The 134810-nt window shown below is 45.0% G+C and overlaps 1 protein-coding gene across 3 annotated transcripts; it reads right to left on the bottom strand.

The window, feature by feature from the left end:
- Positions 1-13625: 13625 nt before the first annotated feature.
- On the bottom strand, positions 13626-91385 carry mus301 (mutagen-sensitive 301). Of its 3 annotated transcripts, XM_069305446.1 has the most exons (22): positions 91315-91362; positions 90615-90748; positions 88719-90056; positions 86301-86483; positions 72664-72836; positions 68651-68748; positions 66556-66734; positions 65367-65488; positions 62017-62100; positions 52810-52971; positions 43203-43317; positions 39321-39433; positions 38930-39070; positions 37154-37351; positions 33265-33364; positions 32680-32835; positions 25408-25565; positions 24057-24152; positions 21604-21777; positions 19287-19400; positions 17680-17814; positions 13626-14735 (listed from the first exon to the last, which is right to left on the bottom strand). In XM_069305446.1, the coding sequence occupies exons 3-22, from the start codon at positions 90019-90021 to the stop codon at positions 14529-14531; spliced, it is 4011 nt and encodes a 1336-aa protein (XP_069161547.1). In that variant the 5' UTR covers positions 90022-90056; positions 90615-90748; positions 91315-91362; the 3' UTR covers positions 13626-14528. The 3 variants fall into 3 exon arrangements, with proteins under 3 accessions (XP_069161547.1, XP_069161548.1, XP_069161549.1); XM_069305447.1 differs by lacking the exon at positions 90615-90748 and having other exon boundaries at positions 91315-91385; XM_069305448.1 differs by lacking the exon at positions 91315-91362 and having other exon boundaries at positions 90695-90732.
- Between the last annotated feature and the right edge of the window lie 43425 nt (positions 91386-134810).

Below are 134810 nucleotides of genomic sequence, written 5' to 3'. Positions count from 1 at the left end.
GTACGCAAAATAATCAGAGGGCGCTAAATATCACCAAGGATGCCAATACGAGAACAAAAACGCATAAGGCGAACGATATCAAAAGTATCCGAGTCACCAAGAATTCTATCGAGGGACAGGTGACAGCGAGGGGCGGTCGGAAAGCAAGACACACGCTCGTCCTGGAAGTCAGGACATTCAAGAAGGACATGCACGACCGTAAGAGGGACAATGCAACTAGGACAATAAGGAGCAGGGCGGCGCTCCATCAAGTGACCATGGGTTAAGCGAGTATGGCCACTCGCCAGAGCTGTTTCCCACCGCCGGTTACGGTGGAAGGAGGACGGCCACGAGGAAACACAACATTTAAGAGTACGGAGCTTGTTACCAGTAACAGACAACCAAGAAGCCTGCCAACGGGAAAGGACTGAGGAATGGATAACCGGGTAAAAGTCGGAATACGGAATGCCCTTGCGAGAGATGGGACAAGAGCGGACAGCTTCCTTGGCAGCAGCATCCGCACGCTCATTTAAAGACACGCCAATATGGCTGGGAACCCAACAAAACTCAACCGACTTAAATTTACTGTGAACGAGAAACAGCCAATGCTGGATCTCGACAACTACTGGATGAACCGGATTAAAGGACCCGAGAGCCATGAGGGCACTACGAGAGTCAACAACAACCACAAAGGAAGACTGACAACGAGAAAGCAGGAGACGAAGAGCATAGAGAATAGCATAAAGTTCCGCTGTAAAGATGCTAGTCTCCGGAGGCAAGCGACACATATAAGTGCGATCAGGAAAAACAACAGAGTAGCCAACACCGTCCGCTGACTTAGACCCATCGGTGAAGACAGAAACGGAGCGGGAGTGAGAAGAAAAGTGCTCGAGGAAAAGGCGTTTGAGAACCGTAGGAGGGGTAAAAGCTTTAGTGATACGGGTCAAGGATGTACAAAACCGCGGAAGAGGGACCCTCCACGGGGGCAAAGAAGGAACAACACGAGGAGAAACATCAGAAATACGAACGGAAAGAGAATCCTGTAGGCGAGATAACCGGACAGAAAGAGGGTGGTGAAGAGGAACAGGAACCGCAGGAGGGGTAAAAGTTAAAGCACGACAGAGGCGAGAGGAAGGATGTTGCAAGGACCGCGCAAGATAGCGAAGACAGTAGCGATCACGGCGGTCCTGGAGAGACAGGAAGCCAGTGTCAACATACAAGCTAAGGATGGGAGTCGAACGAAAGGCACCAGAACTGAGACGCAACCCAGTATGGTGCAAAGCATCAAGACGGCGAAGAGTAGAAGGAGAAGCAGACGAGTAAGCAGGGCAACCATAATCGAGCTTAGACAGGACGAGAGAGGAATGTAAAGCAAGGAGAGTGCGCCTATCTGCCCCCCAAGAAGTATGGGACAAGACCCGAAGGAGGGTAAGGGCCTTAGAGCACTCAACACGGAGGTAAGAGATATGGGGAGACCAAGACAAACGAGTGTCAAGGAATAACCCCAAAAGCTTCGCGGAATCTTTGTATTCAAGGGGATGACCATAAAGTGACAAAGAGGGACGAAGAACAACCCGTTTCCGCGTAAAAGTCATGGCACAAGTCTTAGAAGTAGAGAACTTGAAGCCATGACCTGTGGCCCAAGACGACACGGCATCAATAGCAAGTTGAAGCCGGCGTTGAAGGAAAGGCGAATCATCACCCTGACAACAAAGGGTAAGATCATCGACATAGAGAGCGGAGAATACACCAGAAGGAAGAGAGGAAAGAAGACCATTGAGGGCAACCAGAAAAAGAGTAGTGCTCAGAACACTACCCTGGGGCACACCTTCGTATTGCTGAAAAGAGGGAGAGAGAGCGGTACCAAGGCGCACCCGAAAGGAACGACGAGAGAGGAAGCTGCGGAGAAAGAGAGGGAGATGACCACGAAGGCCAAAAGAATGAAGTTGAGATAGGATATGATAACGCCAAGTGGTGTCGTAAGCCTTTTCTAGGTCAAAAAGGACGGCAACAACGGAGGTCTTCGCAGCAAAAGCAGTACGAATATAGACCTCCAAGTTCACCAGGACATCTGTCGTGCTGCGGCACTTGCGGAAACCAAATTGAGAAGGGGAGAGGAGGTGATGGTGTTCCAGGAACCACATCAGACGAACGTTAACCATACGTTCAAAGAGTTTGCAGACACAACTTGTGAGAGCAATAGGGCGAAAGTCCTTAGGGGAAGTACCCAGAGACCCCGGTTTGCGAACAGGGAGGACAACGGCATCGAGCCAGTCCTCAGGGACTGACGACGACTCCCAGATCCGATTATACAGACTCAGTAAATACTGAGACGTGCTCGGAGGGAGATGGCGAAGCATCTCATAATGAATACCATCGGAGCCCGCCGCCGTAGAACCGCAGAGGGCCAGGGCAGAACGAAGTTCAGAGAGAGAGAAGGGATCATTATAGGGAAGCTGAAGATGAGTGCAGAAATCTAAAGGACGAGACTCAAGGACAGGTTTACGAAGAAGGAAAGATTGGGGAAGATGAAGACCAGAGCTAACAGAAGAAAAGTGGGAACCCAGTTCGGAAGCGACCTGCAACGGGTCCGCCACAAGAGTATCATGGAGGTGAAGGACCGGTGAAACATCGGGAACGAACTTACCCGCTATCTTGCGGATACGCTTCCAGATCTGGGCCAGAGGGGTTTCGGACGTAATTGTTGAGACGTAAGATGCCCAACATTCACGTTTAGCCGTACGGATGGCCCTACGGGCCACCGCACTCGCTTTCCGAAAGAAAAGAAAAGAATCGGTCGTCTGCCTACGGCGGTGCTTCTTCCAGGCTGCACGCTTACAGTGGACAGCCCGAGCACAGTCCGCATTCCACCAGGGAACGCACTTCCGTGGACCCCGAGAGGAAGAGCGAGGGATAGAGCGGAGGGCAGCGTCGAAGACAGTGTCATGAAAAAGGAGGAGAGCGCGAGAGAGGGGCAGAAGGGAGAGGTCAGAGAGAGTAGCACTGAGGGAAAATAGGGTCCAGTCCGCCTTAGCAAACTGCCACCTAGGGAAAGAGAGGGAAGGGCGAAAAGAGAAAAAGGAAACAAGGATGGGGAAATGATCACTTCCATGGAGGTCATCAAGAACCTGCCACGTGAAATCTAAGTAAAGAGAAGAAGAGCAGAGAGAAAGATCAAGACAAGAAAGGGTGCGAGTTCGAGAGTCCAAATGAGTGGGCTCACCAGAATTCAGAAGAGACAGGGAAGAAGAGAGGAGAAACGGCTCAAGGAGGCGACCCCGGGTATTCGTCAGAACGTCACCCCAAAGAGAATGACGACAATTGAAGTCACCCAGCAGGAGCACAGGCTCCGGCAAGGAGTCTAGGAGGTGTTTCAAATCAGGAAGAGAGAGCGGGACACTCGGGGGGAGATAAATGGAACAAACTGTGTACCATTTCCCCACAAAGATACGAGCAGCAGAACAATGGAGAGGCGAAGGAAAAAGTAAAGGAACAAAGGGAACATCAGCCCGAATCAAGAGAGCAGAAGAATTAGAAGCCCCAGCAATGGCTGGGGGGGGGGGGAGAGAAAGGAATAGCCACGAAAACGACCAGGACGAGCACCAAGCATTGGCTCCTGGAGACAGACACAAAGGGGCGAAAACCGCGAAACCAGAAGTTGGAGTTCGAGGAAATTGGCGTAATAACCTCGAACGTTCCACTGAAGAATGGACAACGACGAGAAGAGAAAGGACAAAAACAGAGAACAAGGAAGAAACAAAGGCGAAAGACCAACAGAGCACGTTAAAGAATATCAGGGTCGGGATCAGGGTCAGCAAAGTCAGGGTTAGGGGGCATGGGTAAACTGAGCAAAGACGGAGGGAAGGAAACGGGAGAACAGATCAGAGGTGGGCGGGCAGGGTCCGGAGGAGGAGGAGGAGGAGGAGGAGGAGGAGGAGGAGACAACGGAGAGGAGCAGTCAAGGACAGCAGCAGGAAGAGGGGGAGTAGAAAGAGGGGAGCGCACCCCAGCAAGAGCAGCAACCGAAAGGGAAGCAGGGCCAAAGAAACCTCCATAGCAGAAACAGGGGGCGCAAGCACTGAAACGGGAGGGGAAGGAGCAACAGAGCCAGAAGGAGGAGCTGAGGAAGAAAGCGAAGCCTTCTTACCCGCCGGGGAAGAGGAAGGAGAGGAGCCAGGCTTACGCTTCTGACTTAAAGAGACCGGTGTCCCAGCAACTACGTACCGGGCAACGGATTCCAGTGTCTCAACAGGAGAAGCCGAACGAGAGCACACACGACGGCCGTTAGGAGAGCGATGGACATCCGCCCGCACCGACAGGCGGTGGGGAGAGCCTGGGGGGGATGGAGGAAGAGGATGGGAAGGAGGATCGGAGGGGGACGAGGAAGAAGACACAGAAGACACGACAGACCGGGTAGAAGGAAGGGGAACCCCAGACAGAGGACCAGGAGGAGGATCCTTCGGGAGAGAACCCAAAGGAACAGAGGAGGGGGCAGTGGGCACATCAGGGTCCAAGGCCCGGAAACGGTTGAGAGTCTGAGGAAGGCGGGAAGGACGAGGAGAGGAAGAGCGCAACACGCGAGCATAAGAGATATTAGCATAAGGCGGGAGCCGGCGAACCTGGCGCCTCGCCTCAGGAAAAGATAAACGCTCCTGGTGCTTCAGGTTGAGGACGGCTGCCTCAAGCTTGTAATGGACACACGCACGGGAGAAGGTAGGATGGGCCTCACCGCAGTTGAGGCAACGAGCCTGGGGAGAAGCGCACTCCGACTTAGAGTGACCTTCGCCACCACACAAAGGACAGAGAGAGACAGTCCCGGAGCAGCGGAGGGCACCATGCCCAAACCTCCAGCACTTGTTGCAGAGCCGAGGAGAAGGAATGTACTCCTGGACAGAGCACCTGGCACCAGCAAGAATGACAGAGGGTGGAAGGGTCCTACCATCAAAGGTAATCTTCACAACCCGGAGGGGTTGACGGCGACTACCACGAGGGGGACGAGTAAACGTGTCCACCTGGAGAATAGAATGACCCTGGGCAGCGAGGATATGTCGAATATCGTCGTGGCAGTCGCGCAGGTCCCGAACACCGGTCGCAACATGGGGCGGGAGCAAAATAGTGCCAACACTGGCATTCAACTGAGCGTTCTTCGAGACCCGAACGGGGGTCTCGCCAAGGCAGGATAAGGCAGCCAAGCGGGAAGCAGCATCCTGAGAAGGAGCAGCAACGACACGTGTACCGAGACGAGTGGGGTTGAAAGTAACACACGCATCCACGGAATCTACAAGATGCCGATGGAGGGAGAAATCGTCAGGAGGCGCAGAATCAAGAGGGAGGAGATCAAAATATTTGGCCCATGAAGCAGGACCAAACAAGGCCTGATACGCATCACCACGGGAAGGAATCGAGCGAGTGCGGTTGGGGCGCGAACGGCGTTGAGAACCCCTAGAGAGAGAGGGGTCAAAAGGCGCAGTAGTTACAACTAGAGAAGGAGCCGCGCCAGGGGACGAGGTAGTCACCACTGGGGGCTTGGGGCTCGACCCAACCACAGAGGAGGGAGGGGAGCCAGAGGAAGGAGTCAGAGAGGCCAAAGGAGGAGCAAGGTCGGGGCCCAATGCAGCGGAGGCTACAGAGCCCGGTCTTCCAATACGGACCGACTCGGGGGCTTGGTCGCCCACCCCACGAGCCTGAGAAGGTAAACCAGAAGAAGCCGAAGCAGGGGTAATCATCTTGACGAAAGAAGAATTCACTCACGAATGTGCCCCCACACCCACCATGGAGCCACAATTAGAGGCAGGACACCCAACAAGAAGCTATCGCCGATCTTGTCGGGGCCTCCTAGGGTGCGTCGCGAGTAAACGCCCCACAAACGCCACCTGAAGAAACCGACAGTCCGTCGAGATCGGGTTCAGTGACGAAGTGGGGATTGACAATAAAAGGTTCCCCTCGCTCTCGACGTCGGGTACTGCAGTTCTACGGGTGCATGAGTATGCCTCCTCAAGCACCCGGGCGTCAAAATAGAAGAAGTCCAAGGGAAGAACCAGAACGAGCAAAAGGTCGGCAGGAAACGGCAAGCAGATAGGAGAAGAGGGGGGAGAAAAACGAAACAGAAGGAAAAGGAAAAGATGCCCAGCAGAATTGGAGACGACGGCAGCAGGAGCACAAGGCTAGAAAAGGACAGAGGACTGTCCCAAGGAGCATCACACTCCGGCAGCCGCCCACTAAGCCCCCACACGGCGACAACGAGCTGAGCGAGGAGGGGGTATGATACTTATAAGAACATATGTATTGTTCTTATAAGGGCATAAGTATGGTACCTTTTTGGGCATATGTATGTTACTTATAAGAGCTTTTGTATGGTACCTCAATGGGCATATGTATTGTTCTTATATGGGCATATGTATGACACTTATATGGGATTGAGTATGGTGGTACCTTTATGGGTATGTGTTTGGTACTTATGTACTTACGTACCTCTATGGTACTTACGTACCTTTTATCTTACACAGACAGTCATCCGTATTTTATAGATATAGAAGATAGACAATGATTAAATCAAGTAATAAAAACTTGACCAGCGGACGAAGACAAAGATGGGGTACATACAGCCCGCCGCCTGCAAATAATCCGAGCCCTGGCGAAATCGTCATTTTTCACAAAACTCAAAATCAAAACCAGCCATAGAATCGTTTTGAAAATGGTACCATTGTGTTTACCACAGCAATTTACCTTTCTTTCTGTAAAGTCTTTCTTTGCTAATTTTAAATATTAACGCCTATACAGCCATATTTACTGAGATACAGCCACCTCAAATATTAAACCCTATCATCGTGTTTTCTCAACAAATTACTAAGGAAAATCAATTGTAAAAAATGTAATAATGATCAAATTGAGCTAAATAATAAATGGATAATCAAAATAACATTATATCTATATTCCTCATGTATTTAGAGACTAGTATGCATGGTGCGTATATGGGCATATGTATGCTACTTATAAAGGCATTTGTATGGTACCTATATTGGCATATGAATGGGTACTTATATGGGCATTTATGGTACCTATAAGGGCATATGTATGGTAGTTATAAGGGTATATGTATGATACTTATAAGAACATATGTATTGTTCTTATAAGGGCATAAGTATGGTACCTTTTTCGGCATATGTATGTTACTTATAAGAGCTTTTGTATGGTACCTCAATGGGCATATGTATTGTTCTTATATGGGCATATGTATGACACTTATATGGGATTGAGTATGGTGGTACCTTGATGGGTATGTGTTTGGTACTTATGTACTTACGTACCTCTATGGTACTTACGTACCTTTTATCTTACACAGACAGTCATCCGTATTTTATAGATATAGAAGATAGACAATGATTAAATCAAGTAATAAAAACTTGACCAGCGGACGAAGACAAAGATGGGGTACATACAGCCCGCCGCCTGCAAATAATCCGAGCCCTGGCGAAATCGTCATTTTTCACAAAACTCAAAATCAAAACCAGCCATAGAATCGTTTTGAAAATGGGACCATTGTGTTTACCACAGCAATTTACCTTTCTTTCTATATAGTCTTTCTTTGCTAATTTTAAATATTAACGCCTATACAGCCATATTTACTGAGATACAGCCACCTCAAATATAAAAAATATCATCATGTTTTCTAAACAAATTACTAAGGAAAATCAATTGTAAAAAATGTAATAATGATCAAATTGAGCTAAATAATAAATGGATAATCAAAATAACATTATATCTATATTCCTCATGTATTTAGAGACTACTATGCATGGTGCGTATATGGGCATATGTATGCTACTTATAAAGGCATTTGTATGGTACCTATATTGGCATATGAATGGTACTTATATGGGCAAGTATGGTACTTATAAGGGCATATGTATGGTAGTTAAAAGGATATATGTATGATAGATATAAAAACATATATTGTTCTTATAAGGGCATAAGTATGATACGTATTTTGGCATATGATACGAGGACAAGGAGCTGGGGTATGAGAACAAGGAGCTGGGATATGAGAACAAGGAGCTGGGATATGAGAACAAGGAGCTGGGGTATGAGAACAAGGAGCTGGGATATGAGGACAAGGAGCTGGGGTATGAGGACAAGGAGCTGGGATATGAGGACAAGGAGCTGGGGTATGAGAACAAGGAGCTGGGATATGAGAACAAGGAGCTGGGGTATGAGAACAAGGAGCTGGGATATGAGGACAAGGAGCTGGGGTATGAGGACAAGGAGCTGGGATATGAGGACAAGGAGCTGGGGTATGAGAACAAGGAGCTGGGATATGAGGACAAGGAGCTGGGGTATGAGGACAAGGAGCTGGGATATGAGGACAAGGAGCTGGGATATGAGGACAAGGAGCTGGGATATGAGGACAAGGAGCTGGGATATGAGGACAAGGAGCTGGGATATGAGTACAAGGAGCTGGGATATGAGGACATGGCTATGTTGACTGTCCTCATGGCTATGCTGACTGTCCTCATGGCTATGCTGACTGTCCTCATGGCTATGCTGACTGTCCTCATGGCTATGCTGACTGTCCTCATGGCTATGCTGACTGTCCTCATGGCTATGTTGACTGTCCTCATGGCTATGTTGACTGTCCTCATGGCTATGTTGACTGTCCTCATGGCTATGTTGACTGTCCTCATGGCTATGTTGACTGTCCTCATGGCTATGTTGACTGTCCTCATGGCTATGTTGACTGTCCTCATGGCTATGTTGACTATCCTCATGGCTATGTTGACTGTCCTCATGGCTATGTTGACTGTCCTCATGGCTATGTTGACTGTCCTCATGGCTATGTTGACTGTCCTCATGGCTATGTTGACTGTCCTCATGACTATGTTGACTGTCCTCATGGCTTTGTTGACTGTCCTCATGGCTATGTTGACTGTCCTCATGGCTATGTTGACTGTCCTCATGGCTATGTAGACCATCCTCATGGCTATGCTGACTGTCCTCATGGCTATGTTGACTGTCCTCATGGCTATGTTGACTGTCCTCATGGCTATGTTGACTGTCATCGAGGCTATGTAGACCATCCTCATGGCTATGTTGACTGTCCTCATGGCTACGTAGACCATCCTCATGGCTATGTTGACTGTCCTCATGGCTATGTTGACTGTCCTCAAGGCTATGTTGACTGTCCTCATGGCTATGTTGACTGTCCTCATATGCATTGTGAAGAAATATACCATTAATATAACCGATATAACTGAAGATATACAACTTATACACTATAATCTATAAATACACTAGATGTATTTTTGCTTCCATCTATACTTAGGACACGTGGGGAGCGCTCAAGATGTTGCGCTTGAGTGGCGTCTGGAAGTCCGCCTTGAGACGCGCACCTGTGGCGTCTTTAGTGAACCTGAGTACAGGTGTGTACGGCACACCTGTATGGTGTGTTGGGGGGGAGAGGGGAGGTGGTGGGCAGCTGCGTGTGGGGATTGAACTCGGACCTGCAGGAAGGCTGACCGTCGCTCTGTCCTCCAGTAGGGTATAGTGGAGCATATATTTCTCTCTCCGTCTCTCTCTCTCTCTCTCTCAATATATATATATATATATATATATATATATATATATATATATATATATATATATATATATATATATATATATATATATATATATATATGCAACAATGATCACAAAAACACTGATCCAAGTATGCAGAATAACCACATATGAAAAATAGAAAATGCTTAACGCGTTTTCGGCTAATTCGCCTTCATCAGAGCAAAGTAGAATGAATATATATATATAATGTCGTACCTAGTAGCCAGAACGCACTTCTCGGCCTACTATGCAAGGCCCGATTTGCCTAATAAGCCAAGTTTTCCTGAATTAATATATTTTCATTAATTTTTTTCTTATGAAATGATAATGCTACCCATTTCATTATGTATGAGGTCAAATTTTTTTTATGGTAGTTAAAATGAACGTAGATATATGACCGAACCTAACCTAACCTATCTTTATAGGTTAGGTTGGGGTAGGTAGCCGAAAAAGTTAGGTTAGGTTAGGTTAGGTAGTCGAAAAACAATTAATTCATGAAAACTTGGCTTATTAGGCAAATCGGGCCTTGCATAGTAGGCTGAGAAGTGCGTTCTGGCTACTAGGTACGACATATATATATATATGTCGTATATATTCATATATATATATATATATTGTATATATTCATTCTACTTTGCTCTGATGAAGGCGAATTAGCCGAAAACGCGTTAAGCATTTTCTATTTTTCATATGTGGTTATTCTGCATACTTGGATCAGTGTTTTTGTGATCATTGTTGCATATATATATATATATATATATATATATATATATATATATATATATATATATATATATATATATATATATATATATATATATATATATATCCCTGTATATATATATATATATATATATATATATATATCTTGTGAAACATTTATTTTAAAAAATATAAAACAGAAATGTAAGGTTGTATTTCCTGTCATTTTCTCATTTTAGTAATATATTTCACCCTGATAACCCTCTCCACCCACCCCCTCCCCCCCTCTCAGTTAGTTTCAGCTCATTACACATGAAAGTGAAGGGAAAAAATATAATAAAGTGTAGAGCTCGACACGCCCTCTCTCTTCTTTGGTACTTATATGGGCATGTGTATGGGTACCCACTCCACACACCCCCTCCCTCTGTACCCACTCCACACACCCCCTCCCTCTGTACCCACTCCACACACCCCCTCCCTCTGTACCCACTCCACACACCCCCTCCCTCTGTACCCACTCCACACACCCCCTCCCTCTGTACCCACTCCACACACCCCCTCCCTTTGTACCCACTCCACACACCCCCTCCCTCTGTACCCACTCCACACACCCCCTCCCTCTGTACCCACTCCACACACCCCCTCCCTCTGTACCCACTCCACACACCCCCTCCCTTTGTACCCACTCCATACACCCCCTCCCTCTGTACCCACTCCACACACCCCCTCCCTCTGTACCCACTCCACACACCCCCTCCCTCTGTACCCACTCCACACACCCCCTCCCTCTGTACCCACTCCACACACCCCCTCCCTTTGTACCCACTCCATACACCCCCTCCTTTTGTACCCACTCCACACACCCCCTCCCTCTGTACCCACTCCACACCCCCTCCCTCTGTACCCACTCCACACACCCCCTCCCTCTGTACCCACTCCACACACCCCCTCCCTCTGTACCCACTCCACACACCCCCTCCCTTTGTACCCACTCCATACACCCCCTCCCTCTGTACCCACTCCACACACCCCCTCCCTCTGTACCCACTCCACACACCCCCTCCCTCTGTACCCACTCCACACACCCCCTCCCTCTGTACCCACTCCACACACCCCCTCCTTTTGTACCCACTCCATACACCCCCTCCCTCTGTACCCACTCCACACACCCCCTCCCTCTGTACCCACTCCACACACCCCCTCCCTTTGTACCCACTCCATACACCCCCTCCCTCTGTACCCACTCCACACACCCCCTCCCTCTGTACCCACTCCACACACCCCCTCCCTTTGTACCCACTCCATACACCCCCTCCCTCTGTACCCACTCCATACACCCCCTCCCTCTGTACCCACTCCACACACCCCCTCCCTCTGTACCCACTCCACACACCCCCTCCCTCTGTACCCGCTCCACACACCCCCTCCCTCTGTACCCACTCCATACACCCCCTCCCTCTGTACCCACTCCACACACCCCCTCCCTCTGTACCCACTCCACACACCCCCTCCCTCTGTACCCACTCCACACACCCCCTCCCTCTGTACCCACTCCACACACCCCCTCCCTCTGTACCCACTCCACACACCCCCTCCCTCTGTACCCACTCCACACACCCCCTCCCTCTGTACCCACTCCATACACCCCCTCCCTCTGTACCCACTCCATACACCCCCTCCCTCTGTACCCACTCCACACACCCCCTCCCTCTGTACCCACTCCATACACCCCCTCCCTCTGTACCCACTCCACACACCCCCTCCCTCTGTACCCACTCCACACACCCCCTCCCTCTGTACCCACTCCACACACCCCCTCCCTCTGTACCCACTCCACACACCCCCTCCCTTTGTACCCACTCCATACACCCCCTCCCTTTGTACCCACTCCACACACCCCCTCCCTTTGTACCCACTCCCTCTGTACCCACTCCACACACCCCCTCCCTTTGTACCCACTCCCTCTGTACCCACTCCATACACCCCCTCCCTTTGTACCCACTCCATACACCCCCTCCCTCTGTACCCACTCCACACACCCCCTCCCTTTGTACCCACTCCCTCTGTACCCACTCCACACACCCCCTCCCTCTGTACCCACTCCACACACCCCCTCCCTCTGTACCCACTCCACACACCCCCTCCCTCTGTACCCACTCCACACACCCCCTCCCTCTGTACCCACTCCACACACCCCCTCCCTCTGTACCCACTCCACACACCCCCTCCCTCTGTACCCACTCCACACACCCCCTCCCTCTGTACCCACTCCACACACCCCCTCCCTCTGTACCCACTCCACACACCCCCTCCCTCTGTACCCACTCCACACACCCCCTCCCTCTGTACCCACTCCACACACCCCCTCCCTTTGTACCCACTCCATACACCCCCTCCCTTTGTACCCATTCCACACACCCCCTCCCTCTGTACCCACTCCACACACCCCCTCCCTCTGTACCCACTCCATACACCCCCTCCCTCTGTACCCACTCCACACACCCCCTCCCTCTGTACCCACTCCACACACCCCCTCCCTCTGTACCCACTCCACACACCCCCTCCCTCTGTACCCACTCCACACACCCCCTCCCTTTGTACCCACTCCATACACCCCCTCCCTTTGTACCCACTCCACACACCCCCTCCCTCTGTACCCACTTCATACACCCCCTCCCTTTGTACCCACTCCATACACCCCCTCCCTTTGTACCCACTCCACACACCCCCTCCCTTTGTACCCGCTCCACACACCCCTCCCTCTGTACCCACTCCATACACCCCCTCCCTCTGTACCCGCTCCATACACACCCCCTCCCTTTGTACCCGCTCCACACACCCCCACCCTTTGTACCCGCTCCACACCCCCCCCTCCCTTTGTACCCGCTCCACACACCCCCTCCCTTTGTACCCGCTCCACACACCCCCTCCCTTTGTACCCGCTCCACACACCCCCTCCCTTTGTACCCGCTCCACACCCCCCCTCCCTTTGTACCCGCTCCACACACCCCCTCCCTTTGTACCCGCTCCACACACCCCATACCTTTGTACCCACTCCCCCAACCTGTCTTACAGGATCTTGGGTTGACTCACCATCTGGAGACAGACCTACGAGAGGTAAGGTATCTAGATAGTACCACCGAGAGCTACTTTTGGTCCATTGTCACGATGGGATTTTTTTGCCAATAACTTGACACCATAATCGGTCTTATTTACAGCTTCCTGTAATGATTGCTGTATTACTATGTATAGTTAAATGCATGCCTGTGCTGGGATACTCCCAGTAGTGGACGAGTCAGACGCTGGGATATCCCAGCAGCGGGTCATCCAGAGGAAATTCAATATGATAATCTTCTAAAGTATTATATACTTTTATTTAGAGATCTGTACATAAATATATCCTTATAAAAGTATGAATATAATTACATTTTTATATGGAAATAAATTAAGACACCAAGATCACGTTCAAACACAAGACTGAGTTGAACTAATTACTAATCAAATATGCAGCTTTTATTAAAGAAAAAAAATCCAATCTGCATATTTAACGACATCGGTTTAAATACCTTACTTGGCACACCTTGTTTTATGAAGCTACTGCGCATCACTACTCTTGCCAATACTCTACTTTGAATATTGTTATTTATATTATGAACGAGCAATATTATCATGGTAGTTATTAGAATATTTAGAAACCTTCCTTACCTTATCATATCCACCATTCTCCCACCACAGGCTGCTACTATAAATGACTTTCACATTATTTATTCAAACTTTATATTTTTTATGCCGTTCCTTCTGGAAGTCCAAATGTGCATGGAATCTTCTCCTGTTTTATTTAACTATGTCACTGGTATCTGATGCAGTACTTGTAACATCGTAAAATATATCTTGTCTGTGGTAGAACTGAGTGAGTAAAGCTGGCAAACTTCTTCAGTTAGAAACCGATTAAAAAAATATGTCCAGCATTCACTGAAAGTGAAATAAGCAAGTGAAGAGTATACAGTATACTGTACAGGGAGGCAACGATTAGCTATCGGCCAAAAGGAAGCAATGGGGGAGGGGTATACTCGCTCTACTTGTAATCCTTTTAATAAACAAATATAAACAGTGAAAATCACACACATCACAATGGGTTACACCCAACCCTTCACTGCACCGCCACCTGATACACACGTCCGTATACTTAGGGTCTTGTCAACGTGCCGGAAAGCAATTCATTCGTATTAATAGTCGGAAACTTTATTACGTTTTCACGTGACGGCTCCTGTTGCAGATTTTGTTGATGTTGGTGCATTCCGGGTAGTTGATGGAGATGCCTTGGAGTCAGGATTGGCATCGGGTGAAGATGATGGTGCTAATTTGGTACTCATCTGAGACTGTGGGAGGTGATGACGTAGCCCCAAAAGCACCTCTTCGGCTTCTCCTTGAAGTGTTTCCGCTCGTTCAATTAGCAACATCTGCAAGCCAAATTGTTAAGTCATTTCATAGCCTATAAAATGCACCAATATCTTTTTATACAGTATAATGTACATTTCCATAATAAAGTGAAAACAAGGGATCCTAATGAAAATTTGATAAATAAAATGCAGTAAGGCATTTTATTTATCAACTTACTGCAAACAGTTGCTGCACAGGACATGAACTGTGGCGCTAGTGCATGTAGTTGAACTAGAACACACACATCAACAACTTCCTAAGAGGTTATCAGTAAACAATCTAGTTAGAAATTATATGAACTAACAATGATTTAGCAATTCCTAATTTGGGATCTTCAAATCCAAGCTGTCAGAGTGCTCGACAAGGCAGATGACAAGGAGAAAAGGAGTTAAGGGACTGACCACCAATCCTGTAAAGTGTACATAGCAAAGTCGGTATGACTTTATAGGACATAAAAGGGATACGAGGAAGAAGTGAAGGCACGGTGCCACATCGTCCACAGCTGTTCAACACCCTCCCAGCAAGTATTAGAAATATTGCTGGAACAGAGGTGGATGTATTCAAGAGGTACTTAAGACAAGTTCTTGCAAGAAGTGCCAGACCAACCAGGCTGTAGTGGAATGCATGGGGTCTGTGGGCTGCTCCAAGCAACAGCCTGTTGGACCAAGTTATCACAGTCGAGCTTGGCCCCAGGCCTAGCTTGGGGAGTAGAAGAGCTCCCAAAACCCTATCCAGGTATGCCAGCCCACTTGGACTTTCAGGGAAAGAACACCAATCCTGTAAAGCGAGACTGACGCTGTGTCTAAATAGTTGAAGGACTTCCTTGAAAGAAGAACTGTTTTTCCTTGTGAACACAGGAATGAAATAATTAGAATTAAGAGGTTACTAGCCCTCTGTGCACGTTATCTTGAGGTTATCTTGAGTTGATTTCGGGGCTTTAGTGTCCCCGCGGCCCGGTCCTTGACCAGGCCTCCACCCCCAGGAAGCAGCCCGTGACAGCTGACTGACACCCAGGTACCTATTTACTGCTAGGTAACAGGGGCGTTCAGGGTGAAAGAAACTTTGCCCATTTGTTTCTGCCTCGTGTGGGAATCGAACCCGCGCCACAGAATTACGAGTCCTGCGCGCTATCCACCAGGCTACGAGGCCCCCTAAGTTAGCCCAGATGCAGTTCTCACATTTGTTACCTAATGAATGTTGAAATATTTTACAGTCTATAAATGTTACCAATATCTTGACATATTCTCAAATAATAATACAGTACAATACTGTATATGAAGTAATAGGCCGGCAGGCTGCACTGCTGTCCATTCTGGAAAATGTGCAAACAGCTGATATACATAACAAATTAAAAACTTTAGGGAAACCCAATGTTATATGTAATGAAATGCCTCTTTCTGCATGAGCCCGTCGGGAGCCGGTCGGCCGAGCGGACAGCACACTGGACTTGTGATCCTGTGGTCCCGGGTTCGATCCCAGGTGGCGGCGAGAAACAAAGGGCAGAGTTTCTTTCACCCTATGCCCCTGTTACCTAGCAGTAAAATAGGTACTGGGTGTTAGTCAGCTGTCATGGGCTGCTTCTTGGGGGTGGAGGCCTGGTCGAGGACCGGGCCGCAGGGACACTAAAGCCCCGAAATCATCTCAAGATAACCAAGAAGCCCCAGTGGCGCCATGAAGCGATAGGTCACATCAGCTGTGGAGGTGTGTTTGGCCTGCCGGGGGACCAGAGCTAGAGCTTAACCCCTCCCTCACAAAGTGGCTGGCACTCAGTCACTCCACTGGAAAAGCATCTTAAAAAGTTAACAAACCAACACAAACCTTTGCCGGGTTAAAAGACCAAAGCCTTACGACGGCCAAATGAACTCCCCCGACGTACGGTAAACAAATGATCAAATCTCTTGGAACCATCGCAAACTCAATAGCACTAACCCCTCCCAGTCAGTTGTGGGGTGGATCAGGGCAGAGCTACAGGCCGTCCAAACCAATTTTGGAGCAGATGGGAAGAAAGACCAACTAACAAACCTGGCAAGGAGGGAGGGAAGGAATCGTGGGGACATTTCATTACATTCAACGCTGGTTTTCTGGGGAAGCCCCTTGTGGTTCTCTGAACAAAGCTGCCTACAAGGAAGATGCATCAGGGATGAGGAGGAGACTTCAGGTACTGTAATAAAGATGAGCGAGACCGCTCGTTGAGACACTACGAGCCAAGGCCACACAAGTGTGACGAGGCTGGCCGAGAGACGACCCAAGGCAACAAGTATGACGAGCCTTGGGGGACAATAAATACTGGGGCCCCAAAGTTCCTGTTACACTGCCAAAATCCCATGCCTGAATATCAGCCCAGGACATGTTAGCGAAGAATGCTTCAAGAGGCGAGTACTACACCGTAGGTACCATTACAATGCACAATGTTACTGTACGACAACACAAGATGGCTCTGGTAACATTACCGCACAAGTTACATAACAATTTTTTAGTGCAATTGGCAAATGAATTATACACTGTCATATTGGCTCTGAACCTCTGCACTTTGTGGCACATCAATTAATTCATCATTTCTTAGATTTGGTCATGCCCTTACAGTTGAAACGTCATCTATTAAAGTCTACTCTTCTTGCCGCTCGTCACTCTACCCGTCACTCAAGCTTATCACCCGTCACTCAAAACGTCATCTATTTAACTCAAGCTTGTCAACCCGTCACTCAAGCTTGTCGTCATCTATTAAAGTCTACTCTTCTTCCCGCTCATCACTCAACCCGTCTTCTTGCTCAGTCAAATGCAACGTACTGGCAAAAATTAACGCAAACAATATTTTGGGAGTATTGGTCACGAAAGGCTTAGTGGGTTGATTGCCTTTGTACAGTTCAGTTGGGTAGAAATACAGCTTTTGCCCAAGTGGTAAATTGAACCAACTGCTTCCTACCAAAAGATTTGGTACTAGTGTTAAAAATTAAATTGTCTTACCTTAGCAGAATTGATAATCTGCACAGCTATGCGATGTGGCAAATGCTCGACACTGTTGACAAGATCGCGAGGCTCGGAGTTTGCAACATCTTGCAGCGTGTGATAACCTGCGTTGTACAACATTCGAGCACGACCCTGAAAAATAAGGAAGCAGCATATAAAAATGATTGGAACTAATCAACAAATTAACACACAACCTCTGATTGGTAGACAGCACTCCCACACTACAAGACCAAAGGTGATTATAAGTATCCTCCCTGTTTTAGTGTTATGTAGGTCATATACAACAAATGTTTGATTTAGAGTCGGGAACGAACTCCGGCCTAAGGGCCGGAGTTCGATCCCCAATGGAGGCGGAAACAAATCCCTGATGCCCCTGTTCACCTAATAGTAAATAGGTACCTGGGAGTTAGACAGCTGCTGCTTCCTGGGGATGTGTGACAAAAAAGAAGGCCTGGTCAAGGATCGGGCCGTGGGGACCCTAAGCCCCGAAATCATCTCAAGATAACCTCAAGATAATGATGATAGTGTTGCACTTACAGGTGGGAATATCCCCATCTTACGCCTTGACCTTCTCTTACCTGCTCCTCACCCCTTTCTTTATTTATTGCCTGTGCCTTCTTTTCTCCCATCCTTACTGGCTATTCATGCCTGTACCACCTCTTGGGTGGCTTAATCTTCATCAATCAATCAATCACTCATCACATTCAACTTGATAATGGTTCAAGACGGACCAAAACCGTCGCTTCTTCACCTTCATTGGTCATCAGGATGGAAAATTAGAAGTGGTCAGTGGACCGCAGAAATGGAATAAAGAATTTGGAGTGTTCCGCGGGAGGAGGAAGTGGCAAGATCAATCGACAAAACGTAGTGGATTCTTTACACGTGTTTTACCATGTCGTGGCCTAGTCGACTAAGCAGCGTCTGGGATCATCCCGAACGTAAGTTCGAACCCTCATCACAGCCCTTGTGGATTTGTTCATTAGTGGATTCTTGGGATGCAAATGAATAGAAAAACCCATCACAATGTCACGAAATGCCTCATTCCGGTAGAACCCAGGGAGCTTCCCGACACTATCTCGCCGAGATTACTACATTCTAATGGATCACATTACTCGCAGGAGTTGTGTTTGACATACTGGGGGGACCAGATGCAGAATCTGGCTCCCCTTACAGAGGTCCAGGGAGCAACGGACAATACGCAACACCATCAACCAGCTACCCACTTGCCATACAAATGGCAACACACCCACGATAAAAATCTCCAGACATGTAGAGCAGAGGAGAAATTCAAACTGGTGAATTACCCGCCAAACACACACTGAAACTACGACGTTGGTACAACGTTCGAACAAGTTTTAACACCACCTAAGCAGTTATAACAACCAATATAGCAAGTTGTAACAACGTGCTAATACGTCATAAACACGTTAAGCCAAGATGTAACAACTTTATTACAAGTTGTAACAAGCAGAAAACAGAGACAGTTTTTTGGTTTGTGTTTCTAGGGTATACCCCATGCATGTACAATAAGATAATGTGTACAGTAAAAAATAATGTGCAATAAGGCAAAAAACAATGTACCAGCATATGGCTTAAATTCTTACCTGTTTCACAGCTGGCAGGTCCAACAACGGCAGTAGTTCAGCCGAGCAGCAGCCAGAGATCTGACGAGCAAAGTTAGCCAAGAGGTCTCGAAAAGCCCACAGTTCTTCAAGTTCCTGAAAGCACAACATTCAACAAGTTCAAAATATAACAATATAAACAGTAATACCCCCAAAAAATTCATAATTACTCAAATATTTTCTTCGAATTCATTCAATTTTATACAGTAAAAAAAAAATTAATAATATGGTACACAAATATAGACAGATTATAATAAATGGGCAGAGCTGAAGAACGGGTGATGGCAATGCTTCCTCATATCACAGTTGCGGGAGACAAAACTGACAAACGTAACAAAAACTGATTCCAACCAGTGGGTTATTGACCACCATGGGGAGCATACCCAAGGCCACATTCACGAAGCAGTTACGCAAGCACTTACGAACCTGTACATCTTTTCTCAATCTTTGGTGGCTTTGTTTACAATTATTAAACAGCTGATGAGCTTCGAAGCACCAGGAGGCTGTTTATAACAATAACAACAATTAATTGGCAAGTTTTCATGCTTGTAAACTGTTAATTAAATGTAACCAAAGCCATCAAAGACTGAGGAAAGATGTACACATTTGTAAGTACTTGCGAAACGGCTTCGTGAATCTGGCCCCTGGAGAGGGTACGGGGAGCTCTTCTACTCCCCTAGCCTGACTCTTGATAACTTGGTCCAACAGGCTGTTGCTTGGAGAGACCTGCGGGCCCACCGAGGTGGGAGGGACATTCCCAAAAAGGTTGGAAACCACCATAATAGAGGATGTGATATTCCTGAGAGAACGGTGGAGAGGAAGGAGTATCTATATTGATGCAATATACAGATTTCAGAGATACTTTGTATCAAGTCCTGCTGGTTGGGTATCTCCACTTTAGCATTAATTAATCTGCTTCAGTCAACCCAACACTATCATCATCCACCTCCACCTTTTCTATCTTAATAACTTGAAGATTATAGTTGATGGAGCATTGATAACAAGCAGATCAGAACATATTGGCACGTACAAACAAAACACTGTTGGATTTCTGCAACAAAATTGTCAATTATTTCCCCCTTCCTAACTTTTCAGGATAATTAACTACTTATCCAAACACAACATGTTATCCCTTCAGTCTCAGTCCCAAGGGGTTCGGATAGCACGTAGCTGACTATTTGCTATTTGGGTTCAAAGTTGAACCGCAAAACTGCATTGGCAATTTGCAGGTTACCGGGCCATATAACAGGAGTGAGATGGTCTTATTGTTTCAAGTGTAGGTTAAACATACTGTGTGAAAGAATTTGGGTGGATTTAAACCGGAGCCGCCTCGCGTGGTCCTGCCGGCAGTCGCCTTGCGCTGTGAGGCCTACGGCTGCCTCGCGCGGTCCAGCCGGCAGCCGCCTTGCGCTGTGAGGCCTACGGCTGCCTCGCGCGGTCCAGCCGGCAGCCGCCTTGCGCTGTGAGGCCTACGGCTGCCTCGCGCGGTCCAGCCGGCAGCCGCCTTGCGCTGTGAGGCCTACGGCTGCCTCGCGCGGTCCAGCCGGCAGCCGCCTTGCACGGCCCAAGAGGTTTTCTGCAGTTTCCCTTATTATTTAGCTCTTGCCAGTTGTAATAGCAGGCAATAGATAGCCCAGAATACTGCTGTCATATCTTTCTTAAATGCTGGATTAGCTGTCATGTTGAATGCAATAATCCACTGCCCTATTCCTGAATGGAGGCCGAAATATATATAAATGGTCCCGTGACAAGTTACATCCACGAGTGAAAATTATCTCCAAGTATAATGAGAAAATAATGTGTCTATTACACACAGAAATCACAATTGTGTGATGCATCAAATGAACAAGTCCACAAGGGCCGTGTTGAGGATTCGAACCTGCGTCCGAGAGCATCGGTTAAGGCAGCGTCTGGGATGCTCTCGGACGCAGGTTCGAATCCTCATCACGGCCCTTGTGGATTTGTTCATTTAATGAGTGTATTCTTTAACAAGTCTCTAGTGGCGTTTCTACTTAATCAGAAATTATATTATACAGTACATTATAGTATACCTTACCTTGCGGTTATCTTGCAATGATTTCGGGTATTGCCAGCGTTTCCGCGGCCCGGTTCTCGACTAGGCCTACTCGTTGCTGGACTGGTCAACCGGGCCGGTGGACGTACCTGCTCGCAGCCTAAACATATAAATCACAGCCTGGTTGATCAGGCACCCGTCATTCATTCTCTCTTACCAGCTTCAGGATATTTCTCTAGCTATTTTTGAGTGTAAATGTAAAAGTTGAACAAAATACATGCATACCTGACAAAAATGGAAAACGCAGGAAGCAAATGCTGCAGACGACGACAATGCATTCTGCGTAAATCCTCTATGAACACGAAACAGGTCACTAGCTTGCCATATTCCCATCCCCGACCAAATGCGGTGCAGCAGCAATGCCACATAAAATCGGTGCAACACATTCTGGTCAACTTTCTGAAAAATCAATACAGTACACATTCAGTTTCATGCAAATCACATAAATAAGTTGGCATACCGTACCTTACTTAGCGATGAGTTTGTGGGCTTAGCGTCCGCGTGGCCCGGTCCTCAACCAGGCCTCCTGGTCGAGGCATAAGTACAGTACTGGAATTATGTGATGAAATTGTGGCCTATGACTGGAATCTTTATATTAGTAACTACTGTAGTACTGAAATATTCTCTCACGATGCATTCTGGTGATGTTATTGTGCATGCAAGGTTTTTTAAACTCCACTAAATGTAGATAACAATATACACAAAGCATTAAATTATGGTGACCAGATCACACACTAGAAATTGAAGGGACGACGACGTTTCGGTCCGTCCTGGACCATTCTCAAGTCGATTGTGATGAGGAGGTAGGGACAGGCAATAAATAGGCAAGAGAGAGCTGAGGAGGAAAGTCAGGTGTAGGGGATAGTAGGTCAACATACTTCAGCCACGTTATTGTGACTCATCGCCTGCATTAAATTATGGGCTGCTACACATTATCACTTTTCAGGAATTTAATTGTTGAAAAGAGATTCTTAACCTTTAAACTGAAATTCCCTTAAAAGACCGAGTACATGTCATAATATCTTGTGTGTTTCCTGATTTACCCGAGGGCCACTACCACTAGTGGCCTCAATGAGGACAGGAAGCCGGTGGCTTGACGAAGGTCCCTCCTTTGCCTATGATCTTTCCTAGGTAGCTTATAAAACCGAACACAGTTTTGGCCCTTACGGCTTCGGCGGGTAGGCGGCTCCATGGGTTTCTAAGCTTCATTAGGTGTGGGTTTATCACACGCCAAGGCCAGCATTTGGAAAGCCATCAATGTGTTTGCAAGTTAGACTTAGTGCTATAGTATTATTGTTGAAATCCATTCCCTGATCATGGGGGATAAAAAATAACCTACCTCGGCCATGGTGAAGCATGGAACTCTCCTTATGATGTCACAATTCACAAGCGTTCATGAAACAATAGCCCCGTGCAACCCGTCTAGACTAAGTCCATTCCATCCAGCGGTTGACCCCAAAGATGCATTCATCAATGTTAACATGCTGTTCATTCAAAACATAATCTTCACAAATATAAATCAATATTATATTTTATCATATTGTGCATATTTCGGCAGTGGGTATGTTAGGTGTTTATGTTCTGTTGGTGACTTTGTATTTGCAGTACGTGGGTGATGCAGTTACAGCATTGTGGTTCGAACACAGGTCGTCAGCGAAGCACTTGTTCCGGAAGTGTTCGGACGTCATCAGTTATGAGTCGTGTGTATGACATGGTCTCTGGGTCTTTGTTTATGAGGACCGGCTGCCCTGTGGTGTTTACTCCGGCCTCAGTGGGGGGAAGGGGTCGTTACCATGAAGATATTTTTTGGTGTTTCGATAGCTCAGATTTTTTTAATTTATTTAATAAAATGTATGTAACATCAGAATGGTCAAATATATTCCTGTCATTAATATGCACCTAATATTATGTTCGTAGAACAATAAAACATTCTATTTTTTGCTCTTATTACATGTACATGTTATATATAACTACTGTATCTACATTTTCATGCACCATTATGAACCAAGAAGCCGTTCTGGCGAGGTTATCTTGAGGTGATTTCAGGGCTTAGCGTCCCTGCGGCCCGATCCTCGACCAGGCCTCCTTTTTGTTACACATCCCCAGGAAGCAGCAGCCTGTAGCAGCTGTCTAACTCCCAGGTATACCTATTCCCTGTTAGGTGAACAGGGGGCCATCAGGCTGAAAGAAACTGTCCCATTTGTTTCCGCCGGGGATCGAACACGGAACCTCAGGACAACGAATCCCAAGCGCTGTCCACTCAGCCGTCAGGACCCCTAGTAGTAGTGCTGGACCAACCAGGATGGGGTGGATATGTGGGCCTGCGAGCTGCTCCAAGCTCTCAAGTCACGAGTACCTGGACTGTACCTGGATAGGGTTCTGGGAGTGCACCAGATAATGCTCATTTTATTTTATGTCCATTTCAAGGGTTAAAGCCAAGATTCACAAAACCACATGGAAACTATCCACCATTGGTCAGAAAATGGTGGTCACTTTCTGACCAATGAAAACAGCTCATGTCTTCACGTAAGAAAAATATACGTATAAACCTGTCTGACATTAGTTTCACGGCAACTGGAACTCTACTGGATGCGAAGGTGTGTTTTCATCTGTATACATTACAAACCACAACTCCTAAAATAATCTAAAAATGGCGAAGAGCGATGACCAAGCCTTACCTTACTCTTGTGGCCCATGGAAAGTTTGACGATTACGCCGTCGGTGATGCCCAGCAGTTTGGCTACTTTCATTTCCTCCTCTCCAAGTGACATGTACTGTCCAGGGGAGGAAAACGATAAAAATATTTTAACGTTCTTATATAATTACGCAACAATTTTTTGATCGATTTCATCGATGGTGCTCAGGTTGAAAACTTGGTCCTCAGCAGGGAAGCAACGTGTTGACATCCCTTTAGGGCGTGCAAGCTTCATCATTGCGATGATATGGTAGGTTAATGGGAATTCAACATGCAATAAGAACCAACAGAAAATGCATATGGAAAATAGCTTTGAAAAGATACACGAACCTCACGAGAATAGAATAAATGTAATTTAGTGATGTTCTACACGAACAAAAACAAATCTATTGATTCTTTTTGCTTTGCCGAATGATTAATGTGATGATAAATGTCGGGGCATTATAACTCCTGTGGTACTTATCCACACAAGTTTTGCAATGCCCCATTTTGCTCTAGGTACCCGCTTAGACTCTCTGATGAACTGAAGTCAGAGCGCTCTGTAAGATACCACCAACAGTGTCACATTCAGCATTCTGGCAAGTGCATTTCTCCATTAACAGTAAGTGTAATTACCTAAGTGTAGTCACAGGATGAGAGCTACGCTCGTGGTGTCCCATCTTCCCAGCACTCTTTGTCATATAATGCTTTAGTTATATGTTATATAGTTATATAAAGTGGTTAAAGGGAGGTGTGTGCATCCTCCCTACAATTGAAATCAAAGACTGATTTAACAAATTCAAGTTTTGCCAGGATAGAAAGCTTGAACGAAGTCAAAATGCCGTTCAAACACTTTTTTTTTTAGGGAATGAAGAACGTACGGAAAGGTGATGGTTAAGCTTTCCAGTATGATCTGGATCCAGATTCACGAAGCAGTTACGCAAGCACTTACGAACCTGTACAACTTTTCTCAATCTTTGGAGGCTTTGTTTCCAATTATTAAACAGTTAATGAGCTCCGAAGCACCAGGAGGCTGTTTATAACAATAACAACAGTTAAATGGCAAGTTTTCATGCTTGTAAACTGTTTAATAAATGTAACCAAAGACGTCAAAGATTGACGAAAGATGTACACGTTCGCAAGTGCTTGCGTAACTACTTCGTGAATCTGGCCCCAGGATCTAATACTAATAATCTCTCATAATAAATTACATCCAAGCTCACACATTAAGTTTAATCATAAATGTATTGTACGTTGACCGATTTATCATTTATAAGTAGTGTTCACAACATACACAGTGGGTGAAAAATAACTACGTCTAAGCACAATGTTAGGAACAGAGGATACACTCTTACAGCATTGTAGAAGACGTCAGGTAGGATACTGACGGAGCTGACGACCTCGTATGGTATGACGAGGTACAGGAGATGCAGGTGGCTGTTGAGTGCCAGATTCTCCCGGGCCAGGCAAAGGTCCTTGTACAGCCGACTTGCCAAGCTTAGGTCGATGCTGCCTGAACAAAATTACACACATTAAGCAAATTAGGGAACAGTTACAGTTGCAGACGACGAGTTGCAATAATGTGGCTCAAGATGTGACGACTTTGCAGGCGATGAGTCACAATAACGTGGCTAAAGTATGTTGACCAGATCACACACTAGAAGGTGAAGGGACGACGACGTTTCGGTCCGTCCTGGACCAGTCTCAAGTCGATTGTGAGAATGACTGAGAATGACACAATCGACTTGAGAATGGTCCAGGACGGACCGAAACAACGTCGTCCCTTCACCTTCTAGAGTGTGGTCTGGTCAACATATGACGACTAAACCCCACACACTGGAAGACGAGACGTTAATAGTCCAGGACGAAGATAAAGTCGATTGGGGTCGACTTTAATGGTCGATACCATTCAAGTTCATCTTAAGTTTAGATTTAGACAAGAGCTTGGAAAATACTGGTTTGCAAACAGGGCTGTTAATTTATGGGACAACTTACCGGGTAACACAATAGGCACAGGATCTCTCCAGTCTTTCAAGCAAAGATTAGACATATAATGTACCGTACATAAGTGTGTGGATATAAATAGGAGCTGCCATGTAAGGAGCCTGCAGTTTGCCTAATCCTTCTCGTGTTCTTATTTGCATTCGTGCATTTCAGTAAATGCAACATGAGAAGGGAAAGTATGAATATTTAATTATTAAAAGTTAATGCTAGACCAGGGCTACGTAGATTGATAGGGAAGCAACACAACCCGTCCTCTTAAAAATAACGTCACTTTTCGCTTGTATGCGCACTATGGCCAAATTTGGACGTAATCTGAAATGAAATCGACTCACAAAAGTGACGTACTGTTCCGTTTTCTGTTTGAGTCGTCCGGTTTACTCGGCAAGCTTAGAAGAGGAAACTTTCCATTAATGTTTTTCATACTGTTTCGAAACTTTATGAGAATTTCCTGCCCACCTAACCTATCAGAGGACCCTTAACTTACTGTTGTTGAAAAAAAAAATCCCAAATTTATATTCATTTTTTTCATTTTCAAATTACGTCCATATTCGGCCATACAGGCAAACGGCCAAAAGCAACGTTCTTTTTAAGAGGACAGGTTGGGCAACGACTGTGCTCAAAGAAAAAAACAGCTTTACTGTAATGAAATACCAATTTCTGGGCGAGCCCCAGCAGCTCCTGGACGCTATCTTCCTCTACTAACTAATGAACAGATCCACAAGGGCCGCGACGAGGATTCGAACCTATGTCCGAGATCATCCCAGACGCTGCCTTTATCGACCGAGCTGCGACATGGTCAGGAGTACATCCTCTACTAACTAGTTACTAGTTAGGCCTCTAACTACTAGATCATGTTGGTCGTGGAGTTCATTTTAGCCTACCGGGGACCAGAGCCAGAATCTGGCCCTCTCACAGAGGCAGAGGGAGCAGGAGACATGCCGCCTCACTGGGAAAGGCACCCAGAAGGTCAGTGAACCAATACAGACCACTGCTGGAGTCAAAGACCAAGGCCTCATAACCGGCCAAATGAACTCGCCCAACAATGTAAAACTATAAAAAATCTCTTGAAATAATCATGCACTCGTTATCTTGAGATGATTTCTGGGTTTAGTGTCCCCGCGGCCCAGTCCTCGTCCAGGCCTCCTTTTTTGGTTACACATCCCCAGGAAGCAGCCTGCAGCAGCTGTCTAACTCCCAGGTACCTATTTACTGCTAGGTGAACAGGGCCATCAGGCTGAAAGAAACTGTCCATTTGTTTCCGCGTCCGCCGGGGATCGATCCCCGGTCCACCAGGCTACGAATCTGAAGCGCTGGCCACTACCCACTCGCTCTGTTTGCTCTACTACCCCTCCCACTCATCTCTTGAGGAAGGGGTTGGGGCCAGCCCTCAGTTCCGGAGCATATGCACACATTACACCTCTTGCCAACAACCTGGAACGAAGCGGGAAATCGGAAGCCACCAGAGATTATCCGGAAATTGGAGTTTCATTACATTCAATGCTGGTTTTCTGGGAGAGACCCTTGTGGCTCCCGGAAGCTAACTGTCCATTGAGAAGAAAACTACAGGGACTCGCCAGGGAAGGACTCGGGCAGTCTTCACAAAGGCAAGACACCAGGCCGAGACACACGGGCCCAATGAACACAAGGGGCAGCGTGGCACGGGAACATTAACCATGTATCAGGCCGCCAGAACCCCCCCCCCACACGGGAGTATGAACTTGGCACATATTGGCAAAAACAGCCACAAGAGGGAAGTACTTACAAACATCATGGACATGAGGGTAGTCGCAGGGTGGCTAAACTTGATGACACCATGGACAACCTGAGAAACAGGAGCCTTACAACAGGAAACCCAGGAAATGGAATCGGCCCACAAAGCATCCACCGAGACAGAATCGGTGGTACAGAGGTAGCTGCTACTGGACCCGGCATGCTCCACCAGCCTAACCAACGGACCACTCCGGAAGTCAGCCGACTCATTCTTCGCCAGAAAAGGAACTGGATTTTTTGTATTTGTTTAGAATAATTTGTTTACAGCATTGGAAGAGTTCATTCAACAGGTCATGATGCTTCGGTCTTTTGTATTGGTTCACCAGCTTTCTGGATACCTTTCCTGGGTCACCTGCTTCCAGCACCTCTGTGAGGTGGGACCAGGCTCTAGCTCTGGTCCCCGGTGGGTTGACCTGACCTCCACGGCTAATGTGATCCAGTAGTTAGGGGTCATTTCAATGAGAAAGCTTCAGGGATCCACAGGAAAGACCTTAGGGACAACTTTTGTAATGAGTTAGCCATCTTTAGAGAGCAAATGAATGTGATAATTTCTGAAAATGCATTGATAAATATATGACACCTGTCTAGAGGTAATTAACCCTTCTCTAACATATGTAGATCTAATACAGGCATACCTCAGAATGCGAGTTTAATCCGTTCCTGGAGACGCCTCGCCTTCCGAAAACTCGCATTCCGAAGTTAATTTCCCCATAAGAAATAAAAGGAAATGAATTAATCCGTTCCTGACTACCCCAAAAACCCCACATCAAACTAAATTTTTATACCTAATTTACCTAATTCATCTAAATAAACCTACAAAACTATGTTCCAGTTATTACTTACCTTACTGTCGAGTGCTGTAGGCGTATGGAAGATGGTGAGGAGGGGGGAGGAGGAGAGGAGTTACTGTTTGGAAGGGGGAGTCCCCTTCCATAATCACATCAGGCAGTGAGGACCTTTCTGGTGTGCTCTCCCTGGGACGTTTAACCTGAGTGCCACTAGGCACTCTGCCACTAGGCACTTGAGGCTCACTGCTCGATTTCCTCACCAAATATTTGTCCATGGAAGCTTGCTTTTCCCTTCTTCGCAAGCTCTCTCTGTAGTAAGGCATCACATTGTCATTGAAAAGATTAAGACAACGGCCTACTACAGCTTTGTCTGGGTGAGTATGTTCAATAGTTGTTTGAATCTCTTCCCACATCTGACACACCTTCTTAATTACTGCAGAAGGGACATTCGCTGGTGCTGTTGGTGCTGCTGCCACCTCCTCCTCCACTGCAGAATCATTCGCTGCTGTGTTGGCTTGCTGTTCCTGTTGAAGGGCTAGGAGTTCTTCGGTGGTCAGTTCTTCGTTGTGTACTTCCACCAACTCCTCCACATCATCACCATCCAATTCCAAGCCCATTTGCTGGCCTAGACTAACAATTTCCTCAACAATAGGCGCATCATTTATAGGCTCAAACCCCTCAAAGTCTAGGTCTCTCACACCTTCAGGCCACAATTTTCTCCAGCCAGAGATCAGGGTTCTTTGAGTCACTTCTTGCCAGGCTTTGTCAACGAGTTTTAAAGCACTAAAAATGTTAAAATGCTCTCTCCAAAACTCTTTGAGGGTGAGGTTTGTGGCTTCAGTCACTTCAAAACATTTCCGGAAAAGTGCCCTTTCATACAGTTTCTTAAAATTCGCTATGATTTTCTGGTCCATAGGCTGAATTAGAGGAGTGGTGTTAGGAGGAAGGAATTTAACTGTGAGGAATTTATTGTATTGAGGCATCAAATCATCTTCCAAGCCTGGAGGATGAGCAGAAGCATTGTCAAGGAGAAGCACGGCTTTGAGTGGCAATTGTTTCTCCTGCAGATATTTTTCTATGGCAGGGCACAGCACTTCATTCACCCACTCCGAAAAAATAAGCCTAGTGACCCATGCTTTTTTATTAGACTTCCACATCACAGACAAACGGGTTTTCTGCACATTATACTGTTTGAAAACCCTTGGATTTTCAGAATGATACACTAGCAAGGGTTTAATTTTCAAATCGCCACTCGCATTTGAACACAGCACAAGCGTAAACCTATCTTTCATAGGCTTGTGTCCAGGCAAGGATTTTTCTTCCTTGGTAATGTATGTCCTCTTAGGCATTCTTTTCCAAAACAGTCCTGTTTCGTCACAATTAAACACTTGTTGCGGTAGGTATCCCTCAGCCTGTGCAAACTCTTTAAATTCGTCAATAAATCGTCCAGCGGCTGGTTTGTCTGAGCTGGCTGCCTCCCCATGCTTTGTAACACTATGGATACCACTTCTCTTTCAAAATTTTTCAAACCAGCCCCTGCTTGCCTTAAACTTTCGTATCTGCATCACTCGTTGCAGGGGTCTTCTTTAGAAGGTCTTCGTGCAACACCCTGGCTTTCTCACAAATAATGGCCTCCGAAACACTATCACCCCTCAACTCCTTGTCGTGTATCCAAATTAATAACAACTTTTCCACTTCTTCAAGTATTTGTGGTCTTTGTGCCGTTAATGTTCTTACTCCTTTTGCCACATTAGCACTCATAATCTTATTTTTCTTCTTAAGTATAGTGCATATTGTTGATGTGGCTTTGTTGTACTGCCTACAAAGTTCAACAACACATGTACCGTTCTCATGCTTCCGAATGATCTCTTGTTTCTCCTCTATTGTCATCCTCACATGAACTTTCTGGCCTTTATCCTTACCACTGGCTTTCTTGGGACTCATGGTGAGATATATAATAACAAATTGTATAGACAAATCACCAAAAATCCAACAAAACACTGAAAATCCACGACAAGAATTGATGTGGGGGTAGTCACTGAGCGCGAGACAATGGTGAACTGAGGGGCAGCGGGGCAGAGGGGCGACGATCGCCGAACGACCACGCGCTAGGTCGGCTGTACGCGTATCAACAAACTCGCGTTCAAACTCGCCTCCCGAAGTAACCATCGCCTTCCGAGACAAATTTTTGGAGTAAATACACCTTGCCTTCCGAAAACCTCGCATACAGGGACAATCGCATTCCGAGGTACCACTGTAACCCTATTTGATACAGGAATATTCTGTCAATATATGCATAGAACCTACAGTAATTAAGTTGCACTATTTATAATCAAGTTCTATAATATGAACTTTTAAGAACTTTTACAGTAAATTATGCAAATTTGTATAACTGCTGCATCAACATCAACCCAAGAAGCAGCATTTACGCTCTCAATTTAAAACGTTGACGTATCCATATGCAGACGACGAGTCACAATAACGTGGCTGAAATATCCTCCTCCTCCTTCGCCTCCTTCCCTCATCACAATCGACTTGAGAATGGTCCAGGACGGACCGAAACGTCATTGTCCCTTCACTTTCTAGTGTGTGGTTTGGTCAACAAAATAAAATGTTAACGTTTCAGATTAAAGCTGTGATCACAGAGTGAACTCGACCATCAGGCTATATAGCCAGGGAGCTCAAACCCTCACATTCGCCTTAGACTCATCCTCAACGCTCTTGGCGATACAGTACTCTAGTATGTACTGTATTGCCAAGTATACGGTAATATCGTATATTACCAAAAATGTTAACATTTGGAACTACTAAAGTGGGCTGGATAATCCTGCCAATTTTCTATATTTGCCACTCGATAACAAACGGGAGTTTGTTATCGAGTGGCAAACTTACAAACCTAAGTAAACCTGCTTAACGTATTGAAGCCAATGCATAAAAGACTTCAATAGTACAGTATTTTAATTCTTACTAATGTGTTGCAATTGTATTTAGATTGGTCGACCTCGTACGAAATGCAAAGTATCGAGCGAGAAGATGGTTGGACAATTGAGGTAGCACTGAATCATGAAACAAAGTCACTGCTCAAGAATCATTAATGTAATTTCCATGCACATACCATAATACAGAATGACCTCGCTTATCTGGATTCCGCTAAACTTAATACTTTGGTATCCGCGCAAAATTGCATCTGGATAATTTTCTGGCAAAACTTCGCAATATCCGGACAGAAATCTGGATAACCAGAGATTAGGGTACGTAAATTTTCAAGAATTACACATTTCGAGATCTACATTATCAAACAAGAAAACAAACTACACCAAGCTAAGCTCTAGGTTCGCTTGTAAATTATATTTTTGAGTTATAGTGTGTGTTGAAGTACAAATTATGTTAGTTGGGGTACCAAAAAATTTTGAATATGATACTTTTTGGACTTCCGGATAAGCGGAATTCTTATAGAATATGTCTGGCTTGTCCAGATGGAGGTCCTTGCAAATATAATCTGGATAATTGAGCTCATACAGTACCGACTTTCCCCCCATTTTAGTACTGTACTGAATCGGAAAATTTTGACTATCATGATGAACATTTGTGTATTTATATATTCAGTACAACTCAATTCAAGGATCTACGATCAATCCGTCCTCTCATTAATGTCAATTTTTTGTGGTATTACCTGGAGAGGGTATTGTCCAATCTGCTAAAAATGCAATACAGCATATCAGCGAAAATTGAAGCACCAATATTGACATTTTTAAGCATCCCCCTCAATGCTTGCTTGGGTTTGTACTCGCATTGGAAAATAGTAATTTTGAGGGAAAATTGAAGAAAATGGGAAGTTTTGATACCAAAGTAGATACAAAGTTACGAAACAAAATTTAAAAATAAGAACAGGGCCAATATGATATCAACAAGGCTTTTCTGACTCTGAATTATTGTGCATCAATAACCTGACCAAGTCATCCATTTACAAACAAATCCTTTTGTTCATAGATTTACAACTGTAAAAATATGTGCAGTATTTAGATCTTTTCAAAGTCTACGAACAACCAACCAGTCACAGATTACCTTTGATAGCTGCACGACCAAATCTACTGACAACAAGCGTGTCGTCGTCAGTGACTGGCCGAGCGAGTTGTGCCGAGTTCTCCAGGGACTTCGACAGTTGTGGCGTGGATTCGTTCTTACTTGACGTCCCAGAAGACTTGTACTGCATTCTACTCTCTATAATACACAAAATATATCATTTTGGTCCTCTGATCACTCAGATTAAAAGCAAAGTGAAGAGGATAGCAAGTTTACATTTTAAGTCTTTTTCCCACACAGAATTATTTTTTTTCCTTTCAAAATACAAAATAATGTACGGGAGAATCATATTGATCTTAAAAGTGAATGTTTTTACTATATTTTCCACTGGATTAGACACAGTGTCATAACATTAAGGGTAAACTTGTGGGTAAGCTTAAAGGAAAGAACATGCTAATAGGGAAGAAGTGCCCTAAACTCACTTTCAATAATATGATGAAATATATTAAAATAGTTTTTTTCCCCACTAAATATCGTTGTAAATTAGGAGTGTGATAAGCGGTAGGACATCTTAAATGTTTTATACGCCAGCGAATACGGTAATTGAAACTTTAGCCATGACCATACCATTCTTGTTTGCAGAGGACGATGCCGAGCTGAGAAAATCTCCCTCGGGCTTGATGCATACCAAGCCTTGCTTTCGAAGATGTTCCACAATCTCCATTATCTAAAACGTGGAAATAAAACATGATAACTACGTATAATGTCAAAAAGACGACCATATTTAACTTTTACTATGGACTTTAAATATGCCCAAACGCCTCACGCCCTGCCAAGAACTGAATTCAGGACTATTTGGTTGGGAGTCAATGCAAGGATAGGATACAGCACAGGTAGATGCATGTACTTGACAGGGCGAACAGCACGAAACATTGGTTAGTTGTGCACTTAAGTTCAGAGGGAGAGTGTTGAAAAGTCTGGGACCCTTAATGTTGATGGAATTATGTCTCGGCATTTCTATTGCACCCCTGACAGGGGGCCGGACAGCCGAGTGGACAGTGCTCGGAATTCGTACTTCTGAGGTTCTGGGTTCAATCCCCGGTGGAGGCGGAAACAAATGGGCAGAGGTTCTTTCACCCTGATGCCCCCTGTTCACCTATCAGTAAATAGGTACCTGGGAGTTAGACAGCTGCTACGGGCTGCTTCCTGGGGGATGTGTAACAAAAAGAAGGCCTGGTTGAGGACCGGGCCGCGTGGACACTGAGCCCCGAAATCATCTTGAGGTGACCTGCTTTTCAATGGGGGATATTGTGCACCTTCTGCCGTGCCTCCTAGTCATGAGTTATTTCCATGTGCAGATTTGGAACCAGTGCCTCTAATATTTTCCAAGAGTAAATTATCATGTATCTCTCCCGCCTGCACTAAAGAATACAGATTTAAACATTTTAAGCAGTCTCAATAATTTAGATGTTTTATATAGTGGATTCAAGCATTAAAATATCTTTGCATGTTCTACAAGTCAGCAATTTTTCCAGTTTTGAATTGGGCTGTTAGTGTGCAACAATATTCCACCCTAGAGAGCACTAGTGTCTTGAAAAGTACCACCATTGGTATAGCATCTTGTTTAAAAGGTTCTTGTTATCTAACCTGTCATTTTCTTGTAGTTTTGACAACTTCTTTATTGTATTCATTAAAAGCAAGATCTTCCGACATGATTACTCCTCAATCTCTTATATTCCAATTTTGTTCTATACTGTAATTTGACTGCATTTTATGTTTTTTTTTTATTTTGATATTTTTGTAAAGGATGACATGGTAATATAGTTGCGTTGTTGGTTATGTGCGATATTAGGATAAGAAAGAGTACTGGAGTAGGCACAGCACTTTCCGGAACCAAGCTTTTCACGGTGGATGATCCAGATCTTGCTCTGTTGACTATTACACTCTGGGCTCTGTTCATTAGGAAGTTAAAGATCCATCTTCTTACTTTGCCAGTACTTTAAGTCCTTTTTTGTGTGCAACACCACCATACCTTGATGTTACCTTGAGGTGCTTCCGGGGCTTAGCGTCCCCGCGGCCCGGTTGTCAACCAGGCTGTTGGACGCGGCTGCTCGCAGCCTGACGTATGGTCACACTTTTCAAAAGCTTTTGCAAAATCTGTAATTACCCAAGTGTAGCTACAGGATGAGAACTACGCTCGTGGTGTTCCGTCTTCCCGGTACTCACCCAAGTGTAGCTACAGGATGAGAACAACACTCGTGGTGTCCCGTCTTCCCGGTACTCACCCAAGTGTAGCTACAGGATGAGAACTACGCTCGTGGTGTTCCGTCTTCCCGGTACTCACCCAAGTGTAGCTACAGGATGAGAACTACGCTCGTGGTGTCCCGTCTTCCCGGTACTCACCCAAGTGTAGCTACAGGATGAGAACTACGCTCGTGGTGTCCCGTCTTCCCGATACTCACCCAAGTGTAGCTACAGGATGAGAACTATGCTCTTGGTGTTCCGTCTTCCCGGTACTCACCCAAGTGTAGCTACAGGATGAGAACTACGCTCGTGGTGTCCCGTCTTCCCGGTACTCACCCAAGTGTAGCTACAGGATGAGAACTACGCTCGTGGTGTCCCGTCTTCCCGGTACTCACCCAAGTGTAGCTACTGGATGAGAACTACGCTCGTGGTGTCCCGTCTTCCCGGTACTCACCCAAGTGTAGCTACAGGATGAGAACTACACTCGTGGTGTCCCGTCTTCCCGGTACTCACCCAAGTGTAGCTACAGGATGAGAACTACGCTCATGGTGTTCCATCTTCCCGATACTCACCCAAGTGTAGCTACAGGATGAGAACTACGCTCGTGGTGTTCCATCTTCCCGGTACTCACCCAAGTGTAGCTACAGGATGAGAACTACGCTCGTGGTGTCCCGTCTTCCCGGTACTCACCCAAGTGTAGCTACAGGATGAGAACTACGCTCGTGGTGTCCCGTCTTCCCGGTACTCACCCAAGTGTAGCTACAGGATGAGAACTACGCTCGTGGTGTCCCGTCTTCCTGGTACTCACCCAAGTGTAGCTACAGGATGAGAAGTAGCTCGTGGTGTCCCGTCTTCCCGGTACTCACCCAAGTGTAGCTACAGGATGAGAACTACGCTCGTGGTGTCCCGTCTTCCCGGTACTCACCCAAGTGTATCTACAGGATGAGAACTATGCTCGTGGTGTCCCGTCTTCCCGGTACTCACCCAAGTGTAGCTACAGGATGAGAACTACGCTCGTGGTGTCCCGTCTTCCCGGTACTCACCCAAGTGTAGCTACAGGATGAGAACTGCGCTCGTGGTGTCCCGTCTTCCCGGTACTCACCCAAGTGTAGCTACAGGATGAGAACTGCGCTCGTGGTGTCCCGTCTTCCCGGTACTCACCCAAGTGTAGCTACAGGATGAGAACTACGCTCGTGGTGTCCCGTCTTCCCGGTACTCACCCAAGTGTAGCTACAGGATGAGAACTGCGCTCGTGGTGTCCCGTCTTCCCGGTACTCTGTCATATAACGCTTTCAAATTACTGATGGTTTTGGCCTCCACCACCTTCTCACCTAACTTGTTCCAACCGTCTACCACTATGTTTACAAAAGTGAATTTTCTTATATTTCTTTGGCAGCTTTGTTTAGTTAAGTTTAAATCTCTGACCTCTTGTTCTGGAAGTTCCAGGTCTCAGGAATTCTGCCATATCAATTTTATAGATTCCTGTTAATATTTTGTATGTAGTGATCATATTGCCTCTCTCTCTTCTATCTTCTAGTTTTGGTATATTTAATACTTCTAAATGACACCAGCATTTTGCTTCTCCTCTATGGCATTAACGGCTAAATCATAGTAGTCTAACAATTGTGGGAGGTTGGAGTGCCCTGTTCTCAACCCCTTTTGTCCAGAGTTATGTAAAAACGCTCTGATTCCATGTGTTTCGCATATTTATTTGCACTTTTTTCAAATATTTTTTTATTATGTGTGACGTTAGTACTATCTTGAGGTTATCTCGAGATGATTTCGGGGCTTAGCATTCCCGCGGCCCAATCCTTGACCGGGACTCCTTTTTGTTACACATCCCCAGGAAGCAGCCTGTAGCAGCTGTCTAACTCCCAGGTATACCTATTTACTGTTAGGTAAACAGGGGCATCAGAGTGAAAGAAAATCTGCCCATTTGTTTCTGCCTCCGCCGGGGATCAAACCCGGAACCTTAGAACTATGAATATCGAGCGCTGTCCACTCAGCTGTCAGGCCCCTTTTATTAGGTTCCCACACGAGTAACGTGTATTAATCGTTATGCTCCAAACGAGTTCACCATTGTTTATAAAAACTAGGTCTAGGGTATTTTCTTGCTGACCTCAACTTAAGACTCCTGTAATGGAAAAACAAACTTCTAACTAGGCCAATTAGTACAGTTGTGACAGGAATAATTTTATACTTACCTTACTATGCTTACTTTGGTCACGATTCATTCTCGGCATTATCAAATCTCCATTTACAGTTTTCTCACCTTTGTGTGTACGTCTATGTTGCGTGCCGATGCCTGTAGCGCCAGAAGTGAACAGCCAACCAAGCGCTTCAACTCCGGAAGAGAGATGGAAACACCGAGTCCCATGGACGAGAATAAGAGCGACGTTAATCCCCGGTCTTCGTTATCGGCCAAGGTAGACTGACACACTTCCAGTGGTGACAGGAATAAGGATTTGGCCTGAAAAAAACATATTATGATACTCATAATAAATTTATGCCATGAAACCACAGCAAAATGCAGAGTTATTGTCTATATTTTCTCACCAAATATGAGTATATAGTGTAAGGGCAGTACGCATGGCACAGCCGATATGTATTACCTACCTAATAATCAGTCGAGATTATGTGGGTCCCTATCTAATTTTAGCCTGGCCCCCCCTATAGCAACAGAATTTGTAACCTCTCTACCACTCGTTACGGAGTAGCTAGACCTCAGGAAACATTAATCATACTGCTAAAACCTCGGGCTTTGCTATGACTCTCTCCACATACTCCCTAACACTCATTATGTATCTAGTTCCCCTAACATGCTAGAACCACTGTCCCCTTCATTCCATGCCAACGGGTTTCACAAATACGTAGTTTTCAATGACACTAATTTCACTCCACAATATAAAGTGAAGCGCAAATCGATAAACGTTAAACCCTGTTAAATGTAGTATGAAAAGTCGTTCAATAAATAGTAGTTTATTACCAGGTTAGTTGTCCAAGGGGGCACCTATGAATAACAGACCTGGGGCTACATTCACGGAGCAATTACGCAGGTAAAAGAACTCCCAGAACCCCATCAACCAGGTATCAACCAGGTACTTACGAACGTGTAACTCTCTCCTCGATACTTAACGGCTTTGGTTACATTTGTTAAACAGTTTATAAGCATGAAAACTTGCCAATCTCCTGTTGTTATTATTATAAACAACTTCCCGAGGCTCCAGAGCTCAGTATGCCTTCACGAGTCAATCTCAAGGAAAAATCCGGAGTTGGAGCCCCTAAGGCAGTTCGTTGTTGACGTCGACCTCGTTCTGGCAGCTCCTGCGACGTTGCTGGAACCATGTGTATTGGCATTTGCCTCTCTATTGGATAATTTCAGCAACGTGGAGAGACCTGCTGCATGGGTAACAGCTTCTCCTCCATATCTACCTACCCAGGCTTTGCGCCCTGTCAAGGGCGCAACTCCATAATCTTTAGACTGAAGGATGCCTACTATTAGATGCTCCAGAGCTCATTAACTGTTTAACAATTGTAAACAAAGCCGCCAAAGATTGAGAAAAGATGTACAGGTTCGCAAGTGCTTGTGTAACTGCTTCGTGAATCTGGGCCTAGGATCAGGATCATCTCAAGATAACCTCTCAAGATAAGGATTCATGAAGCTCCATGTGCCCACTTATGGCACACCTTCACACCTTCACACCTTTCTTCAACCACGGCGGCTTAGTTACCATTTATTACGCAGTTTATGAGCTCCCAAGTGCTATGAAGACGTTTGGCACAATAACAACCTCGGGTCAAGAGATTGATCAGTATTTTGCCCCTCGACCTGTTTAGTCGAGGAAACATGTACAGATCTCGTATATGAACACACACGATGAACGTATATGAACACACGATGAATCGTGGCCCTGTAGTGTTTGGCGGGGATTATTAACACAAAGCAAGAGAGGCAAAACATACCTAAAAAGTTGTTTTTGAACATTTTTTGTATTGTTAGTAATGAAAACTAGAAACTAAACAGAAAATTCAGGAGCAGGCTTCCTACCTTCAGCAGGTCAAGGGGCTGCAGTATTAAAAAGCTTTCCCCCGATGTGTCGAGTCCTGCACGTCCAGCCCGCCCTACCATCTGCTTGTATCTGGAGCGTGTCAAAAATTCTTTTCCTGTATATGGTGAACGAATTATTACCTGTCAGGGATGAAAACAGTGCGCTCTGTCAAAGTGCTCTCAAGTACCTCGTAGAATCTTGAGAGAGTTATGAACATGACAGAAAAGGCATTTATCACAAATCAAATTGCAGATATCGACAGTATATGTATCAGTTACTGGCTCTGTGAGTGTGTATGCGCACGAGAGAGCGAGAGAGAGAGAGAGAGCAGAAAATGTGTTATTGAACACCCAGCAGCGGATGTTACTGTACACGCACACATTTACTCACTCTTCGAGCCGGCAGGTTGACGCCAGCAGCAAGGGTGGAGGTGCAGCACAAGCAGCACAATGTCCCCGTTATGTAACCTTCTTCAATAAGCCGTCTCTCGCCGTCTGTCAGTCCTGTCATCAATTTACAAAAATGTCTCCAAATTAGAAATAATTTGTACGTAAAAAACCAGCGTTGAATGTAATGAAACGCCATTTTCTGGGTGAGTCCCGGAGGCTCCCCGGAGCTATCCCAGGCTGATATGCTAATGTCAGACTTTGGCATCAGTCATGTGTATGGAGTTCTTAGGCCTACCGGGGACCACGGCCAGAACCGGGCCCCCTCAGAGAGGCAAGGGGAGCAATGGCCTATAGAAGCCCCCGTGTAGTTGGAAGCATTCTATGTCTGCCATCGACCGGAACAGGCACCCAGAAAGGTAAGCGCCCCAAAACAAACCCCTATTCTGGTTAAAATTGCTACCTAAAACCGAACTAGTGGATAAACCTCCCCAACCGAAAACAAGCAAACTAGTGTGACGTCACACACTGCCGTGCCGCTGTCTGCGCAGCTCCCCCCTCCCCGGGAGGGGGAAGGGGGAGCCCCAGACCCCCTGCGCCGGCTACCCACACCTCAGTTCTTGAGGCTGGATGTCAAAAACGCGAAAAACCGCCGACCGGAGGGAGGGAGGGATGCCGGGGAGCCTCCGGGACTCACCCAGAAAATGGCGTTTCATTACATTCAACGCTGGTTTTCTGGGGGGAGCCCCGTCGGCTCCCCGGAGCTAACTACCCACAGACAGAAAAAGAGGGACTTACCCGGGAGGCGGTCGTCGCTCACCCCTCAACTCGAAGCCGAGACAACTGGCTGCAACCGCCGACCCAAAGCAACACAGGCCCGACGAGGCCCAGGGACATTCACAAGGTAACGAGCAGCCAGGACCCTGTTCGACCGCCAAAATCCCCGCGCCCGAATATCAGACCAAGACATATTCCCAAAGACGGCAGCAAGAGCCGCGAACTTACGAACGTCATGGGCACGGGGATAGACCGCAGGCTGGCTGGACCTAATAACCCTGCGGACGACCTGAGAGACCCGAACCCGCGAACAGGGAAGAAGGGAAACCGGATCAACCCACAGCGCGTCCCCGGACACAGAAGCTGTGGCGCGCAAATAACGGCGAAGCGCCGCAACCGGACACAAAACATGATGCACCCCCGGCCTGACCAACCAAGCATCAACCACCCATGGACCCCTCCGGAACGCAGCAGTCTCATTCTTCGCCAGAAAAGAAGGAGACGGCTGCAAACGAACAAAACAATCACCACGACCAAAAGAGCAGAAACCCCTGCGCCGGAGGAGAGCATGAAGCTCCCCTACCCGACCCCCAGAGGCCAAAGCCAACAAGAAAAGTGCCTTGGAAAAACAATCCTGGACCGAAGGGGCCACAACGAAACGAGGAGATGAAAGGAAAGCGAGCACTCTGTCCAAAGACCAGGACGGCTCAGGCGACGCATGAGCAGGCCGGAGGTGAAACAATGCACGAGACAGCTTGCGAAACGGCGCAGACGTAACATTGATACCGAAAGCAAGCTGAAGCGGCTCCGCCAGCGCCGCACGATACGAAGCGACAGTGTTAGGCATAAGATGACGGTCCTGAAACAACCACGAGAGGAAGGACAAGACCACCCGAACAGACAAGGAGCTAAGACGACGAAGACGCAAAAAGAAACGGAAGGACCGCCAGGAAACTTCATACTGCCGCCTAGAAGAAGCCCTCAGGTGGGACACCAACAAGGAGGCCACCTGATCACCATAGAGATGATGATAGACTCGAGTCAAAAAAACCATACGCGAAGACTCGAGGAGAACAGTGGAAGGGCAAAAACAAACTGAATAAAATGACAGAACCCCCCACCAGGCAAAAACAAAAAGAAAAACAAAACCCCGCAAGAGGACAGCGAACCCCAAGGAACAGAGCCGGCCGCGATGTCGGGAATTACAAGCTGAGCAGCACCCTGCGCCCCTACCAGTGCAAACTGCCTCTTACCTGCCGGTAACAAGGGAGAACAGAACACCCAAGAGCCCAACAGGCGGCCGAAAAACCGAAAGATAAAACGGACCAGCAGAGGCAGACCCCGAGGAGCCTGTGGAAGGTGGCCCCAAGCCCCAAGGGCAGTACTTACAGGGCACCTAGGGAAGGCAGCCCTAGGCGCATGCAGCCCGAGTACTGAAGATAACTCCTGGCTCTCGCACCCACAAAACTAACACCACACTCAAAGCACAGTGCAGTAGCGACACCGGAGCCAGAGCACACGACCATCGCCTATAGCATCAGCCTCAAGAACTGAGGTGTGGGTAGCCGGCGCGGGGGGTCTGGGGCTCCCCCTTCCCCCTCCCGGGGAGGGGGGAGCTGCGCAGACAGCGGCGCGGCAGTGTGTGACATCACACTAGTTTGCTTGTTTTCGGTTGGGGAGTTCTATCCACTAGTTCGGTTTTAGGTAGCAATTTTAACCAGAATAGGGGTTTGTTTTGGGGCACTTACCTTTCTGGGTGCCTGTTCCGGTCGATGGCAGACATAGAATGCTTCCAACTACACGGGGGCTTCTATAGGCCATTGCTCCCCTTGCCTCTCTGAGGGGGCCCGGTTCTGGCCGTGGTCCCCGGTAGGCCTAAGAACTCCATACACATGACTGATGCCAAAGTCTGACATTAGCATATCAGCCTGGGATAGCTCCGGGGAGCCGACGGGGCTCCCCCCAGAAAAGCCACAGAAAATAATTGGCGGGAAAGAAGCCATACTTGTACAGAACTCTATTGTACATACAATACAGTACTACTGTATATATATATTCATCTATACAGTACAGTATACAGTACTGTAAATTTAGACGAAATAACATTCCTAACTACAGGTCTACGCATCTCGGTCATAATTCTCTAAGCTCATAAGAAGCTCATATCCACACATTTTGCAATATTAATAATAAGGATAACAACAATAACAATAATTATAATAACAACATACACAGAAATCACAGTGCTATATCAAGTGAACAAATCCACAAGGACCTTGTTGAGGGGTTCGAACCTATACGCTACATGTTTCCAGATGCACTCTAGTCAACTTGTGAACTAGTTCAAGATGGACGATGAACACGGAAGAGGTTAACCCATGTTGAGGTACAGTCGACTAGAGCGCGTCTAGAAACATCCAGCGCGCATGGGTTCGAACCCTCATTACGGCCCTTGTGGGTTTGTTCAATAATAAATAATAATAAGACACAGAGAAATCACAGTAACGTGACGTATCAAGAAAAATCAGCAGGAGCCACAAAGAGAGTTCGAACATATGCTCTGGGTACTCCTAAGATCACGCCTTAGAAGTGTGCTCTCTTGTCCTGAAATTCTACCTCTGATGCTTCTATGATTACAGAACAGGATAAACAAAGTTAAGTTGCAATTGGAATACATTTTTGAGGGATAGAGAAAGCACTTTTCTGTTAACAATCTGTTAACACAACTCCAGTAACAATCTGTTACTTGTTACTGGAGAATACAGTACTAGTATTCTCCTAGTCGACTAGAGATCTTGTTGTACGGAGCAACAAAGCGGTATAACTCGGGAAATCTTTTGAAACGTATAATATATTCCTTACATACTGTACTAGTATTCTCCAGCAGCTTCCTAGTGCCATCATGGCTCGACAGGAACAATTTGGTAATTTCTTCCTACGTCAGTACAGCATGTTGACCTGCCCCGATTATGGCAGATGCTATTCAAAGTCGACTAGAATCTTGTTGCAGTGAGCAACCAAGTGGAATAACTTGGGGGAATCTTTTGAAAAGTATAATATATATTCCTTTCATGACTACATAAACATGAACCAAAGTAATTTAACTAACCTGAGTGATGGTAAGCAATTCCATAAGGCAATGTTTTACGGAGAACCGAGCACACAGAACCGCCACCTTCCTCCACCAATGCTCGATACAACGAGACCTTGTTTACATGCTTTATCTAAGAATAAAAGAAACTAAATTAAGGTTAAGGTGATGCAGGATCTTGTAATGGACACTGTAAACACACAGGATTAAAATAAGGAGAGTCGCGTACCAGAATAAATAGTGCTTTGCATTTACATCAAAACATCTTTTTGGAGCTACATCATTTGGCCACTTTGTTACAACTAAGGTCCCACTATTTGTGGATATCAGGTCAAACAGGCAGGCAGGGGAAAACAAATATCAGTGCTTACGGGAATTTTGAAGCTTTCCTGCAGATCACATTGTAACGAGAGTGTCACTGAACAAAAATTAATAATCCAGCCAGAAATGATCCCGATATCAGTTCGTATAAAAAATATCCTAAGTTCTTGCAAGTCCTTGTCCGCTAACAAATGCCAAGTGAGGGTCCTCGCTAACCACCTTCTAGTCTCCTTTGTTATCCTACAGAATACCACCAGAACGCAGCATCATGCACATCTCTTAGGGGGTTCACTCACCTCGGTCCTAAACATGCTACCTGACACTAAGAAGGAACTCTGTACATAGATGACAAGGGAGGACACGCAACTAAATGTACCCAAGGAGTACAAGCAGCCGTGAGCCTGGAACATCACCAGCGAGATTCTGATAAAGCCAAGCACTGCTGTGCCGCCAGGGTGGCCTGGTCGCAGACCAGGGGCCAGATTCACGAAGCAGTTACGCAAGCACAGGGCCTCGTAGCCAGGTGGATAGCTCGCAGGACTCGTAATTCTGTGGCGCGGGTTCGGTACCCGCACGAGGCAGAAACAAATGGGCAAAGTTTCTTTCACCCTGAATGCCCCTGTTACCTAGCAGTAAATAGGTACCTGGGAGTTAGTCAGCTTTCACGAGCTGCTTCCTGGGGGTGGAGGCCTGGTCTAGGACCGGGCCGCGGGGACACTAAAGCCCCGAAATCAACTCAAGATAACCGACTCAAGATAACTTACGAACGTGTACATCTTTCCTCAACCTTTGACAGCTTTGGTTACATTTATTAAACAATTTACAATCATGAAAATTTGCCAATCAACTGTTGTTATTGTTATAAACAGCCTCCTGGTGCTTTGGAGCTCATGAACTGTTTAATAATTGTAAACAAAGCAGCCAAGGTTTTTGGTCAATCCTGTCCAAAAACCCAGCGTTGAATGTAATGAAGCTCTAATTTCTGGGCAAGCCTCAGCGGCTCCCTGAAGCTACAGTGCTAACATTGTGGCAAACCATTAGGTGCCATCAGTCATGAAAACCTTTTAGGCCTTCTGGGGACTATGAGCCAGAACTTGGCCCCCCTCAAGAGAGGCGCAGGCATCAGTGGCACATACTGTACAGTAAAACTTCTATAAAATTTATTCACATGAATAAATTAAAATTAATTTTTTACCAATAGTTTTTTTTTTTTTTAGCGCAAGAGCCAAGGCTTCCTGCGCCGCTCTAGAGGGGAAGCCCAGGTTCTGGTCCGTGGTTCCACGACGGGTTAAAAGAAATGCAAAACTGATGGCATCTAGTAGTAGTATGTCACTACGTTGACATATTAGCTTCAGGAAGCCACAAGGAGCTGCCCTCAGAAAAATGTCTCCTCGGAAAAATGTGACTTATTAGGCGAGACGACAAGTTGGCTGTGCACACCAACACCGACCTGCAAGTGTTTTCCCAGGTCACAAACACATTGTAATCACACACACACACACACACACACACACACACACACACACACACACACACACACACACACACACACACACACACACGCACATACAGGATTAAAACAGAAGAGGACTGTTTGAGGCTTCAAGAAGACCTAGACAAGCTGAAGGAATGGTCGAACAAATGGTTGTTAGAGTTTAACCCAACCAAATGTAATGTAATGAAGATAGGTGTAGGGAGCAGGAGGCCAGATACAAGGTATCATCTGGGAGAGGAAATTCTTCAGGAGTCAGAGAAGGAAAAAGACTTGGGGGGTTGATATCACGCCAGACCTGTCTCCTGCAGCACATATCAAGCGGATAACATCAGCGGCATATGCCAGGCTGGCCAACATACGAACGGCATTCAGAAACTTGTGTAAAGAATCATTCAGAACTTTGTATACCACATATGTCAGGCCAATCCTGGAGTATGCAGCCCCAGCATGGAGTCCATATCTAGTCAAGGATAAGACTAAACTGGAAAAGGTTCAAAGGTTTGCCACCAGACTAGTACCCGAGCTGAGAGGTATGAGCTACGAGGAGAGACTACGGGAATTAAACCTCACTTCGCTGGAAGACAGAAGAGTTAGGGGGGACATGATCACCACATTCAAGATTCTGAAGGGGATTGATAGGGTAGATAAAGACAGTCTATTTAACACAAGGGGAACACGCACAAGGGGACACGGGTGGAAACTGAGTGCCCAAATGAGCCACAGAGATATTAGAAAGAACTTTTTTAGTGTCAGAGTGGTTGACAAATGGAATGCATTAGGAAGTGATGTGGTGGAGGCTGACTCCATACACAGTTTCAAGTGTAGATATGACAGAGCCCGATAGGCTCAGGAATCTGTACACCTGTTGATTGACGGTTGAGAGGCGGGACCAAAGAGCCAGAGCTCAACCCCCGCAAACACAACTAGGTGAGTACAACTAGGTGAGTACAACTAGGTGAGTACAACTAGGTGAGTACACACACACACACACACACACACACACACACATGTAAAGCTATTACCTTTATTACCATAGAATTATTACCATATATTCTAGTCCCTAATACTGGAGAGCATACCACCCACCATCAACAAGAAACGGCCTTGAAATGGAAATGCAAAATAAAACAATTAAAAAAACTGGTTCCAGCCTACTGACCACAGACACTGGATAAGTAAGGCAATATTTGAGCTGACTTGGGTCAGTGCAACTTTAAGGTGGGGGTGGGGGGGGGGGGCATGATGCCGTCACCTGGCAATGGCGACTGGTTAATTAGGGCCCTTATCTGATGGTCCAAAAACGTTGCAGCAAAGCTCGAAGATACCCGGAAGCACCATGAGTTACTGTACTCTTGCCCGATTGCACAATCTGATATTCAACACCAATAGTGGGATTTTACTTGAAAAAGAATGGGGGCAAGATCTCAAAAAAACCAGCGTTGAATGTAATGAAACGCCATTTTCTGGGTGAGCCCCGGAGGCTCCCTGGAGCTTATCGGGCTAATGTGTGTTATGTTAGACCGGGACATTAGCTAAGGAGTTCAGACCTACCAGGGACCAGCGCCAGAACCTGGCCCCTTCAGAGAGGTTTCAGGGAGCAATGGCCCTGGAAAACCCCATATGGTTGGGGGTTTTCCTTATCTGCCATCGACCGGGGTTAGGCACCCAGAAAGGTAGGCGTAACAAAACAAACCCCACATGGTAAGAAACTACAACAAAAACCGAACAGAGAGGTAGAAAACTCCCTACAATCCCAAGGAAACAAGCAAACAAGCAAACATCACACTTTACTGCCGCGCCGATCGTCCGCGCAGCCCTCCCCACCCCGGGAGGGGGAGGGGGGAGCCCCGGACCTACCGCGCCGGCTGCCAAGCTCCAGTTCGGAAGCTAAGCCTCAACCAACGCGAAAAAACCGCCGACCGGAGGGAGGGAGGGTTGCCAGGGAGCCTCCGGGGCTCACCCAGAAAATGGCGTTTCATTACATTCAACGCTGGTTTTCTGTGGGGAGCCCCTACGGCTCCCTGGAGCTTCATACCCAAAGAGAAGGAAAAGAAAGGGCTAACCCGGGAGGCGGCCGCCACAAACTCTGCAACGCAAAGCCAAGACAACCGGTCGCAAACCTGCGACCCAAGGCAACAAGAACGCCCAAGAACAGACATACACATGGATGGGCGGCCAAAAACCTGTGCGACCCACAATTCCCTGCGCCCGAAATGAGCCCGAGACGTCACCAACACAGCAGCAATTGCTGCAAACGTCTGAACAGCACGGGCGCAAAGACAGACCGCAGTAAGAAGGAAAACACTGCGGACGACCCGGGAGAACACAGGACGCACCCCCCGGCCAAACCAAACAAGTACTAATACCCCAAGAACCCCTCCGGAAAGCAGCCGTCTCGACCGTCGCCAGGACAGAGAAAGGCTGCACACCAATAAAGCTACCACCAGTACCAAAGAGGAGGAAACTAAAACCGAAGGGGCTACCACAAACTGAGGGGAAGAGAAGAAGGCACCCTGAACAAGGACCAGGATGGCTCGGGCGACTCATGAGCAGGCCGGGGGGGAAACAAAACGCGAGAAGACGTAAGAAACGTCATACAGTCTCCAAGACGAAGCTCGCAGGTGGGACACCGTCAACAAAACCACCTGAACACCATAGAGATGGCGATACCTGCGTCAAAATACCAGACGCGAAGAGCCAAAGAGAAGGCCGAACCAGTCACGGACAGGACCGATTCGGCCTGCTGAAAGAGGCGAAGCCTCAGGAAAAACGCCCCGGGTACGGACACCTATCAAGCAGCGTCTGAAAAGAAGGCCGGGCCGGCCACAGTGGAACCATAAGGACTGTTCTCGTGGGAATGGGCTGCAACTGAGCCAGAACCCGAAGCAACAGCTGGACCGGGAGAAGAGGTACCGGTACCCCCCACCTCGACCAGGCCTGCCGAAAACCTCCACCGTGAAGTCCTCGCAGGTGGGAAGGGCGCCACAAAACGGGCGACGCCTAGACCACGCCGACCCGAAGACGTCCATGGCCAGGAGTCCATAAGCCCAACAGAGCCAACAAAACGAATCGGCGACGACTGGCCAACCCACGAAGAGGAATGAACCGAGACAGCTGTCCACCAGGACGCAGGACACACCCCGGACACGAACCACACGGTTAACCAAACCCCCTGTGGTTCCGGCAAGAACCACCAGAGAACAGTCCAAACAGAGCCGAATGGGAGAGTACCTAGTGACCCAAACCCTCCGAAGCGCAAACCAGACAGCCATGAACACCTGAACCGGGCTGTGAGCCCGATGGACAGACAGACTCCATCAACCTCGGCCGACCTGGTGAGCACTGGTCACAAAGCCCCAGCCGAGAGACGACCCGTCCGTGAACACATCGAGCGAAGGCTCGGGGAGCCGCCAAGGCACGGAACCCCGAAAACCCCAAAGAGGAAGCTGGTGACGCAGCACCAACACCAGATCCCCAGAGGAACCCAAGGAATGCAAGAGGCGGAAGTGGAGTCTCCGTAGGAACCAACCGACGCCGGAGCCAAACCCGACTCCGCGGGCAGATAAGCACGCCGAAGTGCAAACTCCCGCACAACCGCCCAAGCAACCGCTGAGCAACCCGGGACCCCCTCCTGAACAGCCAAAGGCGGGACCACAGCCACAGCAACACTTCTGGAGGGAAGACAATGAGGGGCCCAAGAGCCAGAAACAAGGCCCAGGTCCGAACCCGGGACGGAAACAGAAGGTAAAACCTCCAGATCACCAGGAAACCAAACCCAGCGATCTGGAAAGAACCATCCCCTGGCGAGCAGACAAGCGGACTGACTGGGAGCCCACTCCAGCCAGTCGTCGAGGTAGGCCAGACACCGAATCTCAGACGCAGACAGGGCACTAAGATCCGGTAAAGATGCAAAGAGTATACAAAGTGCCCTTCACAAAATAGGGAATGCAATAAAAACAGCAAACCTGAAGCCCCACCATCAAAGCATTGTATGACAACCATATGAAGACATTATGACATATGACAATCATTATATGACAATATGACAAGTATAATCAAGGCATTATATGACAAAGAGTGCCGGGAAGAGGGGACACCACGAGAGTAGGCCACATCCTGTAACTACACAGAGGTAAGTACACATAGGGAATTACCAACCGTGCTAGCCCCAGAAAAACTGGAGAGGAACGTGCCAAGAAGTGACCTGGAGGTCCAGGTCCACCATCCATGCACCCGGCCCTAACAGAATCCGAACAGGAGACAACAGTCCTCCGAGCAGGGCAGAGGATCCAGGGCGCAGACGGAAGTAGTCCAGAAGAACTGCAGACTGGAAAAACTCATGACTGCAAAGAGCAGACGGGAAAAGCTCATGACTGCAAAGAGCAGACGGGAAGCCCAGAAGGATGGGGCGGATCGACCACGCCCCACGCACCCACGAAGAGGAAATGACGAAGCGCAGGGAAGAAGCCACCCCGCCAGCTCTGAACCCCCCCCAAGGGGGAGAAGCCGTCCTCCGACGCCAGCAGAGGCCGGAAGACAACCCAAAGCGCCCACCAACAGCGGGACCAAGCGAGAGGCAACAGAGCAAGCTGCTCCCCCAGCGCCCAGTCAACAGAGAAGGGAACAGAACCCCTTCAGAAAGAAAAAGTACACTACCGAAGTCATGAGGAGAGACTACGGGAATGAAACCACACTTCGCTGGAAGAGGAAGTGAGGTGAGACCTGATCACCACATACAAGATACCCAAGGAAATCGACAGGGTTGAGAAGGACAGGCTATGTAACACAAGGGGCACACGCACTAGGGGACACAGGTGGAAACTGAGTACCCAAAAGAGCCACAGATAGAATTAGTTATTTTTTTTTTTTTTTTTTTTTTTTTTTTTTTTTTTTTTTTTTTTTGGTGAGTGTCAGAATGGGAACGGGAAAGCACTAAGAAGTAATGTGGCGACTCCTCACACAAGGAACGAGGCTGACCCCCATACAATGTCACATGTAGACATGACAGAGCCCAAGAGGCACAGGAACCGATACACCTGTTGACGGACGGTTGAGAGGCAGGACCAAGGAGCCAGAGCTCAACCCCCACAAGCACAACTAGGTGAGGACATACATTGTAAAAGCACAAGCCGCCGACTAGTGGCAAAGAGCACTACGCCGGCCAGGCAAAGAAGGCACAAAACTGCATCAAAAGGCCCACCTCGACAGCAAAACCACAAAGTCCCAGCACAACCACAACATGTGCCAAGACCCAAAAAGCTCAGTCTGCAAGCCAGGAAGACCCCGGAACCCCAAAAGGCAGAACCGGGTCACACGAGGAAACAAAGTCCCCTGAACCCACAAAAGGGGGCCCAAGAGGAAGAAACCTCCAGAACGAAACCAAGGAACCCAAAGGAACCCAGCATCGAACCAGGGGGAGCCCAAACCACCACATTTGCCGGCGGAGAACACCACTAAAAGGCAAAGCACAGACCCCAGCAGAACGCCCTGGGAAAACGGTCCCAACAGACCGAAAACCGAGGGGCAAGGTGTGGGAGCAAGCATACCAGCCAGGGGCACTGAGCCTAAACCCAGAGGCTCAGACCCAAAATCAACACCCAAACGTTCCCAGAGGAACAGGCAACGGCAAGAAAACACCAGAAAAACAAAGAAACGACAACAGGAGAACAAAAACCCTGCAAATTTTTTGAAAACTCACCAGAGACGCTCGCTCGCACACCCAGACGCATGTAAACAAACGGCAACGCCGCCCTGGTGGCAACGCCGCCCTGGTGGCCACGCCGGGAAACCGGCAGACGAAAATGGCCGCCAGCAGGGGCTGTGACTGACGCTTAATACACAAAAACACGCCAGCAAATGTGGGAAGCTAGCAGACTGGAAGGGCGAAAAACGACGCCCAACAGCAGAAAAACCCCTGAAGGGGCAAAACCGCCCCAGAACTGCTAGTAGGCATCCCCCACAGCCCCGGGAACCAACAACAGAGGCCCCGGGGCAGAGCCGTCCTCCAAGCCCTCCGCCCTGAAAGAAAAGCAAGAGCCCATGGGGAAGGCAACAAGAAAGGGCCGCTGGTAAGACCCAGAAGCCTTGGCAGGAGGCACAGGCTCAAACCTCCGTCCCCAACCCGAACGGGGCATCCCCCGAAAACCGCCCGAGTCTCTGCCGCAACTGAACCCCGCCCCGACCCAGAAACACGCAGACGGTCCGGAGCCGGGAACATGGAGAGAAAGGGGCGAGCAGCACCTAACCAAACGGGGCGGCCACGGGGCATTCGAGTGGGAAACCAACCTAGCATGTTGCAGCAACCTAACCTAGCTTGCAACACGGATGCCGCCTGTACTCTGAACAGTAATAACATCAGGAGAGTACTGGAGAACAAGCAGAGAAACACTCGCAAGACTCCGGGTCAAGGTGTCAGTGACCCAACAGGCAGCATGACGGAGGTAAAAATGGCGACTGTCACCCGGAGACAAGGGAACAGCAACCAACGATCCCGTACAAGACGGGTTGGAACCCGGAAGACACATTCAATGGTCCCCCGAGCCCAGACAGGGGTTTCCAGGGCCCGTAGGGTAACAACTACGGGAAGCCCGGGCAAGGTGTTGCTAACCGGTTAAGAAACCCAAACATAACAAGAGGGTAGATTATAGCACTGAAAACCCCCGAGACGTGTACAAGCACGGGGGCCTAGCAGAGGGCCGCCAAACACTACCAGTGGAACTATAACCACCTTAGGCAGACCCCCACCAGGCAAGAAAAAGAAAAACAAAAGAAAAACCCCGCAAAAGTACACCGTCTCCAGAGGCAACAGAAACCGGCCGCCGCTTAGGTGGCAGGCTGCGCAACACCTTGACGCCCTAACCAGCACAATACCAATCCCTACCCAGGGCCAAACAAGGGCCCCAAGCCCCAGCTGGCCCCAAGGGCGAGGCAAATGCCGAGCAGCAAGAACCTCTACGGGAATGGTTCCCGAACGCCCCAGGGAAGATAACCCTGTAACGCAAGGGCAGTACTCACAGGGCGCTTAGGGAAGTCAGCCACTAAGCACATGCAGCCCCGGCACTGATGAAGTACTCCTGGCCACCGCACACCACAACACACGGCAGTGAACGCCACACAAGGCAAACACCGCCTAGGAAACTGAGGCCAGAGAAGCGTCAATCCCGGTTGACATTAGCGAACGAACTAGAGCTTGGCAGCCGGCGCGGTAGGTCCGGGGCTCCCCCCTCCCCCTCCCGGGGTGGGGAGGGCTGCGCGGACGATCGGCGCGGCAGTAAAGTGTGATGTTTGCTTGTTTGCTTGTTTCCTTGGGATTGTAGGGAGTTTTCTACCTCTCTGTTCGGTTTTTGTTGTAGTTTCTTACCATGTGGGGTTTGTTTTGTTACGCCTACCTTTCTGGGTGCCTAACCCCGGTCGATGGCAGATAAGGAAAACCCCCAACCATATGGGGTTTTCCAGGGCCATTGCTCCCTGAAACCTCTCTGAAGGGGCCAGGTTCTGGCGCTGGTCCCTGGTAGGTCTGAACTCCTTAGCTAATGTCCCGGTCTAACATAACACACATTAGCCCGATAAGCTCCAGGGAGCCGTAGGGGCTCCCCACAGAAAAGGAGTTTATAAATACAAAGCGTTTTATGGACACATGTACGTAACATCAATATGTACACGTGACTATCATCGTAGATACATCTGGCATGCATCTTATAGCATTAAACACCACAAATAAAGTATATGATGTCAGGATGTTAAGGAGATATTTCACTCCATATTAAATGTAATCAAAACAATCGACATAAAACTGAATTACAATCTTACCTGAATCAAACCTCGCGGCAGAATCCGGCAAATTAATTCTGCCAAGGTCTCACAGTTGCGTCGTGTCGGGCAAAAGACCAGGCAGGAGTGATTAGGCACCACTTCTCCGACTAAACCGCCAATCATATCGGCATCCAACCGCTTCTGCTCACTACTGCTGTACTGGGTCATATCACAAAAGTCTTCACTTGCAGTATATTAGCAAACTAGTACCCCAATAAACAAATCCACAAGGGCCGTGACGAGGATTCGAACCTGCGTCCGGGAGCATCCCAGACACTGCCTTAATCGACTGAGCTACGACAGGGTTAAAAAGAATGGATCGCCCTTGTGGATTTGTTCATTTGATGCATCACGTTAGTATGATCTCTGCATGTGATGTTGTACCCCAATAATTCTACCATATGAAATATCTGTCATTCTCACACAAATGCAATATTAATTTTATATTATATTTATATATTTATTTATACTTTGGCAGCAGGCATGGTTTTAAACATGGTGTATTTGGAAAAATGACCACATTGCTGGCATTGTCTATGTTAATGTGTAAACGTTTTATGCTTTTTACCATTTGCTTAGTATCGGTATCAAGAAGGGCAATAAAGTTACCAAAATCCATGGTAAGGAAACTAGTAATTATTGAAGAATTTATTTTCTATAACGAGTGATCCTTTTCAAAACCATGTTCAGGGCAAGAATGAATAACCGATGTACACTTTTTGGTTGAATACACCTTAGGCGAGAGCCACCAACAGGAAGCAGCTCCTGAACACAATAAAGAAGACAACTCTGGCAATGCAAGACCAGCACTAGGAAGCATATAGGGAAGGTAACCTTGAACACGTGGCAGAATCTAAGATATCCAAGATCAAAGAATCGAAGATCTCTCCAAGCATTCTCAAAGCCAAAACCATTCTCAACACACCACACCACTTAGCTGCACAGAGGAGCCCATACCGACAAGAGGCGACTCGGAAACCACTACTACATCAGCGACAGATCATCACGTCGCCGATGGCTCAGACCCCGACAGACAGCGGGTTATTTCCTCCTCTCCCAAACAAGTGAGGGAGGTAGTGCGAAGGAGCTTGCGCTACTTTTGCAACAACTTGAAAGTTTGTTTATATAGCAGAGGGAGTTCATTAAGCAAGTTTCAAAGCTTCAGTCTCTTGAATGCAACAGAGGTTTGACTCAATAACTCTCTGGTTGTTTTCTCCGGTGACGTGGCAAAATGTCACCGCTGCCAATGCCTCTGGAGCATTGACAATGCTCCAAAACAATGGAGCCGGTCGGCCGAGCGGACAGCACGCTGGACTTGTGATCCTGTGGTCCTGGGTTCGATCCCAGGCGCCGGCAAGAAACAATGGGCAGAGTTTCTTTCACCCTATGCCCCTGTTACCTAGCAGTAAAATAGGTACCTGGGTGTTAGTCAGCTGTCACAGGCTGCTTCCTGGGGGTGGAGGCCTGGTCGAGGACCGGGCCGCGGGGACACTAAAAAAAAAAAAAGCCCCGAAATCATCTCGATTAAGATAACCTCTGCGAAGGGGTGAACCAGGTTCTGGCGCTGGTTCCCGGAAGGCTTTTAGAACTCCCGCAGAAGCAGCCCGTGACAGCTGACTAACACCCAGGTACCTATTTACTGCTAGGTAACAGGGGCATTCAGGGTGAAAGAAACTTTGCCCATTTGTTTCTGCCTCGTGCGGGAATCGAACCCGCGCCACAGAACTACGAGTCCTGCGCGCTATCCACCAGGCTACGAGGCTCCCTACGGATCCATGATCACACTGGCAGTTCAAATGTCATGCGAGTGTGATGACATACGACGTCTGGTTATACTAGAAGATGGCAGTTTATACATCTCGCCGGTATTCTCTTGGGTGGATCTCGTCGCCATTTTGGATGGTGCAAGAGTACAAGGCAGCGAAGGGTGGCTCTCGACTGGGCTGGCGTGACATGCCCTGACCTTCGCCAATGGTTTTGATAGCCCGTCCACCCAGTGACATCAGAGAAGGCCATAGTTTAACCAATCAGATGTGTGTGTGTGTTGATTGTAACTGCATTCTGATTAGCATTCTATGTGGAAGCTTCTAACCTAAGTGAAGCAAAGTGAGCTCGGCTAGCTCACATTTAGCTCTCGTCTCCTCATTGTCAGTGTGGTGACCCAAAGAGGGAGACCCTGGCACATTGGAAACCAGCCAATATACCAGGGGGGACCAATCAATATACCAGGGGACCAACCAATATACCAGGGGACCAACCAATATACCAGGGGACCAACCAATATACCAGGGGGGGACCAACCAATATACCAGGGGGGACCAACCAATATACCAGGGGGGACCAACCAATATACCAGGGGGGACCAACCAATATACCAGGGGGGACCAACCAATATACCAGGGGGGACCAACCAATATACCAGGGGGGACCAACCAATATACCAGGGGGGACCAACCAATATACCAGGGGGGACCAACCAATATACCAGGGGGGACCAACCAATATACCAGGGGGGACCAACCAATATACCAGGGGGGACCAACCAATATACCAGGGGGGACCAACCAATATACCAGGGGGGACCAACCAATATACCAGGGGACCAACCAATATACCAGGGGGGACCAACCAATATACCAGGGGGGACCAACCAATATACCAGGGGGGACCAACCAATATACCAGGGGACCAACCAATATACCAGGGGACCAACCAATATACCAGGGGGGACCAACCAATATACCAGGGGGGACCAACCAATATACCAGGGGACCAACCAATATACCAGGGGGGACCAACCAATATACCAGGGGGGACCAACCAATATACTAGGGGACCAACCAATATACCAGGGGGGACCAACCAATATACCAGAGGGGACCAACCAATATACCAGGGGGGACCAACCAATATACCAGGGGACCAACCAATATACCAGGGGGGACCAACCAATATACCAGGGGGGACCAACCAATATACCAGGGGGGACCAACCAATATACCAGGGGAGACCAACCAATATACCAGGGGGAACCAACCAATATACCAGGGGACCAACCAATATACCAGGGGGGACCAACCAATATACCAGGGGACCAACCAATATACCAGGGGGGACCAACCAATATACCAGGGGGGACCAACCAATATACCAGGGGACCAACCAATATACCAGGGGACCAACCAATATACCAGGGGACCAACCAATATGCCAGGGGGGACCAACCAATATACTAGGGGGGACCAACCAATATACCAGGGGGGACCAACCAATATACCAGGGGACCAACCAATATACCAAGGGGGACCAACCAATATACCAGGGGACCAACCAATATACCAGGGGACCAACCAATATACCAGGGGGGACCAACCAATATACCAGGGGGGACCAACCAATATACCAGGGGGGACCAACCAACATACCAGGGGGGACCAACCAACATACCAGGGGGGACCAACCAACATACCAGGGGGGACCAACCAATATACCAGGGGGGACCAACCAATATACCAGGGGGGACCAACCAATATACCAGGGGGGACCAACCAATATACCAGGGGACCAACCAATATACCAGGGGGGACCAACCAATATACCAGGGGACCAACCAATATACCAGGGGGGACCAACCAATATACTAGGGGACCAACCAATATACCAGGGGACCAACCAATATACCAGGGGGGACCAACCAATATACCAGGGGGGACCAGCCAATATACCAGGGGGGACCAGCCAATATACCAGGGGGGACCAACCAATATACCAGGGGACCAACCAATATACCAGGGGACCAACCAATATACCAGGGGACCAACCAATATACCAGGAGGGACCAACCAATATACCAGGGGACCAACCAATATACCAGGGGACCAACCAATATACCAGGGGGGACCAACCAATATACCAGGGGGGACCAACTAATATACCAGGGGACCAACCAATATACCAGGGGACCAACCAATATACCAGGGGACCAACCAATATACCAGGGGACCAACCAATATACCAGGGGACCAACCAATATACCAGGGGGGACCAACCAATATACCAGGGGACCAACCAATATACCAGGGGGGACCAACCAATATACCAGGGGACCAACCAATATACCAGGGGACCAACCAATATACCAGGGGACCAACCAATATACCAGGGGACCAACCAATATACCAGGGGGGACCAACCAATATACCAGGGGGGGACCAACCAATATACCAGGGGACCAACCAATATACCAGGGGACCAATCAATATACCAGGGGACCAACCAATATACCAGGGGGGACCAACCAATATACCAGGGGACCAACCAATATACCAGGGGACCAACCAATAAACCAGGGGGGACCAACCAATATACCAGGGGACCAACCAATATACCAGGGGACCAACCAATATACCAGGGGACCAACCAATATACCAGGGGACCAGCCAATATACCAGGGGGGACCAGCCAATATACCAGGGGGGACCAACCAATATACCAGGGGACCAATCAATATACCAGGGGACCAACCAATATACCAGGGGGGACCAACCAATATACCAGGGGACCAACCAATATACCAGGGGACCAACCAATAAACCAGGGGGGACCAACCAATATACCAGGGGACCAACCAATATACCAGGGGACCAACCAATATACCAGGGGACCAACCAATATACCAGGGGGGACCAGCCAATATACCAGGGGGGACCAACCAATAAACCAGGGGGGACCAACCAATATACTAGGGGACCAACCAATATACCAGGGGACCAACCAATATACCAGGGGGGGACCAACCAATATACCAGGGGACCAGCCAATATACCAGGGGGGACCAACCAATATACCAGGGGGGACCAACCAATATACCAGGGGACCAACCAATATACCAGGGGACCAACCAATATACCAGGGGGGACCAACCAATATACCAGGGGACCAGCCAATATACCAGGGGGGACCAACCAATATACCAGGGGGGACCAACCAATATACCAGGGGACCAACCAATATACCAGGGGACCAACCAATATACCAGGGGACCAACCAATATACCAGGGGGGACCAACCAATATACCAGGGGACCAACCAATATACCAGGGGACCAACCAATATACCAGGGGGGACCAACTAATATACCAGGGGACCAACCAATATACCAGGGGACCAACCAATATACCAGGGGACCAACCAATATACCAGGGGACCAACCAATATACCAGGGGACCAACCAATATACCAGGGGGGACCAACCAATATACCAGGGGGGACCAACCAATATACCAGGGGGGACCAACCAATATACCAGGGGGGACCAACCAATATACCAGGGGGGACCAACCAATATACCAGGGGACCAACCAATATACCAGGGGGGACCAACCAATATACCAGGGGACCAACCAATATACCAGGGGGGACCAACCAATATACCAGGGGGGACCAACCAATATACCAGGGGACCAACCAATATACCAGGGGACCAACCAATATACCAGGGGACCAACCAATATACCAGGGGGGACCAACCAATATACCAGGGGGGACCAACCAATATACCAGGGGACCAACCAATATACCAGGGGACCAATCAATATACCAGGGGACCAACCAATATACCAGGGGGGACCAACCAATATACCAGGGGGGACCAACCAATATACCAGGGGACCAACCAATATACCAGGGGACCAACCAATAAACCAGGGGGGACCAACCAATATACCAGGGGACCAACCAATATACCAGGGGACCAACCAATAAACCAGGGGACCAACCAATAAACCAGGGGGGACCAATCAATATACCAGGGGACCAACCAATATACCAGGGGACCAACCAATATACCAGGGGGGACCAACCAATAAACCAGGGGACCAACCAATATACCAGGGGACCAACCAATATACCAGGGGGGGACCAACCAATATACCAGGGGACCAACCAATATACCAGGGGACCAACCAATATACCAGGGGACCAACCAATATACCAGGGGACCAACCAATATACCAGGGGACCAACCAATATACCAGGGGACTAACCAATATACCAGGGGACCAACCAATATACCAGGGGACCAACCAATATACCAGGGGACCAACCAATATACCAGGGGACCAACCAATATACCAGGGGGGACCAACCAATATACCAGGGGACCAACCAAAATACCAGGGGACCAACCAATATACCAGGGAGGGACCAACCAATATACCAGGGGACCAACCAATAAACCAGGGGACCAACCAATATACCAGGGGACCAACCAATATACCAGGGGACCAACCAATATACCAGGGGACCAACCAATAAACCAGGGGACCAACCAATAAACCAGGGGACCAACCAAAATACCAGGAATTACCTTCCAAAAAATTCTTCCAGTGAAGAATATAGTGACAGAAGATAAAGAGAAGGGTGTAAGATATGGCTGTGTGTTCCCTGATTGGAACACAAGTAAGGAAATAAGAAAGGAAGTCAAGAGGAAGAGAAACAAAAAGAGGGACAGGAAATGGAGTTGGGGAGATAACAAGAAGCAAGGCCACGGCAAGAGGAGGATAACAGGGCACAGCAAGATATTGAGCCTAATCTCAACGGTTAGGAAAGAGCCCCGTGAATGAGTATGACACTAGACTAGCACTCACAAATACCATACTTTGGAATGGGGTTCCCTCAAAGGAAGAATCTACCTGCCAGGAGGAAACGACTCACCCACACACAAGCGAGTAGTATCAAATTTAGAATGCAAATGCAGACAGCATTACAAATAATGGAGTAGAATTGCAAGAACAGGTGACAGAACTGCATCCTCACATCATCAGGTTGAGACAAAACTAACAAATAGAGACAAATGGAATGCAATATTCCAAGTACTGTATCCCATCTCCAAGAACACTGGAGCTTGGAGGAGATAGAAATCCAGAAGGTAATCGACCAGAAGGACTTTATAGTAGGTTGACCAGACCACACACTAGAGTGTGAAGGGACGACGACGTTTCGGTCCGTCCTGGACCATTCTCAAGTCGACTTTATAGTAGTCGACATTCATCAGTCTCGGGAGACTATGGAGTTGCGCTCCGGTTGTCGGTCGCCAGGGTAGGTTGATATGGGGGAGAAACTGCTCACCCATGCAGCAGGTCTAGCCAAGGAAGGCTGGACCCTCCTGGGCTGGGCTCTCCATGGCGCCGAGTTTCTCCAATGGCAAGGCACATGCCAATACGATTGGTCCCAGCGCCGTCGCAGGAATGGTCAGAATGAGGTTGAAGGCAACAATGAACTGCCCCAGGGGCTCCAGCTCCAGAGTTTACCTCAAAATTGGTAAAAGAAGGCACAGGGCCCCCAAACCCGGAGACCGCCGTGGTCGGAGAAGAACCACCCCATCAAAGACAAGAACGACCCCAGCCTCCTGAAGCAGAGCTTCATACTAGCTATGATAACAGTTAGGACCATAAAGATGTTACCGTATTTACAACCCTCCATTAACAACAAGGTCAAGAGAGGAGTATCATAAATATATACAGGCATACCTCAGAATGCGAGTTTAATCCGTTCCTGGAGACGCCTCGCCTTCCGAAAACTCGCATTCCGAAGTTAATTTCCCCATAAGAAATAAAGGGAAATGAATTAATCCGTTCCTGACTACCCCAAAAACCCCACATCAAACTAAATTTTTATACCTAATTTACCTAATTCATCTAAATAAACCTACAAAACTGTGTTCCAGTTATTACTTACCTTGCTGTCGAGTGCTGTAGGCGTATGGAAGATGGTGAGGAGGGGGGAGGAGGAGAGGAGTTACTGTTTGGAAGGGGAGTCCCCTTCCATAATCACATCACATAACCCCATGCCTTGTAACACTATGGATACCACTTCTCTTTCTAAATTTTTCAAACCAGCCCCTGCTTGCCTTAAACTCTTTCTTATCTGCATCACTCGTTGCAGGGGTATTCTTTAGAAGGTCTTCGTGCAACACCCTGGCTTTCTCACAAATAATGGCCTCCGAAACACTATCACCCCTCAACTCCTTGTCGTGTATCCAAATTAATAACAACTTTTCCACTTCTTCAAGTATTTGTGGTCTTTATGCCGTTAATGTTCTTACTCCTTTTGCCACTTTAGCACCCATAATCTTATTTTTCTTCTTAAGTATAGTTCATATTGTTGATGTGGCTTTGTTGTACTGCCTACAAAGTTCAACAACACGTGTACCGTTCTCATGCTTCCGAATGATCTCTTGTTTCTCCTCTATTGTCATCCTCACATGAGCTTTCTGGCCTTTATCCTTACCACTGGCTTTCTTGGGACCCATGGTGAGATATATAATAACAAATTGTATAGACAAATCACCAAAAATCCAACAAAACACTGAAAATCCGCGAGAAGAATTGATGTGGGGGTAGTCACTGAGCACGAGACAATGGTAAACTGAGGGGCGGCGGGGCGGAGGGGCGACGATCGCCGAACCACCACGCGCTAGGTCGGCCTGTACGCGTATCAACAAACTCGCGTCCCGAAGTAACCCTCGCCTTCTGAGACAAATTTTTGGAGTAAATACTGCTCGCCTTCCGAAAACCTCGCATACAGGGACAATCGCATTCCGAGGTACCACTGTATACATATATGATATTCAACAACATATATATTGTATTCAATGACCACACAAACTATATAGCATATACCATCTATTATTTACCTATACTCTTAAGACCATTTATTTCCAAACCCTTTGCCACAAAAATCATAATTATATCACAATAAATGATTATGAAACCTCTTAACCCCTGCACTGCGCAAAGCGCCTTTAGGCGCTCTGAGAGTTGTGCTATTTGTTTTTAATTAGGCTATATTTTAATGTTTTTTAATGTTTTCATTACTCTGTTTTTAAATGAAAATAGTTGAGTTTGGAAACATTTTGACATTAAATTTACCAGAATATTTATGTAAACAACAAGAATATGTCCTTGACAATTGCCCCAAGACATTTTTGCCAAAACCAGGTGTGCAGTGCAAGGGTTAAAGAATAATGTCATTTTATACACCACTGAACGAGACCCCAAGAGAGCTCAACCTTTTACCAGTTGATATGCGGCAAGTGGTCAGACTGCAATCCATTGCATTTATCAGTGCAACAATATCCATTTGTCACTTGTACTGAATTATGTTATGTAAAGATAGAATACAACTCCCCAAAATTTTACTTACCGGAAAACAGCAAAGGCGCTGATTCTTTAGTAAATCTTCATCTACTCGGGCAGCCGAGTTTACTTCCCACACCTGCTCGCCAATCTGCAAGAAGCATCACTTTTATTCAGAATACACGTGTGTGCACACAAATATTTCCTTCTATACCAAAACAAAATTTCCGTATGTAAAACACTCTTAACATTATCTGCAACAAGGAATGTTTTCCACAGTGAAAGTACAAGAACAACCTGTGAGCAAATACTGAAGCCATATGATGGCACCAAACCTGCATCTCTGCCATCCGCAGGTACATGCCTAAGAGCAGTTCAGAGACGAGGGATCGATCCCCTCGTACGGCTTCAATATTTTGTCATTTGGCATTATAATTTCTATGTACTTCTAGTTATGTTATTTCCTATATGTGAAGGCACACACACTGGCTTGCTTTCCTTCAGGGAGGAAAAATAATATTTACATCATGTGATTTGAATCATACCCCCTTAACAGTAGATATGCAATCAGTTTCCAATAGCACTACTTTCCTTTACTCTATAAATACTCACTTTAATCAGTGAAACGTCTGAGGAAAACACACGATGTGTCGGCAAAGTCGGGCACCGTGTGTAATTACCTAAGTGTAGTTACAGGATGAGAGCTACGCTCGTGGTGTCCCGTCTTCCCAGCACTCTTTGTCATATAACGCTTTGAAACTACCGACGGTCTTGGCCTCCACCACCACCTCACCTAACTTGTTCCAACCGTCTACCACTCTGTTTGCGAAAGTGAATTTTCTTATAATGCTTCGGCATTTGTGTTTAGCTAGTTTAAATCTATTACCTCTTGTTCTTGAAGTTCCAGGTCTCAGGAAATCTTCCTTATCGATTTTATCAATTCCTGTTACTATTTTGTATGTAGTGATCATATCACCTCTTTTTCTTCTGTCTTCTAGTTTTGGCATATTTAATGCCTCTAACCTCTTCTCGTAGCTCTTGCCCTTCAGTTCTGGGAGCCACTTAGTAGCATGTCTTTGCACCTTTTCCAGTTTGTTGATGTGCTTCTTAAGATATGGGCACCACACAACCACTGCATATTCTAGCTTTGGCCTAACAAAAGTCGTGAACAATTTCTTTAGTATATCGCCATCCATGTATTTAAAAGCAATTCTGAAGTTAGAAAGCGTGGCATAGGCTCCTCGCACAATATTCTTTATGTGGTCCTCAGGTGATAGTTTTCTATCTAGAACCACCCCTAGATCTCTTTCTTTATCAGAATTCTTTAAAGATTTCTCACATAATATATAGGTTGTGTGAGGTCTATGTTCTCCTATTCCACATTCCATAACATGGCATTTATTAACATTAAATTCCATTTGCCAAGTGGTGCTCCATATATTTATTTTGTCCAGGTCATCTTGAAGGGCATGACAATCATCTACGTTTCTTATCCTTCCTATTATCTTAGCATCATCAGCAAACATGTTCATATAATTCTGTATACCAACTTGTAGATCATTTATGTAGACAATAAACATCATTGGTGCAAGAACTGAACCCTGTGGTACTCCACTTGTAACGTATGTGTTGACAGGTGCCAGACACACTCGCCACGCAACCCTTCAGAGCACCTCCACCCAGTCAAACAGTGTATATATATATATATCCCCTTATTTGTGTTCTTACATTTTGCATAATATTAATTAATAATTCTATAATGAAAAATTATATTTTGCACATAGGCATGAATGACAAATTTGTTACTGCTGCTGTCCAAGAGGTTATTATGTAAATTTCTTTGTAACATAGATGGGTACAGATCTAATCTCTAACAAAAACCACCGTTGAATGTAATGAAATGCCCGTTTCTGGTAGAGCCCTGACGGCTCCCTGAAGCTATTATGCCGACTGCTGCTAGCTACCCGGTCACATCACTTGTGGGAGTTGTGTTTGGCCTACTAGGGACCAGGGGCCAGATTTACGAAGCACCTATGCAAGTACTTACGAACGTGTACACCTTTCCTCAATCTTTGACAGCTTTGGTTACATTTATTAAACAGTTTACAAGCATGAAACTTGCCAATCAACTGTTGTTATTGTTATAAACAGCCTCCTGGTGCTTCAGAGCTCATTAACCCCTTAATAATTGTAAACAAAGCCGCCAAAGATTGAGTAAAGATGTACAGGTTTGCAAGTGCTTGTGTAACTGCTTCGTGAATCTGGCCCCAGAGCCAGAGCTTGGCCCCCCTCTCACAGTGGTGTAGAGAGGAAGTGACATCCCACCGCCCCACTAGGAAAGCACCCAGAAAGTTAGCAAAGCTATACAGGCTGGGTTTACAGGACTTGAAGCCTTGAAACTGCTCGGTCAGTAACCAGGCCTCCTTATCTGGTAGGAGAAAGCTCTGCCTACTTTCTGACTGCTTTCCTGGTGGGGTGACAATGTCACTTGCTCTCTACACCTCTGAGGGGGCCAGGTTGTGGCCCCGATCCCCGGCAGGCCAAACACAGCTCCTGCAACTGACGTGACCTAGTAACTAGGAGTAATATCTACGACAACTTCAGGGAGCTACTGGGAGGCAACCCCAGAAAATCTGAACGTATTAGTCAAAGTATTGGTATACCTATACTACCAATTAGCCAGCTACTAAGCTTAGTTTACTGCTGGATACTCAAACTGCTTTACCTTACTGATCTTAAGTGTTAATTACAACTGAAACCTATATAAAAAAAAGCTGTAGTTGAACAATTGCCAATCACCAAGCATGTGTACCTCCCTTCCTCTCTCTCTCTCTCTCAGGATTGAATTAATGAACCTAACAGTAGACTTGGGGAACTTATTCCTGTACGTTAACTGGTCTGTGCTCCTCTTTCTCTTCATTGAAACTAACTATATACCCCAGGAACCTATATTTACCTACGAGTTAACCAGCCTACGACACCCTCTTCACTGTAACATTTAAACATGAGGATTTTTTTCTAATTAAGTTTAATGAATGCCAATGAGTTTTTATGGTAAATGCATATTACTGTAGTGGCTTTAGGGATAGTATATACTAGCTCTACCTTGGAACCCAACATTCTGCTTGTAACTCAATACCTGTACTGTATGTACTTTTACCTAAATAAACTATATTTGCCTGCGGAATATCCACAGAGAAACGGAAAAGAAAGATGAACGTTTCGGTCGATGAAAGCCATTGTCAACACCAACACGCCATTGGGTGTTGACAACGGCCTTCATTGGCCGAAACGTCCATCTTTCTTTTACGTTTCTCTGTGGATTTTCCGCATACAAATGATCAGTGTTTCGTGATCGTCAATTACCCGAAACTATATATTAATTTATTGGATCAATTGGGTTAACATCTTACATACCTTAACGTATTCAGTTAGCTGTACAGGTCTGAAGCTTCCAGTATACAACTTGGCATCCAAATAATGGGCCAATTCCTTCAGATTACCAACTGTCGCACTCATAGCCACAAGCCGAACTTTCGCTGCAAAGAAATTGCAATAGATTGTTTTTTACCAGATTACAGAATGTGTCTATTTTCCCCATCCATCTATTATCTAATTGGGTTGCAGACAAATGGAATAAATTAACAGCTATTATTGAGGCTACACATTAATTAAAATAGAAAAAATAATTCATTGATACAGTACCCAAATGTAAATGTTCAGATCTAAGTAGAGCCCGTTGTGTGACAGTACCCGGATCGGGTTCCGAGAGTTCTACTCCAAGCCTGGGTTTTCTGTCCCTAATAGTGAGATACTAAATAGCATGCTGCATTCATGCATATGAAACATGTTTGTATGCACTTCTATATTTCCATGGAACGGGGCACATTTACAAGAATAACCGAGTGAGAATATGCTCATAACATTTATGGGAATAGCAACTTTTCCATGCAGTGTAGCGCATTTGTGAGAACAGCAAGACTTACGTGCTGCATATAGCAACTTTTCCATGCAATGTAGCGCATTTGTGAGAACAGCAAGACTTACGTGCTGCATATAGCAACTTTTCCATGCAGTGTAGCGCATTTGTGAGAACAGCAAGACTTGCGTGCTGCATATAGCAACTTTTCCATGCAGTGTAGCGCATTTGTGAGGACAGCAAGACTTACGTGCTGCATATAGCAACTTTTCCATGCAATGTAGCGCATTTGTGAGAACAGCAAGAATTACGTGCTGCATATAGCAACTTTTCCATGCAGTGTAGCGCATTTGTGAGAACAGCAAGAATTACGTGCTGCATATAGCAACTTTTCCATGCAGTGTAGCACATTTGTGAGAACAGCAAGACTTACGTGCTGCATATACAGTAGCAACTTTTCCATGTAGTGTAGCGCATGTGTGAGAACAGCAAGACTTACGTGCTGCATATACAGTAGCAACTTTTCCATGCAGTGTAGCACATTTGTGAGAACAGCAAGACTTACGTGCTGCATATAGCAACTTTTCCATGCAGTGTAGTGCATTTGTGAGAACAGCAAGACTTACGTGCTGCATATAGCAACTTTTCCATGCAGTGTAGCACATTTGTGAGAACAGCAAGACTTACGTGCTGCATAGCGCATCTTGGTGAGAACCCCTTCCAGCGTTGCCCCTCGCCCTCCATTCTCGCCCAACATGTGTACTTCATCGACCACCACGAGGCCCAACTCTTCAATACGTCTCGTTTCCAGAAGGGCATTTACAAGTCCTGATGCCTTCTCTATGGTTGCTACGTAAATAACTCGTCTGAAGAAAAATAGAAGTGAAACTAAACATTTGTTTTATTATAGACAGTATTCCTAGTTCATATGCTAGGTATGTACTATACACAATGGTTAAGGTCGGGTGCTGGGGGGAGTTGTGTATAATCCTGGTTTGTGTCTCGGAGAGGCTACGGGATCCAGTAAGTTCAGTAGAACTTCGGTATCAACTCTTTTTGATCTGTCGCAGCTCAGTCCATTAAGGCAGTGTCTGGGATGCTTCCGGACGCAGGTTCGAATCCTTGCCACGGCCCTTGTGGATTTGTTCATTTGATGCATCACGTTAGTGTGATCTCTGCGTGTAATGGTTAATGGTGGAGGGGGTGTGTGTTTATGGTTAGGTGTGGGAGGATATTCAGATAGGTTAGAATACCCTGAGGTGTTTTTGGGGGCTTAGCGTCCCTGCGGCCCAGTCGTCAACCAGGCCTATTCAGAATGGATAGGGTCGACATATGGCTGATGTGGGTTGGAAGGGGTGATGTGTGTATACTTAGTAGGATGGTGAGTATGTATTTGATTGTGTAGGGGTGACTGGTGGTGGATTGAAATGTGTGTATGGGCACAGTTTGTGTGGGGTGGACGACTGGTGGTGGATTGAGACGTGGGTATGGGCACAGTTTGTGTGGGGTGGACGACTGGTGGTGGATTGAGACGTGGGTATGGGTATGGTTTGTGTGGGGTGGACGACTGGTGGTGGATTGAGATGTGGGTATGGGCACAGTTTGTGTGGGGTGGACGACTGGTGGTGGATTGAGACGTGGGTATGGGCACAGTTTGTGTGGGGTGGACGACTGGTGGTGGATTGAGACGTGGGTATGGGCACAGTTTGTGTGGGGTGGACGACTGGTGGTGGATTGAGACGTGGGTATGGGCACAGTTTGTGTGGGGTGGACGACTGGTGATGGATTGAGACGTGGGTATGGGTATGGTTTGTGTGGGGTGGACGACTGGTGGTGGATTGAGACGTGGGTATGGGCACAGTTTGTGTGGGGTGGACGACTGGTGGTGGATTGAGACGTGGGTATGGGCACAGTTTGTGTGGGGTGGACGACTGGTGGTGGATTGAGACGTGGGTATGGGCACAGTTTGTGTGGGGTGGACGACTGGTGGTGGATTGAGACGTGGGTATGGGTATGGTTTGTGGGGGGTGGACGACTGGTGGTGGATTGAGACGTGGGTATGGGCACAGTTTGTGTGGGGTGGACGACTGGTGGTGGATTGAGACGTGGGTATGGGCACAGTTTGTGTGGGGTGGACGACTGGTGGTGGATTGAGACGTGGGTATGGGCACAGTTTGTGTGGGGTGGACGACTGGTGGTGGATTGAGACGTGGGTATGGGTATGGTTTGTGTGGGGTGGACGACTGGTGGTGGATTGAGACGTGGGTATGGGTATGGTTTGTGTGTGTTGTGGGTATGCAGAACATAGGTGGTGGTGGTGGTGGTTGCTTGTGTGGCTAAACAAGTGGTCGACAGTGGTAGTAGCATAGGTGTTCTATATATAAATGCAGAGGGGCACTTAAGGCAAAGATTTTAAGGCAATTATTAACAGAAAGCCCTACGAAGACAAATAGCTGGGATATGAGGATGGAATCAAGGAATCGACCCTGCAGGAAGCAACGTTCTCGCTTTATTGGTCAGTCCAAGTTAATTGTTCTATATATAAATGCAGAGGGGCACTTAAGGCAAAGATTTTAAGGCAATTATTAACAGAAAGCCCTACAAAGACAAATAACTGGGATATGAGGATGGAATCAAGGAATCGACCCTGCAGGAAGCAAGGTTCTCGCTTTATTGGTCAGTCCAAGTTAATGGGCTTTCCTCATAAATTTAATCAATTTTAAATGAAGTGATTAGAGGCTACCTCAAACAAAAACCACACATTACAAAATAGTTTACTTACTTTTTTCGTCTGGGCTTTGGGGGAAATGTTCCTTTGCTGGCAGCATATTCCTCTACGAGAAACCCCAGTTCCACTCCAAAAGGAGACAAACCTCGTACCTAATATGAAAATAGCAAGAACTGAACATTTTCAGAAATTAGTAAACAAGAGCAACATTTTCTTTACAAGCTATGACTAAACTATAAAATTTTCCTGTTAACCCTGAATGATTTTATATACTTTATTTTTGTGTGGCTAACAGGTCTCCCTGTTAACTTCCTGAAGCCTATATCACAGATAACTTTCCAATACTTTGCCACGTTGGTCCTAGGTGGGGTGTAGTCATGCTGGAGACCAGGGGCCAGATTCTCGAAGCAGTTACGCAAGCACTTACAAACCTGTACATCTTTTCTCAATCTTTGGCGGCATTGTTTACAATTATTAAACAGTTAATGAGCTCTAAAGCACCAGGAGGCTGTATATAACAATAGCAACAGTTGATTGGCAAGTTTTCATGCTTGTAAACTGTTTAATATATGTAATCAAAGCCGTCAAAGATTGAGGAAAGATGTACATGTTCGTAAGTAGTAGCGTAACTGCTTCGTGAATCTGGGTCCCAGGTACTGTAAATAAATTTTTTTCTTCCCCTCAGATCATGGTTGACCCTTCAGTATCTGATATTTTTTCTTAAGGCATTGTTTTGGTTGGCTTTTCTCCAGTTATTGGGTTGAGGAGTTTCATTATCTCAGGAAGCAAAGGTTCTGCCTCCATCTCTATCTTTCCTGACAAAGAATGAAACTGCTGGCTTCCAGAGGGGTCCCTTGGCAATTGATGCTTGGTTTGTCCATCTGGAGGGTGAATCATCCGCTTTGTCCGGAAGCAGAAGTTTGTCGCTAACCGTGTGCCACCAGTTCTGCTTAGGTGGACGTGCGGTTTGTTGATCAGATTTCCTTAGTTCCCTGTTCCAAGGCACGTTTGTTCCAGGTCATTCACCGTGCCTTTAAAGCCAACTAGCCTGAAATCTAACCTCGGGGTCCACGATGCTCGTAAGATCGTGGCGTTGATCAAATTTTTCACTAATATGTTTTGGGCCGATATTCTGGCTTGGGGGTTTTGGAGATCTAACGGGGTCTTGGCAGCCAAGTATTTGGTTAATATTCCTGGTCCCATTACGACTTGTCTTGCCCTGGGCCAGATTTCCCGGCCTGGTGATTTTTTTCGGTTATAGCTGCCGCCTCTCCTCCCTAACAAGTGACGTTTTTTCTTTTTCTCTGTCAGCTTCAGGGAGTCATCAAGGGGCTTCCCCCCAGAAAATTAGTGCCGACTGTAATGAAACGTTCTGGTTTAGCCCCAGGGGCACTAACTCCCTGCCTCCTCCCAACCAGGGGCACTAACTCCCTGCCTCCTCCCAACCAGGGACTAACTCCCTGCCTCCTCCCAACCAGGGGCACTAACTCCCTGCCTCCTCCCAACCAGGGACTAACTCCCTGCCTCCTCCCAACCAGGGACTAACTCCCTGCCTCCTCCCAACCAGGGGCACTAACTCCCTGCCTCCTCCCAACCAGGGGCACTAACTCCCTGCCTCCTCCCAACCAGGGGCACTAACTCCCTGCCTCCTCCCAACCAGGGGCACTAACTCCCTGCCTCCTCCCAACCAGGGACTAACTCCCTGCCTCCTCCCAACCAGGGACTAACTCCCTGCCTCCTCCCAACCAGGGACTAACTCCCTGCCTCCTCCCAACCAGGGACTAACTCCCTGCCTCCTCCCAACCAGGGGCACTAACTCCCTGCCTCCTCCCAACCAGGGGCACTAACTCCCTGCCTCCTCCCAACCAGGGGCACTAACTCCCTGCCTCCTCCCAACCAGGGGCACTAACTCCCTGCCTCCTCCCAACCAGGGGCACTAACTCCCTGCCTCCTCCCAACCAGGGGCACTAACTCCCTGCCTCCTCCCAACCAGGGGCACTAACTCCCTGCCTCCTCCCAACCAGGGGCACTAACTCCCTGCCTCCTCCCAACCAGGGGCACTAACTCCCTGCCTCCTCCCAACCAGGGGCACTAACTCCCTGCCTCCTCCCAACCAGGGATGTCTGTGTGGTTAGGTTAGGTTAGGATGTCTGTTAGGTTAAGTTAGGTCAGGTCAGGTCATGTCAGGTCAGGTCAGGTTAGGTTAGGATGTCTGTTTGTGGCCTATCAACAGCGGACCAAGTGTGGGATGCCACCAGCTGGAATCTATTCACATGCATGCTGGAGGTGTTTCGTATCTAGCTTGGATAGAACTACAGTGGTGCCTCGGTTAACGAATTAAATGCGTTCCGGCACCGAGCTCATCATATGACATGCTCGTCTTGCGAAACATCATCATCTTTCAAATCCAGGGATCCCATCACGATGGTTGTACTCTTCAAGTCATTGGCGTTGTCCCATCTTGAGTACTGCTCAGTACTCACTTCCCCCTTCAGAGCAGGAGAGATTGCTGAAATAGAGTGAATACAGAGAACATATACGGCACGCATAGACGAGATAAAGCACCTAAATTATTGGGATCGTCTCAAAGCTCTCCAAATGTACTCACTAGAAAGGAGACGAGAGAGATACCAAATAATATACACATGGAAAATACTGGAAGGCCAGGTCCCTAATCAACACAGTAAAATAACAATGTACTGGAGTGAACAATATGGAAGAAAATGCAGAATAGAACCAGTGAAGACCAGAGGTGCCATAGGCACAATCAGAGAACACTATAAACATCAAATGTCCGCGGCTGTTCAACGTCCTCCCAGCGACTATAAGAAATATTGCCGGAACAACCGTGGACATCTTCAAGAGAAAAACTAGACTGTTTTCTAAAAGACATTCCGGACCAACCGGGCTGTGGTGGGTATGTGGGCCTGCGGGCCGCTCCAAGCAACAGCGTGGTGGACCAAACTCTCACAAGTCAAGCCTGGCCTCGGGCCGGGCTTGGGGAGTAGAAGAACTCCCAGAACCCCATCATCCAGGTATCAGAGAACCAGTGGGAATGCTAGGAAGCACCATGTGGTTCTCGCGTTAATCGAGCGGAAGCTCGTCAATCGAGACAAATTTTCTGCGAGTGGCTCACTCGTTACCTGAAATGCCCGTAGATGGGGCTGCTCGTCACCTAAGGTTCCTCTGCATGTCGTTTCAAGCAATTCCATTGTGGTGTCTGTTGGCTGTTTTGGTGCTTTGTTTTCTTGAACTATGCAGTTAATTGTCTTGTCTACTTTCTGGATGCTTTCCCAGGTAAGGGTGATTGTAACAATCACCTAGTCCCTCTGCCTCTCCAAGTGTACCAGGGGCCAGAGTAACGAAGCAGTTACGCAAGCACTTACGAACGTGTACATCTTTCCTCAATCTCTGACGGCTTCGGTTACTTTTATTAAACAGTTTACAAGCATGAAAATTTCCCAATCAACTGTTGTTATTGTTATAAACAGCTTCCTGGTGCTTCCGAGCTCATTAACCGTTTAAATAATTGTAAACAAAGCTGCCAAAGATTGAGAAAAAGATGTACCGGTTCGTAAGTGCTCGCATAAATGCTTCGTGAATCTGGCCCCAGGTTCTATTCATGGCTCCAGTAGGCCAAGAGGATGTGTTTCAATGATGTGGCCAAGTATTGGAAGGCTATCTCAGCAATATAGCTTCAGGGAGCCACCGAGGCTCACCCAGGAAAGGGCATTTCATTACCTTCAACACTGGTTTTTGTATTTTGTCATAACTCATTAAAAGTTAACATTTCAGCTGTACAATTTTGACCAGCAAGTAATATCCTTTGAGATGCAAAATCAAAAACCTATTAATGAATCCTAACACTAACTACACCTCAAAGATATTAATGTTTTTTTCACCATGTAGAAAACTTTTATTCTAATGAGTAAAACATGAATTTATAACATACAGTAATTGCAATTATCATCCATCTGCATGAACGTGTCTGCTTGATACCTGCTTGATGGGGTTCTGGGAGTTCTTCTACTCCCCAAGGCTATCTCAGTGTCTTATGTCTATCTTACCTTTTCCTGCACCAGGGACACATAGGGTAGTATGAAGACTGCGTCACGCTGTTTAAGCAGCAGCTCACGAAGCATAAGCACTTCCGCAACCAGAGTCTTGCCGCCACTAGTTGGCAACGAAATGAGGAGGTTTTTAGACCCGCTGCCTTCGTTAATGCACTCTTTTTGCCAATCTGTAATTACACAATGTTTCAGTTACTTTTCCTGGGAAACCAGGGTAAAATTCCTGGTTGACCAGTCCAGCAACCAGGAGGCCTGGAAAAGTGGAAAAATTACTCAATGGGCTAGGAAGAAATAAATCAATTGGACCAGATGGAGTTTCACCTTGGGTGCTGCAAGAATGTGCAACTGAGCTGAGCATGTCCACGAATAATGGACTTGCCGAAAAAGTCTCCCATTCAAACTATCACTAATAGAGTAACCTCATTCATCTTTGCCAACATACAAGGACTGAAAACAAGAACAAACAACAAAGTACAGTTCATAAATGGCCTCCTCACGGAGTCAAATGCAGTATTTGGAGCTTTCACAGAAACCCATGCAGGGGAATTGTTGGACAGTGAGATCTGGATTCCAGGATATAACCTATACAGGTGTGATAGGAAAATTAGGTCACATGGAGGAGTGGGTCTGTATATTAGGGAAGACCTTGTATGCTCGGAGCTCCTAAACGTTACAAATGAGGTGGTAGAGGTACTGGGATTAAAAATAGAGAAAATAAATTTAGTGATTATACTAATATACAAACCGCCAGATGCAACGGCTGAGGAATTCACAGAACAGATAAGCAAAATAGAGAATAGCCTTGATAATTTGGAGAACCCGATACCTGATATTATCTTCCTAGGTGACTTCAACTTGCCTAGTCTCAGGTGGAAAATAGCAAACAATAATATTATACCAGGAAATCTATCAGGACCTAACCAACCACAGATTAGAGAACTACTTAGATTCTGTGACAAATTTTCACTCAATCGGCAGATATCGGAGCCAACGAGAAATGAAAATATTCTAGATCTGGTCTTTACGTACAATGAAGACATTATCAGAGACATTACGATATCAGATACCACATATTCAGATCACAAGCTCATTGAAGTGCAAGCGACCATCAATACTCAGAATAGAACTAAAACGTTGATAAAGCGAGAGGGGCTATTCAGTAAATTCAATTTTAATAATAAAAGGATAGACTGGGAGATAATAAACAGGGAACTTACAAACATTCCATGGGGAACTGTTCTAAGTAATACAAGTCCTACAGATGGAATAGAAAAACTGACTTCAGAAGCGTATCAAGTCTGTCTGAAACATGTTCCTTTGAGGAAAGCCAGAAAGAGATCTAACATAGAAAAAGAACACATACGACACTATAAACGCAGGAAAAAAATAACGGAACTGCTTATGCAGACACGAATTTCCCGTCAAAGAAGGAATAATTTAAATAGGGAGATTGAAGAAATCGAGCGGAAATTGAAACACTCATATGAAACTGAAGAAAGGCAGTTAGAACAGAAAGCCATTCAGGAAATAAAGAAAAATCCAAAATATTTCTTCTCATATGCGAAATCAAAAGCAAAAACCACTGCCAGTATTGGACCTATTCGTACAAGTGAAGGTTCATACACAGAGGATGACAAAGAAATTAGTGAAATCCTAAAAAAGCAGTATGAGGACATGTTTAGCACTCCAATAAACAACATGAAGGTGGAAGATCCAGACAATTTCTTTATGCGGGATATTCAAACCCCTGTAAATATAACTGATATAAACACGAGCGCACTAAATTTTGAAAAAGAAATTGAAAACATGCCCATGCACTCGGCCCCAGGTCCAGACTCATGGAATTCAATATTTATAAAGAAATGCAAAGTGCCGGTAGCACAGGCACTCAGTATAGTGTGGAGGAAGAGCTTGGACACGGGGGAGATACCAGATGCACTTAAAGTAGCAGACATAGCCCCTCTACACAAGGGAGGGAGCAAAACATTGGCAAAAAATTATAGACCAGTTGCACTAACATCGCACATCATAAAAGTATTTGAGAGAGTGATTAGGAGTCAGGTCACCAATTTCATGGAGACCAATGACCTTCATAACCCAGGCCAACATGGATTTCGAGCGGGAAGATCGTGCCTCTCACAGCTACTTGAGCACTACGACAAAGTCACTGAGGCATTAGAAGAGAAACAGAATGCTGATGTGATATACACGGACTTTGCAAAGGCTTTCGATAAATGTGACCATGGTGTGATAGCACACAAAATGAAGTCAATGGGAATAACCGGTAAAGTAGGACGCTGGATACTCAGTTTTCTGTCAAACAGGACTCAGCGAGTAACTGTCAACCATATAAAATCTAGTCCAAGTGCAGTGAAAAGCTCTGTACCTCAGGGTACATTCCTTGCACTGTAACGGGGGGTGGGGGAAATAGCTCTATCTTGTCCATTATTCCACCCCCCAGTTAACTAACGAGGCCGGGGGAAACAGCTCTCTCTAGTCCGTTATCCCGTCCCCAGTTAGCTAACTATTCTAGAGCACCTCCAGAGTTCCTAAGGCAACCTCTCTCGTTCAACACCTTGTAACCTAGGTATTTGACTACCTAGGTGCTAAGACTACAAGGCGCCGTCACTTGATCAGTTACCCGAAACTCCAGAGAGAACTCTAGAATACATAATCATTGCCACAAACGTATAAGAGGAAACGAAAGGAAAGAAATGAATAGTGAAGTAATTAGTGAGGGCTTGGGGGTGAGAGGGAGAGAAGGTGGGAGGAGCGAGGAGGGTCATTAGTTGAAAGTGAGAGTTTAGAGAGGGGTGGAGGGAGAGGTGTAGATAGGTAGAAGTAGAAGAGTAGATAGTAGACGTAGAAGAGTAGATAGTAGAAGACGAAATGCTGCCACCATCCATTCATGATCATTACATACAAGACAAGGAATGGAACTTGTCTGTATCAAAATATTCTCAAAAGATGTTATTACCATGTATCAACTCCAAACATGTACTCATTAAACCATGAAACCAGTAACTACAGAGGCTTTCTCACCTCAACTCAAAATCTCTAAGGAACACAGTGAAAGACCATTTAAATAATAAATTCAACAATTATATTTTTCATGATAAGTATCATAACTTAAGCAATCCAATAAAAATGTTAACAATTAATATTCAAAGTGAGTCATCCTCCAAGAATTCGAGAACCCTACAACTTGACTGCCCCTGATCATCACACAACACTTGTAAAACACGACCAAGTCACCTTAATGTTCACTCACCGAGGACTGAGTCTAAGTTGAATAGAGAGGGGGGGGGGGGGTCTGTAGTTGACGGAGACTCCCGCCCTGCCGGCCGACAGCCTCCCGTCTGCTCTGCTCTCCTGACTGCCGTTCTGTCTGTCAATGCTCTCTGCTCGATAGTTCTCCGAGTATTTATTGGGGAACCTAGTAGCTAACTCCGCCCACAAGTAGATAGCCTCCGGCACTACCAAGCCACTCCTTAAACGTCGGCATGTTTGAAGGCTACCCGGCTCCAATTATACGCTTAGCGGAAGCAAGGTGAAATTATCATGATCTGACCTCAGGTCACTTGGGGTCATTAACGGTTAGAGGTGTGAGATCTCAGGCAGACAACTGGCACCTCTCAGATCCTTGTCTGTGACTCATGTACTCTATGTATGTATTAACCTAAACCAAACACTTTTACAGTGTTACATCTCCCCTTCTCCCCGAAAATAAAGTTTTTGCAACACTGCTAAAGCAAGCTAGCTGTGTGCGACAACTTTATTAACGAAAAGAATACATCCTAGCTAAACAAATATACATCATCCTACTCTAAAAAATGAAATATGTAGACAGACGTCCATTGTCTCTGGCTGGGCGACGTCACTGCTTGGTCTTGTAGATAATCCTGTACCACATTTCTTCAACACCACTGCCTCCGTCGCTTCTCCGTCGTTAACGCACAACAACACTTGGTCAACCCGAAAGCCGTTACTACTTGAACTGCGCACAGGACCGTGGAATTCGGTTGTCCCAGCTGATCTGTAATTGGCCCTACGTCAGTCACCATGAGAGACGTATATTGGGGTTCTTCACAGCTATAGGGACTACAAGTTTCGAGACCTTCATATAGTTGCCAACAGTAGAAATCCCATCCTACTCTTCTTCCTCCCTGTTGCTCCAGCACGCCTCCTTCAGAGAGCTACTTCTGACAGCCACATCAAGTCCGCATGACACAGGAAGAATCACTCAACAGAGCAACATGCTTGTAGGAGGGGCGGCCAGTTAAGGCAAACGATCCTGTCTTGCAATTACGCTCCATGCAATGATGCTGACACCAGCAAGGGACACTAGGTATCATGTCTCACTCAGCTTGTCTTATCTTCTCTTCTTTCTTCTCTCTATTTCTTCTCTCTTCTTTCTTCTTTCTTCTTTCTTCTTTCTTCTCTCTTCCTCCTCCCATGGGTCTTAGACAAGCGACCTGGGGTCCATTGGGGGTCTGTCCGTCCTGGGGTCCATCCTGGGTAGACCGATGTTGGTGGGACAGACTGGAGTCGTTGTTGCTCCTCTTCCATCATTACTGGGTCGTCTGCAGAACGACCTGGGGTCCACTGGGTAGACCAATGTTGACTGACCGAGAGGGCTGGTCATGGTGGTGGTGATAAACGCCCGTGAGTATGGTACACAGCAGCCGTCTCCCTCTTTTGTATGTGCGTCTCTCCTCTCTTCTGGCTCCCACCTGTGGGTGAACAGAAAGGCAACAATACCCGTGTTCCATCTTGTTGTGTGACCCTGTAGTTTGTATAGGGTTCACACAGTCCAATTATAAGCTCTCCTCCTGGCAACAACTACACTTAAATTTTAATAATTCAATTAACTCTGGATGATATTGACTTGGTGGAACATAAAACAGTAACAGAGTAAAGTTAGAGAAGAGAGAATAAGGTCATCACTACTTTTAACTTGTCACACAAAAAAAATCAAAACTAATAGACAAAACACTAGCCTAAACTTAACTGTACCGTTCCTAATCTTAAGTACTTAATTAACCGCCGTTACTCCCACCCTTAACCTACAGCCACCTACGTGACCCAGAGTGTTTTCCTAGCTTCTCCGCCGGTCAACAACTCAAAACTGTTGCCACCCCTGTGACCAGACTATCTAACGTCGAGCGTCCCCAACGTGAAGTCTACTGACATACTAAGCCTCCCCCTAGCATGCTGTACAAGACCAGTACACCTCGGGTTATTGCGTTCAAATGGAGTAAAACAGTCGATCGCAATAATCTGAGCAGAACCACTAAAAACTACTTAAAATCTATTTAAGAACTACACCTGCCACTCCCCACTGACCTGGAGACCAGCGGTGGCTGGGTGTCCCCGTGGGACATGCGAGGTCACCTGTCACACTCAGCTGACCTGCACTACCAACACCGCTAAGTTCCCAAATCGCCAAATCTTATTACTAACATAAATCACTACACACGCAAGTTCTGGTGAACATTCCCTGAACACCACAAAACTCACAAAATCACTAAACCACAACACTAGAGAATCACTATCTCCTAGCCTGAAAAAAACTCGCTAAATCGCGAAAGTAAAACACCTGTCAAGATCTCCCTGATAGCGCCTGAGCGGCAAAAAGACACGTGGGACTGAACAATGTTAAAAGAACACCACTACCTACAACATTGTTCAACACCGCTGCCATCATTGAACGGGGGGTGGGGGAAAATAGCTCTATCTTGTCCATTATTCCACCCCCCAGTTAACTAACGAGGCCGGGGGAAACAGCTCTCTCTAGTCCGTTATCCCGTCCCCAGTCAGCTAACTATTCTAGAGCACTCCCAGAGTTCCTAAGGCAGCCTCTCTCGTTCAACACCTTGTAACCTAGGTATTCGACTACCTAGGTGCTAAGACTACAAGGCGCCGTCACTTGATCAGCTACCCGAAACTCTAGAGAGAACTCTAGAATACAGAATCATAGCCACAAACGTATAAGAGAAAACGAAAGGAAAGAAATGAATAGTGAAGTAATTAGTGAGGGTTTGGGGTGAGAGGCAGAGAGGTCGGAGGAGCGAGGAGGGTCATTAGTTGAAAGTGAGAGTTCAGAGAGGGGTGGAGGGAGAGGTGTAGATAGGTAGAAGGAGAAGAGTAGATAGTAGAAGTAGAAAAGTAGATAGTAGAAGTAGAAGAGTAGATAGTAGAAGACGAAATGCTGCCACCATCCATTCATGATCATTACACACAAGACAAGGAATGGAACTTGCCTGTATCACAAAATACTCAAAGGATGTTATCATGAGTTCATTATTAGTATGTTCCCTCTGTACCATGTATCAACTCCAAACATGTACTCATTAAACCATGAAACCAGTAACTACAGAGGCTTTCTCACCTCAACTCAAAATCTCTAAGGAACACAGTGAAAGACCATTTAAATAATAAATTCAACAATTATATTTTTCATGATAAGTATCATAACTTAAGCAATCCAATAAAAATGTTAACAATTAATATTCAAAGTGAGTCATCCTCCAAGAATTCGAGAACCCTACAACTTGACTGCCCCTGATCATCACACAACACTTGTAAAACACGACCAAGTCACCTTAATGTTCACTCACCGAGGACTGAGTCTAAGTTGAATAGAGAGGGGGGGGGGGGGGGGGTCTGTAGTTGACGGAGACTCCCGCCCTGCCGGCCGACAGCCTCCCGTCTGCTCTGCTCTCCTGACTGCCGTTCTGTCTGTCAATGCTCTCTGCTCGATAGTTCTCCGAGTATTTATTGGGGAACCTAGTAGCTAACTCCGCCCACAAGTAGATAGCCTCCGGCACTACCAAGCCACTCCTTAAACGTCGGCATGTTTGAAGGCTACCCGGCTCCAATTATACGCTTAGCGGAAGCAAGGTGAAATTATCATGATCTGACCTCAGGTCACTTGGGGTCATTAACGGTTAGAGGTGTGAGATCTCAGGCAGACAACTGGCGCCTCTCAGATCCTTGTCTGTGACTCATGTACTCTATGTATGTATTAACCTAAACCAAACACTTTTACAGTGTTACAGCACCGCTGCTTTTCCTTATTCTCATATCAGATATAGACAAAAATACAAGTCACAGCTTCGTATCATCCTTTGCAGATGACACAAAAATCAGTATGAAAATTACCTCGGCTGAGGACATTGAAAAACTTCAAGCTGATATTAATAAAGTTTTCGACTGGGCATCAGAAAATAACATGATGTTTAACCCTTAACATGCTCGGGGTCTAATATCCTGCTATCCACACAGGCGCATGTCATTTTGAAAAAAAAAAAAAAAAAATTTTTTTTTTGCTAATCTGTTAAGTTCTGTTCACTGATCACGGGAAAAATAAAAAAAAAATTCTATTGTACTTACTTTTGTTGCAATAGAGCCGAGAAGCTCGGTGATGACGTCACAATCTGCATGTTCGCTCATGCAGTACACGCCCGGGAGATGTTGCGCGCGGTCCTCAAACAGCCAGAGTTGCCACAAATATATTTTCGCGCTATTTATTTACAATGTCTAAGCACATTTTATCTAATTTTTTTTCACTAATTGTGTTTCAAATACTGTTTGAACATATTTTGTATCAATAATTGTTGCATATTTGAGTATACACAGGCGCACACAAATGTTTTCAATTACGGCAATATAATATGTCATTACAGTCTATTATATTGTATGTTCTGCTTATATTTGTATATATTTACACACACGCACACGCTATCTGCTTATATGTTTACATATTTACACACTCGCACACGCTATACACACTTTGAAGCACACTTAGAAGATTTCTAGACTGTGGTAGTCATTGAAGCAGTCGACAGCACATAATGGGATACCACACGTTTCACACCATGTTTGCACAAGCTTCCGTTTCTTGTCTCTACGTGTCGTTGTTTTACACACATAGCAATCACGTTGGGCTATTGCACGCTTCACACCAGGTGGCAAATACTTAAGTTTGTGTGCTAGGAAGCCTTCAGTGTGAGCGAGGCGTGGAGTACCAGCATGCTGCAACAGTGGGTTTATGATGGGCCGCTGAATACCTGGGACATCTTTTGCAAACTTTCCTAATAACTGTATTGCAGCATCAAATACAAAGTCACGGAAAGTGGGCTTACGTCCAGTTCTCACAAGGTACATGTTGAAACAGTTCAGCATGCTCATGTCCACAAGATGGAAGAACACTTTTTTCGTCCACCTACATGTCTTCCGCACACACTCTGCAGTGCCAATCATCATGTCTGATTTATCAATCAACCGCATGTTGATATTATAGTCTAAAACACAGTCTGGCTTATATAGTGGTGCGTTTGTTTTATGGCTCACTTTCCCACTGTTCACCATTGTTCCATCATGAATTGTTGTCAACAAGTTCACCTCTCTTTTGTCTTTCCACCGAACTGACTTTTTACGTTATCACTTTTCCTTCTCTGACACTCACCAACTGCAATGTCGTTGTCAAACACAGGCATTTCCCTTCGTTGTGGCTTTACTGTACCAACCAATCCGGTTCTATTTTCTAGCAAGAACCGAGCTAGCAAGGGACTTGTATAGTAATTATCTGTGTATAAAATGTGTCCCTTGTTCATCCACGGAGCCATGATGGTCTTCACTACACTCCCCGAGAATCCATGTTCGTCGTTACCGGGAATGTCTACATCACTAGCCGAGTACAGAATCATGTGTAACACGTATCCTGTCTCACAATCACAAAGAACAAAAAATTTCAGGCCAAATCGGTTTCGTTTTGAGGGAATGTACTGTTTGAATGGAACACGTCCCTTGAAAAGTATGAGAGATTCATCAACCACCAGCTTCTGTGCTGGTACGTAAAAATCTCTGAATTTTCCAATAACATCGTTCATGTAGTGCCTCACTCGCCAGAGTCTATCATCAGGTGTTCGGTCCTGAACACTTCCAAAATGTAGACACCTGAGGAGTATCTGAAACCTGTCTCGTGACATATATTTCCCGAATAAAGGTGTTGGTATTGTCTTGTCCTTGCTCCAATAGTCATTTATTGCATGTTTGTGACAGTGCTTCATCAACAAACAGAGTGCCAAAAACACATACATTTCCGCCACTGTGGTATTTTTCCAACGCTGCAGTCGTGAAAATTCTGTGATTTCCCTCTCAATCAGGTAAGCAGCATGCAGGTTCGTTTGGTGTACAATGTATTCCATGAGTGGTTCATCATAGAATGCTGTAAAATATTCCATCTCAGCCATGTCCTCACCTTGATTAGGGAAAAGGTTTGTAATCCCTACATCTTTATCGTCAAAGTGAGGAATATTAGGAATAAAATCGTCACCATCACTCCACTCAAGTACACCAGGCGTCCTGCGAGATGCAGAGGAAAGACGGCGAGGAAGCGATGCATACCGGCGACCAGGAGCTGAATACCGTCTGCGAGAAGCACGGCGGCTACGTGCACGTGAGGTGGGTGCACGTGAGGTGGGTGCACGTGAACACGAGGGTCTTGGTCCCTCATGTGGTGCCATGCGGTGGCGCTTGGCCGGGCGAGATGCTGCTGACGCGACAATTTCTCGCCCAGTTACACCACTGGTACCAGCCACAGGCTCAATAAAACTTTGATCTGAGTCACTAAACCCAGAAAAGGAGTCACCTCCCTCTGACTCGTCACCCTCAAACAGAAAATATCCACAGGAACTGTGAGGTCGTGGTAGAATTGGGGTAGAAAATGGGCGAGGAGGCATGGGAGAGCGTATAGGCCTCGCCATGGCATGGCGGTCATTCTCACTTTCACTGCTGCTGCTACTGTCACCCGACAACTGTGTATAATCCTCATCGTTGTCTGAATCGTCAAACACACTTTCTTCACCTTCAGAGAATAATTCGTGGGCTATTTGCTCTGGGGTGAGGGACTGAGTGGTGCGTGCCCGTGAGGCGTTTGACCGTGCGCTCGCCATGGTGACTCTCGCTAAACTGAGGCCTCCCATGCCATCGAATCGTGAGCTGGATTTTTTTTCAAAATGGCCGCTGTTTACTAGAGCCCCTGGGCAGCATATGGGACCCCCAGCTACACCGCGGGCCATTCAAATCGTGCGCGGTACCCATACACTTCATATGAAGTGAAGCGCAGTTGACTGGTAAAACGATTTACACTTCATATGAAGTGATGCGCACTTTAAGGGTTAACAGTGATAAATTCCAGGTACTCAGGTACGGTAAAAATGAGGACCTTAAACATAATACAGAGTACAAAACACAATCAAATGTACCCATAGTAGGAAAACAGCATGTAAAGGATTTGGGAATAATAATGTCTGACGACCTAACGTTTAAGGAGCATAACCAAGCAAATATTGCGACAGCCAGAAAAATGATAGGATGGATTACGAGAACTTTCAAATCCAGGGATCCCATCACAATGGTTGTACTCTTCAAGTCACTTGTGTTGTCCCGTCTTGAGTACTGTTCAGTACTCACTTCCCCCTTCAGAGCAGGAGAGATTGCTGAAATGGAGGGAATACAGAGAACATATACGGCACGCATAGACGCAATAAAGCACCTAAATTATTGGGATCGTCTCAAAGCCCTCCAAATGTACTCACTAGAAAGAAGACGAGAGAGATATCAAATAATATACACCTGGAAGATACTGGAGGGCCAAGTACCAAATCTACACAGTAAAATAACAACGTACTGGAGTAAACGATATGGAAGAAAATGTAGAATAGAACCAGTGAAGAGCAGAGGTGCCATAGGCACAATCAGAGAACACTGTATAAACATCAGAGGTCCGCGGTTGTTCAACGTCCTCCCAGCAAGCATAAGAAATATTGCCGGAACAACCGTGGACATTTTCAAGAGGAAACTAGATTTATTCCTCCAAGGAGTGCCGGACCAACCGGGCTGTGGTGGGTATGTGGGCCTGCGGGCCGCTCCAAGCAACAGCCTGGTGGACCAAACTCTCACAAGTCAAGCCTGGCCTCGGGCCGGGCTTGGGGAGTAGAAGAACTCCCAGAACCCCATCAACCAGGTATCAACCAGGTATTCCACTTCAATTGATATTCCAAAAACTTTGTGCACAAGAAGAGCCAGTCGGCCGAGCGGACTGCACGCTGGACTGTGATCCTGTGGTCCCGGGTTCGATCCCGGGCACCGGCGAGATACAATGGGCAGAGTTTCTTTCACCCTATGCCCCTGTTACCTAGCAGTAAAATAGGTACCTGGGTGTTAGTCAGCTGTCACGGGCTGCTTCCTGGGGGTGGAGGTCTGGTCTAGGACCGGGCCGCGGGGACACTAAAAAGCCCCGAAATCATCTCAAGATAACCTCAAGAAGAATCTTCGCAGATATGTGGAAAAAGCCAAGCATAGTTCCAATCTACAAAAATGGTAGCTGGGAAGAACATCTAAATTATGGACCCGTATCACCAACAAGTGTGCTAGTCAAAACACTAGAAAAAAAGTTAAAACCAAATGGGTTGAACAACTGGAGTTATGACATAATAACGAACAGACAGTATGGTTTTCAAACAGGAAGATCATGTGTAACAATTCAACTTTTTAGGATAGAGCCACACAGATTCTACAGGAAAAAGGTAGTCAAGTTGACTGTCTCGGAACCTAAAACTAAATTATTTTGAGTCTCACACAAGCGGTAGTCTTGGAAACTGGAACATGCTGGAGGGATGACGGGGGGAAGACTTCTGACATGGATGAAAAATTTTCTGATGGACACATGAAAGTGCTAATCAAAGGTAATGTATGTGACTGGAGGCGTATTATTAGCGTAATACCACAGGATTCAGTTCTTGCACCGATAATGTTCATCGTCTACTTAAACAATCTACCAGAAGGAATACAGATTTTTTTCTGTATGAAATATGAACATGTTTGAGGATTATACTAAGATACTGGGGAAGATAGGAGATGCAGATGATTGTCATGTCCTTGTTGATACCTGGTTGATGGGGTTTTGGGAGTTCTTCTACTCCCCAAGCCCAGCCCGAGGCCAGGCCAGGCTTGTCCTTCAAATTCAAATTTATCTAGATTAAATAAGTGCTTTAAGCACACTGTGGCAAGTGGAATTCAATGTGAATAAACGCCATGTTATGGAATTGGAAAAAACAGAGAACCACAACTTGCAAATTATGTGGAAAGGAATTAAAGAAGTCTAACAAAGAATAAGAACTAAGAATGGCTTTGGGTAGTAGACTGTCATCCGAGGAATACAAAGAGCAGTGTGCGAGGAACATATCTCTCAAACTTCAGAATCTCTTAATTACAGTATATGGATGGTGAAATGCTAAAGAAAGAAACTGTTCATGACTTTTGTAAGACTAAAATTGGAATATGCAGCAGGTGTATGGTGCCCAAATCTCCAGAAGCCCATCAATAAACTGGAAAAGGTGCAAAGGCATACTACAAAATGGCTTCCAGAACTGAAAAACAAGAATTACAAATAGAGGAGTTAAATATGCCAAAAATTAGAAGATAGAAGAAAAAGAGGTGATATGATCGCCACTTACAAAATAATAAGAATCGACCAAATTGACAAAGAGGCATTCCTGAAACCAGCAACTTCACGAACAAGAGGACACAGATTCAAACTATAGGGGCCTCGTAGCCTGGTGGATAGCGCGCAGGACTCGTAATTCTGTGGCACGGGTTCGATTCCCGCACGAGGCAGAAACAAATGGGCAAAGTTTCTTTAACCCTGAATGCCCCTGTTACCTAGCAGTAAATAGGTACCTGGGTGTTAGTCAGCTGTCACGGGCTGCTTCCTGGGGGTGGAGGCCTGGTCGAGGACCGGGCCGCGGGGACACTAAAGCCCCGAAATCATCTCAAGATAACCTCAAGAAAGGTGCCAAAAAAATATTAGAAAGTTTCTTTTGCAAACAGACTGGTGAACGGTTGGACCAAGTTAAGCGAGAAAGTTGGGAAGCCAAAAACGTCAGCAGTTTCAAAGCGTTATATGACAGATTGCTATATCTTGAGATCTTGAGGTTATCTCGAGATGATTTTGGGGCTTAGCGTCCCCGCGGCCCGGTCCTCGACCAGGCCTCCTTTTTTGTTACACACCCCCAGGAAGCAGCTTATAGCAGCTGTCTAACCCCCAGGTACCTATTTACTGCTAGGAGAACAAGAGCATCATGGTGAAAGAAACTCTGCCCATTTGTTTCCGCCTCCACCGGAGATCAAACCCAGAACCTTAGGACTACAAATCCCGAGCGCTGTCCACTCAGCCGTCAGGCCACTACAGCCGTGCTCTACTGGGAAAATGGGACACCACAAGTGTAACTCTCATCCTTTAACTACACTTGGGTAATTACACACACACTCGTACATCCCCCTGATCAACTGGGCTATAATTTATAAGAGCTTATAAATAATCTGGGGGACTGACGGCTTTCTCTGACCCCGACATGCTCGTAAACCGCAAACAATGTTTATTTTTAATTATCTTCCACATACATAAAATACTCCCTAACATCATCCACATACATACAACACTAATATAGTTAAAGAATCCGACGTTTATTTTAAGTTTTATGCTAAGCATCAAGCGATAGTTTAGTATTTTACATTAGTATCCAAAAAAATAGTATTGGTGATTGACCCAAACTGTAAAAACTCACCATACAGTTCCGATATGCCACGGTGTATCTTGAGGACCTCGGCTACCTTAGAAGGCAAGCCAAAAAATGGCCCAAGCTCGAAGTCTTCTCCCAAGATGCGTGTTCTGGCAGCTTCCTCAAGGGCTGCAGCCACGGCTTCGGCTCGACGCTCGTGTTCCGACTTCAAGGGAGCTGCAGCAGGCCCTGTATTAGAAGGAAAATGTTGATCAAAAAGCACCAGGTATGAAAATGAAAGTTATGGTTAGAAAACAGTAAGAGAGGATTAGGTGCAGGCTGAGGTCTACACGAGAGGAGGTGCTAACTTTTACGCATGATTGAGAGACAAAGAACGATAATTCTTTGTCAAATGAATTATCATTTGTTGATAATTTGTATGAATGAATGAATTTGTAGGTACGTTGCATGAATGTCATACAACGAGCAGTATGAATGACGACAAATGAAAAGTTGGAGCAGTAGAAATGAACAATCTGAGAAGGATTTGTGGTATAAGGTGAGTGGATACAGTAAGGAATGGAAATAATATGGAGAGAAACTGCCTGATTAAGTACTGTTTCTATTTTTTTCAGGAACATTCCTGCATGGGCCCGAAGCATCTGGCTGGCCCGCCTATGTGATGCTAACAAAGGCAGTCGATGATAGCTTATGGCCAGGTTGGCTAGAGAAGTAAATGTGGAATGGTAGAGCACGAAGAGCACGATACAATTTGTTAATACAGTACGAACACGTTATTAAAACACATCAAATTTATTTAACAAAAATAGTGTACATATCTTGAGGTTATCTTGAGATGATTTCGGGGCTTTAGTGTCCCCGCGGCCCGGTCCTCGACCAGGCCTCCACCCCCAGGAAGCAGCCCGTGACAGCTGACTTAACTCCCAGGTACCTATTTACTGCTAGGTAACAGGGGCATTCAGGGTGAAAGAAACTTTGCCCATTTGTTTCTGCCTCGTGCGGGAATCGAACCCGCGCCACAGAATTACGAGTCCTGCGCGCTATCCACCAGGCTACGAGGGTGAAATAAGGAAATCATATGGAGACAATAATCAGTATCTTGGTATGCAAGACTGGAACACGACATGAAATCGTTAGGAAAGAAGTAGACGCTTGAAAGAGTAAAAAGTTTGTACAGTGCCGGAATTTCCCAACAAAACTTTTCCTGTAGCCACCCTGGCCGAGCCGGTCGGCCGAGCGGACAGCACACTGGACTTGTGATCCAGTGCTCCCGGGTTCGATCCCGGGTGCCGGAGAGAAACACTGGGCAGAGTTTCTTTCACCCTATGCCCCTGTTACCAAGCAGTAAAATAGGTACCTGGGTGTTAGTCAGCTGTCACGGGCTGCTTCCTGGGGGTGGAGGCCTGGTCGAGGACAGGGCCGTGGGGACACTAAAGCCCCGAAATCATCTCTGGAATCGAACCCAGGACCACAGGATCACAAGTCCAGCGTGCTGTCCGCTCGGCCGACCGGCTCCCTCCCGGGAGCCTCCCGGGAGCCGGAACTGAATATTTGCTTTGTCTGGACAAAATCGCATCCAGATAATTTTACTGCCTGTCCACACATACAAAGATCCAGGCTCATTAATCCAGTTGCCAAACCCCCCAGCTGTTAATGAATGAAAAACAGTTTACACACGACTCACAATTGATGATGTCTGAACACTTTCTCTGTTCGAACCACAATTCTATAAATGCTTCACCCACGTACTTCAAATACAAATAATCGCCAACAGAATCTAAACACCTAACCTAACCTACCTATACATAGAATTTTTTATATATAATATTAATTTATATATGAGAACAAACCAATTTTTAAATTGGTTATAAAAATTATAAAAAAAATACGAGACCAAACAAAACCCGCCTGAACCAACAAGCTGGAAGGGTGGGCATCGGCGAGCCACAGGGGCATCGGCGAGCCACAGGGGCATCGGCGAGTTACATCTGATAACCTTCACTTTGTTGACCAATCCACTCACTAGAAAATGAAGGGACGACGACGTTTCAGCCTGTCCTGGACCATTCTCAAGTCGAATCGTCTTGAGAATGGTCCAGAACGGATTGAAATATCGTCGTCTCGTCTTCTGGCACATGGTTTAGTTCTCTGGTTTATCGATTGCGAGCCGAAGGAGTAGACAGTTGTGCTGCAGGACCCTAATGTACATTATACACACAAATCACAATTGCGTGATGCATCAAATGAACAAATCCACAAGGGTCGTGACGAGGATTCGAACCTGCATCCGAGAGCATCCCAGACGCTGCCTTAGCTCAGCCGATTACGGCAGCGTCTGGGATGCTCTCGGACACAGGTTCGAATCCTCGTCACGGCCCTTGTGGATTTGTTCCCTAATGTACATATTAGAACAATCTCAGAAAATATCTCCCTTCCTATAAACTGATAATAACAGCTACTCACCTGATGGTTGCAATGTAGCCAATTTTTTCAATTTGTCTTGGAATCGACCAATCAGTGGCTGGGACTCGAGCGTGCTGGAGAAGCTCAGCTCCGACTCTTGAGACTTGTACTGGGAACCCTCGTGATGCGCAGCACGTACTGGCGAATCTTTAGACCCAGCAACAACACTACACTTCGTCTCGCTTTTGGAAACCTCGTTAGAACACTTCTCGATGTATCCTTCCTCAATGAGGCATAATTCGGCATCGAAGGAATCCGAAAGTCTGCCGTTAGACGAACCAAGAACATCATCGTCAAAAATATCTGGAGAAGCTCTGCCAGAGAATATTGGCGGGTTCGTGGCCAGCTCTTTTGGTTCGGTACTACTAGCCGAGCTACTATTGGATGCCAGAGTGTTTATTGCAGTGCTACTGTTGTTACTACTAGAAGTACTCTCTGGGCAAACACTGTCTTCACTAGAAAAAGTTTTAATCAGACTTTTTGATACACCATAATTATAGCCTCTCCTGCCTCCATGTTTGTTGTCTACGTTCATTTGATTTTCCTCTTTATTAACAACTTTTTTCCGCACGTCGATCGTCTTCACCGTTTTGCGTAGATTAAAACCAAGAGGACCCGTAATTTTGCCCGATAATGGCGTCATCTTGGTTCTTGATATTTTCCTCTTTGGAGTGGATTCCACTGATGCACAAATAGTGTCAATTTTTTCAAAATCGACATTTTCCAATAAAGAGTCGTCAAGGTTCATAAACGAAGTAGATGGACTCTCTGGTGGTGCAACACGAGTGACTTCTTTGCAAGACAGCGTAACGACACCTTCAGGTGGTTGGCATTTATCTACCTGGAGCTTCTTCCATGGTGGGGAAGCGGCAATTACAGATCTTGACAAAGATTTACAACTTCTCTGACTCTTCAGGACGGGTGAAGTTTGCCTAACTTTTCCATTACTATTTCCAAATTCATAATTTTTCCATTCTACATGCAACTGTACAGAATTAGAATGCTTGCAAGATTTGCAGTCGCTGGGCAATTCTATCACCTTATTCCGACGGGAACGACTCCTGAGTACCGGCGACGTACGAGGATCGTCGCCACTGGACTCTTCAACGTTTCGAACTTTGGAGTCATGATTTATTTGTCTCGTTTCTATTGTCTGTGATGTTATTGTGACGGTAGCAGCTCGAGCTCCCGTATTATTAGCAAGGTGGATTTTATCACCAAAGTAATGGCTTCGGGGGCAATCGTTAACATTACGTTTCTTGTTATCTACCCTGTAGAAATTCTGCATAATGTTCGTCAGCATAAGATTTAAACTGATGTATCATCTCGTACCGATTCCTGTAATGAAAATTAACGAAACATTGAGTCAGCTGAAATGCAATCTAAAACATTAGTGAAAGTTGATGCAATGGTTGACAAGCACTGTACAGTATAATCCTCAAACTACAAATAAACAAAAATCAGGGAAATGGTGAGATTTATAATTTTTCGGATACTGAATGGCAAGTTAAACCGAGGCCAAGACTTTAAACTATTTTTTTACGTACAATAATCAAATGTTTCAAACAAATCAGAAAACTGTTCCAGAGTTAGTGTAACTTAGGGTAGTAATATATAAATAATAGTGTGGAAGGGAACCACATTCAAAGTGCCCGCCAAAGGAGACATTTCATAGTGTAGGCAGAACTGTGCCCTGATTGGTGGATGGACGGCGACCGTGCACAGCTTCCCCGCGCAGGTCGAGAGAGAGAGAGCACAGATATGAACTGCACGTGACCCAATGCGGACGACGCCCACCTGCAGTGCTACTAGGATTCCTAATGAGGCTTTGACTCCCTCTATCCTATACCCTTCCTGAGAAACCTAGACTTGCTTCACCTGCCCTCCCAGACCTACCTTCCCCGACGACTACAGCTCAAGGTGAAATATTACTGTACTGTTGTTGTACCACGTGGGGCCACCTCCACAGTAATTACCGCCCTAGTCCTCTTGTGCAGTTGGCTTGGGTCTTGACTCGCAATCGGGAATCCCTGAGGGTAGGATAGAAACTGCTTGAGACATGTTTTTTTCCACCTAATACACCTGTTCACCTAGCAGTAAATGGGTCTTATGTAGTAAACTATGGTCGAACTGCACCCATGGGGCAAGGTCGACTTATAAATAAATAAATAAATAAATAAATAAATATAAATAAATATGTTTATTCAGGTAAGGTACATACATACATACAAGTGATGTTACATTAATGGACTTAGGATGACTTGGGTCTTAATGGACTTACATTAATTAACTTAGGAGGAGGACCTCCAAAAACGCTTATATATATGTCTACAGGCTTCCTGCCCCTAACAAAAACTATTATGTCCCCCTGAGGCCCACATCCCGCGGCCATACCCATACCCTGGGGCCCATACCCCCTGGTACGGTAAACTGGTAAACAAGGTGCAAAATACGTCACCTCGATACACGCTTATATCTATGTCCCCAGGCTTCCTGTCCCTAACAAGAACTAACTATTATGTCCCCTGGGGTCCATACCCATACCCCGATACCCCAAGGCCGGGTAAACAGGGAAAGAAGGTGCAAAATACGCCACCTCGAGGATACACCGGATGACGCCAAACGAACACAAACACAACTGACTTCAAACTCCCATCTCGGCTCACGAACACGCGGCTCGAGTCGGATTCAAGATGGCGGCGTTCGTGTGGGCCCCGGTCGTTCCTATATATTTATTTATTTATTTATTTATTTATTTATTTATTTATTTATTTATTTATTTATATACAAGAAGGTACATTGGGTTTGTGAGAATACATAGCATAGTATTTACAATCTTGTAAAGCCACTAGTACGCGCAGCGTTTCGGGCAGAAACGCTACGCGTTTCTTTTAATACTTTTAGTTAGTTAGTTTAGTTCATTTATTATGCACCCCATACCCATCTTGTGGGCGGTAGTGGAAAGGGTTACAGAGGCACATAATGGGCTCAGGGACTGAACCCCACAATTCATTTAGCTAAGCAAGTTACAATCTTGATGAGCTAGTTACAAAATTCAATATAAGTCATCACATCATCAATGGGTTCGAGATCGACCTCAAGTACAGGTTCTAAATTAAGCAACTGACATATGTGGAGAGCTAGTGTCACAATTGATATGTTTGTCCTGCACACCGCCCCCCATCCAGTGGGCAGCGGTGGATAGGTTACAATCACTTAGTTACTACCTACAGTTAGCAAACTGGGGATATTTGGCTAAAATTTCTGGTAGCAGATCATTTTGAATGAAATATTGACACATCGCTGGAACATTGGTTATAGAATTGTCTCTAAATTCACGTATTTTTTCGCACTCCATCACATAGTGACGGAGGGTGTGCGAATAATTTTGTTGACACAGTTTACATTTGGTCAGGTCTACATCGGCAGATAATGAGAATTCCCAGAGATACTTGTAACCGAGTCTAAGCCGAGCAGTAGTAACATCTAGAAGTCTGCTGATTTTATTGGATGATCCATAGATGTGTGGCTCCTCTTGCATGATAGTATGATGATAGATGGAATTACTGGTGTCAATTTCACTTTGCCTCAGATCTACAAGATCTTGTTGAAGTTCTCGGTGTACTGCTGCTCTCAGATTGCTCATTGACAATCCAAGGTTACACTCAACGGCTCCTTTAAAGGCAGATTCTTTGGCTAACTTATCAGCTCTATCATGCATTCGGAGGCCAACATGAGATGGAGACCACATGAAATGGACTCTGTTACCATCCTTAATAATTTTGTTGTATTTGTGTCTAGCTTCGGACACGAGCATGTTACAGTTATGTCTTAAAGAGTTGAGAGCAATTAAGGATGATAAGGAGTCACTGATAATTAATGTATCAAGTATTGAGACTTGTACACATTTCAGTGCAAGGAGCAAGGCAAATAGTTCAGTCTGAAGGGTAGAGGCCCAGTTGTTTATACGGACTCCCCACTCAAAGTACAAGCCATCGCCCATTGTCAGAACAACTGCACTTCCAGCTGCACCCGTGGGGCGGTGTAGGGAACCATCAGTGTATATAATTTGAGAGAGAGAATGCTCTGTGTACAGAGCATCAATATGGCTTAAGGCGTTGAGCTTTGCCTCAAGACGAAGCTTGGGCTGATCTCTAATTTGCTTCTTGGGTGGAAAGGGAGGGATTAAAACTGGAAAGGGTGTAACCTCCCACGGTGCAGGAAAGTGCCGTTGTTGTTTCTCTTGGTACAAATTATAAACCTGATACATTCTGAGTTGAGTTCCAGTTTTTGTTATCCATTTGGAACAATGCTGATCTTAAGAACATAAGAACATAAGAACAAAGGTAACTGCAGAAGGCCTATTGGCCCATACGAGGCAGCTCCTATTCTATAACCACCCAATCCCACTCATATACTTGTCCAACCCGTGCTTGAAACAATCGAGGGACCCCACCTCCACAATGTTACGCGGCAATTGGTTCCACAAATCAACAACCCTGTTACTGAACCAGTATTTACCCAAGTCTTTCCTAAATCTAAACTTATCCAATTTATATCCATTGTTTCGTGTTCTGTCCTGTGTTGATACTTTTAATACCCTATTAATATCCCCCCGGTTATGTCCATTCATCCACTTGTAAACCTCTATCATGTCACCCCTAACTCTTCGCCTTTCCAGTGAATGCAACTTAAGCTTTGTTAATCTTTCTTCATATGAAAGATTTCTAATTTGGGGAATTAACTTAGTCATCCTACGCTGGACACGTTCAAGTGAATTTATATCCATTCTATAATATGGCGACCAAAACTGAACTGCATAATCTAAATGGGGCCTAACTAGAGCAAGATATAGCTTGAGAACCACACCAGGTGTCTTGTTACTAACGCTGCGATTAATAAATCCAAGTGTCCGATTTGCCTTATTACGAACATTTATACATTGATCCTTTTGTTTTAAATTCTTACTAATCATAACTCCCAGATCCCTTTCGCAATCCGACTTCGCAATCACAACACCATCTAGCTCGTATCTTGTAACTCTATCATCATTACCTAACCTCAGAACTTTACATTTATCAGCATTAAACTGCATCTGCCAATCCTTTGACCATTTCAAAACCCTATCTAGATCAACTTGAAGTGATAGTGAGTCCTCCTCCGAATTAATTTCCCTACCGATTTTCGTATCATCGGCAAATTTGCAAATGTTGCTACTCAAACCTGAATCTAAATCATTTATATATATTATAAACAACAGAGGTCCCAGGACAGAGCCTTGAGGCACTCCACTTACAACATTTTCCCACTCTGACTTGATTCCATTTATACTAACTCTCTGTTTCCTTTGGTATAGCCATGCCCTAATCCAGCTTAATATAGCACCCCCAATACCATGAGACTCTATTTTTTTAATCAGTCTTTCATGTGGCACTGTATCAAAAGCTTTGCTAAAGTCAAGGTATACAACATCGCAATCCTTACCACTATCAACTGCCTCAACAATGCTAGAATAAAAAGATAACAAATTTGTTAAACATGAACGGCCATTTATAAAACCATGTTGCGACTCAATTATTAATTTATGTTTTTCAAGATGAAGACGAATTTTATTTGCTATTATAGATTCGAGTAACTTTCCCACAATAGACGTTAGGCTAATTGGTCGATAGTTAGACGCAAGTGATCTATCTCCTTTCTTAAAAACTGGTATCACATTAGCAACTTTCCAAAACTCTGGCACTCTGCCTGACTCTATTGATTTATTAAATATGGTTGACAGTGGGTCACAAAGCTCCTCTTTGCATTCTTTAAGCACCCTGGCAAACACTTCATCCGGCCCTGGGGATTTGTTTGGTTTGAGTTTTACTATTTGTTTAAGAACATCCTCCCTGGTAACTGCTAAACTCGTCAACCTGTCCTCGTCCCCACCCACATAGACTTGTTCGGCTGAAGGCATATTGTTAAGTTCCTCTTTAGTAAATACAGATACAAAATATTTATTAAAAATACTACTCATCTCTTCATCGCTATCTGTTATTTGACCTGTCTCAGTTTTTAATGGACCTATCCTTTCCCTAGTCTTAGTACGATATAACTGAAAAAACCCTTTAGGATTTGTCTTTGCTTGCCCTGCTATGCGAACTTCATAGTTTCTTTTTGCTTTCCTTATCTCTTTTTTAACATTTCTAACCAGTTGTATGAATTCCTGTTCTAAAGTGACCTCCCCATTTTTAATCCTTTTGTACCAAGCTCTCTTTTTACCTATAAGGTTCTTCAAATTCTTTGTTATCCACTTTGGGTCATTAGTATTCGATCTATTCAATTTGTATGGTATACTACGTTCCTGTGCTTTGTTTAGAATATTCTTAAATAAGTTATATATTGAATCCACATCGAAATCCCCATTTAAGTCACCTATCGCTGGGTTCATGTCTCGCTCCAAGACCGGCCCACACCCCATACCCAAGACTTTCCAATCAATTTGACCCAAAAAATTTCTTAGGCTATTAAAATCAGCTTTTCGAAAATCTGGCACTTTAACAGAATTTTCTCCTACTGGTCTATTCCATTCTATGCTAAATCTGATTTCTTTGTGATCACTGCTCCCTAGCTCACTCCCTATTTCGATGTCATTAATTTGCGTTTCCCTGTTTGTTAACACTAAATCTAAAATATTATTTTCCCGTGTTGGTTCCTTAATGTGTTGCGTAAGAAAGCAATCGTCAATTAATTCTAGAAAATCTTCTGCTTCACTATTCCCTGTTTTGTTCAACCAGTTTATTCCGCTAAAATTAAAGTCACCCATGACATAAATACTGTTAGATCTAGATGCTCTAGATATTTCATCCCATAGATGCTTTGCTTCCATTCTGTCTAAATTTGGTGGCCTATATATTACTCCTATTATAATATTATTAGCTTTTTCGTTTAATTCAATCCAAATAGTTTCTGTGTGTGGCTCTGTTTTGATTTCCTCTTTGAGACTACATTTCAAATTGTCCCTAACATATATGGCTACTCCACCTCCTCGTCTAATATATCTATCTGTGTGAAATAGTTTAAATCCATATATTTGATATTCAGCTAATAGTTCTCTATTTTCTACATTCATCCACGTTTCGGTAAGTGCAATAATATCTATTTTTTTCTGTGCAGACAAGAGCATTTAATTCGTCAATTTTATTTCTTAGACTTCTACTGTTAGTGTAATATACCCTAAGTGAATTGTTATTTTGCGGACCTTCTCTTTCCCTGATCGTTTTGCCAATTCCTTTCTCCCACAAACACATACTTTTATTACCTCCTTCCTCCAAATCAATTCCCATACCTCTATCTACTAACAGTTTAAACCCAAACAAACACCTCTAACCACTTCTTCTAACGAGTTCGCAACAGCAACAACCCCAGCTCTCGATAGATGCACCCCATCACGAGCATACATTTCATTTCTTCCATAGAAGTGTTCCCAGTTGTCTATGAAAGATATTGCATTTGATTTGCAATATCTTTCCAGCCGGCAATTGACACCAAGTGCCCTCGATATCCATTCATTTCCCACTCCCTTTCTTGGAAGAATGCCACATATGATCGGGATTCCTCCCTTGCTCCTAACTAACTCTATGGCTGTTTTATACCTCTGAATCAGTTCCTCACTCCTAACTCGACCAACATCATTTCCTCCCACGCTAATGCAAATAATGGGATTGTTCCCATTACCAGCCATAATATCATTCATGTTGTTTATAATATCACCAATGCCAGCTCCGGGATAGCAAACCCTTAACCTGTTCCCCCTATCTCTAGCACAAAACGTTCTATCCAAATACCTTATCTGGGAATCTCCCACAACTAATGTTTGCTTAGGTACTTCCTTTACTTTCTGAGGGGCCTGCGCTTCCTTTCTCTTCGTTGCTTTCCCTTTTGCGCGATCCACAGTCTCTCCACAGCACTCGTCCTCCAAAACGTCAAATGAATTAGAAGTTGCTATGGCGTTTGAAGGCGGCTTTATCAAAGTCTTCTTAAGGCCCCTGTCTTTCACAACTCTCCAAGACGAGGTCCCTTTACTGCTGGTCTCCTCCTTCGTTACTTCTCGTTGTTTTTTGAGCTGACGCACCTCCTCCCGCAGAGAGTCCAACTCTGTCCTCAGGGCTCCCACTAGAGTCACCAGGTCCTTAACTACAACTTCCATATTGCTATGATAATATTACAACACTCAGGAGCTCCGGTTAACACAACCACTCACTTTTCTTCAATAAAGAAATTCTGGAGGGCTTCTGTGCAAGGACTAGGATGAGTTAGCCTAAGCATTTATATACCAATTTGACAGTTAATTTCAGTAACACGATCAACAACGCTCGGAATATTAAGTTCCTTTCTCATATTAAATATCTTTGTGGTACGAGGGCACCCAAGGATTATCCTCAAGGCTTCGTTCTGCAATTTTTCAAGCCCTCCAAGTTTTCTTTCAGTCATCAAAGCAAGCAGAGGTGCAGCATAATCCACTAAAGATCTGATGTATGCAAAGTACATCATTTTGACAATTCTGACATTGGCACCATAGCCTGAGTGATAACCTGCAACAGCCTTGAGAGCTCGGAGCCTCTCTTTATACTGACGACAGAGTCTGAATACAACAGGACCATACAGTGGCACCTCAAGGCCAAGGTATTTGAATCTGTTTACATAGTCAAGCTGGGAGCCATCAGACAGTTTTTTTTTTTTTTTTTTTTTTGAGATATATACAAGAGTTGTTACATTCTTGTAGAGCCACTAGTACGCGTAGCGTTTCGGGCAAGTCCTTAATCCTATGGTCCCTGGAATACGATCCCCTGCCGCGAAGAATCGTTTTTTCATCCAAGTACACATTTTACTGTTGCATTAAACAGAGGCTACAGTTAAGGAATTGCGCCCAGTAAATCCTCCCCGGCCAGGATACGAACCCATGACATAGCGCTCGCGGAACGCCAGGCGAGTGTCTTACCACTACACCACGGAGACTGGTGTAGTTGCATCTTGCGAACAGCTTCTCCCTGCCTGGGTGGGCGCCGATTGTGTATCTTTGTTTTCTCTGCTGAGATAACTAAACCTAGGTCCTGACATGAGTCTAATACAAAGTTAAGAGTGTTCTGCGTGTTAGCATACCCAGTGGTGTGTATCATTATATCATCAGCATAGCTAATGATGTGGACGTTGGGTTTGCTCGGTACAGAGTTTAACAGCGTGTTTATTAAGATATTAAATAAGGTAGGACTGAGGACACCACCCTGCGAGGTACCTAGTTCAAAGTCTCTTGTTACACTTCTATGCCCCTGGAAAAATACAGATGACTTCCTGTTGGATAAGTAACCCCTGAACCAAGAAAGAAGCCGACCACCAATATTCATTCTTGCAAGCTCACTCAAGATAACATGTCTATTTGCAATATCAAAGGCAGACTTAAGATCTAGGAAGGTGGTATATGACTTTTCAGTGTGCAGGGTAAGAAAGGTGGTGATGCAATGATGCACACTCCTTCCATGCATGAAGCCATATATCTGGGGGGATAGCATGGTTCTTATTCTATGGAGGAGACGGTTTAGGACCATTCTCTCGAATGTTTAGTAAGGGAAGTGGTAGTAAGCTAGTAAGGGAAATTGGGCGGAAAGCATTCTCTTAATTTGGCTTGGGAATTGGAATGATTATACTGTTGGTCCAAGAGATAGGAAGTTCCCCAGTAACATAGCTCATATTATACAGCTCAAGCAGGGGATTCCCTGGTACTAAAGGGAGCAGACGCAATATGTCATAAGTGATACCATCTTCACCGGGGGATGTGGCTTTGCCTTTGTTTAGGGCCGCGAGTAATTCAAACTCAGTAAATGGCACGTTGCATTCATCTTCCTTGTGGAGCATGAAGTCAACGAGCCTTTCTCGATCTCCGTAACCAGCATTTAATCTGAACTGTATGTCTGGGGGAAGATTATTGAAGCTAGAGGTGGTTGCCCAAGCATCGACTAACTCGTTTGCTCTGTGTAGAGGGTGAGGGTGTGCTACTTGGCCGATCTTATCGCCTGTAATTCTTTTAATATCCTTCCATGCCTGGCTGAGGGGGGTGTGAGAGTTGAGACTGTTAACAAAAGTTTCCCAGTTATCTTGCCTGAGCTCTGTCATGCGCTCCCTCGCCTTGGCTAGGGCTTTCTGAAAGAGCTTGAGCATTGCTGGCGTACGTGTTTCCCTATATGAAAGCCCAACTCGTCTCGCAGTGCGTTTCAAAGTACGCAGTTTGGGGTCATTGTAATAGGCATGGCGTTTATTACCTTTCATATCGTTGCGACTATTGGATGGTGCAGGGGGCCGACCTAAAGGGTCAGCAAACATCTGAATGCTCTGTACTAGACCGTCGTTAAATGTCTGGACTGTGGAGGGACCATAAGTGCTGTACCACTCTGACACATGAGCGACAAAGTCTTCACGTCGAGCAGGAGGAACACTGAGCCGTTTGCGTTTGAAAGTCCCACCGGGCAGGATGGTATTTCCTATACATAGAGTAGTCAATCTAGGGTGATGATCTGACAACAAATCTGTTACAATAGATGATGTGCACCAGACGTGAGAGACGTTGAAACCAACACAGAGGTCTAGAATGCCTCCACAAATATGCCTGGGTTCAAGATCACCCACAATCTGCACATCTTGGTGACTATTTAGTAGCGACAGCAGTTGATTCCCGTTACCGTTACTGAAGCGAGAGCCACCAATGTCCTTGTGTCTAGCATTGTAGTCACCAAGAATGATGGTTGGCTCTGCTTGAGCGCAGGCCGGAAGATCAATATAATTTAACTTTCCTGCTGGAGCATATTGATTAAATACATTGAGAACAGAGTTGCCCACATAGATCCTCACTCCATGATACTGTTGACCGGCAGTTTGTTTTTCTGGCAGAAGTTGATGGGGTAGGGATTGTTTGATGTATAGAATGCAAGAGTTACTGGATCTGAGGTTGTAAGAAACAAATGAGGGCAATTTCGGGGGTGAGGATCTTGCGGGAACTCTGCACTCCTGGAGACATACAATATTGATGTGTTCAGTTGTTACTTTGTGATGTAAATCTGAGAACCTTTTTTTGAGGGATGCAATGTGCCAGCTAAGGACGGATAACTTAGTTAATTGTGCATTTAAAGTCAGCATTATATATTGATATTATTAGTTCACTTAATATATATTATCTATATACATATTATCTATTGCACTACGATATAAGTCCAGGAACATTTCTTAGTTTATTACCAATGTCACACATTTGCATCCAATGATCTAGTACAATTTGTCGGTCATTTCCAGCTATAGAGTCGTTTTGAACATACTTTAGCACAACTTTGGCAGTTAACCTGCGTGGAAGGGCTCCACTACACAAGGTTTCAAGATCACTAGAAGTTTCCCCTGATGGGCAAGCGAACACATATTTGGAGGGTTCAGGGGTGGAAGGGGGAGTTTGGCAGTCATTGCTTACAAGTCCCCTCATACGCGTGAGCATCATCGAAATATCGCTGGTGGATTTGTTCTCATGTTGGAGTTGCTCTTGCAGCCGCTCCGTTTGCTGCTGTGACCGCTGCTGGTGTTCCTGCAACCGGTCACGAAGGGCAACCACTGCTTGAACAGTGGAGCGACCCAAGGGCGAGGTGGTAGGGAGGCTGAGGTTGCGTTGTGTCTCATTTTGATCCAGTTCCTTATCCCCCACTTCCAGTTGACTGTGGGGTCCAGCTGTGGGTGGTGGTCTCACAGTAGGTGACATTATCCCAGAACCAGAAAGTGGCCACTCTACATCAGGGGAAGGCCCACCACTGGCAGAACCAGAAAGTGGCCACTCTACATCAGGGGAAGGCCCACCACTGGCAGAACAAGGAAGTGGCCACTCTACATCAGGGGAAGGCCCACCACTGGCAGAACCAGGAAGTGGCCACTCTACATCAGGGGCAGGCCCACCACTGGCAGAACCAGGAAGTGGCCACTCTACATCAGGGGCAGGCCCACCACTGGCAGAACCAGGAAGTGGCCACTCTACATCAGGGGAAGACCCACCACTGGCAGAACGAGGAAGTGGCCACTCTACATCAGGGGCAGGCCCACCACTGGCAGAACCAGAAAGTGGCCACTCTACATCAGGGGAAGGCCCACCACTGGCAGAACCAGGAAGTGGCCACTCTACATCAGGGGCAGGCCCACCACTGGCAGAAGATGCAGCACCTGGTTCTTGTGGGGGAGCTGGGATGATGGCACGAGTCTTCGGTCTGGCACCGGTCCCCTTGTGCACTTCGTAATATAAAGGTGGTGAGTTTGGCAGCCAGCTGGAGCGAACATCACCTCCAGATGGCTCTGAACAGCGAGTGGGACTGATGGCAGCATTTGGCAACTGCTCTTCATGGTGGTGTGAAGGGTATGGCGAGTGTTGTGTCAACACCTCCGGGAGGCAGGTTCCTGGCACCCGACGGGCAGGCGCAGGTTGAACAGACACCTGTCGTCTGGTCCCGTGATGCACTTGGTGCTTGGCAGATGGTGAAGTATTTGGTATCCAGCTGCTACGAACACTACGTCCAGGTGGCTCTGCGCAGGAATTAGAGCCGGCAGCAGTACCTGGCAACCTCTCTCCCAGGTGGGCGCGGCCGGACACCTGGCCTTAAGCAGCTGGGGCCGGATTCAGGAAGGTACTTACGAAGGTTTTTCCTCTTAGCTAAGATTGTTTTCCGTCTTAGCGCCTTCGTGGCGGCTATGTCCGTATTCAAGTAGGTACCCTAAGTGGAAAAACCTTCGTAAGTTCATTCCGTGATTTAAGTGCTGGTCGCTTGACACAGTCAAGGTGCCAGGCTTGAACACCGCTCCTGCCACAGTTTATGCATTTTTCACTTACTGACTGCAGTTCCTTTATGAGTTTAAAACACACCTCAGATTTATGAGGTTCACCACACACGGCACAGAAAAAGTTTTTGCTTGTGCAGTCAGTCCAGCAACCAGGAGGCCTGGTCAATGACCGGGCCGCGGGGACGCTAAGCCCCGGAAGCACCTCAAGATAACCTCAAGGTAAGGTGCAGTACCTGGCTACGTGACGTCCCCATCGTTGACACTTATTTATTTATTTATTTATTTATATATATACAAGAAGGTACATTGGGTTTGTGAGAATACATTGGATAGTACAGTATTTACATTCTTGTAAAGCCACTAGTACGCGCAGCGTTTCGGGCAGGTCCTTAATCTAGCAGATAATTTTAGGTAGGTAATTTCTATCAGAATTAATAAATGATAAAGATACATTGCAAGAGAAAAATGAGATGAGAGAGCTTAGTAAGTATATTAAAGCACATTGTTATATTAAAGCTCTGATTGATTACATTGACAGCTTGATTGGTAATTTAAACAAGGTTAATAGACACCATACAGCAGATTGACAGCACATATAAGACAGCAATGATCACAATGGTAAAGATGTTCAGATTGGGAACATAAAGATTGGGAGACTGGGTAGCAAAAGATACAGATAAACAAGATTTATAAACACCATACAACAGATTGGCAGCACATATAAGAAAACAGCAATGATCACAATGGTAAAGATGTTCAGATTGGGAATATAAAGGTTGGGAGATTGGGTAGCAATAGATACAGTGCAATTTTAAGGCAAAAAGTGAAAAACTATGAAGATGAAATTAGGTACTTTTTAGTATTGATTTTGAATTATGTAAAAGTTGGACAGCTTTTCAATTCAGTAGGGAGTGAGTTCCATAAACTGGGTCCCTTTATTTGCATAGAGTGTTTACACAGATTAAGTTTAACTCTGGGGATATCAAAGAGATATTTATTTCTGGTGTGGTGATAATGGGTCCTATTTCATCTGTCCAGGAAGAGTTTCAGACAAGGATTTGCATTTAAGAACAGGGTTTTGTAAATGTAGTTGACACAAGAGAATTTATGGAGTGAGATTATGTTTAGCATGTTTAGGGAGTTAAACAAGGGGGCTGTGTGTTGTCTGAAGGCAGAATTTAATATTATTCTGATAGCAGATTTTTGCTGGGTGATGTTTGCTTATAACACCTACGAGGGGGAGGGTTGTAGAGGGCAATGTTATAGTGCCGACCTAAAGCTGCTCTAGAGTAAATTCTGTCCGGTATAGGCGTGGCACCTTCCCATGTGGCAGCTATGAGTCCATTTCTCAGACGTTTAGAGTTTACAATATTTTCATCACAAAGATATTCAGGCTTAATGAGTTTATTAACATTGAATATGACAATGCTTACTTTTGGACGCCTAGGTGCTGCATTTTTTCATCTTAATGCCTGCACACTCTGTGTTTAGCAACACATTTACAACAGCACTGTCGTTTGTAACGAAGACATATAACTTAATGACCTTATCATAATGTGCCTCAGAGCCTCACTGCACTTTTCCCTCTACTGTGGTTCCCAGAGGAAAATCTAGCCGCACATGTCTGGCAGCAGCCGAATTTGGTGGGTTTGATCGTGCCCTTCTTTTTTTTTTTTTTTTTGAGATATATACAAGAGTTGTTACATTCTTGTACAGCCACTAGTACGCGTAGCGTTTCGGGCAGGTCCCTGGAATACGATCCCCGCCGCGAAGAATCGTTTTTTCATCCAAGTACACATTTTACTGTTGCGTTAAACAGAGGATACAGTTAGGGATTTGCGCCCAGTAAATCCTCCCCGGCCAGGATACGAACCCATGACATAGCGCTCGCGGAACGCCAGGCTAGTGTCTTACCACTACACCACGGAGACTGTAACTTCATATGAAAGATTTCTCAACTGCTTACGGCGCTGACTTTTACTCATTTGCACCGTGAATCCCTCATCATCTGCACCGCCTTCTGATGTGTCGTGGGGCACCACTGAGGAGGTGGCACCATCATTAGAAAACAATTGACGAGAGTGCGATGGGTCCACAAAGTCACTATCTGGCAACGGCGATGTAAGAACATAAGAACATAAGAACATAAGAACAAAGGTAACTGCAGAAGGCCTATATTGGCCCATACGAGGCAGCTCCTATTCTATAACCACCCAATCCCACTCATATACTTGTCCAACCCGTGCTTGAAACAATCGAGGGACCCCACCTCCACAATGTTACGCGGCAATTGGTTCCACAAATCAACAACCCTGTTACTGAACCAGTATTTACCCAAGTCTTTCCTAAATCTAAACTTATCCAATTTATACCCATTGTTTCGTGTTCTGTCCTGTGTTGATACTTTTAATACCCTATTAATATCCCCCCGGTTATGTCCATTCATCCACTTGTAAACCTCTATCATGTCACCCCTAACTCTTCGCCTTTCCAGTGAATGCAACTTAAGCTTTGTTAATCTTTCTTCATATGAAAGATTTCTAATTTGGGGAATTAACTTAGTCATCCTACGCTGGACACGTTCAAGTGAATTTATATCCATTCTATAATATGGCGACCAAAACTGAACTGCATAATCTAAATGGGGCCTAACTAGAGCAAGATATAGCTTGAGAACCACACCAGGTGTCTTGTTACTAACGCTGCGATTAATAAATCCAAGTGTCCGATTTGCCTTATTACGAACATTTATGCATTGATCCTTTTGTTTTAAATTCTTACTAATCATAACTCCCAGATCCCTTTCGCAATCCGACTTCGCAATCACAACACCATCTAGCTCGTATCTTGTAACTCTATCATCATTACCTAACCTCAGAACTTTACATTTATCAGCATTAAACTGCATCTGCCAATCCTTTGACCATTTCAAAACCCTATCTAGATCAACTTGAAGTGATAGTGAGTCCTCCTCCGAATTAATTTCCCTACCGATTTTCGTATCATCGGCAAATTTGCAAATGTTGCTACTCAAACCTGAATCTAAATCATTTATATATATTATAAACAACAGAGGTCCCAGGACAGAGCCTTGAGGCACTCCACTTACAACATTTTCCCACTCTGACTTGATTCCATTTATACTAACTCTCTGTTTCCTTTGGTATAGCCATGCCCTAATCCAGCTTAATATAGCACCCCCAATACCATGAGACTCTATTTTTTTAATCAGTCTTTCATGTGGCACTGTATCAAAAGCTTTGCTAAAGTCAAGGTATACAACATCGCAATCCTTACCACTATCAACTGCCTCAACAATGCTAGAATAAAAAGATAACAAATTTGTTAAACATGAACGGCCATTTATAAAACCATGTTGCGACTCAATTATTAATTTATGTTTTTCAAGATGAAGACGAATTTTATTTGCTATTATAGATTCGAGTAACTTTCCCACAATAGACGTTAGGCTAATTGGTCGATAGTTAGACGCAAGTGATCTATCTCCTTTCTTAAAAACTGGTATCACATTAGCAACTTTCCAAAACTCTGGCACTCTGCCTGACTCTATTGATTTATTAAATATGGTTGACAGTGGGTCACAAAGCTCCTCTTTGCATTCTTTAAGCACCCTAGCAAACACTTCATCCGGCCCTGGGGATTTGTTTGGTTTGAGTTTTACTATTTGTTTAAGAACATCCTCCCTGGTAACTGCTAAACTCGTCAACCTGTCCTCGTCCCCACCCACATAGACTTGTTCGGCTGAAGGCATATTGTTAAGTTCCTCCAAAGGAACAACATCGCAATCCTTACCACTATCAACTGCCTCAACAATGCTAGAATAAAAAGATAACAAATTTGTTAAACATGAACGGCCATTTATAAAACCATGTTGCGACTCAATTATTAATTTATGTTTTTCAAGATGAAGACGAATTTTATTTGCTATTATAGATTCGAGTAACTTTCCCACAATAGACGTTAGGCTAATTGGTCGATAGTTAGACGCAAGTGATCTATCTCCTTTCTTAAAAACTGGTATCACATTAGCAACTTTCCAAAACTCTGGCACTCTGCCTGACTCTATTGATTTATTAAATATGGTTGACAGTGGGTCACAAAGCTCCTCTTTGCATTCTTTAAGCACCCTGGCAAACACTTCATCCGGCCCTGGGGATTTGTTTGGTTTGAGTTTTACTATTTGTTTAAGAACATCCTCCCTGGTAACTGCTAAACTCGTCAACCTGTCCTCGTCCCCACCCACATAGACTTGTTCGGCTGAAGGCATATTGTTAAGTTCCTCTTTAGTAAATACAGATACAAAATATTTATTAAAAATACTACTCATCTCTTCATCACTATCTGTTATTTGACCTGTCTCAGTTTTTAATGGACCTATCCTTTCCCTAGTCTTAGTACGATATAACTGAAAAAAACCTTTAGGATTTGTCTTTGCTTGCCCTGCTATGCGAACTTCATAGTTTCTTTTTGCTTTCCTTATCTCTTTTTTAACATTTCTAACCAGTTGTATGAATTCCTGTTCTAAAGTGACCTCCCCATTTTTAATCCTTTTGTACCAAGCTCTCTTTTTACCTATAAGGTTCTTCAAATTCTTTGTTATCCACTTTGGGTCATTAGTATTCGATCTATTCAATTTGTATGGTATACAACGTTCCTGTGCTTTGTTTAGAATATTCTTAAATAAGTTATATAAGAACATAAGAACATAAGAACAAAGGTAACTGCAGAAGGCCTATTGGCCCATACGAGGCAGCTCCTATTCTATAACCACCCAATCCCACTCATATACTTGTCCAACCCGTGCTTGAAACAATCGAGGGACCCCACCTCCACAATGTTACGCGGCAATTGGTTCCACAAATCAACAACCCTGTTACTGAACCAGTATTTACCCAAGTCTTTCCTAAATCTAAACTTATCCAATTTATATCCATTGTTTCGTGTTCTGTCCTGTGTTGATACTTTTAATACCCTATTAATATCCCCCCGGTTATGTCCATTCATCCACTTGTAAACCTCTATCATGTCACCCCTAACTCTTCGCCTTTCCAGTGAATGCAACTTAAGCTTTGTTAATCTTTCTTCATATGAAAGATTTCTAATTTGGGGAATTAACTTAGTCATCCTACGCTGGACACGTTCAAGTGAATTTATATCCATTCTATAATATGGCGACCAAAACTGAACTGCATAATCTAAATGGGGCCTAACTAGAGCAAGATATAGCTTGAGAACCACACCAGGTGTCTTGTTACTAACGCTGCGATTAATAAATCCAAGTGTCCGATTTGCCTTATTACGAACATTTATGCATTGATCCTTTTGTTTTAAATTCTTACTAATCATAACTCCCAGATCCCTTTCGCAATCCGACTTCGCAATCACAACACCATCTAGCTCGTATCTTGTAACTCTATCATCATTACCTAACCTCAGAACTTTACATTTATCAGCATTAAACTGCATCTGCCAATCCTTTGACCATTTCAAAACCCTATCTAGATCAACTTGTAGTGATAGTGAGTCCTCCTCCGAATTAATTTCCCTACCGATTTTCGTATCATCGGCAAATTTTCAAATGTTGCTACTCAAACCTGAATCTAAATCATTTATATATATTATAAACAACAGAGGTCCCAGGACAGAGCCTTGAGGCACTCCACTTACAACATTTTCCCACTCTGACTTGATTCCATTTATACTAACTCTCTGTTTCCTTTGGTATAGCCATGCCCTAATCCAGCTTAATATAGCACCCCCAATACCATGAGACTCTATTTTTTTTAATCAGTCTTTCATGTGGCACTGTATCAAAAGCTTTGCTAAAGTCAAGGTATACAACATCGCAATCCTTACCACTATCAACTGCCTCAACAATGCTAGAATAAAAAGATAACAAATTTGTTAAACATGAACGGCCATTTATAAAACCATGTTGCGACTCAATTATTAATTTATGTTTTTCAAGATGAAGACGAATTTTATTTGCTATTATAGATTCGAGTAACTTTCCCACAATAGACGTTAGGCTAATTGGTCGATAGTTAGACGCAAGTGATCTATCTCCTTTCTTAAAAACTGGTATCACATTAGCAACTTTCCAAAACTCTGGCACTCTGCCTGACTCTATTGATTTATTAAATATGGTTGACAGTGGGTCACAAAGCTCCTCTTTGCATTCTTTAAGCACCCTAGCAAACACTTCATCCGGCCCTGGGGATTTGTTTGGTTTGAGTTTTACTATTTGTTTAAGAACATCCTCCCTGGTAACTGCTAAACTCGTCAACCTGTCCTCGTCCCCACCCACATAGACTTGTTCGGCTGAAGGCATATTGTTAAGTTCCTCTTTAGTAAATACAGATACAAAATATTTATTAAAAATACTACTCATCTCTTCATCACTATCTGTTATTTGACCTGTCTCAGTTTTTAATGGACCTATCCTTTCCCTAGTCTTAGTACGATATAACTGAAAAAACCCTTTAGGATTTGTCTTTGCTTGCCCTGCTATGCGAACTTCATAGTTTCTTTTTGCTTTCCTTATCTCTTTTTTAACATTTCTAACCAGTTGTACGAATTCCTGTTCTAAAGTGACCTCCCCATTTTTAATCCTTTTGTACCAAGCTCTCTTTTTACCTATAAGGTTCTTCAAATTCTTTGTTATCCACTTTGGGTCATTAGTATACGATCTATTCAATTTGTATGGTATACTACGTTCCTGTGCTTTGTTTAGAATATTCTTAAATAAGTTATATATTGAATCCACATCGAAATCCCCATTTAAGTCACCTATCGCTGGGTTCATGTCTCGCTCCAAGACCGGCCCACACCCCATACCCAAGCCTTTCCAATCAATTTGACCCAAAAAATTTCTTAGGCTATTAAAATCAGCTTTTCGAAAATCTGGCACTTTAACAGAATTTTCTCCTACTGGTCTATTCCATTCTATGCTAAATCTGATTTCTTTGTGATCACTGCTCCCTAGCTCACTCCCTATTTCGATGTCATTAATTTGCGTTTCCCTGTTAGTTAACACTAAATCTAAAATATTATTTTCCCGTGTTGGTTCCTTAATGTGTTGCGTAAGAAAGCAATCGTCAATTAATTCTAGAAAATCTTCTGCTTCACTATTCCCTGTTTTGTTCAACCAGTTTATTCCGCTAAAATTAAAGTCACCCATGACATAAATACTGTTAGATCTAGATGCTCTAGATATTTCATCCCATAGATGCTTTGCTTCCATTCTGTCTAAATTTGGTGGCCTATATATTACTCCTATTATAATATTATTAGCTTTTTCGTTTAATTCAATCCAAATAGTTTCTGTGTGTGGCTCTGTTTTGATTCCCTCTTTGAGACTACATTTCAAATTGTCCCTAACATATATGGCTACTCCACCTCCTCGTCTAATATATCTATCTGTGTGAAATAGTTTAAATCCATATATTTGATATTCAGCTAATAGTTCTCTATTTTCTACATTCATCCACGTTTCGGTAAGTGCAATAATATCTATTTTTTCTGTGCAGACAAGAGCATTTAATTCGTTAATTTTATTTCTTAGACTTCTACTGTTAGTGTAATATACCCTAAGTGAATTGTTATTTTGCGGACCTTCTCTTTCCCTGATCGTTTTGCCAATTCCTTTCTCCCACAAACACATACTTTTATTACCTCCTTCCTCCAAATCAATTCCCATACCTCTATCTACTAACAGTTTAAACCCAAACAAACACCTCTAACCACTTCTTCTAGCGAGTTCGCAACAGCAACAACCCCAGCTCTCGATAGATGCACCCCATCACGAGCATACATTTCATTTCTTCCATTGAAGTGTTCCCAGTTGTCTATGAAAGATATTGCATTTGATTTGCAATATCTTTCCAGCCGGCAATTGACACCAAGTGCCCTCGATATCCATTCATTTCCCACTCCCTTTCTTGGAAGAATGCCACATATGATCGGGATTCCTCCCTTGCTCCTAACTAACTCTATGGCTGTTTTATACCTCTGAGTCAGTTCCTCACTCCTAACTCGACCAACATCATTTCCTCCCACGCTAATGCAAATAATGGGATTGTTCCCATTACCAGCCATAATATCATTCATGTTGTTTATAATATCACCAATGCCAGCTCCGGGATAGCAAACCCTTAACCTGTTCCCCCTATCTCTAGCACAAAACGTTCTATCCAAATACCTTATCTGGGAATCTCCCACAACTAATGTTTGCTTAGGTACTTCCTTTACTTTCTGAGGGGCCTGCGCTTCCTTTCTCTTCGTTGCTTTCCCTTTTGCGCGATCCACAGTCTCTCCACAGCACTCGTCCTCCAAAACGTCAAATGAATTAGAAGTTGCTATGGCGTTTGAAGGCGGCTTTATCAAAGTCTTCTTAAGGCCCCTGTCTTTCACAACTCTCCAAGACGAGGTCCCTTTACTGCTGGTCTCCTCCTTCGTTACTTCTCGTTGTTCTTTCAGCTGACGCACCTCCTCCCGCAGAAAGTCCAACTCTGTCCTCAGGGCTCCCACTAGAGTCACCAGGTCCTTAACTACAACTTCCATATTGCAATGATAATATAACAACACTCAGGAGCTCCGGTTAACACAACCTCTCACTGTGACTTCATGTGCTGCCCGGCACCTTATCCAGGACAGTTGCCATGGCGTTAAAGACACATCACCTATATGCAGAGTAATACGGTACACTCGCTCCACAGTGAACCACAAAGCAGCACATCAGCAAATGGCCTATTCACAGGGTGGAAGGGGCCGTCAACCATCAAACAACATCAGCAGAAATAAATCGGCCAGCCTACATATATGAGGCTCCACTATTTTCAAGGTCACAGCGCACCTTGCAGGTTGGCGCGGAAAAATTTGAAGTTGGTGGCACATGCATAAGTATCTGCTTAACAGATACTTAACACTCGACAAAAACTTGACATACACAGGCAACAAACCGTAGTACTTGAGAGCTGGCGGAGAGATGTGCAAGAAGCATGTTGATCGTGAAGGTGTTCCTGGCATAATATCCTCATTCCCTGGCCGGGCGAGGTGCTAGGCCTAACAGAGCGTGCCACACCAGTGCCCTTACACTTTGTATATTCACACAGTTTGGTAATTAAAGTTTCTAACCACACTCAATCGTCACAGCACTATTTCACATCAACTAATGTAGAAGTGGGAGAGTTAAGGCATGACTCAAAGTATCTCCACTGAACTGAGGCTGCATTAACATTAATTAATAATAGGGTATTAAAAGTATCAACACAAGACAGAACACGAAACAATGGGTATAAATTGGATAAGTTTAGATTTAGGAAAGACTTGGGTAAATACTGGTTCAGTAACAGGGTTGTTGATTTGTAGAACCAATTGCCGCGTAACATTGTGGAGGTGAGGTCCCTCGATTGTTTCAAGCGCGGGTTGGACAAGTATATGAGTGGGATTGGGTGGTTATAAATAGGAGCTGCCTCGTATGGGCCAATAGGCTTTCTGCAGTTGCCTTTGTTCTTATGTTATGTTTATTGTTTCGTGGTCACTAACGTCTTCGATCGAAGAACAAGGTAAACACGGCTCAGCGGTAGTATGACGCAAGAGCTATTGTCGCGTACCTTACACGATCTGCCATACACAATATAGACGAGTGAATCTCCAGGCGTCTCTTCGCGTGGTGTAACTAGGATAAGGGTTATGACCGGCGTGAGGTCACGGTCGGTCACAGGTTGAGGCTGGTGAGGTCACGGTCGGTCACAGGTTGAGGCTGGTGAGGTCACGGTCGGTCACAGGTTGAGGCTGGTGAGGTCACGGTCGGTCACAGGTTGAGGCTGGTGAGGTCACGGTCGGTCACAGGTTGAGGCTGGTGAGGTCACGGTCGGTCACAGGTTGAGGCTGGTGAGGTCACGGTCGGTCACAGGTTGAGGCTGGTGAGGTCACGGTCGGTCACAGGTTGAGACTGGTGAGGTCACGGTCGGTCACAGGTTGAGGCTGGTGAGGTCACGGTCGGTCACAGGTTGAGGCTGGTGAGGTCACGGTCGGTCACTGGTTGAGGCTGGTGAGGTCACGGTCGGTCACAGGTTGAGGCTGGTGAGGTCACGGTCGGTCACAGGTTGAGGCTGGTGAGGTCACGGTCGGTCACAGGTTGAGGCTGGTGAGGTCACGGTCGGTCACAGGTTGAGGCTGGTGAGGTCACGGTCGGTCACAGGTTGAGGCTGGTGAGGTCACGGTCGGTCACTGGTTGAGGCTGGTGAGGTCACGGTCGGTCACAGGTTGAGGCTGGTGAGGTCACGGTCGGTCACAGGTTGAGGCTGGTGAGGTCACGGTCGGTCACAGGTTGAGGCTGGTGAGGTCACGGTCGGTCACAGGTTGAGGCTGGTGGGGTCACGGTCAGCAGCGTGAGGTCTGCTCCACTACTTCATACTCCCACAATGTGTTCAACACTTATTTTCAATTATGCTGTGTCTACTTTCGTTCTTCACTTCCTTATGGTTTGAGTCAATTTCTGAGTTTTTCATTTACTCGTAAACCCTTTTTCACTTCGAAGTAGCCTGATTATCCCTCCCACTTCACTAGTTCCCAGGAGCTTCCCAACCCACGACCATCCACCACGACTGACGACCAACGACTGTGTGAAGGGATCCACATGAATCTTACTTTATACCCAGTTTTTTCTAATCTCTTAACATTCTCTCTACACTCTATCACAATATTCTGGTATACTGGGCGTCTGCTATTTAAAGACTCTAACGCTCCTCTGCTGTCAATAAAGAAGCAAGCATTTTTACCACATTTGACTACTTCCTGTAATCCTGCTAATACACCTTGGAGTTCAGCCTGGGTTGAAGAGACATTGTCAGTTAAGCGGCGTCCAATAACAGTATCTACAGTGCCGATGTCAGTGTACTCCCTGATCAAGACTCCACATCCTGCCTTCCCATCCCTAGCTACTGACCCATCACAATATACATGTAGAGTGTTTTCTGTAGGCAATTTTCTAATTATACAATCATATGTTGCCCTCAGCTCTCCTATTTCATACATACTTTTTTTTCTTATGCAAGGGAGTAATTACTACATCTACATTACAATCCTCCCATGGTGGTGTAAATTGTCCCTTGGGCACAGCAATACATAAGAACATAAGAATATAAGAACAAAGGTAACTGCAGAAGGCCTATTGGCCCATACGAGGCAGCTCCTATTCTATAACCACCCAATCCCACTCATATACTTGTCCAACCCGTGCTTGAAACAATCGAGGGACCCCACCTCCACAATGTTACGCGGCAATTGGTTCCACAAATCAACAACCCTGTTACTGAACCAGTATTTACCCAAGTCTTTCCTAAATCTAAACTTATCCAATTTATATCCATTGTTTCGTGTTCTGTCCTGTGTTGATACTTTTAATACCCTATTAATATCCCCCCGGTTATGTCCATTCATCCACTTGTAAACCTCTATCATGTCACCCCTAACTCTTCGCCTTTCCAGTGAATGCAACTTAAGCTTTGTTAATCTTTCTTCATATGAAAGATTTCTAATTTGGGGAATTAACTTAGTCATCCTACGCTGGACACGTTCAAGTGAATTTATATCCATTCTATAATATGGCGACCAAAACTGAACTGCATAATCTAAATGGGGCCTAACTAGAGCAAGATATAGCTTGAGAACCACACCAGGTGTCTTGTTACTAACGCTGCGATTAATAAATCCAAGTGTCCGATTTGCCTTATTACGAACATTTATGCATTGATCCTTTTGTTTTAAATTCTTACTAATCATAACTCCCAGATCCCTTTCGCAATCCGACTTCGCAATCACAACACCATCTAGCTCGTATCTTGTAACTCTATCATCATTACCTAACCTCAGAACTTTACATTTATCAGCATTAAACTGCATCTGCCAATCCTTTGAATCCTGTTATTATACACTCTGTAATAACATCATACTTTATAACATTAGAACATAAGTTATTCATATATGCTCTCTTCTTCATACACTGTTCACTACTTCCCACCTTTTGAACCGCGAGGATTAATTCATTAGCTCCCCCACCTCTCATTAATCTAATGGCAGAGGCTACATTACATTAAGGAACCAACGCGGGAAAATAATATTTTAGATTTAGTGTTAACTAACAGGGAAACACAAATTAATGACATCGAAATAGGGAGTGAGCTGGGGAACAGTGATCACAAAGTAATCAGATTTAGCATAGAATGGAATAGACCTGTAGGAGAAAATTCTGTTAAAGTGCCAGATTTTCGAAAAGCTGATTTTAATAGCCTAAGAAATTTTTTTGGGTCAAATAGATTGGAAAGTCTTGGGTATGGGGTGGGGGCCGGCCTTGGAGCGAGACATGAACCCAGCGATAGGTGATGTAAAAGGGATTTCAATGTGGATTTAATATATAACTTATTTAAGAATATTCTAAACAAAGCACAGGAACGTAGTATACCATACAAATTGAATAATAATAATAATAATAATAATAATAATAATAATAATAATAATAATAATAATAATAATAATAATAATAATAATAATAATAATAATAATAATAATTTTTATTTAGGCAAAGGTACATACATAAAGAGATTTTACAAAGTTTGTTGGCTTTATAGATAGAGCTAGTACATACAATGCCTAAAGCCACTATTACGCAAAGCGTTTCGGGCAGGAAAAAACACTACTGACTAAAGCTTAAAACTAATGGGTAAAAAGAAAAAAATGCGTTGAGTACAAATAAAAATAGAGGTAAAAGAGGGGGGAACATTGTTGAAAAAACAGCACAAATACAATTACAAATTATTACAGAAAATTACATTAAAACAGCGTTGAATTGTAAAACAAAAAAAAAACAAAAAACATACATGGGTTGACAATAGAGAGGTAAGGTAGGTTACAGGGAATTTATTAGGTATAGCTTCGTTTTTAACTTAAACTTGTTGAGAGAGGTACTGTCTTTAACATGGTTGGGAAGGTCATTCCACATCCTGGGCCCCTTGATTTGTAGAGCATTTCTGGTTTGATTAAGTCGTACTCTAGGAATATCAAAACTGTATTTATTTCTGGTGTGGTGCTCATGGGTTCTGTTACAACCTTCTATGAAGCTTTTGAGATCAGGATTGGCATTACAATTTAGCGTTTTGTATATGTATAGTACACATGAGAGAATGTGCAGTGACTTAATGTCTAACATATTCAGGGATTTGAATAGGGGTACCGAGTGATGTCTGGGGCCAGAATTGGATATTGTCCTAATAGCAACTTTGTGTTGAGTAATTAGAGGACGTAAGTGATTTTGGGTAGTAGAGCCCCAAGCACAAATACCATAGTTGAGATATGGATAGATAAGGGAGTAATAGAGAGTCACCAGGGCAGGGCGTGGTACATAATATCTGATCTTAGAAAGAATGCCCACAGTTTTTGAAACTTTTTTTGATATGTTTAGAATGTGTCCCTGGAAATTAAGCTTGTGGTCAATGAGAATGCCAAGGAATTTGCCATCTAATTTGTTACAAATTTGGGTATTGTTTATTTTGAGATTTATTTGATTAGAGGATTTATTGCCAAACAGAATATAGAAAGTTTTGTCAATGTTAAGGGTGAGTTTGTTGGCAGTTAGCCAAAGATGGACTTTCTCTAGCTCAGTATTTACTGTGGCATTTAGAGCAAGGGGGTCAGGACTGGAGTAAATGAAGGTTGTGTCGTCAGCAAATAGAATTGGTTTGAGGTGTTGGGAGGCATTTGGAAGGTCATTAATGTAGATGAGAAAGAGGAGAGGGCCAAGTATGCTGCCCTGGGGAACACCAATGTTGATGGGTAGGGTGGGCGAAATTGTATTATTCACAGAAACACATTGGAGCCTGTCAGTAAGGTAGGATTTGAGGTATTGTAGGGAGTGTCCTCTGACACCATAATGATGTTATTTAAGAAGAAGGTTTTGGTGGTTGACAGTATCGAAAGCTTTACGCAGGTCCACAAATAACCCAACAGGGAACTCATTTTTATCAAGAGCTGTATGAATCGAGTTAAGCATGTTAATAAGTGCATCGTTAGTGCTTTTTTTGGGCCTGAAGCCATATTGGCAAGGGCTAAGTATATTGAGTTTGGCTAGATATGAGTAAAGCTGCTTATAGATTAGTTTTTCAAAAATTTTTGACAAGTTTGGCAGGATTGATATAGGTCTGTAGTTGTTAACATCTGTGAGATCACCACATTTGTGGACAGGCGTTACTCTCGCTTTTTTTTAGAATATCTGGAAAGGTTTGGAGTTCAAGTGACTTGTTGAAGAGCAAAGCAATAGCAGGGGCTAAAGATCTGGAGGCTTTTTTGTAGATTAAAGTTGGTATCTCCTCAAGGGCACCAGACTTGGTTTTAAGGGAAAGGATTATCTCATTGACGTCAATGGAATTAATAGGCTTTAGGTACAGAGACTGGGGATAGTTCCCTGGGAGATAGTCCTTAATGTCAGTACTGGAAGATGGAATATCATTAGCAAGGGATGAACCAATGGAAGAGAAGAACCTATTGAACTCAATAGCAGAATCAGAGGCTGAAAGCTGACCATCGTTATTAGACAGGAGAGTCGGTTTGTTATTTAAAGACTTTTTTGATCCCAATATTTGTGAAATTGTGCTCCATGTTTGTTTAATGTTGCTCTTTATTTGGGTAAATTTATCTTCGTAGTATTTAGTTTTGGCTCGTCTAATTATCTTAGATAGCAATAATGAGTAATTCTTTGAGAATTCTTTGGAGACAATCCCTAACCTATACTTTTTCTCAAGGTCATGTTTTTTATTAATAGATTTAAGTATTCCCTTTGTAAGCCAGGGATTGTTAAGCCTTTTGGTTGTGACTTGTTTTGTAAGCATAGGACAGTGGGTATTATAAAGGCTAAGAGTTTTTTGAAGAAAAGATTGAACTGCTAGGTTGATGTCCTCTATGTTACCTGAATAGATCGAATACTAATGACCCAAAGTGGATAACAAATAATTTAAAGAACCTTTTAGGTAAAAAGAGAGCTTGGTACAAACGGATTAAGAATGGGGAAGTCAGTTTAGAACAGGAATTCATACAACTGGTTAGAAATGTTAAAAAAGAGATTAGGAAAGCAAAAAAGAAACTATGAAGTTCGCATAGCAGAGCAAGCAAAGTCAAATCCTAAAGGTTTTTTTCAGTTATATCGAACTAAGACTAGGGAAAGGATAGGTCCATTAAAATCTGAGACAGGTCAAATAACGGATAATGACAAGGAGATGAGTAGTATTTTTAACAAATATTTACATAAGAACATAACATAAGAACAAAGGTAACTGCAGAAGGCCTATTGGCCCATACGAGGCAGCTCCTATTCTATAACCACCCAATCCCACTCATATACTTGTCCAACCCGTGCTTGAAACAATCGAGGGACCCCACCTCCACAATGTTACGCGGCAATTGGTTCCACAAATCAACAACCCTGTTACTGAACCAGTATTTACCCAAGTCTTTCCTAAATCTAAACTTATCCAATTTATATCCATTGTTTCGTGTTCTGTCCTGTGTTGATACTTTTAATACCCTATTAATATCCCCCCGGTTATGTCCATTCATCCACTTGTAAACCTCTATCATGTCACCCCTAACTCTTCGCCTTTCCAGTGAATGCAACTTAAGCTTTGTTAATCTTTCTTCATATGAAAGATTTCTAATTTGGGGAATTAACTAAGTCATCCTACGCTGGACACGTTCAAGTGAATTTATATCCATTCTATAATATGGCGACCAAAACTGAACTGCATAATCTAAATGGGGCCTAACTAGAGCAAGATATAGCTTGAGAACCACACCAGGTGTCTTGTTACTAACGCTGCGATTAATAAATCCAAGTGTCCGATTTGCCTTATTACGAACATTTATGCATTGATCCTTTTGTTTTAAATTCTTACTAATCATAACTCCCAGATCCCTTTCGCAATCCGACTTCGCAATCACAACACCATCTAGCTCGTATCTTGTAACTCTATCATCATTACCTAACCTCAGAACTTTACATTTATCAGCATTAAACTGCATCTGCCAATCCTTTGACCATTTCAAAACCCTATCTAGATCAACTTGAAGTGATAGTGAGTCCTCCTCCGAATTAATTTCCCTACCGATTTTCGTATCATCGGCAAATTTGCAAATGTTGCTACTCAAACCTGAATCTAAATCATTTATATATATTATAAACAACAGAGGTCCCAGGACAGAGCCTTGAGGCACTCCACTTACAACATTTTCCCACTCTGACTTGATTCCATTTATACTAACTCTCTGTTTCCTTTGGTATAGCCATGCCCTAATCCAGCTTAATATAGCACCCCCAATACCATGAGACTCTATCTTTTTAATCAGTCTTTCATGTGGCACTGTATCAAAAGCTTTGCTAAAGTCAAGGTATACAACATCGCAATCCTTACCACTATCAACTGCCTCAACAATGCTAGAATAAAAAGATAACAAATTTGTTAAACATGAACGGCCATTTATAAAACCATGTTGCGACTCAATTATTAATTTATGTTTTTCAAGATGAAGACGAATTTTATTTGCTATTATAGATTCGAGTAACTTTCCCACAATAGACGTTAGGCTAATTGGTCGATAGTTAGACGCAAGTGATCTATCTCCTTTCTTAAAAACTGGTATCACATTAGCAACTTTCCAAAACTCTGGCACTCTGCCTGACTCTATTGATTTATTAAATATGGTTGACAGTGGGTCACAAAGCTCCTCTTTGCATTCTTTAAGCACCCTAGCAAACACTTCATCCGGCCCTGGGGATTTGTTTGGTTTGAGTTTTACTATTTGTTTAAGAACATCCTCCCTGGTAACTGCTAAACTCGTCAACCTGTCCTCGTCCCCACCCACATAGACTTGTTCGGCTGAAGGCATATTGTTAAGTTCCTCTTTAGTAAATACAGATACAAAATATTTATTAAAAATACTACTCATCTCTTCATCACTATCTGTTATTTGACCTGTCTCAGTTTTTAATGGACCTATCCTTTCCCTAGTCTTAGTACGATATAACTGAAAAAACCCTTTAGGATTTGTCTTTGCTTGCCCTGCTATGCGAACTTCATAGTTTCTTTTTGCTTTCCTTATCTCTTTTTTAACATTTCTAACCAGTTGTACGAATTCCTGTTCTAAAGTGACCTCCCCATTTTTAATCCTTTTGTACCAAGCTCTCTTTTTACCTATAAGGTTCTTCAAATTCTTTGTTATCCACTTTGGGTCATTAGTATACGATCTATTCAATTTGTATGGTATACTACGTTCCTGTGCTTTGTTTAGAATATTCTTAAATAAGTTATATATTGAATCCACATCGAAATCCCCATTTAAGTCACCTATCGCTGGGTTCATGTCTCGCTCCAAGACCGGCCCACACCCCATACCCAAGCCTTTCCAATCAATTTGACCCAAAAAATTTCTTAGGCTATTAAAATCAGCTTTTCGAAAATCTGGCACTTTAACAGAATTTTCTCCTACTGGTCTATTCCATTCTATGCTAAATCTGATTTCTTTGTGATCACTGCTCCCTAGCTCACTCCCTATTTCGATGTCATTAATTTGCGTTTCCCTGTTAGTTAACACTAAATCTAAAATATTATTTTCCCGTGTTGGTTCCTTAATGTGTTGCGTAAGAAAGCAATCGTCAATTAATTCTAGAAAATCTTCTGCTTCACTATTCCCTGTTTTGTTCAACCAGTTTATTCCGCTAAAATTAAAGTCACCCATGACATAAATACTGTTAGATCTAGATGCTCTAGATATTTCATCCCATAGATGCTTTGCTTCCATTCTGTCTAAATTTGGTGGCCTATATATTACTCCTATTATAATATTATTAGCTTTTTCGTTTAATTCAATCCAAATAGTTTCTGTGTGTGGCTCTGTTTTGATTCCCTCTTTGAGACTACATTTCAAATTGTCCCTAACATATATGGCTACTCCACCTCCTCGTCTAATATATCTATCTGTGTGAAATAGTTTAAATCCATATATTTGATATTCAGCTAATAGTTCTCTATTTTCTACATTCATCCACGTTTCGGTAAGTGCAATAATATCTATTTTTTCTGTGCAGACAAGAGCATTTAATTCGTTAATTTTATTTCTTAGACTTCTACTGTTAGTGTAATATACCCTAAGTGAATTGTTATTTTGCGGACCTTCTCTTTCCCTGATCGTTTTGCCAATTCCTTTCTCCCACAAACACATACTTTTATTACCTCCTTCCTCCAAATCAATTCCCATACCTCTATCTACTAACAGTTTAAACCCAAACAAACACCTCTAACCACTTCTTCTAACGAGTTCGCAACAGCAACAACCCCAGCTCTCGATAGATGCACCCCATCACGAGCATACATTTCATTTCTTCCATAGAAGTGTTCCCAGTTGTCTATGAAAGATAATGCATTTGATTTGCAATATCTTTCCAGCCGGCAATTGACACCAAGTGCCCTCGATATCCATTCATTTCCCACTCCCTTTCTTGGAAGAATGCCACATATGATCGGGATTCCTCCCTTGCTCCTAACTAACTCTATGGCTGTTTTATACCTCTGAATCAGTTCCTCACTCCTGACTCGACCAACATCATTTCCTCCCACGCTAATGCAAATAATGGGATTGTTCCCATTACCAGCCATAATATCATTCATGTTGTTTATAATATCACCAATGCCAGCTCCGGGATAGCAAACCCTTAACCTGTTCCCCCTATCTCTAGCACAAAACGTTCTATCCAAATACCTTATCTGGGAATCTCCCACAACTAATGTTTGCTTAGGTACTTCCTTTACTTTCTGAGGGGCCTGCGCTTCCTTTCTCTTCGTTGCTTTCCCTTTTGCGCGATCCACAGTCTCTCCACAGCACTCGTCCTCCAAAACGTCAAATGAATTTGAAGTTGCTATGGCGTTTGAAGGCGGCTTTATCAAAGTCTTCTTAAGGCCCCTGTCTTATCAGGGGCTTTATATCTGTATTTACTAAAGAAGAACTTAACAATATGCCTTCAGCTGAACAAGTCTATGTGGGTGGGGATGGGGACAGGTTGACTAGTTTAGCAGTTACCAGGGAGGATGTAATTAAACAATTAGAAAAACTAAAACCAAACAAATCCCCAGGGCTGGATGAAGTGTTTGCCAGGGTGCTTAAAGAATGCAAAGAGGAGCTTTTCGAGCCACTGTCTACCATATTTAATAAATCAATAGAGTCAGGCAGAGTGCCAGAGTCATGGAAGGTAGCTAATGTGGTACCAATTTTTAAGAAAGGAGATAGATCACTTGCGTCAAACTATCGGCGAATTAGCCTAACGTCTATTGTGGGAAAGTTACTTAAATCAATAATTGCAAATACAATTCGTCTTCATCTTGAAAAACATAAATTAATAAATGAGTCGCAACATGGTTTTACAAATGGCCGTTCATGTTTAACAAATTTGCTAACTTTTTATTCCAGCATAGTTGAGGCAGTTGATAGTGGTAAGGATTGTGATGTTGTGTACCTTGACTTTAGCAAAGCTTTTGATACAGTGCCACATGAAAGACTAATTAAAAAAATAGAAGCTCATGGTATTGGGGTGCTATATTAAGCTGGATTAGGGCATGGCTATTCCAAAGGAAACAGAGAGTTTAACGTAACGTAACGTAACGTCTATTGTGGGAAAGTTACTCGAATCTATAATAGCAAATAAAATTCGTCTTCATCTTGAAAAACATAAATTAATAATTGAGTCGCAACATGGTTTTATAAATGGCCGTTCATGTTTAACAAATTTGTTATCTTTTTATTCTAGCATTGTTGAGGCAGTTGATAGTGGTAAGGATTGCGATGTTGTATACCTTGACTTTAGCAAAGCTTTTGATACAGTGCCACATGAAAGACTGATTAAAAAGATAGAGTCTCATGGTATTGGGGGTGCTATATTAAGCTGGATTAGGGCATGGCTATACCAAAGGAAACAGAGAGTTAGTATAAATGGAATCAAGTCAGAGTGGGAAAATGTTGTAAGTGGAGTGCCTCAAGGCTCTGTCCTGGGACCTCTGTTGTTTATAATATATATAAATGATTTAGATTCAGGTTTGAGTAGCAACATTTGCAAATTTGCCGATGATACGAAAATCGGTAGGGAAATTAATTCGGAGGAGGACTCACTATCACTTCAAGTTGATCTAGATAGGGTTTTGAAATGGTCAAAGGATTGGCAGATGCAGTTTAATGCTGATAAATGTAAAGTTCTGAGGTTAGGTAATGATGATAGAGTTACAAGATACGAGCTAGATGGTGTTGTGATTGCGAAGTCGGATTGCGAAAGGGATCTGGGAGTTATGATTAGTAAGAATTTAAAACAAAAGGATCAATGCATAAATGTTCGTAATAAGGCAAATCGGACACTTGGATTTATTAATCGCAGCGTTAGTAACAAGACACCTGGTGTGGTTCTCAAGCTATATCTTGCTCTAGTTAGGCCCCATTTAGATTATGCAGTTCAGTTTTGGTCGCCATATTATAGAATGGATATAAATTCACTTGAACGTGTCCAGCGTAGGATGACTAAGTTAATTCCCCAAATTAGAAATCTTTCATATGAAGAAAGATTAACAAAGCTTAAGTTGCATTCACTGGAAAGGCGAAGAGTTAGGGGTGACATGATAGAGGTTTACAAGTGGATGAATGGACATAACCGGGGGGATATTAATAGGGTATTAAAAGTATCAACACAGGACAGAACACGAAACAATGGGTATAAATTGGATAAGTTTAGATTTAGGAAAGACTTGGGTAAATACTGGTTCAGTAACAGGGTTGTTGATTTGTGGAACCAATTGCCGCGTAACATTGTGGAGGTGGGGTCCCTCGATTGTTTCAAGCACGGGTTGGACAAGTATATGAGTGGGATTGGGTGGTTATAGAATAGGAGCTGCCTCGTATGGGCCAATATGCCTTCTGCAGTTACCTTTGTTCTTATGTTCTTATGTTCTTAGTTAGTATAAATGGGGTTAAGTCAGAGTGAGATAATGTTGTTAGTGGAGTACCTCAGGGCTCTGTCCTGGGACCTCTGTTGTTTATAATATATATAAATGATTTAGATTCAGGTTTGAGTAGCAACATTTGCAAATTTGCCGATGATACGAAAATCGGTAGGGAAATTAATTCGGAGGAGGACTCACTATCACTTCAAGTTGATCTAGACAGGGTTTTGAAATGGTCAAAGGATTGGCAAATGCAGTTTAATGCTGATAAATGTAAAGTTCTGAGGCTAGGTAACGATGATAGAGTTACAAGATACGAGCTAGATGGTGTTGAGATTGCGAAGTCGGATTGCGAAAGGGATCTGGGAGTTATCGTTAGTAAGAATTTAAAACAAAAGGATCAATGCATGAATGTTCGTAATAAGGCGAATAGGACACTGAGATTTATTAATCAAAGCGTTAGTAACAAGACACCTGGTGTGGTTCTTAAGCTATATCTTGCTCTGGTTAGGCCCCATTTAGATTATGCAGTTCAGTTTTGGTCGCTGTATTATAGAATGGATATAAATTCACTTGAACGTGTCCAACGTAGGATGACTAAGTTAATTCCCCAAATTAGAAATCTTTCATATGAAGAAAGATTAACAAAGCTTAAGTTGCATTCACTGGAAAGGCGAAGAGTTAGGGGTGACATGATAGAGGCTTACAAGTGGGTGAATGGACATAACAAAGGGGATATTAACAGGGTATTAAAAATATCAACACAAGATAGAACACGAAACAATGGGTGTAAATTGGATAAGTTTAGATTTAGGAAAGACTTGGGTAAATACTGGTTCAGTAACAGGGTTGTTGATTTGTGGAACCAATTGCCGAGTAACGTGGTGGAGGTGGGGTCCCTCGATTGTTTCAAGCGCGGGTTGGACAAGTATATGAGTGGGATTGGGTGGTTATAGATAGGAGCTGCCTCGTATAATAATACAAGGAGAAACGTTAGAAATATGAACAGAAAGAGAATCCTGTAAGCGAGATAACCGGACAAAAAGAGGGAGGCGATGAAGAACAACAGGAACCACAGGAGGGGTAAAAGTTAAAGCACGACAGAAGCGAGAGGAAGGATGTTGTAGACAGTAGCGATCACGGTGGTCCTGGAGAGAAAGGAAGCCAGTGTCAACATACAAACTGAGGGCGGGAGTCAAACAAAAGGCACCAGAGCTGAGACGCAACCCAGTATGGTGCAAAGCATCAAGACGGCAAAGAGTAGAAGGAGAAGCAGAAGACTATGCAGGGCAACCATAATCAAGTTTAGACAGGACGAGAGAGGAGTGGAAATAGAGGAGCGTGCGCCTATCCGCTCCCCAAGAAGTATGGGACAAAACCTTAAGGAGGTTAAGGGCCTTAGAGCATTCAACTCAGAGGTAAGAGATATGGGTTGACCAAGACAAACGAGTGTCAAAGACCAACCCCAAAAGCTTAGCAGAATCCCTGTACACAAGGTGATGACCATAAAGCGACAAAGAGGGACGAAGAATGACATGCTTCCGAGTAAAAGTCATAGCACAAGTCTTAGACGCAGAGAACTTGAAGCCATGATCAGTGGCCCAAGATGACACGGCATCAATCGCAAGTTGAGGCCGCCGTTGAAGGAGAGGCAAATCATCACCCTGACAACAAAGGGTAAGATCATCAACATAGAGACCGGAGAAGACGCCAGAAGGGAGAAAGGAAAGAAGACCGTTGAGGCCAACTAGAAAAAGAGTAGTGCTCATAACACTACCCTGGGGTACACCCTCATACTGCCGAAAAGGGGCAGAGAGAGTGGTACCAAGCCACACACGAAAAGAATGAAGTTGAGACAGAATATGATACCACCAGGTGGTGTCGTAAGTCTTTTCCAGGTCAAAAAGGACGGCAACAACGGAGGTCTTCGCAGCAAAAGCAGTACAAATATAGACCTCCAAGTTCACTAGGACATTCGTTGTGCTGCGGCACTTGCGAAAACCATATTAAGAAGGGGAGAGGTGGTGATAGTGTTCTAAGAACCACATCAAACGAACGTTAACCATACGTTTAAAGACCTTGCAGACACAACTCATGATGGCAATAGGGCGGAAGTCCTTGGGGGATGACCCGAGAGACCCTGGTTTCCAAACAGGGAGGACAACAGCATCGAGCCAGTCTTCAGGGACTGACGACGACTCCCAGACTCGATTTTACAGACTCAGTAAATACTGAGACGTACACGGAGAGATGGCAAACCATCTCATAATGAATACCACTGGAGCCCGCCGCCGTAGAACCACAGAGGGCCAGGGCAGACTGAAGCTCAGAGAGAGAGAAGAGATCATTATAGGGAAGGCGAAGATGAGTACAGAAATTTAAGGACGAGATTCAAGAATAGGCTTACGAAGAAGGAAGGATTGGGGAAGATGAGAACCAGAACTAACATGAAAAGTGGGAACCCAGCTCGGTCGAGACCTGCAATGGGTCCGCCACAAGAACACAACGGAGGCGAAGGACCGGCGAGACATCGGGAACGAACTTACGCGGGTAAGTTCGTAATCTTGTGAATACGCTTCCAGACCAGTGGTAGAGGAATTTTGGACATAACGGTGGAGACATAAGACATCCAGCAAACACGTTTAGCCGAACGGATGGTCCTATGGGCCACCGCACTCACCTTTTGAAACAAAAGAAAAGACTCAACTTTCTGCCGGCGGCGATGTCTCTTCCAGGCTGCACGCTTACAGCGGACAGCCCGAGTACAGTCCACATTCCACCAGGGAACGCACTTCCACATTCCCCAAGAGGAAGAGCGAGGAATAGAGTGGGGGGCAGCATCAAAGACAGTGTCATGAAAAAGAAGGAGGGCGCGAGGGAGAGGCAGAACAGAGAGGTCGGAAATAGTAACATGGAGAGTAAAGAGGCACCAGTCAGCCTCGGCAAACCGCCACCTAGGGAAGGAGAGAGGAGGGTGAAAAGAGAAAAAACTAACAAGGATAGGAAAATGGTCACTGCCATGGAAGTCATCAAGGACCCACCACCCAAAATCTAAGAAAAGGGATGACGAGCACAGAGAAAGATCGAGACAGGAAAGGGACCAAGTCCGAGAGTCCAAATGAGTGCACTCACCAGAATTAAGAAGGGAGAGGGAAGAAGAGAGGATGAAAGGTTCAAGGAGGTGACCCTGGGTGTTTGTCAGCACATCACCCCAAAGGGCATGACGACAATTGAAATCACCCAGCAGGAACAAAGGTTCTGGCAAGGAGTCTTGGAGGTGTTTAAGATCGGGAAGAGAAAGTGGGACAGTGGGGAGGAGATAAATGGAACAAACCAAGTACCATTTATGCACAAAGACACACGCAGCAGAACAGTGGAGAGGCGAGGAAAAAAGTAAGGGGACGAAGGGAACATCTGAGCGAATCAAGAGAGCAGAAGAGTTATGGACCCCAGCAACAGCTGGGGGGGGGGGGGGGTGAGAGAAAAGAATAGCCACGGAAGCGACCAGGACGAGCACCAAGCATCGGCTCCTGGAGACAGACACAAAGGGGCGAAAACTGTGAAATTAGAAGTTGAAGGTCAAGGAAATTGGCGTATTATCCACGGATGTTCCACAGAATAGACATTGGCAAAAAGAGAAAGGATAGCAACAGAGATCAAAGAAGAAACAAAGGTGAAAAGGGAATACAGCACGTGAAAGAAGCATAGGGTCAGGATCAGCCAAGTCAGGGTTAGGGGGCATGGGTAAACAGAGTAAAGAAGGGAAAGAAGTGGGAGGACAGACCAGAGGTGGACGAACAGGGTCTGGAGGAGGAGGAGGAGGGGCAGAAAGAGGGGAGCGCACCTCATCAAGGGCAGTATCCCAGACGGAACCAGGGGCTAAACAAACCCCTACAGTAGGAACAGGGAGCTCCTCCACCTTAGCAGGAGGAGAAGGAACGAAAGAATCAGAGATAGGGAGTTGAGAAGAAAGTGAAGCCTTCTTACCTACCGAGAAGGAGGAAGGAGAGGAGCCAGGTTTCCGCTTCTGACTCAAAGAGACAGGTTTCCCAGCAGCAATGTACTGGGCAACAGACTCCAGCATCTCTAAAGGAGAAGAAGAGCGCGAGCGAACAACATGACCACCAGGAGAGCGATGGACATCGGACCGCACTGTCAGGTGGCGTGGTAAGCCAAGAGACGGAGGAGAATGACGGGAAGGAAGACCAGAAGGAGAGGAGAAAGAAGACACAGGAGACATGACAGACTGGGTAGAAAGACGGGATACCCTAGACAGAGAACCAGAAGGGGAGGGGACCCTCTGGGACAGAACGGAGGGAAACAGGGGAGGTGGTGGTGGGTGTGTCCGGGTCTAAGGCTTGGAAACGGTTGTGAGACTGAGTAAGGTGGGAAGGACGAGGAGAGGAAGAGCGTACCACGCGAGCATAGGATACGCTAGTGAAAGAGGGGAGACAATGAACTTAGCGCCGAATCTCAGGAAAAGACAAATGGTCTCGGTGCTTCAAGTTGAGGACAGCTGCCTCAAGTTTGTAACGTATACACGTGCGGGAGAAGGTAGGGTTGGCCTCACCGCAATTGAGGCAGCGGACCTAGGGAGAAGTGCACTCCAGCTTAGAGTGACCCTCGCCTCCACACATGGGACAAAGAGAGACAGCACTAGAGCATTTGAGGGAACCATGCCCAAACCTCCAGCACTTATTGCAGAGCCGAGGAGATGGAATATACTCCTGAACGGAGCATCTGGCACCAGCAAGAATGACAGAGGGCGGAAGGGTCCTACCATCAAAGTTAATCTTTACAACCCGAAGGGGTAGACGGCGATAACCATGAGGGGGATGAGTAAACATATCCACCTGGAGGACAGAATGACCCTGGGCCTTGAGGATATGCTTGATATCCTCGTGGTCTTTTCAGTCTTTTAGATTCCTAACACCAGTCACAACATGGTGTGGGAGGAGAACAGTGCCAACACTGGCATTTACCTGAGCGTTCTTTGAGACCCGAACAGGGGTCTCGCCAAGGCAGGATAAGGCGGCCAAGCGGGTGGCTGCATCCTGAGGAGCAGCAACGACACGTGTACCAAGACGGGTGGGGTTGAAGGTAACCGAGGCATCTACGGAATCTACAAGATGCCTATGAAGGGCAAAATTGTCAGGAGTTGAATGTAAAGGATGGAGGTCAAAGTACTTAGTCCTTGAAGCAGGACCAAACAAAGCATGGTACGAATTAGTATGGGAAGGGAGCATACGAGAGTAGCCGTGGAGGGGACGGCGATGAGAACCTTTAGAGAGAGATGGGTCAAAATGCGCAGTAGTCACAAGAAGATGGAGCCATGCAAGGGGACGAGGCGGTCACCACAGCAGGCTTGGGGCTCGACCCAACCACAGAGGAGGGAGGGGAGCAGGAAGGAAGAGTCCGGTCTGGGCCTAAACCGGGCCCTGTAGCGGAGGCTACAGATCCTGGTCTTCCAGGATGGTCCGACTCAGGGGCCTGGTCACCCACCCCATGAGCCTGGATAAGAGAAGTCGTGTCGTCATCCATGCAGCAAACAATATCAAAAGTTTGGGACCTGGAACCAAGAGATACCACCTACCAGAGCAGCCAGGGAGACTGAGCGCGGGCCAGTGCAGGAAGGATGCGTTGTCCCCAGCGGTGCTCCCCCTTTTCAACAGTGGAGTCCTACTACATCGTTCATTCTCCCACACTGGTGCTAAGACCCCATTCCCCCTATCGCCCCAGCCTGGACACCCAACCATCCACTCAGGGCGGCCCCTCACAGGCGACCCCTCCAGCGGGTGGTCCGATGGTTCATAAGGGCCCTACGTGGTGCCCTTCAGCACGTCCACCACCCAAAAAGGGGCAGGAGAGGGGGCAAAGGCAACCTACACCGGTCACAGGGAGGTGTACGTGAGCCCCCTCACCACGGTAAGGAGGCACCACGGAGGGGTTAAAAGGGGCAATACCAGTCGTCTTGTACTTCAGAAATTAGGAAACCTGACAGCAATAATAAGTTTTTAAACTCAAATATACTTTTATTGTTTATTATCAAGACAAGTTGAGGTACACAACTGTTATCAATCAAACCTTTATCTGTATACAAATCATGGAATACATTCTTAAGGAAAAGAAAATCACCTGTGATACAGAAATCACAATATCATGATACATTTAATGAACAAATCCACAAAGGCCGTAATGAGGGTTCGAACTTGTGTCCGGGCTAAGATGCACGCTAAGGTCCGACTAAGGTGCTTCTGGGATCATCCAGGACGTAAATCAGTACAGCCACGATGGGTCGCACCGCTGCGTCCAGATCACTTCGCCGCCACATCCACACAAGCAACGCCATATTCAAGTGGTGTTCCTGCCAAAAAAAAAAAAAAAGATTCTCTATAATATTCTCTCTACTCCGAGTAAATACCTAACCTGTCCTCCGATAAAGAGCATCACTTTTTGCTCATATGCATCACACAAGGCCAAAAAATTTACAAGAAAATGAAAGCAACTCAAAAAAGTCTCCGTGGTGTAGTGGTAAGACACTCGCCTGGCGTTCCGCGAGCGCTATGTCATGGGTTCATATCCTGGCCTGGGAGGATTTACTGGGCGCAATTCCTTAACTGTAGCCTCTGTTTAACGCAACAGTAAAATGTGTACTTGGATGAAAAAACGATTCTTCGCGACAGGGGATCGTATTCCAGGGACCTGCATGAAACGCTACGCGTACTATTGGCTGTACAAGAATGTAACAACTCTTGTATATATCTCAAAAAAAAAAAAAAAAAATAGATGTACTGCCCCATTTTCTGTTTTGGAGCCTCTGGTAGGGTAGAAGAGACTACTTTAAATTGACCGTTTTCTTGACATTGTGAAACCTTTGGAGGATGGCCTGAAACACCGTTTATCCCCTGAAACCGGGTAATGATGATCACTGTTATTTATTACCCGAGGCAAACTTACATTACTGTATAGTGTGCCCAAAGTATGGGCTTTGGGCACGTGTGTTACGAACCAAAATTCCTCGCCTGAGCACGAAGCCGTGAAGTTCACGGCATCTGTGAGTCCGCTCCCATTAATCCCACAACATGGACAACGCCATCTAGTGATGACGAGAGATGCCGGCAATAAGTGCTGGATGCCTGTCCTAGTTGGCTCGTGATGTAGCCGCTGCTGACCTCTGGTGAGGTGGCGCTTAGAGTGAACGCCATCTATGGAGTGAATAGGTGGACGTTCGTGTCTAAAGTAGTAAGTGATGTTTCCTAGTGATCCCATGTAGTGTCCCCAGTGTCATGTTCACAGAAAATGGTACCATCCATTTTCTATGTGTGGCGGAGCAGACGCCAGAGAAGGTAAACAAGAGCGTACAGGACGCCCGCCAAGCTTGGTAGTTACTAGTCATGTATCAGTTTAACTATTAAAGTCAGTAACCAAGCGATGGCTTTATATCAACCCTACAACCAAGACTTCCTCAGTAACACACAAACACCACACCCAGTACTGATGACGTGTCTGCTTTCAGAGTCAACCTAGGACGGCTGTGAGGTACGTTGAATCAGTCTACCCAAGGCAGCCAAGGTCTCTTCACCAGTCTGCTTTGTAGAAGTTGTGAGCCACCCCTGGACGAACTCTGCTGAGTGTGTGATAGCCTGCCTGAGGAGTGGCAGTGACAGGATTCGCTGTCTCCAGGGCTGGCTGGTGGAAGAGACCACCCACTGCGGTGCCGACCGAAGAGAGTGAACAGCGAGTCACACGAGGCTCCTGCCTAGGGCTCGCAACTCTAGTAATAGTCATGGAGTGGCCTAACAGCGAGGCTGACTAGTACCTGCCAGCTACAGGCTGGACTGTGGTTGTAGGCCATCACGACGAGGCACCCAGTGGGTTGTAATTTGGCTGGCCTGTGGCCAGGGAAGATTCATCGTGGGTCCTGGGTGACGGAAGAGAAAACCAGGAAAAACTACCCAGAGTGAGCATCGCCAAGTATCCAGTGTCTTCAGAGGAAGACGAAGATGTAAATACTGTGTAGTAATAGTTCCCTTTTGTGACTTTAATTTACATATGGTGGTGGGAAAGGAATATATATAATTAAGTATACTTGTGTATTTAATGTACCTCCCCTGTTGATTTTACTTGCGTTACGGAGCTCACCCCATGAAAGCCTCTACTAACTTGGTGCCGGATACCCAAAACACTAATACCATCAGAAAAGAACCCGGTTGCGTCCCAGTAGGGCCGTAACAACATGCTCTTAACAAATGAATCAAATTACATCCAAAAGATGTAATTTGTAAGTAATCCCCATTAAGAGGGAGGGGGGGGGGGGGGGGGAAGAGGCCCAGTTGTTACAATGAGAGATGGAGCCACTCCATGTGATGAGGTGGTCATCATTGGGAGCTTGAGGCTCAACCCAGCCACAGAGGTGGGAGGGGGAGCAGATAGGGGTAGTTGGGACCTGGTGGACCAAGCACTCACAAGTCAGGTAGTAGAAGAGCTCCCAGAACCCCATCAAGCAGGGAGAGTCAGGAGCTGCCTGATCTGGGACCAATGTAGTGTGGGCTATACAGAGCCCAGCTTTCCATCACAGTCCGACTTGGGGGGCCTGGTCTCCCACCCCTCACATCTTAGAAGTTAAAAAGAGGGTCAGATATCAGCATGAAAATGAATGAGTAAACATTTCATCAACAAACAAGGCCCCATACCCACCATGGAGCCACAATTAGAGGATAGGACACCCAACAAGACAAAGGCCCCCCCCACCCCCAGGGGTGCACTGTAGATATACGCCATACAATCGCAACCATAGGAATCAACAGCCCGTCAAGATATAATGGAAGCTCAGCACGATATAATTGGGCTCAGCAATGAAGGAAATGATTGACAATAAAGGTGTCCTCTTGCTCGACATTGCCGAGTACCACAGTTTTACGGGTGAGAGGGTGTGCCTCCCCAAAAACCCGGTGTCTAAACAGAAGAAAACATCTGAAAGAATAATCAAGAATTGCAAAACGTCACAAGGAAATAGCAATTAAACAGGAGAATTGGGAAGGAAAAATTAAACTTAATAGGAAAAAGCATTCAGCACAATTAGCGAGGATGGCAGCAAGAGCATTAGGCTTCAAAAGGACAGAGGACACTGTCCCATGGAGCATCACACTCTAGCATCCGCCAACCAAGCCCCCTCACGATGGCAACGGGCTGGAAAGGGAGGGGAAGATGAGAAAGACGAGAGGGTGAAGAATAGTGCCCAGTGTAACACCAGTGTTAATAGGTAGAGTGGGTGAATTGGAATCATTCACAGAGACATACTGGAGCCTGTCACTAAGGTAAGACTGTAGGTATTGGAGGGATTAACCTCTTGAACAAATCCACAAGGGCCGTGACGAGGATTTGAACCTGCGTCCAGGAGCATCCCAGACACTGCCTTAATCGACTGAGCTATGACAGGGTAAAAGGGTTGAAACCGAAGTTCTACTGAACTTACTGGATCCCGTAGCCTCTCCGAGGCACAAACCAGGCTTTTACACAACCCCCCCCTGCACCCGAGCTATGTCAATAGGCCATTCTCCCTCTTCGCCCTTATATCATCACACACACAGAGATCACACTAACGTGATGCATCTCTGTGTGTGATGATATAAGGGCGAAGAGGGAGAACGGCCTATTGACATAGCTCGGGTGCACGGGGTGGGGGGGGGGGTTGTGTAAAAGCCTGGTTTATGCCTCGGAGAGGCTACGGGATCCAGTAAGTTCAGTTGAACTTCGGTTTCAACCCTTTTACCCTGTCGTAGCTCACTCGATTAAAGCAGTGTCTGGGATGCTCCAGGACGCAGGTTTGAATCCTCGTCACGGCCCTTGTGAATTTGTTCATTTGATACATCACGTTAGTGTGATCTCTGTGTGTGATTAACCTCTTACTCCGTAATGTTGTAATTTATGAAAGTTAATGTGTTAACAGTGTAAAAAAGTCTTAATGTAGGTCAACAAATAAATTAACAAGGGTACTCATTTCTTCCAAGAGCTGCATATATAAAGTTAATCATACTAATCAGTGCATGATTGGTCCTTTTTTGGGCCTGAAACCATTATGGCAAGAACTAAGTAAATTTTGTTTTGCTAAATAGGATTAAGGCTGCTTGTAGATTAACTTTTTAAAATATTTTAGACACAATCTGCAGAGTTGATATTGGTCTATAATTGTTGACTTCAGTGAGATTGACACTTTAATGGACTAAGGTTACTCTTGCTTTTTTTTCCCTTAGAATATCAGGAAAGGTTTGGAGTTCAAATGATTTGTTGTAGGACAATGAAATGGCTGGAGCTAAAAATCTAGAGGTTTCTTTGAAAATTAGGGTTGTATGTGAACATATGGTATCTGTGCATGGGGTTCATTCATCCACTGCAAATTACCTGATGCTCATCACCACCCAATAAAAATCTGCTATCAGAACAATAAAATTGTCTTCAAACAACACACAGCCTCTCTGTTTAAATCCTTGAACATGCTACATATACACTCGCTCTACACATTCTCTTGTGCTATTTACATGTACAAAACCTTGTTCCTAAATGCTAATCCTGATCTGAAACTCTCCATTGATAGATGTAATAGAACCCACGAGCAACACAACATAAATAAATATCTGTTTGATATAAATTGACAGTCATGCTAATATAATTGCCAGTAAGGTTTATGTAATTCACAATCATCTTAATTAATATAATTGCCAGTTTGGATAATATAATTGACAGAGGATTATACGAATCAGGATAATATTATTGCTAATCAAGCTAATATAACTTTGAATCAGGCTTTTTCACCCACAGGGTTATTGATCGATGGAACTGACTACCCGCCAACGCCATAACTGCCAAAATGTGCTGAATTTCAAAATATACCTGGAAAAAATCAAGCAAAATGGGGGGGTGGGAAGGGAACCTTCAACAAGCTGCAAGCTTCCCGTTTTTATCGAGGCCACTAGGGTTAGTGGCCCTCAGGTAAATCAGGTAAAATATTATTCCAAGACAATTACAGCATAACTGATAAAGTTAGGCTAGAGTAATATAAATTTCTGGTAAATTTAGAGTGATGTAAATTTCTAGAGTAATATAAATTTAAATTTCATATTAACTTGACTGACAGTTATAAATGCCAATATGCCTTCAATAAACTCTTCAGTGAAATATTTATAATCAAGAGTATTATTCATAAATATGCCTAAACAAAAAATTATAAAATAGACATCAGTTTGCATATGAATCTGATGAGAAAATTCCTTGATTAACCTACATTTCCCCATCATTCAAATGGTCTCATCTTAAGTACGTCTCAGACTGTCTTCTTCACCAGCACCAATGCTAAATAATATTACAACAAAAATGTCCATAACTTAGCTACAGAGTATATTACATTTTAAATAAATTTTCACAGAGAACAAAAACAGAAAGCACATTATTATTTACATAAATATGAAGAAAAACATTTAAAGCTTTGATTTATCTTTGCTACACTAAAGAGATATTTCGATACTTATAAGCAATTTTGAATTTTCCTATAGTGACAGCTTCTCTAGTTCTTGCTTGGTCATCTAACTTTCATAAAAGAACAATATAATAAAATATCTTGATCTTTACCTTTCATTGTGAAGTGTATTTCTTAAACAAAATAGAATTACCTTTGAAGAACATCCAACTGACATTGTGATAGCACACTGTTAGATTAAAGTTAAGTTACTATACCTGTATGTGCCTCATTATCCTTCAACATTCTCTTAATTACCTTCCACACTCTAAGTGTTTAGCCTATTATCTGCATGTGTCATTTTGTGCTTCTTCATATTACTAAGACGACTGAATCTCTTCTCACACTCTGGACACTCGTGAGGTTTAACACCTGAATGCATTAACATGTGAGTCTTCATACTTCCACCTTGACTGAATCTCTTCCCACACTCTGGACACTCGTGAGGCTTGTCACCTGAATGCACTAACATGTGCCTTATTATATTTCCACGTAATCTAAATTTTTTGCCACACTCGGCACATTGAAAAGGTCTCTCATCCGAATGCACCATCCTGTGAGTCTTCATATTTCCACGCTTCCTGAATCTCTTCCCACACTCTGGACACTCGTGAGGTTTGTCACCTGAATGTACTAACATGTGAGTCTTCATATCACTAAGACGACTAAATCTCTTCCCACACTCTGGACACTCGTGAG

This window comes from Procambarus clarkii, chromosome 55 (assembly GCF_040958095.1).
Source record: "Procambarus clarkii isolate CNS0578487 chromosome 55, FALCON_Pclarkii_2.0, whole genome shotgun sequence".
NCBI lineage: Eukaryota > Metazoa > Arthropoda > Malacostraca > Decapoda > Cambaridae > Procambarus > Procambarus clarkii.
The sequence above is the reverse complement of the archived record's forward strand: the minus strand, read 5'-3'. Positions and strand labels throughout refer to the sequence as shown.

What these genes read in the sequence shown, in the direction of transcription:
- mus301 (XM_069305447.1), bottom strand. Translation starts at nt 90,021, where the DNA reads ATGCTGACGAACATTATGCAGAATTTCTACAGGGTAGATAACAAGAAA. An exon ending in AGCCCCTTGACCTGCTGAAG is followed by an intron (nt 37,352 to 38,929) that starts GTAGGAAGCCTG and finishes TGTTTTTTTCAG; the next exon opens with GCCAAATCCTTATTCCTGTC. An exon ending in CTGACGTCTTCTACAATGCT is followed by an intron (nt 24,153 to 25,407) that starts GTAAGAGTGTAT and finishes TCCCCTGGACAG; the next exon opens with TACATGTCACTTGGAGAGGA.